Source organism: Acipenser ruthenus, chromosome 21 (genome assembly GCF_902713425.1).
Source record: "Acipenser ruthenus chromosome 21, fAciRut3.2 maternal haplotype, whole genome shotgun sequence".
Taxonomy (NCBI): Eukaryota; Metazoa; Chordata; class Actinopteri; order Acipenseriformes; family Acipenseridae; genus Acipenser; species Acipenser ruthenus.
Genome location: NC_081209.1, coordinates 14,652,751 through 14,796,929, shown reverse-complemented (window position 1 = coordinate 14,796,929; position 144,179 = coordinate 14,652,751). Strand labels below are relative to the sequence as shown.

The window sequence follows — 144,179 nt, the reverse complement described above, 5'->3', positions numbered from 1 at the left end:
TGGTTAACAGGTAGAAAACAGAAAGTACTGATTAGAGGAGAAACCTCAAAATGGAGTGAGGTAACCAGTGGTGTACCACAGGGATCAGTATTAGGTCCTCTGCTATTCCTAATCTACATTAATGATTTAGACTCTGATATAGTAAGCAAACTCATTAAATTTGCAGACGACACAAAAATAGGAGGAGTGGCAGACACTGTTGAAGCAGCAAAGGTCATTCAAAATGATCTAGACAGCATTCAAAATTGGGCAGACACATGGCAAATGAAATTTAATAGAGAAAAGTGTAAAGTATTGCGTGCGGGCAGTAAAAATGTGCATTATAAATATCATATGGGAGATACTGAAATTGAAGAAGGGAACTATGAAAAAGACCTAGGAGTTTATGTTGACTCAGAAATGTCTTCATCTAGACAATGTGGGGAAGCTATAAAAAAGGCTAACAAGATGCTTGGATATATTGTGAGAAGTGTTGAATTTAAATCAAGGGAAGTAATGTTAAAACTCTACAATGCATTAGTAAGACCTCACCTAGAATATTGTGTTCAGTTCTGGTCACCTCGTTACAAAAAGGATATTGCTGCTCTAGAAAGAGTGCAAAGAAGAGCAACCAGAATTATCCCGGGTTTAAAAGGCATGTTGTATGCAGACAGGCTAAAATAATTGAATCTATTCAGTCTTGAACAAAGAAGACTACGCGGCGATCTGATTCAAACATTCAAAATCCTAAAAGGTATAGACAATGTCAACCCGGGGGACTTCTTTGACTTGAAAAAAGAAAAAAGGACCAGGGGTCATAAATGGAGATTAGATAAAGGGGCATTCAGAACAGAAAATAGGAGGCACTTTTTTACACAGAGAATTGTGAGGGTCTGGAACCAACTCCCCAGTAATGTTGTTGAAGCTGACACCCTGGGATCCTTCAAGAAGCTGCTTGATGAGATTCTGGGATCAATAAGCTACTAACAACCAAATGAGCAAGATGGGCTGAATGGCCTCCTCTCGTTTGTAAACTTTCTTATGTTCTTATGTTCTTATGTAAGTAAAGCTGCTCTGCTCCTCCATGCACTCAGGTAAGTAAAGCTGCTCTGCTCCACCCTGCACTCTGGTAAGTAAAGCTGCAGGAACATTCAGTCAGCTCTGTGTCTCTGAACTGAACAGCCCTGCCCTGCTCCTATGTGCAGCAGAGGGGGGTATGAGAACCAGGGGTCAGCTCTGTTTTTTTTATCTCAGGGAAGCAAGACATTATTCTGTTTTGTATACTGATAACTAAATTATGTTAGATTCCATTTCATTTACTAACTGTTTAAACTTTAGGATTAATCACTTTAACTGTTTAAACTTTAAAATACTGGGATTTTTTAAACCTACCAAATAAAGACAACTTGAGATGGCCAGGGTGCTGTTACTGTTTTGTGATGCACAGAAACATTCACGTAGATGAGACTACATGCGCACCACATTCACATGGATGAGACTACATGCACACCACATTCACGTGGATGAGACTACATGCGCACCACATTCACGTGGATGAGACTACATGCGCACCACATTCACATGGCTGAGACTACATGCGCACCACATTCACGTGGATGAGACTACATGCACACCACATTCACGTGGATGAGACTACATGCGCACCACATTCACGTGGATGAGACTACATGCACACCACATTCACGTGGATGAGACTACATGCGCACCACATTCACGTGGATGAGACTACATGCGCACCACATTCACATGGCTGAGACTACATGCGCACCACATTCACGTGGATGAGACTACATGCGCACCACATTCACGTGGATGAGACAGATTCACACCACATTCACGTGGATGAGACTACATGCACACCACATTCACATGGCTGAGACTACATGCACACCACATTCACGTGGATGAGACTACATGCGCACCACATTCACGTGGATGAGACTACATGCGCACCACATTCACGTGGATGAGACTACATGCGCACCACATTCACGTGGATGAGACTACATGCGCACCACATTCACGTGGATGAGACAGATTCACACCACATTCACGTGGATGAGACTACATGCACACCACATTCACGTAGATGAGACAGATTCACACCACATTCACGTGGATGAGACTACATGCGCACCACATTCACGTGGATGAGACTACATGCGCACCATATTCACGTGGATGAGACTACATGCACACCACATTCACGTGGATGAGACTACATGCGCACCTCATTCACGTGGATGAGACTACAGGCGCACCACATTCACGTGGATGAGACAGCATGCACACCACATTCACATGGATGAGACTACATGCGCACCACATTCAAGGAATGCAGTCCTTTGGCATTGTTGGAGGCTGAAAGTCAGTTACAGGATCTCATCACAATAGTTTGTACCCTATTCCTGCACTTTTCACCTTTTCTGATAAGACGACTGGCATTGAACAGCAGCTGTTACTTCTTTCCATTGGCACAAGTCAGGGAGTTCATTTAATATACTTGTGCCAAGGACCACCCTTGTTTAATTATTCATTCTGGATGTATTTGTGTGGTTTGATAATAATTCTGCTATTTTATAAATTATTCATGCAGTTCGACAGACGCAACTCTTTTTATGACATGGAGACACAAGAGCACAGGCTTGAGCATTCTGTTTGAAAAAGAAAAACAAATTGTTAATGTTTCATACCAAACGCAGCCTGGCAATCTCAGGGTCACTGCTGCACACACCTCACAGGTGTCTTCATAGTTCCGTTTCATAGGAGTAACATCTGAAAAACAAATGTTTTCTATAGATCTTTCCTTTCCTGAAAAAGGGCCCAAATTCCTAATGAATTCCAATTGAACTCCACAGGAATAGCAGCGAATGCTCAGGAATTTGTAGGAATGTGCAGCCATGTGAAATGGGCCCAAGGAAGACATATGAAGCACATGTGCCTAATGTATAGAATAGCATGACACATACGTTGATGGAAGTATCTTTTAAATGCAAAATGATCATTGATATTATTAAAATGAAGGCAATGTGGATAAGTACCAAAAGTCAGTTGTTTTACACAATAGCTCATAATGTAGGAGGCTGTGTGGTCTGGTGGTTAAAGAAAAGGGCTTGTAACCTGAAGGTCCCTGGTTCAAATCCCAGGTCACTCACTGACTCATTGTATGACCTTGAGCAAGTCACTTAACCTCCTTGTGCTCCATCTTTCGAGTGAGATGTTGTTATAAATGACTGCAGCTGATGCATAGTTCACACACCCTAGTCTCCTTGGATAAAGACTTCTGCTAAATAAACAAATAATGAAAAAAATAAACATAATGTGTCTGCACATGGCATTAGGAGCACTGGAGAACGTAAAGACAAGGCAGTAATATCAGACTAAAATGTTTTAGTTTGTATGTAGATCATATTTCTGAATTGTGCTCCTGTAGTAAACTGTGCATTTTCTTTATCTTGGTACGCCCTTCTCGCTTTGGGTCTGTGTAAACGTATGAGTCCCTGGTCAGTGTCTTGAATAAGACCTGCTTGCTTCTCCTTCCCAGAATCCTGCTGGAGTTCACCTGTAACTATGTGCATAATCCAGTCTGCATTGTAAACCAGGACCGACCACCAGCTCAATTCAAGAGAGGGATGTTAAATTAGATGATGTTTCAGAGCTGTGAGATGTGAAATAGTGTTCCGTCCCGTCCCATATTATAATGGCCCATTGAAAAGCATTGGCTTCATACAGCAGTGAAATCAAAGCCTATTTGGGGTTTGACACTGCCTTAATTCGTGAGAAGGAAACACAATTAGATGAAGCAAGTTGTCACAGTTCAAGTGTCCACACAGGTTTTAGGAATGAAAGATTAATGTTGCCGCAGAGTTTTCAGTGGAGCTTTCCTTGTTTCTCTCACACTGCAGTGTCATTCTGCAGCATGAGAGCCCAAGTGCACAGCATGCTGAGTACCTGCAGCACAGAGCAGGCAGAACATGCAACATTTCAGATATTTTATTTGCAATTACCTCTTAACTGTATGTGATGTTTCCGGTTTTCTGTTAGGAACGCTTACAGCAATAACGAAACTAGAGATAGTGAAGGCACTGTAAAACATGAGAAAGCATTATAAAGCACAGAAAGTTTTGCAAAGTTTGGAAAATACAAAATGCATAGTCATGAAAAAATCATGGGAAACTGCATAATGACCACAGGTCAGAGGTGTGTAAGGTGTAACCTAACTTAAAGCATACAACTAAGGTATTATTATTATTTATTTCTTAGCAGACGCCCTTATCCAGGGCGACTTACAATTGTTACAAGATATCACATTATTTTTACATATAATTACCCATTTATACAGTTGGGTTTTTACTGGAGCAATCTAGGTAAAGTACCTTGCTCAAGGGTACAGCAGCAGTGTCCCCCACCTGGAATTGAACCCACAACCCTTCGGTCAAGAGTCCAGAGCCCTAACCACTACTCCACACTGCTGCCCGCATTGCATTGAGCCCTATTCCATTGCCAGACTGCTCTAGATTGAACCTTGGATGATTTTTTCTCTCCAAGAAACCATAATTCTAAGAGTGAATTCTATTAATGATGTCATGCTTGGAGATGACACTGTCAGAGAGAGAGCCAAAAAGCAACTTAATTTCATACTGGAGGATGCCTTCGAGGACATCGCGCATAATATCAAAAGCAAAATGATCAGAAATGTGAAAGAAACTGTAAGTCATTAAGCAAACAATATTGCTTCATTCCAAAGGAGGAGGGTCATGTAGGGTCTGCTAACAGATCATTGCAATGCTGTTCATGCAAAACTTTGTCACGTAATATGATGTTAGAATCATGGTCGCTGAATACTGACTGAGACGCATTCTTATCAATCAAGCAGAGTCGACAGAAAAAAATTGAACCGAAAGATTCCCTGAACCCCAGAAGTGTGTGCATCCCTAAGTTATCTCCTGTGACCTGAGCAACTGTACCATCAGTTGGTTCTTCAGAAAAAGGAACTTTAATTCCAGTACTTTCAAGAATTTTTAAATCATCAATGTGAGGTAGTAGTATAGCATTAAATCCATACTTTTTAATATCTTGTGTGTGAAACAGTGAAACAAGGTGAATATTCATTAGTGCTGAATTTACCTTTGGTGAAAGATTTACCTTGCTTGGATCCTAATGGGTTTGCAGTTTCAAAGTCATCATAGTAAAGTTGTATTTGTAATGTATTTTTATGCCGAGAGAAAAGTAGATGATTTCTATAGCAGCTGCCGTCACCAAAAATCTTTATAAACCGCGTTTTGTTCACAGGGTTGTACAATATGATTACAAATGTCTGGATTCCTAAATATAAACTTTAAAGTTTCTAACAATGGAATATAAATACACTTGTCAGTTACAGGAACGTGATCATATGCTCCTGTATCCCGGTTTCTTCTACTGTCAAATCTTACTACTAGAGGGATCTCAACAGGCTCCACTACACCACGTTTTTCACTGAAATGTTTTTTCCATTTAGCTTTAGTATTAAAGTTTGTAAATGGATTTTCAAAGCTGCCGAAACTTTCCTCCATCTTAGATCTAATGGTGTTATGAGAAGATACTAAGCTCATTACCTCATCTTTTATATTTAAATGCAATTCATGCACAAATTTCTCCATATTTCCAATGACAGATTGAAGTATCTCTGACCAGCAAAGTGACTTAAATGATTTTTCTTTAGAATCACTGGGAACTTCACAAAGTTGCTACGTGACGAAGGATCTCCCCCAAGAAATGTGTGCGTCTGTAATTGCAAAACTGCAGGGTTGTGGTGTGGCTACTAATGTTCTAACATCTGTCATTGGAAATACGGACCCTTAAATTGAGAAGAAAATAGGAGGCACTTTTTTTTACACAGAGAATTGTGAGGGTCTGGAACCAACTCCCCAGTAATGTTGTTGAAGCTGACACCCTGGGATCCTTCAAATATGAGGTAAAGAAGCACTCAAACATTTAATGCTTTCCTCAATGTTGTGATGTTTGTTGTGATGAGTGGACCTCATATTTGTACCTTCAACAGATTGCAGTTTTATGACTGTGGGACTAATTTCACAAACCCTGATCAGCAGCGCTAATCTTGAACACCCTAATATGACCTTAGGTAATGATAATGATTGTCAGGATCAGTGATACCAGCCGCTGGTGTTTGAAGTCATGGATAAACTTTTAATTGGTCATGGTTCCTCTGCCAGCTCTGCTATTTGCACAATAGCAGTGTGTGTTAGAATGCAGGAGGGAATATGTTGGCCCTGTAGAGTGGCCATTGCCCCTCTGTCTGTTCTCTGTACACAACCTATCAACCCTTGGCACAGTCCATGCAAACAGAGTCTGCACGCAAGGCTTGGACTGCAGCACAAATGATTAACTTGCAGAAGCTCTCAAGGACGCATTCACACACTCACTCAAACACACACACACTGTTTGCTTGCTTAATGTGGAGCTTTGCTGTAGAAAAAGCCCTTGCTGTTTGTACAGGCCGTTCAATAAAGAGTGGCTCCTGGAGCTCCTCTCCCTTCACGGCTCTTTGCACGCTGCCCTTTTGTTCTCACACTGAAAGAAACTTGTTTGGCCCCGGCCTCTTCGTGTCTGAAAGTAAAAGGTGACAGAAAGATGGATCAGTGAGATAAATGTGTCCGCACGCAACGATTACATAAAAAAAAAAGTTGGCTTGCAGCAAAAAGGCTGTGAGGGGCAGCTCAAAGAGCTGGCCTGCTAATCCGGTCTGTGAGCACACCAGGAAATGAGGAGGGACCTCATGTAAATACAGCTCCACCCACAACCCACTGGTTGCCTGTCTGCCTGCACACTGACCCTGCAGGAAGACCAGGAAAGGCCCAGGCTGCGGGCCCAAACTGGCCTGCAGGCAAAGAGCTGGTGGAGAGGCTACAGGTTTAACACTAGAAGCCCCAAGGCAGTCATTTTGGTTTTAAAATGTAATTTTCTCCAGTCGTGTAACACATATGGGGCTGTGCGTTCCTGTACCTTTCTGTCCGTATGTATTAAATATTCTCACAAAGCATGAAACACGGGAGTGCAGAAATAAAGGAGATATATTACATTATACCTAAAAGCCCTGGGGGCAGTCACATTGACAGCCACACATAAAACAATTGTATTGTGATTATACAGAATGGTATTCTACTTTATTATTTTTATTTACAGTCCGCAATGTGTTTAGCTGTAATTTGATTAGTCTTTACTCTCTGCCTTAGTGAAAAGGCTGACGCCTGCTTGCCAGCTGCGCTGCTTTGGTCAGTGAATTAGCATCGGGACTAGTGAAAATAAATACCAGAGACCGTGGAGTTTTACAATGCAACAAAATATGGAGTTGATGTTTTGGATCAGATGGCATGGAAGTATTCCATGAAAGCTGGTTCCCAACGGTGGTCTGTTCAGGTGTTTTACAATGCATTGGACCTAGCAGCCATCAACTCCTGGGTACTTTACAAAGAATGCACGGAGAAGAATTTACCAAGGAGAGAATATATTTTACAGTTAGCACAGGAACTTCGCAAGAAGCATTTGGAACAGAGGGAGACTGCCAAGCATGTACCCACAGCTGAAGCTGGCAACCCCGCTGAGAGCTGCAAGAGACGCCAATGCCAGGTTGGCAAGTGCAATAAAAATAAAACTTTGGACAGCTGTGCCCTGTGGAGAAGCACATTATCTGTGTTGATTGTGAATACCCTTTTGTCGGAAAAAAAGAAAAATAAATTAGACTTCTTTTATAACTTCTTGTGCTGTGCGCTTCTGTAAAATGTTTTTTTCTAAGTTTATTTATCTACGTTGTTCAGCTGCTTTTGCTCATCTGATAATAAACTGATTGCTATTGAAAAGTTAAAAATGTATTGCTATCTTTTCAGTTTTATAAATATATACGTTGTAAACTGATGTTTGTTCAGAGTTTATTTATTTACATTTTCTTGTTTTGATTTGTAAAATAAATGTGTGTGTGTATATATACAGGTATACATATATGCTTCGGTTGTTCAGATGTTTATGTGACGTACTCAATAAAAACTGTTTCTCCTTTCGTTATACTATTTACAGTGTTTTGAATACAGCCGTCATAAAGACTGCTGCAGGGCTTCTAGGTATGAGTATATCTCCAGTCCTTCTAGTGTTAATGGGACAACTTTTTTTAAAACTCACTAAGGGTCTAGAATGCATCAGAATATGAGTTCAATATGAACTGTCCCAAACAGTCCCAGAGAACCTGGAGCCCTAGGGTCTCCCTAGTATATTTAGAGCCCAATCAGACAGGCACTAAGCGATTTACTGCCAACTTCAAACAATTAATTAAAAAGGCAGTCCCGACCGCACACATAACCGTGGCAGACACAGCAGGGGAAACGATTGGTGAGATTTTGCCCCTGCAAGCTGACTTTCTTTCTTCCCTTTTTTGTCGTAGAAAAACAAAGAAAGAGAGACGGATCTAAAAATGGGAAGGAGCATCACTGAAACGAGGCTGGGGTCTGGTGGGAGAGAGCTCAGATGGTATCAAACGCCACTCAAATGGAATCGGTACGCAGTGTGACCGAGAGGGCGAGGTTACTAGGCCATCCAGGGCAGATGTTACTCCGGCCCCTCTCAATATACCGGACATGTGGGACAGAAGAGCAGACCTAGTGTGGGGCCAGAGCAACAACCCCACACTGGTGCACGCTTGGGGACAGGTCCAGTCTACTGAAGGTGAGGATGTTGAAGGCGCTGGGGCGCTAGTATATCCACACTTCATTAGCAAGGGTCAATTACTATATAGGGTAAACCCTACCACAGGCACAGGACAGCCTGTAACACAATTAATGGTTCCCCCGTTTTGTTGGCCCGAGGTCATGAGGCTGGTGCATGATATCCCTTTTGTGGGGCACCTTGGAGCTGATAAAACAAGGGAACACATTGGCTCAATTTTATGGGGTAGGGCTTCATAATGAAGTGTCGAAATATGAAGCCACATGCCCAGACTGCCAGCGAGTAGCGCCGTGTCGAGTGCACTCCGCCCCTTTGGTCCCACTGCCAATCATTTCCACTCCCTTTGAGCGCATTCCAATGGACACAGTGGGCCCTTTGCTACCTTCTGATTCTGGGTATATGCATATATTAGTGGTGGTAGATTATGCAATACGATACCCAGAAGCAGTTCCATTGAGGTCCACTAGTGCAATAGCCAAGGAATTAGTGCAGATTATGTCGTGAGTTTCCCAAAGAGATACTGACTGATCATGGAACTAACTTTCTGTCTCAAACATTACAGCAGGTGTATAAAATATTAAGAATACGTCCCATCCGGACATCTGTTTATCATCCACAAACGGACAGTTTGGTGGAACATTTTAATCAGACATAAAAGCAGATGTGAGACGGTTTGTGAACCAAGAGCAGAAACACTGGGCAATGCTCCACCCCTACCTCCTTTTTGCAGTGAGAGCTGCACAGTTCAACAGGGTTCTCACCCTTCAAGCTCTTGTACAGCCAACATCCTCTCGGCATCCTCGATCTGTTGAGAGAGGGGTGGGAAGAGCACAAAGGCTCGTCCAAAAATGTAGTGCAGCATTGTGCTCCTACTCGATGATTGCCTAGATTTGGTTGGTCGTTTGGCCCAGGACAATCTAAAATTGGCTCAGCACCGGCAACAGCAGCATTACAACCAAAATGCACATAAACTGACCTTTCGACCAGGAGACAAGGTAATGCTGCTTCTTCCCACGTTGGAATCCAAGCAATATGCAATATGGCAGGGTCCATATGAGGTGATTCAGGCTATAGGGAAAGTGAATTATGAAATTCAGCAGCCCGATCGCCGCAATGAACAGGAAATTTACCATGTCAATTTATTGAAGCCCTGGCAGGTAAGGGATGCCTTATTTATAGCCCCAGGCGATGTAGAGGATGATTTTGGACCCTGTATAGAGGCCCCTAGCACTCAAAGCATTCCGATGGGGGAACAGTTACTTCCAGATCAGCAGAGAGATTTGCGTAAGTTAATTGAAGAATTCAAGGATGTGTTTTCTGATGTGCCTGGCAGAACTAACCTTGTTGAATATGACATTATCACTCCCCCAGGTACCACGGTTCAAGACAGCCCTCACTGGATCCTGGAAAGTCGACGAAGTGGCGTTAGCAAAGAGGTGCAGGCGATGCTCGAACTTGGGGTGACTGAGCCTTCCAGGAGCGAGTGGTGCAGTCCGATTGTGATAGTCGCCAAAGACGAAGGCACCAATCACTTCTGCATTGATTTCCGTAAGGTAAACACTATTGCCAAGTTCGATACCTATCCCATGCTTTGGGTCGATGAGCTACTTGACAGACTGGGAACAGCAAAGTTCATCTCGACTTTGCACTTGACGAAGGGATACTGGCAGATCGCCTTAACCTGCAGCTCACGTGAGAAAATTGCATTTTCTGCCCCTGATGGTCTGTTTTATTTCATAACCATGCCTTTCAGAGACTAATGGACCAGGTCTATGCCCACATCATGAGTATGCAGCAGCGTATATTGATGATGTGGTTATCTACAGCTCCACCTGGCGAGAGCATCTGGCTAGGCTCGTGGCCGTCCTGCAGTCTCTTAGGTAAATGTGCATTTGCCAAAACAGAAATGCAATATTTGGGGTTTATTATGGGACATGGACAGGTGAAATCCATTGCCACCAAAGTCCAGGCTTGTCCCAGGTGAGGTCTCTCTTGGGGTTGGCCGGTTATTACTGATGATTTATCCCAGAGTATGCCACAGTGGTCAACCTTCTAGTGAACCTCACTAAAAAGAGTGCAAATTCAAATCAATTAGATGGACAGGAGAATGTCAGAGAGCGTTTGATATCATTAAGCAAAAACTCTCCCAAGCCCCTACCCTTATCACACAAGATTTTGATAAGGAATTCATCCTCCATACCAGCGCTTCGGATGTTGGTCTGGGGGCAGTCTTGTCCCAGCAGGTTGACGGAGTAGAACACCCCATCCTCTATATAAGTAAAACAATGCTCCCCCGGGAGCGTAACTACTCCATCATAGAGAAGGAATGTCTGGCCATTAAATGGGCCACTCAGCCCTTCGCTACTACCTACTGGGACATTCATTAAATCTCGTCACTGACTACTCCCCACTCAGATGGTTAAGCACGATGAAGGATAGCAACGCCCGGATAACTCGTGGTATCTGGCGCTGCAACCCTTTATGTATTTTATGACACACCGTGCATGGAAAGATCATCAAAATGCGGATTACTTTTCCCCAGAGGGGGGTGTAATGGGTAAAGTAGATTCAGCCGAGTGCTCCTTCGGCTCCACTATGGGCGGTGGGATATGTGACAGAGAGCAAATGAATCCTAGTCAACAATCTCCCTCCCGACCTGTGAGAGTGCTGTGTACCAGGAACAGTGTGGCCCGGACTGGATGGTTTGACAGTTCATTCCAGGGTCAGTCGGAAGCCAGCCATTCAGGAAAGGGGCGGAGTCACAATGCCGGAAGTCATCGCCCTAATGTGGTACGCGAAGTGTCAGTCATGGATTGGAGGAGACGTGATTGAACTTGCTATTGCCAGGGGCGTGACTGAAGGTATGATAGGGGATGTGACGATGTAATCTCTTCCTTTTGATGTGGTTACCGAAAGGACCCGTAAAGGAGACGGACGTAATTTATTATTGTGAGTGTTTTGTGTTTTGTTGTTCTAACTGTTTTGGCATTTCATTGTTGACGGCTAAACAGTAAGCGGGAGCTGTCGCTACAAGCCAGCACCAAACCCGGACTACACTGCACTACTGTTTCACAAACTGTTGTCTTTCACCCCACCTGCACAAGAGCACTCACTATCTGGAGAAATGACCGTGTCTGAGTTGTGTGTTAGTTATTAGTGTCTTATTGTTTCGGGACTGAAACCCTGGTTTTGCACGGAGCGATACAAATTGTTGTGTAGCGCCCGTGCTTATTATTTAAGTGTTGTTGACACGCAGCCCAGTTGATGTTATTAAATCTCGATTAAGAAATCCAAAAAAGGGTCTGCACTCAAAAATGAGAAATTATTTCCTTTATTTAAATTAAAAACATATTTTTTTAAAAATGTGCAGTTCTCAGTCACGAACATGTTTAGCCCATAGGCTTCATCAGCGTTTTTTTAAATCTCGATTAAAAACACATTTTAATAGCTGGCGTATCCAGTTATCTAAAATGATATTCTCTTGTCTCTATATGGCACATTTTACTATTTTTATTTTTTAGCATTATTTGGCTGTTTTTGTTTATTTTAAATACTTCTAACTATTTTATGGGTATTCTTGTTATTATTACAATTACTGTTATTACTTTATTAGTTTTTTCATTTTTTTCAGTTAAAACACTTTGTGACGGCCCTCATTAAAGGCACTATACAAAAGATGAAGATTGATTCATTGACTAAATTATAGCTGAATAATCCAGTTTTCTGCAAATCTGGAGCACCATCAATATCTGCCCTAGTCCAGTCAATCGCTCCTGCAACATTGTAGAAAGTAAATTGCTTTTTTTATTAATTTCATGTTCAGGCAAGAAAAGCTTCTCTCCCATGACACTACTGTGACAGGCTGTGATAGGGTACACCTCGTCCCTGTATTATTATTTGTATATTTCATATTATTATTGTTATATTTGTATTTGACGGTAGGAAAGCCGTGTTTTTTTTATTGTTCGTTTTGTTTATTAATTTAAAAAACCTGTGTGAATGTGGCTGGAGCCTCAATAAGGTAATTGTTTTATTGATAATTAATTAAGGCTCCAGCCACAGCTTAAAAGAACGAGCTCCAGGGTAATGGGGAGAGATTTTCCTTTGAGTTAGAGACGGGAGGACGGTTTAGAACGAGATCATACATCCGAAGCAACTGCTACCACTGTACCACTCGGTATTTGTTTCTTTATGTATTTTTGGCCATCGAGCCCTTTTGTTTGTTATAGTGTTTTGTTTATTGTTTGATTTATTATTAAAACACGAGCGCAAACGCGTCTCGTTTCCCCTACCTTTGTTTTTGTATTGCTTCTTCCTGGTCCGGGACGTCAACTGCAACCGCTCTGTCACATATGGTGTCAGAAGTGGGATAAACGCCTCCAGGAGCCGGACCAGGAATACAAAGGGCGTTTTTTTTATTATTTTTTTTCGAAAATTGTTTTTTTTTGTGGAAAAGTAAATAAAAAAAAAAAAAAAAAAAAAAAAAAATGGAAGGCTGGAACTGGAGAGACGGCTGCAGTGAGCTGGAGGATCTCCTCGGCAGGTTGGTGGACCAAGGTTGGTGCCTTGCCTGCGGGGTGTATGGGCACACGGTGGCTGTCTGCCCCTTCCAGGAAGAGGAGGAGGAACCAGCCCAAAGGAGGAAGGTGAGCAGAAGGAGGCAGAGAGGGGGAAAAGTAAGGAGGAAGCAGAGGGAGCCAAGGTGGTGCACCATGTGCATTGCTTATGGGCATGAGGACGAGGACTGCCCAGAGCAGGAGCCAGGGGAGGAGGAGCCCGAACGTCCTGCGCCTGAGTGGGAGGAGCCCGAACGTCCTGCGCCTGAGTGGGAGGAGCCCGAACGTCCTGCGCCTGAGTGGGAGGAGCCCGAACGTCCTGCGCCTGAGTGGGAGGAGCCCGAACGTCCACGTCCCAAGAGGGAGGAGTCGGTGCGTCCACGTCCCAAGAGGGAGGAGTCGGTGCGTCCACGGCCCAAAAGGGAGGAGTCGGTGCGTCCACGGCCCGAGAGGGAGGAGTCGGTGCGTCCACGGCCCGAGAGGGAGGAGTCGGTGCGTCCACGGCCCGAGAGGGAGGAGTCGGTGCGTCCTGTGTCCGGAGGGGAGGAGCTGAAGGCCCAAACCCCTATTTTTTTTTGGGAGGGACGAGGGCGTGAAGCTCAGGCTCCACAGCAGCCGCTGTTTTTGCTGCTGAAGGGAGCCCAGCGGAGACGCCCGCCACCAGCCCTAACCCCGCTGGCGAAGGAGCCAGCAGTGCCACCGGAGGGAGAGGAGCAGGAGCTGCCTCTGCCTCCACCACCACCACCACCCGAGGGAGAGGAGCAGGAGCTGCCTCTGCCTCCACCACCCGAGGGAGAGGAGCAGGAGCTGCCTCTGCCTCCACCGCCACCACCCGAGGGAGAGGAGCAGGAGCTGCCTCTGCCTCCACCGCCACCACCCGAGGGAGAGGAGCAGGAGCTGCCTCTGCCTCCACCGCCACCACCCGAGGGAGAGGAGCAGGAGCTGCCTCTGCCTCCACCGTCACCACCCGAGGGAGAGGAGCAGGAGCTGCCTCTGCCTCCACCGCCACCACCCGAGGGAGAGGAGCAGGAGCTGCCTCTGCCTCCACCGCCACCACCCGAGGGAGAGGAGCAGGAGCTGCCTCTGCCTCCACCGCCACCACCCGAGGGAGAGGAGCAGGAGCTGCCTCTGCCTCCACCGCCACCACCCGAGGGAGAGGAGCAGGAGCTGCCTCTGCCTCCACCGCCACCACCCGAGGGAGAGGAGCAGGAGCTGCCTCTGCCTCCACCGTCACCACCCGAGGGAGAGGAGCAGGAGCTGCCTCTGCCTCCACCGTCACCACCCGAGGGAGAGGAGCAGGAGCTGCCTCTGCCTCCACCACCCGAGGGAGAGGAGCAGGAGCTGCCTCTGCCTCCACCACCACCACCCGAGGGAGAGGAGCAGGAGCTGCCTCTGCCTCCCGAGGGTCCGCTGCTGCTGCCTTCGCCTGGGGTCGCCAGGGATCCTGCTTCGCCGGGGGTCGCCAGGGATCCTGCTTCGCCTGGGGTCGCCAGGGATCCTGCTTCGCCTGGGGTCGTTGAGGGTCCTGCTTCGCCTGGGGTTGCTATACTGTGGCCGGAGCCCCACGGAGGGGAGCTGCCGGCCATGAAGAAGGGGGGGGAGGTCAGGAGACCAGCTTCCCCAGCCGCACGTTTGCGGCAGGATAGTGTGTGGCGGGAGCCCTGGAAGAGGGAGCTGCCGGCCACGAAGAGTTGGGGGGTGCCGGACCTCCCACCATGGCCACCCCCATGGACACTGTGCTTCCCCCTCTTCCGGGACGTTGAGACTGAGGGGGGAGGTGGCCATTGAGGCCATGTGTGCTACGCACAAGGGGGGGCGTGTGTGATAGGGTACACCTCGTCCCTGTATTATTATTTGTATATTTCATATTATTATTGTTATATTTGTATTTGACGGTAGGAAAGCCGTGTTTTTTTTATTGTTCGTTTTGTTTATTAATTTAAAAAACCTGTGTGAATGTGGCTGGAGCCTCAATAAGGTAATTGTTTTATTGATAATTAATTAAGGCTCCAGCCACAGCTTAAAAGAACGAGCTCCAGGGTAATGGGGAGAGATTTTCCTTTGAGTTAGAGACGGGAGGACGGTTTAGAACGAGATCATACATCCGAAGCAACTGCTACCGCTGTACCACTCGGTATTTGTTTCTTTATGTATTTTTGGCCATCGAGCCCTTTTGTTTGTTATAGTGTTTTGTTTATTGTTTGATTTATTATTAAAACACGAGCGCAAACGCGTCTCGTTTCCCCTACCTTTGTTTTTGTATTGCTTCTTCCTGGTCCGGGACGTCAACTGCAACCGCTCTGTCACACAGGCACAGTCAAAAACAGACACAAGTCAATAATTTATTTTAATTTGTTTCCAGGTTCATTCAAACACGCAGCCCTATGCGTGTGAGACACACATGTATTCACAGCAGCGCAAGCAAAGTTTGTTTGTAGTGTGTCGAAATGAGTTCATTTTTTAATGTATTCCAGTTTTTTGCTTAAATCGTGGGTTACATGGAGACAGGCACATACTGACATAAACTTGCGCATGGCTTTAAACCCCAAGACTTTGTGTGGCTTGTGGCGTAAAGATAAAAAGAATTGTAAAATGGCTATTAAGTCATTCATTCTGGTGCAGACTTGAGGTGAATTTTATTTTCTTTATAGTAACTAAGCCACAACAACAGGAGCATTTAAATTAACTTAAAATTCATAACTTTTAAACCGTCAAATTGGACATATTTAGGGTGGTATTATAATTGATAAACTTACAAGTCTGTCAAGTTATTATTTACCACTGAAGACAGAGTGTTTGTGTGAACAGCACTCCTGACACAGACCTATCCCCACCTCCACCTCCCACGTCTCACCCAGCAGGTGAACACTCCTGTCACAGACCCATCGCGTGACGAGCCCCAAGTCGCTTCACACTCCTTTGACTCCCAGTTCATCTTTCTGAGAGGGGATTCCTTTCTGCATCAGTGCCAAAGGCAAATAAGTAAGGAGGTAATCCTGTGGTTGTTATTTTACCACTGGGATACATGCATTTTGCTCCAGTTCACGCATTCCCCCTAAACTGCTGTATTAGGAAATTAGTGAGAAAAGGACAAGGCTCTATAAGATGGGAGTTTTGCCTTCAAGGTGTGTTTACCTTTAATGGAAGTACCATAGGGTTTATTGATGGTGTTTCATATATGATATAGTGAGTGCTGTAGTGCTTGTGGGGGAAATACAATTTATCGTGAACAAGTGCAGTGTTGTCCGGGTTTAGTACCAGCCTGTAGCGACAGCTCCGGATCATGTTAGCCGTCTAATAACAACAAACAAGTAGATCTTAGACATGACAAAACAAACAAAACACTCACGATAACAATTACGTTCTCTTGAGGTTCAGAGTTAACCATACAAAGGAACAGATCACCTTGCTACGTTGACTTGAAAAAAGAAAAAAGGACCAGGGGTCATAAATGGAGATTAGATAAAGGGGCATTCAGAACAGAAAATAGGAGGCACTTTTTTACACAGAGAATTGTGAGGGTCTGGAACCAACTCCCCAGTAATGTTGTTGAAGCTGACACCCTGGGATCCTTCAAGAAGCTGCTTGATGAGATTCTGGGATCAATAAGCTACTAACAACCAAACGAGCAAGATGGGCTGAATGGCCTCCTCTCGTTTGTAAACTTTCTTATGTTCTTATGTCCCCTTATGTACCGTCAATCACGCCCCCTTGGTTAACGATTGCAACCGCTCCTCCAATCCGCGGCTGCCACATCGCTTCCCTTCCAGGTCGATGACTTGGTGTACCATAGTTCCGCCCCCTTTCTAGATGGCCGACTTCCACCTAACCCTGGGAATTAATTGTCTGGCCATCCAGTCCAGGGCACTCTGTTCCCTTTACACAGCGCCCTCACAGGTCAGGAGGGAGATTTATCACCAAGAATCATTCTGTCTCTGTCACATCCCCTCATATAAATAATAAAAAAATGAATAAAAACTTGTTTTTGGTTAAAAAAATTGGTAGAATTTTCTTTCCTCAGTGTATCACTTTGATTATATAGTGATTTGAAACATGTTTATGTAAATAAAGTGACTTTAATTCAATTTGAACAGCACACAGTCTAAAGTGTTATTTTGCTCCCCAAAAGAAAATAAGACCTGACCAGCCTGACAGGTCAAAATAATTGGACTGCAAAGGGTTAATATTCATCACAGCATGCTAAACAATATACTGAAAATTGAAGTTGTTTAAAGAAGGCACCCACATTAAAAAATGGATGCAAAGTAATAAAAATGACCTTAAAACGAACACAATTTTAAAAAGTGGAATAGTATTTGATACTCATGGACAATAGTATCGAATCCTATGCCAATAGCGTCCCCCAAAGCTCAGTCCTGGGACCCAAGCTCAGTCCTGGGACCCATCCTCTCTACACCTGCTCCCTGGGTCCCCTCACCTCCTCCCATGGCTTCTCGTATCACTTCTATGCTGATGATGCCCAGGTCCTCCTCTCCTTTCTCCCCTATGACTCCCACATCTCCTCCCGTATCTCTACCTGTCTCTCAGCCATCTTCTCCTGGATGCACTTGCATCATCTCAAACTCAACCTCTCCAAATCAGAACTCCTTTTCTTCCCCCTTTTCTTCCCCCACCGCAGATCTCTCTATCTCTATTCTTGAATCGACAACCCTCTCTCCCTCCTCATCCACCAAGAACCTTGGTGTCATCCTCGACCCCTCCCTCTCCTACTCTCAGCACATCTCTACTCTGGCACGCTTCTGTCGCTTCTTCCTCAGCAGCATAAGCAGAATTCGCAGAATTCATGCCTTCTTCACCGACTACTCCACCCAGCTCCTAGTTCAGGCCCTGGTACTGTCCAGCCTTGACTACTAGAACTCCCTCCTGGCCGGCCTCCCTGCTTCCACTATCCGTCTGCTCCAGCTCACTTTTACAATATTTTTATCAATATATATATTTGCAACAAACTTACCATACATTTAATATATATACAGTGCCTTGCGAAAGTATTCGGCCCCCTTGAACTTTGCGACCTTTTGCCACATTTCAGGCTTCAAACATAAAGATATGAAACTGTAATTTTTTGTGAAGAATCAACAACAAGTGGGACACAATCATGAAGTGGAACGAAATTTATTGGATATTTCAAACTTTTTTAACAAATAAAAAAATGAAAAATTGGGCGTGCAAAATTATTCAGCCCCTTTACTTTCAGTGCAGCAAACTCTCTCCAGAAGTTCAGTGAGGATCTCTGAATGATCCAATGTTGACCTAAATGACTAATGATGATAAATAGAATCCACCTGTGTGTAATCAAGTCTCCTTATAAATGCACCTGCACTGTGACTGCACTCAGAGGTCCGTTTAAAGCGCAGAGAGCATCATGAAGAACAAGGAACACACCAGGCAGGTCCGAGATACTGTTGTGGAGAAGTTTAAAGCCGGATTTGGATACAAAAAGATTTCCCAAGCTTTAAACATCCCAAGGAGCACTGTGCAAGCGATAATATTGAAATGGAAGGAGTATCAGACCACTGCAAATCTACCAAGACCTGGCCGTCCCTCTAAACTTTCAGCTCATACAAGGAGAAGACTGATCAGAGATGCAGCCAAGAGGCCCATGATCACTCTGGATGAACTGCAGAGATCTACAGCTGAGGTGGGAGACTCTGTCCATAGGACAACATTCAATCGTATACTGCACAAATCTGGCCTTTATGGAAGAGTGGCTAGAAGAAAGCCATTTCTTAAAGATATCCATAAAAAGTGTCATTTACAGTTTGCCACAAGCCACCTGGGAGACACACCAAACATGTGGAAGAAGGTGCTCTGGTCAGATGAAACCAAAATCGAACTTTTTGGCAACAATGTAAAACGTTATGTTTGGCGTAAAAGCAACACAGCTCATCACCCTGAACACACCATCCCCACTGTCAAACATGGTGGTGGCAGCATCATGGTTTGGGCCTGCTTTTCTTCAGCAGGGACAGGGAAGATGGTTAAAATTGATGGGAAGATGGATGGAGCCAAATACAGGACCATTCTGGAAGAAAACCTGATGGAGTCTGCAAAAGACCTGAGACTGGGACGGAGATTTGTCTTCCAACAAGACAATGATCCAAAACATAAAGCAAAATCTACAATGGAATGGTTCACAAATAAACATATCCAGGTGTTAGAATGGCCAAGTCAAAGTCCAGACCTGAATCCAATCGAGAATCTGTGGAAAGAACTGAAAACTGCTGTTCACAAATGCTCTCCATCCAACCTCACTGAGCTCGAGCTGTTTTGCAAGGAGGAATGGGCAAAAATTTCTCTCTCGATGTGCAAAACTGATAGAGACATACCCCAAGCGACTTACAGCTGTAATCGCAGCAAAAGGTGGCGCTACAAAGTATTAACTTAAGGGGGCTGAATAATTTTGCACGCCCAATTTTTCAGTTTTTTATTTGTTAAAAAAGTTTGAAATATCCAATAAATTTCGTTCCACTTCATGATTGTGTCCCACTTGTTGTTGATTCTTCACAAAAAATTACAGTTTCATATCTTTATGTTTGAAGCCTGAAATGTGGCAAAAGGTCACAAAGTTCAAGGGGGCCGAATACTTTCGCAAGGCACTGTATATATATATATATATATATATATATATATATATATATATATATATATTGTGATAAAGCTAGGGGTAGAGTCATTAACGGGAGGTATGTGAGGGCAAGTTTGCTGGCAAATTATGACCTCACATTACCGGAAGTAAGATGGCCGACCCGAGGGAAACTTAATTTCCCAGACCACCTCAAGGCAGGAAATGATGTCACAGAATTAAGGATGACATCATAAAAAGGTACAGCCCACAACAGGTTATTGAAGGAGTAAGGAGACAGCTTTGTGCTGGGGGGGAGTGAGTAGAGTGAAAAGTAAGTGCCTGTTAAATACCTGTTTGCCTGTGATTACTGACCTTTGATTGTTTGACTACCCGTCTTGTTGCCTGAACCTGGACTTTGTTGAGAACCCGTAACGTGTACCAAACCCTGCCTGTGTTTTGACCAGCCTTTGGATTGTGGAAAATAAATACATGAGGTGCCACCCTGATTTATACCGTATTACTGTGTTGTGTATAACCTTGTTTACGGCTCTGCTACTGTTTATGTGAGCACGTTCGTACTTACATCCGGACCTGCCACAATATATATATATACTGTGTGTATATATATGTGTGTGTTTTGCCTTACATTTGTCATACTTTTTAAAAACATTATTTATGGATGCTGTTTAAAAATATTAAAAATATATATATATTTAGCAACAAATTAGTGTAAATATTTTGGAACTGAATAAAAATACATTAACTCTAGAACCACCAGAGTTATAGGCATACCTAGAACCGCCATGATGACCATATTAAAAACAACATAATTGTAATAATAAAAGGGCAAACAATCCGATTTAAGTCGTAGGTTTTTAAATTGAAAATAAATGTGTTTATGCAGCATATAGATGCAAACTAACTACTAACTACTAACTAAGCATGCAAACTAACTACCATATGTGAATAAAAAAATGGACATAGTTGAAACACGGTAACAAAAATAAATAAAAGAAATGTGGTTTACAATCACAACAGCACAACATGTTCTCAAAGAAGCCAAAGTGTTCTCCTTATCACTTTTTTTCTTCACACGCTTTGGGCGCAGCTAATGTCTTGTTACTGTTGTATTTGTCAGCTGGCACAGAGGTGGATACCTTCAGCGCTGCTTTTCCTTCTCTACAAAATGTTTCTGAAGACATTCTATACTACAACGAAAACTCTGTAAATAAGCAAGATGAAATTGAAACTAAAATGGGTTTATATACCATGCAGTCCTAAAACGTGCATACAGTATAGGCTACAGTGGCAGCCAGTTGTATAGGAAAAAAAAGTGATCGATTGCACTTCATTATTTTTATCTCACGTCTACAATTCCTTTGCACTTTTCTGTACAACATTATTATTATTTATTTCTTAGCAGACGCCCTTATCCAGGGCAACTTACAATTGTTACAAGATTATCACATTATTTTTACATACAATTACCCATTTATACAGTAGGGTTTTTACTGGAGCAATCTAGGTAAAGTACCTTGCTCAAGAGTACAGCTGCAGTGTCCCCCACCTGGGATCGAACCCACGACCCTCCGGTCAAGAGTCCAGAGCCCTAACCACTACTCCACACTGCTGCCCATGATTCTTTCACTAGCTGTAATAGGCTATACAGTAGGCTATATACAGTATAGTTACTCCTAGTTATTGCCTATGCATTTCTTGGAATTGGTGTCTGCGAGATTGTGGCAAAGTGCCCCGCCCCTGTGTGCATTTGTGTGTTCTGTGTTGTGTATATGCGTGCGTGTGTTAATGTTGGTGTATAGTCATTGGTACACGGGATATAAACGGGTCTGTGTTTCACGTATATTTAAAAAGTGTAGATTTGTATTTAGGCACGAGGAGAGCACAAATCACTTCACGTGCTGGTTAAATGTAATATGTGAGCACGGGGTTGCACAGAATTAATTCACGTGCTGGGATTCAAGTGAATAATTAATTAGTAATTGAATCCCAGCACAACAGTATATATAGATGCACATTTTCACTCAGTCGTGGTTGGTGTTCGGTGAGTGGAGAACGGGAGAGAGAGGAGAAACTAAAAAGTGAAAGAAAGAAAGAACGTAAATACTGCTTTACTCACCGTGTCTGTTCGTCCCTGTTTGTTAGTGTGTGTTCGTTTTTGTTTGTCTCTTTATTTTGGCGCAAGTGCCGTGTCCAGTGTTTTTTGTGTTTCAAACCTTTTATTTTCTGTTTATTAAATGCTGAGCGCGATCACGCGCCCAGCTTATACCAAACCACATCTCTCTGTGTATTCCTTTTCTGGTCTGACGCCACCCACTCTGGCCGTCTTTGTGACACGTGGTGTCATCGTGGGATAACAGCGCCTCCAAGCGTCAGACCAGGAGAGGGGGTTTTGTGTTTTAAAAAAAAAAAAAAAAAAAAAAAAAAAAAAACCACAGGACTGGTTTCAAAAAAAAAAAAAAAGTGAAAATGGAAGGCTGGAGAGACGGCTGCCGGGACCTGGAGGACCTCCTCGGGGGCCTCGAGGACCAAGGCTGGTGCATGGCCTGTGGAGTCTACGGACACACGGTGGCGATCTGCCCCTTCCAAGGTGAGGAGGAGGAGGAACCGGATAAAGAGGTGAAGGACAGGGAGGAGGAGTGCCGCCTAAGGGCCAGGCATCCACGGCGATGTAACAAGCCATCGCCGGGGTGCCTCCTCTGCGACCAGGATCACCTGTTCGCCCACTGTCCCTTCCGCAGCTATGGGGAGGAGCCTGAGCGTCCACAGACCAAGCGGGAGGAGCCTGAGCGTCCACAGCCCAAATGGGAGGAGCCTGAACGTCCTACGCCTGAGTGGGAGGAGCCCGAACGTCTTACGCCTGAGTGGGAGGAGCCCGAACGTCCTACGCCTGAGTGGGAGGAGCCCGAACGTCCTACGCCTGAGTGGGAGGAGCCCGAACGTCCTACGCCTGAGTGGGGGGAGCCCGAACGTCCACAGCCCAAGAGGGGGGAGTCGGTGCGTCCACAGCCCAAAAGGGAGGAGTCGGTGCGTCCACAGCCCAAAAGGGAGGAGTCGGTGCGTCCACAGCCCAAAAGGGAGGAGTCGGTGCGTCCACAGCCCAAAGGGAGGCAAGTCGGGGCTTCCACAGCCCTGGGACCCAAGCCACCAGCAGAGGGAAAATGCCTGCTGGTTCAGCCCCAAGGGCCGGAAGGGGAGGAGTTACAGGCCCAACCCCCTGGAAATTTTTGGGGGGGAGAGGGGCAGGAGGCTGGTGTCCCCCAGCAGCCTCTATTCATGCTGCTGAAGGCAGCACGGCGCGCACCAGCCCAGCCGCCACAGCGGAGGGAGCCAGCGCCGCCAGGAGCAGAGGAGCTGCCTCTGCCTCCGCCACCTCCACCGCTTCCTTCACTAGGAGCAGAGGAGCAGGAGCTGCCTCTGCCTCCACCACCACCAGGAGCAGAGGAGCAGGAGCTGCCTCTGCCTCCGCCACCTCCACCGCTTCTTCCACTAGGAGCAGAGGAGCAGGAGCTGCCTCTGCCTCCACCACCGCCAGGAGCAGAGGAGCAGGAGCTGCCTCTGCCTCCACCACTTCCAGGAGCAGAGGAGCAGGAGCTGCCTCTGCCTCCACCACCTCCAGGAGCAGAGGAGCAGGAGCTGCCTCTGCCTCCACCACCTCCAGGAGCAGAGGAGCTGGAGCTGCCTCTGCCTCCACCACCTCCAGGAGCAGAGGAGCTGGAGCTGCCTCTGCCTCCACCACCGCCAGGAGCAGAGGAGCTGGAGCTGCCTCTGCCTCCACCACCTCCAGGAGCAGAGGAGCTGGAGCTGCCTCTGCCTCCACCACCGCCAGGAGCAGAGGAGCTGGAGCTGCCTCTGCCTCCGCCACCGCCCGGAGCAGAGGAGCAGGAGCTGCCTCTGCTGCCCTTACCTCCGCAGGGAGTACGGTGGCCGGAGCCCCAGAAAGGGGAGCTGCCGGCCACGAAGAAGGGGGACGAGGTCTGGAGACCACTTTCCCCAGCAGCAGTTTCGCTGCAGGAGTTCTTGTGGCCGGAGCCCCACAGGAGGGAGCTGCCGGCTACGAAGAAGGGGGAGGTCGGGGGACCACCTGCCCCCGCAGCTTTTTCGCTGCAGGATGGGACCAACAGGCTGATAGCCGTGCCACTACCGGCAGGGGTGCTGACAGCATTGCCAGCCAAGGGCCCACTGAAGCCTCCCTTCCCAGCCCGAGACTTTGTTCTGGACTGCTGGGTTTTTAAGGGGGGAGGTGGCCGTTGAGGCCATGTGTGCTGCGCACAAGGGGGGGTATATGTGGCAAAGTGCCCCGCCCCTGTGTGCATTTGTGTGTTCTGTGTTGTGTATATGCGTGCGTGTGTTAATGTTGGTGTATAGTCATTGGTACACGGGATATAAACGGGTCTGTGTTTCACGTATATTTAAAAAGTGTAGATTTGTATTTAGGCACGAGGAGAGCACAAATCACTTCACGTGCTGGTTAAATGTAATATGTGAGCACGGGGTTGCACAGAATTAATTCACGTGCTGGGATTCAAGTGAATAATTAATTAGTAATTGAATCCCAGCACAACAGTATATATAGATGCACATTTTCACTCAGTCGTGGTTGGTGTTCGGTGAGTGGAGAACGGGAGAGAGAGGAGAAACTAAAAAGTGAAAGAAAGAAAGAACGTAAATACTGCTTTACTCACCGTGTCTGTTCGTCCCTGTTTGTTAGTGTGTGTTCGTTTTTGTTTGTCTCTTTATTTTGGCGCAAGTGCCGTGTCCAGTGTTTTTTGTGTTTCAAACCTTTTATTTTCTGTTTATTAAATGCTGAGCGCGATCACGCGCCCAGCTTATACCAAACCACATCTCTCTGTGTATTCCTTTTCTGGTCTGACGCCACCCACTCTGGCCGTCTTTGTGACAGAGATACACATTGTAAAACACGTGCACGGTATTTCATTGTAAAGAATAAAAGTGTCTCTAGGTAGAAGTGTTTTATAACTTCTTTTTATTTTTGCGATCCTGCCTTTCAAACGCTGTCAGAGTATTTAATACATGTATTTAGGAAATGTCAAGAACAGACAACCACGCATTTTTCAGACAAGCTGAGTAATTTTTAAAAGTGCAAAACCGTCAAATTGACAGCCTTGGCGGTTCTAGTGATAAGAATGTATTCATAAGTTTCCCTGAAATGTATAAAGATGCTAATATGTGATGTTGACCTTAGACATTGATTATTAAGCATTATATATATATATATATATACAGTGCCTTGCGAAAGTATTTGGCCCTGTGACAGAAATACAATGAGTTCTGGTGATAAATCTTCCTCCCGACCTGTGAGGGCGCTAAAGAACGGGAGGAGAAGTATCTGGAAGGGCTGGCCTGACAGTTCGTTTCCGGGACCGGGAAGTGGGTCAGCCTGGAAGGAAGCGAGACTCTGTTGTAAGACCGTATTGATTTGACAGGTAAACGAGGGGCAGCTGCAAGTAATAAGGCAGCTGCAACCGTTTACCTAGATATCATGCGGGATTACATATAGGGGCCAGGGTAACGCTGATCTTTTCCTTCGTTTGGGTTAAACGTTTCGAGAGAGAAGGATCGAGAGAGGAGCTCTCATCGTTAAAAAAAGGAATAATTACGTGTTGTGTTGTGTTGTGTTTGTCTGTGTAATTGTCTGTGTTTTTCACCACCAGACAGTTAAAGCACTACTCCGGAGCTGTCGCCAAGGGTCAGCACTATCCGGAGCACCACTGTACCCCGCACTATCTGTGTTTGCCCCAGCAATACTGCGCTCACCCAGGACTGGTGACCGTCTGTTTGTTTTTGTTCAGGACTGTGCCTTGTTTATTGTTATCCCCGTGCGTTACACATCGTTGTGTATCGCCGGGGATTTAGTTGCTTTGCGGTCACCAGACCTGGAAAAAAGAATAAAGCACTGTTTTCACTGGAATACCGTTGTCTGCCTGTCACTCCTGCACCGCATCACCGCTACACCTGTTCCCCTTACTTACCACTTTGCCACACGTGGTGTCAGAACACGGATCATGGACCGCAACGCACTGGCGGAGCTGCTGCAGGCACTGGAGAGCAGACGCGACGCAGAGGAGAGAAGGAGGGAGGAGCGCTACACAGCGCTCATTGAACGGGTAGGGCTGGCCGTGGCTGCAGCGACGACCCCTACCACAACACCGCAGATGTCGCCCCCGAAGGCACGGGCAATGAAAATGTCGGCGGAGGATGACCCGGAGGCGTATTTGGTGGCGTTCGAGCGGCTGGCTACCGACCCTGGGACCCTGCCTGATTGGGGAGGCTCAGGCAGCCTACCAAGCAATGAATGACCAGCACGCCACCGAGTACGACCTGGTCAAACAGGCTATCCTCCGCCGGCTAAACATCACTACCGAGACCCACCGGGCGCGGTTTAGGGAATACCGGAGAGCCCCGGAGACACGCCCCAGGGTGGTTGCGGAGAGGTTGTGCGACCACATGGTGCATTGGCTGACCCCCGGGAAGAAGACCGCCCAGCAGATGGGGGAAGCCATTGTGGTAGAGCAGTTCTGCCATGTGGTCGGCGCCGAGACCCAGGCGTGGATACGGCGCCACAACCCCGACACCCTGGAGGAGGCGGTCAAATTGGCTGAAGATTTTGAAGACTCCCTGACCTCTGCCCGGATCGGGATCCTGTCAGCCCCTGCCCTTCGGAGCAGCCGAGCTCTCTCTCCCTCTCCTCCAACACCATCACCACCACCCCCCTCGTTCCAGGGACCCAGACCTCCCAGAGCACCGACCCCATTGGGCCCCCTTGCCTCCCCCCCATGGAGACCAAGGTTGGCCCCCAGCTGGGGTAGAGGTGCTGCCCCTGCCCCGTTGCCATACCAGCAGCGGGACAGATTTGTAACCTATGCCCCCTCTGTCCCTCCTATCTGTTTTAGGTGCCACCAGCCGGGACATCTGGCCAGGTCATGCCCCGCTGCCATGGAGTGTGACGTGGCCGCGTGCAATTGGGCACCTGAAACTGGTAAGCGTGGGGAAAATGGTCGGGAGGGGCCTTGTCTGATTAATGTTGTGTTAGGGAATGTGAAAACCCACGCATTAGTGGACACAGGGTGTGAGCAGACCTTGATTAGAACAGCTCTCCTGGGCGGTGTGTCGTGGCGGCCACAAGGTCAGGTGGCCATCTCCTGTATCCATGGAGACACGGCGGCATACCCCACCTTAAAAGTATATTTATCGGTAGGACCGATAAAACGTCACCTTGTAGTCGGGGTGGCGGAAAGGTTGCCACACCCAGTTATTCTGGGCCGAGACTGGCCAAAATTCAAAGAATTGATGCAAAAAATGGCAGTCTCAGCCACACACGTAAACGTGGCAGAAAAAAAAGGAACGGATTGGTGATGTGTTTCCTTTTCACACTGAAATGTTTTCCCCTCTTTTCCGTCCTAGAAAAACGAATAAGGAGAGACGGACCGCAAAATGGGAGGGAGCGTTGTTGAGACAAGGCTGGGGTCTGGTGGGAGAGTGCTGCAATGGTAATAAACGCCAGTCGAAGGGAGTGGGAACGCAGTGTGACCGAGAGAGCGAGGTTACTGGACCGACTAGAGCAGAGGTTATTCCAGCCCCTCTCAATGTACCGGACCCGTGGTACTCAAGCGCGGACCTAGTGTGGGGCCAACATAACGACCCGTCACTGGTGCACGCTTGGGGACAGGTCCGATCCATTGAAGGTAAGGATGTTGAAGGCGCTGGGGCGCTAGTATATCCACACTTCAGTATCAAGGGGCAATTACTGTATAGGGTAAACCTAGCCGCGGGCACAGGACAGCCTGTAACACAATTATTGGTTCCCCCGTCTTGTCGGCTGGAGGTCATGAGGCTGGCGCATGATATCCCTTTTGCGGGGCACCTCGGAGCCGAGAAGACGAGGGAACGGATATTGGCTCGATTCTATTGGGTAGGTCTTCATACTGATGTGTCGAAATATGTAGCCACATGCCCAGACTGCCAGCGAGTAGCGCCGGGTCGAGTGCGCCCCGCCCCTTTGGTCCCACTGCCGATTATTTCCACTCCTTTCGAGCGCATTGCAATGGACATAGTCGGCCCTTTGCTACCTTCTGACTCCGGGTATACACACATTTTAGTAGTGGTGGATTATGCAACGCGATACCCGGAGGCAGTTCCATTGAGGTCCACTAGTGCCGCTGCAATAGCCACAGAGTTAGCGCAGATTATGGCTAGAGTAGGGATCCCCAAGGAGATTTTGACCGATCACGGAACTAATTTTTTGTCCAATACGTTACAGCAGGTGTACAAAATATTAAAAATACGTCCCATCAGGACGTCCGTTTATCATCCACAATCGGACGGTCTGGTGGAACGTTTTAATCAGACCTTAAAGTCAATGCTGAGGCGATTTGTAACACAAGAGCAAAAACATTGGGCATCACTTCTCCCCTACCTCCTTTTTGCAGTGAGAGAAGTGCCGCAGAGTTCAACGGGGTTCTCCCCCTTTGAGCTCCTGTACGGCCGGCAGCCTCGCGGCATTCTCGACCTGCTGAGAGAGGGGTGGGAGGAGCACAAAGGCTCGTCTAAAAATGTAGTGAAGTATGTGCTCCTACTCAGAGATCGCCTGGATTTGGTCGGTCGTTTGGCCCGAGACAACCTCAGATCGGCTCAGCACCGACAAGAGCAGCATTACAACAAAAATGCACGGATTCGAACCTTTCGACCAGGGGACAAGGTAATGCTGCTACTTCCCTCATCAGAGTCAAAACTGTGTGCTAAATGGCAGGGGCCGTATGAGGTGATTCGGGCTATAGGGAAAGTAAATTATGAAATTAGACAGCCCGATCGCCGGAATGAACGTGAAATTTACCATGTTAATTTGTTGAAGCCCTGGCAGGCAAGGGAGGTCTTATTTATAGCCCCAGGCAATATGGAGGATGATTTAGGTCCCTGTCCAGAGACCCCGAGCACAAGAGCGATTTCAATGGGGGAACAGTTAGTTCCGGATCAGCAAAGAGAGCTGCGTAAGCTTATTGAGGAGTTCAGCGATGTTTTTTCTGATGTGCCCGGCAGGACAAACTTAGTTGAATATGACATTATCTCTCCTCCAGGTGTCACAGTGCGAGAGAGACCGTACCGGATCCCGGAAAGTCGACGAAGTGGCGTTCGCAAAGAGGTATGGGATATGCTCGAGCTTGGAGTGATTGAACCTTCTAGGAGCGAGTGGTGCAGTCCTATTGTAATAGTGGCCAAGAAGGACGGCACCAACCGCTTCTGCGTAGATTTCAGGAAGGTAAATGCTATTGCTAAGTTCGATGCGTATCCCATGCCTCGGGTCGACGAACTTTTAGACAGACTGGGAAAAGCGAGGTTTATTTCCACTCTGGACCTGACGAAGGGATACTGGCAAATCCCTCTAACCCGCAGCTCCAGAGAGAAAACCGCATTTTCAACACCAGAGGGGCTGTTCCACTTTAAAACCATGCCGTTTGGGCTACATGGTGCGCCCGCTGCCTTTCAGAGACTGATGGACCAGGTTTTACGCCCACATCATGAATATGCAGCAGCGTATATTGATGACGTGGTGATTTACAGCTCCACCTGGCGAGAGCATTTGGCTAGTCTTGCAGCCGTTCTTCAGTCTCTAAGGGCAGCCCGGCTGACAGCTAACTTAAGGAAATGTGCGTTTGCCAAGACAGAGACTCAATATTTGGGATTTTTAATGGGAAATGGAAGGGTGAGACCTGTGGTCACCAAAATCCAGGCTTTGGTTGATGCAGCGATCCCCAAAACCAAGACTCAGGTGAGGTCACTACTGGGCTTAGCCGGTTATTACCGCCGCTTCATCCCCGAGTACGCCACAGTGGTTAACCCGTTAGTCGACCTCACCAAGAAGAGTGCTCCAAATTTGATTAAATGGTCAGCTGAGTGTCAGGGGGCGTTTGATATGATTAAGCGTAAACTTTGCCAGGCCCCCACCCTTATTACCCCAGATTTCACCAAGAGATTCATCCTTCACACCGACGCCTCGGATGTAGGTTTGGGTGCAGTCTTGTCCCAAAAAGTAGCTGGAGTAGAACACCCGATATTGTACATAAGCAAAAAAATGTTACCTCGGGAACGTAACTACTCCGTAGTCGAAAAAGAGTGTTTAGCCATTAAATGGGCTACTCACTCTTTACGATACTACCTGCTGGGACACTCATTTGATCTGGTCACAGACCACGCCCCACTCAAGTGGTTAAGCACAATGAAGGACAGCAATGCCCGGATAACTCGGTGGTATCTGGCATTGCAGCCCTTCATGTACCACATGGTACACCGTGCGGGGAAAGACCACCAAAATGCGGATTATTTTTCCCGGGAGGGGGGAGTAATGGGAAAGGTAGATTTAGCCGAGTGTTCCTTCGGCTCCACTCTGAGCGGTGGGATATGTGACAGAAATACAATGAGTTCTGGTGATAAATCTTCCTCCCGACCTGTGAGGGCGCTAAAGAACGGGAGGAGAAGTATCTGGAAGGGCTGGCCTGACAGTTCGTTTCCGGGACCGGGAAGTGGGTCAGCCTGGAAGGAAGCGAGACTCTGTTGTAAGACCGTATTGATTTGACAGGTAAACGAGGGGCAGCTGCAAGTAATAAGGCAGCTGCAACCGTTTACCTAGATATCATGCGGGATTACATATAGGGGCCAGGGTAACGCTGATCTTTTCCTTCGTTTGGGTTAAACGTTTCGAGAGAGAAGGATCGAGAGAGGAGCTCTCATCGTTAAAAAAAGGAATAATTACGTGTTGTGTTGTGTTGTGTTTGTCTGTGTAATTGTCTGTGTTTTTCACCACCAGACAGTTAAAGCACTACTCCGGAGCTGTCGCCAAGGGTCAGCACTATCCGGAGCACCACTGCACCCCGCACTATCTGTGTTTGCCCCAGCAATACTGCGCTCACCCAGGACTGGTGACCGTCTGTTTGTTTTTGTTCAGGACTGTGCCTTGTTTATTGTTATCCCCGTGCGTTACACATCGTTGTGTATCGCCGGGGATTTAGTTGCTTTGCGGTCACCAGACCTGGAAAAAAGAATAAAGCACTGTTTTCACTGGAATACCGTTGTCTGCCTGTCACTCCTGCACCGCATCACCGCTACACCTGTTCCCCTTACTTACCACTTTGCCACAGGCCCCCTTGAACTTTGCGACCTTTTGCCACATTTCAGGCTTCAAACATAAAGATATGAAACTGTAATTTTTTGTGAAGAATCAACAATAAGTGGGACACAATCATGAAGTGGAACGAAATTTTATTGGATATTTCAAACTTTTTTAACAAATAAAAAACTGAAAAATTGGGCGTGCAAAATTATTCAGCCCCCTTAAGTTAATACTTTGTAGCGCCACCTTTTGCTGCGATTACAGCTGTAAGTCGCTTGGGGTATGTCTCTATCAGTTTTGCACATCGAGAGACTGAAATTTTTGCCCATTCCTCCTTGCAAAACAGCTCGAGCTCAGTGAGGTTGGATGGAGAGCATTTGTGAACAGCAGTTTTCAGTTCTTTCCACAGATTCTCGATTGGATTCAGGTCTGGACTTTGACTTGGCCATTCTAACACCTGGATATGTTTATTTGTGAACCATTCCATTGTAGATTTTGCTTTATGTTTTGGATCATTGTCTTGTTGGAAGACAAATCTCCGTCCCAGTCTCAGGTCTTTTGCAGACTCCATCAGGTTTTCTTCCAGAATGGTCCTGTATTTGGCTCCATCCATCTTCCCATCAATTTTAACCATCTTCCCTGTCCCTGCTGAAGAAAAGCAGGCCCAAACCATGATGCTGCCACCACCATGTTTGACAGTGGGGATGGTGTGTTCAGGGTGATGAGCTGTGTTGCTTTTACGCCAAACATAACGTTTTGCATTGTTGCCAAAAAGTTCGATTTTGGTTTCATCTGACCAGAGCACCTTCTTCCACATGTTTGGTGTGTCTCCCAGGTGGCTTGTGGCAAACTGTAAACGACACTTTTTATGGATATCTTTAAGAAATGGCTTTCTTCTTGCCACTCTTCCATAAAGGCCAGATTTGTGCAGTATACGATTGATTGTTGTCCTATGGACAGAGTCTCCCACCTCAGCTGTAGATCTCTGCAGTTCATCCAGAGTGATCATGGGCCTCTTGGCTGCATCTCTGATCAGTCTTCTCCTTGTATGAGCTGAAAGTTTAGAGGGACGGCCAGGTCTTGGTAGATTTGCAGTGGTCTGATACTCCTTCCATTTCAATATTATCGCTTGCACAGTGCTCCTTGGGATGTTTAAAGCTTGGGAAATCTTTTTGTATCCAAATCCGGCTTTAAACTTCTCCACAACAGTATCTCGGACCTGCCTGGTGTGTTCCTTGTTCTTCATGATGCTCTCTGCGCTTTAAACGGACCTCTGAGTGCAGTCACAGTGCAGGTGCATTTATAAGGAGACTTGATTATACACAGGTGGATTCTATTTATCATCATTAGTCATTTAGGTCAACATTGGATCATTCAGAGATCCTCACTGAACTTCTGGAGAGAGTTTGCTGCACTGAAAGTAAAGGGGCTGAATAATTTTGCACGCCCAATTTTTCAGTTTTTTATTTGTTAAAAAAGTTTGAAATATCCAATAAATTTCGTTCCACTTCATTATTGTGTCCCACTTGTTGTTGATTCTTCACAAAAAATTACAGTTTCATATCTTTATGTTTGAAGCCTGAAATGTGGCAAAAGGTCGCAAAGTTCAAGGGGGCCGAATACTTTCGCAAGGCACTGTATATATATACCATACAGTACATAAATTATATTTTTAATTGTATTTAAACATGTACTTACTTTTTATTTATTATAGCAAAGCATTAGAACATAAGAAGAATGGTTACAAACCAGAGGAGGTCATTCAGCCCATCTTGCTCTTTTTATATATGTATTTTTGTCATACAGTATATGGATATTGCCGGAGCAGACTCATGTAAATTAGTTGCTTGCAAAGGATGCTGGCGGTTGGGATTTTTGTGTGGAAACTGCGATTATTTGTTGATTATTGTAAATATTTGATTACTGTTTTTGTGATAATTGTTCAAGTTATTGATTTACATTTTTATGGTTCATTTGGGAATAGTTCTGTGATTTGTTATAATCGGTGAAAATCACCCTGAAAGGTGTGTGTGTTAAACAGTGGGGAGGTGCTTGTGTGCACGTGTTTGTGTTCGTGAGTGATGAGACACTGCTCTTGACAATCGCTGCACAATAATATGGAAGGCCATCTGGGTCAAAAATGCATTGTGTAGTACACGTTAAAAACATTCGCTACACGTACTCATTTGGACCAATCAGAGCACAGAAATGATTACGTGTACCAATTTTAATTAGCACCTGTGCTAAAAAGAAAATATGACACATGCTACGTATTTCTTACGTTGGTGCATAGTCATTTTACGTTAGTGGCTTGTCATGAAAACGTATTCGCTTGTAATCGCTTCTTATGCACAATGTAATTGGCACAGTAGCCAATAACCTTTGGTGTATCATTTAGACAAGAAGACATCAATTTAAAATAAGGAATATTGCAAATATGGCGGCGAAAGATTTTCTTCTGCGCTGCAAGCATACATTTTCTGAGTGCTGACGTCTCTTTGAGGTTTCCTTATTTTCAAGCATTCAAAATCCTAAAAGGTATAGACAATGTCGACCCAGGGGAGTATTTTGACCTGAAAAAAGAAACAAGGACCAGGAGTCACAAATGGAGATTAGATAAAGGGGCATTCGGAACAGAAAATGGGAGGCACTTTTTTACACAGAGAATTATGAGGGTCTGGAACCAACTCCCCAGTAATGTTGTTGAAGCTGACACCCTGGGATCCTTCAAGAAGCTGCTTGATGAGATTCTGGAATCAATAAGCTACTAACAACCAAACAAGCAAGATGGGCTGAATGGCCTCCTCTTGTTTGTAAACTTTCTTATGTTCTTACGTTTGGCATTTGTTATTTTACGTGGCGTGGTCCTGGCCCGGACAGGGACCTTGTTTATTATCAAGTATAATACATGTGTCAATAATTGATATCTCTCAGTCTCACATTTACTGTCAAAATAGTAAGGGTCATCCCAATTTATTATTATTATTATTATTATTATTATTATTATTATTATTATTATTATTATTATTATTATAATAATAATAATAATAATAATAATAATAATAATAATAATTTTCTTTTTTATAGTGCTGGGGGCGTTTCTTTACAATGTTTGCCAGAAGCCCCGCTGACTATTGAGACCCAGCGTTTATTATATTATGTAACATCAGTAACACCTTCAAATACTTCAAATGCAATCATGGAGAAGCCACTAACATACACCCTATAGCATTAACATAAGTAAATTGCAATATTCCAGCAACATCAGTCCAACATCATATTCCAGCAACGTGTCAGTGGCTATATTAAGTAACAGTTTTATTTTATAATAATAATAAAAACAATAAAATCCACTAAAAAGACCACATCCAGTATGACGCACATTGTATTATTATTCATAACTCGCCGTTTACAAAGACCCAGCGATTACTGGAAGTTTTACGGTGACAGAAATAAAAATTTAAAAAAATAAATACAAAAATATAAAAAAAAAACATAATACAGGAAAAGTAACGGCACATAAAAAAACATTGTACAAACAGAAGTAACAATTGGTAAGGCAAGTTTTAAAAAAGTATGTTTTGACACAGCTTTTAAAAATATTCGAAGGCTCAGATTCCCTGATCACTTGAAGAGCATGGAAAATGTGAGGCGACTTTTCATTGGATCATTTAGTACACGTACAATTTTCTTTAAATTCATTGGCTCTTATTTCATTTCTAAAGAACTGATTGGCCCAAATTTGTACGTGTAGTAAATATAGTTGGTGTAGTTAACAAAATAGAACGCGTAGTGAAACATGTACTAACAGCACATGTTTTTGATCCAGATGGCCTTCCATACAATAACACCTCTGATGTTATGGAAAGAGCTGCGTTGCTTCCGTTATTAATATATAAGGTGTTTTTAAGTGCCCTGCGTCTCTACAATATTGTTTGTTTTTATTATGTGGCATACACAAGTACGTACTGTATATTAAATGTCATATTTTAAATGTATACATAATGCATTTTTTTCATATGAATTTTATATTTCTCAATATATTTACTTTATATTTTAAACATATATTTAACATATATACACATTTATATTTTAAATACATAAACATATATTTACCATATATCTGATATTTTTCATATCTAGAAAAGGGGCCAATTTTCCCTGACCACCTTCTTGCGCCTCCTCAAGACACACCTGTTCAGACAGCATCTGTAAACCTCACCTCTCCACTATACTGGACTATGTGGCACCCAACTGTATCAGTACTTGCATCCTCTTGTACTTGCACTTAACTGCTCCACACTTTGCTGTATTCTACTACTGCTCTCAATCATAATTATATTTTTTGTGCTTGATTATACTCTTTAAAGGTAACCATACTCATGCTTTTTGTATTTGCTCTTATTGGAAATCATTCTTATCCATTTATTGTACTTACTACTTAATGGAATATACCCTTATAACCAAATATTTTTAAGTTGAACTGCTCTTAGTCGAAATCGCTCTCAAACATAATTATTTACTGTATTTTCTATTTTTTCTCATTTGAATTTACTCTTATTTGCTACTGATTTTATTGTATTTTATAACTGTTCTTATCTGTAATGTGATATTTTGTATTGTGATATTGTGTAATGAGATACTTTGTAACAACTGTAAGTCGCCCAGGATAAGGGCGTCTGCTAATAAATAAATAATAATAATAACAATAGACTCTGTGTGATGATTCAATACACCTATAGACAATACACCTGTGCGAGATGGAAAAAGAAAAACACACAAAGACTTTGCTATTAAAGTAAAAATTGCTGCTGCTTCCTGGCACAAGATCACTTCCTGTACTGTACCTTGGCTTCACTCCAATGGTCTGCCTGCAATCAGGTCATGTGACCTTCTAAACTCAGGAAGTCATTAGATACCAGGAAGAAACAGTTTAATCCAAATCTGTCATGAAATAAAGCAGAAAATCATGCTGCTAATGCTGATAAGAGTTAAGAAATTGGTTGAAAGTTTATTTTTGCAATGGTATTATGAACTCCAGCGACTGTGTGCAGGGTTATGTACAGGGTTAATCAATGACATCATGCACTGTATAACCAGGGAGGTTGCATTTGAAGATGTAATCAAGGCAAATATTTGAAATATTCCTTCCCAGTTGGGTAGGTACTGGGTGGAGGATACTGACCTTTCAATGCTTCAGAAAGGACAGTGTTCAAACGGTACTTGCACAGTAAGTTGTATAAGGACATTGATGGTTTGAATTTGAAGATGCTGTACAGGTCAACATGTTCTCAATACAGATGTAGGTCGTACAATTAGGGTGCACTGAGGCACCAAGATACAGCTATCTTGCAATAAAGCCAACATGTCCCATTTTTACCTTATTTGCCTCTTAAAATCTCTTTCAAAACGGTTGATGGGAATTTGAATTGATATAATACAAAAGGGGGCCCTGATTGCACATCCCGTATTAGCAAAATTGAACCCCAGACCCTGAGCAGCTGATGACATGACCACGTGGTGTCCATGGTGAGCACTATCTCAAAGTGCTTTCCAAAGTCAGGTTACAGAAAGCATAGTAAGTATACAGTACAATATGTAATCACAAATGTCAGAAGAACAAGTACACAAAATAGATTTTAAAAACAATGACATTAAATGGACAAGACATACTATAGAATCATGTGTGAGTGCTCTTCATAGTAAAAGCATACAAATAATTTAAAAAAGTATTTAACTTTAATATATATATATATATATATATATATATATATATATATATATATATATCAGTAGTATTTAATTTGACATGTCTCAACTTACCCCTGATACCGCCGCCCCCCCCCCCCCCCCCCCCCCCCCCCACAATTGTAGTTATTTTTGTAGGCAAAAAAAACCTCTGAATGCAAAAACAGATTTTACCTTTTTATAAACAAATTACACTGTACAGAAACACATCAGTTCTCTTAGTATGTGCTTTATTTGTTTGGCTAAAAGCTTCCACACATAGGATATGTGTTTATCACATGGCTATGCTACTAACTGTTGTCAATGAAGCATGGCATCATGTGACAGGAAGTTATAGGTGGTGTCTCAACTTACCCCGTGTTTCGACTAGCCCCGGTCTCCCTACTGCTAATCAAGTCCCTTTTCAATTGCTGGATTTGCTGTTGAAAAACTCATAAACGCTGAATTGCTGAGTGAGGTGTTTTAAGAAATAATCATTAGCTGTATACAACAATAATTTTTGCACCCTCTGCCAAATTGTTGACTGTGAGTTATTAAAAAAACAAACAAACAAAAAAAAAAAACGCTGTTCAGGGCGGACACAGATTACAGTTGCACACCCCTAATGCTCATTTTGTAACCTCCTCTCTACAGAAATGGAGATTTTAGGAGTATTTTGAGAAGGGACTGGTTGGTAAAGGGCATTAGTTGATAGGTCAGATAAGTAATGGTGTAAGTATACACCACAACATCCACTTGGTAGATGTTATGAAAATGTAGATAAGTATACATTTAAATGATATAGCGATATGTTTTCCACAAAGTAAACAAACATGACTATATCGTGTCTGCTTTCTCAGAAGGGATTAAAAAGGTATTTTTGCCAGATATTTATTCATGTCAACGAGGAGGTTAAAAATACATGACAATGACACGGTCGGATTTCCATATGAAAGTGCGATATGATTCATGATACTGTACCTTCATTCATGTGTTCTTCAGCAGTTACTGTACACAACAATACATAAACATGTGTAATTACAAAACCATATAAACAATGCTTTTGACAGACTGTGTGTTGCGTACGTTTTTTAAAGTGTTGAGTGTAGATGCCCATCCCAACATCTGAAGCATCACGTTGATGATCCAATACCAAATAAGACATAGATAATGAAATCTTCGAATACATGCAGACGATTTGAATGAGCAGCCTGTGCCACAGGTGCAGTGCAGTGTAGACACTAGATAGTATTATTTTATTTTTTTGTTGTCACGGCGTCTGGAAGACTCTGCTCTGTATCGGTTAGCGCTCGGGGCGACCGGCAAGCTCCGAGTTCCGCCGACCAACCAAAGCAACCCGGTAACTTAGAGGGAGAATAAAGAGGCTGCTGAGAGCCCTTTATTCCATATTCATTTTGTCTGTATGTGTTATTTGAGTTATCTGTTTACCCGGGTGTTAAATGTATCTCCTCTACGGAGATTAGTACAACTGGCCAATGGTAATTGTGTAAAGAAAAAAAAAAGTCCTGTCACCAAGTGTTTATTGTCTGCCCTGTATATAGTGTATATATACTCTAATCTGCTACAGGGTTGTTTGTCCACCACGTTATTTTGTATACATTTTAATTTAATTAGTATTATATATATATATATAGAGAGAGAGAGAGATATTATTTTATCTGCCTATTAATTATAGCATAAGAACAGACAGAGAGAGTGAAAGAGAGAGCAGCAGTGAGACTAGAGAGACTGAGCATCAGCAGGGGATGATCTTGAAATAAGCCTAAATCAGCCAAGCTCAAAAGTGATAGTTTCCCAAAGGTTATCGAGTATACATTTTCAAGATCGATGGTTTAAAGATTACACCTGGCTCCATTACAGCCCCTTGTTGAAAGGAGTGCTCTGCTTCTATTGTTCGAAATATTTCCATGCCAAAAAATCCCCTCTTGCCAGCAAAGCAGACCCTGCTTTTGTTTCGTCTGGGTTTTGCAACTGGAAAAAAAGCCATTGAGAGATTTGGAAAACATAGTGAAAGTCAGTGTCACAAAGTTGCAGTGACCACACACATCCAGGAGGCAAAACCTGTTAACACCCAGCTCTCTAGTGCATTTTTAAAACAACAACAAGAAGCCAGATCTTGCCTTCTGAAGATAGTCAGCTCAGTGCAGTTTTTGGCTCGACAGGGTTTGTCTTTCAGAGGCCATGGAAATAAAGAGGGTATGCACGAGCTGTTAAAACTCAGAGCAGAGGATGATCAAACGCTGTCAACATGGCTAAAGCGTAATCATGATTACACTAGCCCCAAGATTCAAAACGAAATCATGAATATAATGAGCAACTCCATTTCTCTGCCATTGCTACAGTACTCAGTGATTATAGATGGGACACAGGATATGTCCACTGTCGAACAAGAATCCATCTGCTTGCGCTTTGTGGATGACAACCTGCAACAATGCGAAGAGTTTGTGGGTCTTTTTGAAGTATCATCACCAACAGGGGAAAGAATTGCCAAAGTTGCAACTGACGTGTTACTACGTCTCAACCTACCTCTCTCAGGACTGCGTGGGCAAACCTATGATGGCGCTGCAAATATATCCGGGCACTGCTCAGGAGCACAGGCTTTTCTAAGGAAAGAGCAACCACTAGCAATGTATGTCCATTGTGGTCCTCACTGTGTTCATTTGATTACTCAAGCAGCCTGCTCAGTCTCTCCAGTAGTCAGAGATTCCATGCAGTGGGTTCACGAGTTGGGGCGCTTATTCAGACAGTCTGGCAAATTCAAAACAATCTTTACAGAAGTAGCAAAATCAGAAAGCGAAATTTTTTTCTCTCAAACCTCTGTGCCCCACTAGGTGGACAGTTCACACCCCAGTCATTCAGTCTGTCCTCAACCAATACGAGTCGGTGTTGATTGGTTTGGAGGAAATGGCCTCATCTAGTTCCCCTGATTCAGCTTCAAAAGCTAATGGCCTTCTTGAAAGATTTCAGAAGGGAACTACAGTCCTTGGGCTTATCCTTGCTACAGATGTGATGGGGGAGTTGGAGGGTCTGAACATCTCTTTACAGAAGAGAAGCCAAACCATAGCAGGAATGTTAGCTTCAGTGGGACATGTTAACATCGGCCTTGAGAGGAAAAGAACAGAGGAAAACTTCACTGCATTGCATGAAAGGGCAACAGGAGTAATTCATTCCATTGGCATCCAACCAATTCAGATGCCTCACGTGAGAAAGCCACCCAAACGCTACACAGGTTTGGCTGTGCCCTATGCACCCCCCACCTCTCAGGAGTACTACAGAGTACAGTACTTCAACGTCCTAGACACTGTTAATATACAGTTCAGAGAGCGATTTGACCAGGAAGGCCTGCACAACCTACAAAAATTGGAGAAAGTTCTCCTTTTTGGAGAGGTCGACAATGTTGTGGACCAGTATCCTGAATTGCAACGCAATTCCTTACAGGTGCAGTTGGCCATGTTCATGTCAAAGTACACCTACAATTCTAGCACAGAGGTAGCTAGCATTATGAGGAGCATGTTGCTGGAGGTTTGTGTGCTTTTTAGTCAAATTGAGGCCCTTATGAGGCTATTGCTGGTCATCCCTGCCTCCTCTGCTGAGGCTGAGAGGAGCTTCAGTGCCCTGAGAAGGCTGAAGACCTGGCTTCGCACCTCAATGACCCAAATTCAGCTGAACAGTGTGGCTGTATGTGCACCAAGAGAAACTGGATGAGTTGGATAGAAATGCAATCTGCCAGAGATTCATCGATGCCAACGATTGTCGCAAGAATGTTTTTGGATCAATTCTGTGAATTATTTAACTCACTTAACCTCAGACGGCCAAAAGTAGTGTAGTTATTGCTTTTGTGAGAGCCATACTCCATAATGCTGTTTTATGTAAATATGTTGGTAAACAAAATAAAATCTAGCTCAGCATTATTGAGGTAAAACAGTACAAGGGGAGGAGCCGATTTTAGGGAACAGTGGGACAGCTCATTTGGGAGGAGAATGTAGAGAGACTGGAAGGAGAGATTGGAATGAGTTATAGATCACAGTCATAACATTAGTAAGGTTTATTATTTTTTGGCACTCCTTCCAACCCTCCTGGTTAGTCTGTTCATTGAGTAAATAAAATGCCCCATGGCAATGGCATTAAACTCTACCTAACATCTCCTAGTCTTTTATGCATTTGTTTATTGTTCAATTTCAATTGTAGGATATGTTTTTACATGAGTTACCAGCCACTTTACAAACATGCACATAGATTTGAATGATGCAAACTACTGAAACACTATTTCATTTGACTATTTATTGTTACACTGATAATGTGGGATACAAATACATTATTAGTTTACCTGTATTCTTAAACCCCAAAAACATGAATATTAGACATTTCAGTTGTTCTATTGCAATGCATGCTGGGGCAGCAGTGTGGAGTAATGGTTAAGGCTCTGGACTCTTGACTGGAGGGTCGTGGGTTCAATCCCAAGTGGAGGACACTGCTGTTGTAGCCTTGAGCAAGGTACTTTATCTAGATTGCTCCAGTAAAAACCCAACTGTATAAATGGGTAATTGTATGTAAAAATAATGTATATAAAAAAAAAATGTAATTGTATGTAAAAATAATGTGATATCTTGTAACAATTGTAAATTGCCCTGGATAAGGGTGTCTGCTAAGAAATTAATAATAATAATAATAATAATAATAATAATAATAATAATAATAATAATAATAATATAAAGTTATATGCATTTATACTGGCAGCCACCAGTTCCTTACATACACCTGATCTGGTGTTTCATACATCATTTACAAGTTCACTTGGACAAGTAGTGTTTTGAAACACATCCATAACATATCCATTTATTACTTTTGACACGTCACTTTTGGGGTTTCAGAACATTGAAATGGTGTATTGAAACATGTTCTTTTAATAGTATAGCAGAAGTATGATTTTATGTTTGCTTGACTATATTTTGTTAGTAGAGTTCCTATATGGGTTTTGCTCATAAGTCATAACACCTGGCATCTGCATATGATTTAACCTTTTTCATTATGCAATATTAATTCTATTCTATAATAATAATGTATCTATTACATAACTCTATAATACTAGTAATACTATTCGACGCATCTTTCCCCCACGAGGAAAGATGCGGTCATCAATGGGACAGACGAGGCTGAATCATGTTGCTGTCCTTAATGTTCATCAAGACTTTACCAGAGATCTAGATGTAAATAAGATTGCTGACAAATTAATCCAAAGGGCTAGTCAGACGTCTATAAATTGGGGCATTAGTGATGACCGTGTGTGTAAGTGAGTACTTTACGTTAATTATTGTATTTATTTATATTTAATCAGAGGCTGTAAATCCCAAATACACACAAAAAAGTCGTCGCCAACCCAGGTATAGTGGTTTACTAACAATGCTTCAGAGGGCACCAGGGCGATCCTACTTTACAGTGCTGGCCTGGCTGTTCTATTGAAAGGAATATTTTGCCGCATTACAAAGCATTGCATGTGCATGTATTACTACTGTAGCTATAAAAGCCATTATTCCACATGCTAGGTTTGCATGTCATGGGACCATGTTTAGGATACCGGTACTGCCACCTGTAGTGTGCTATTAATAGTTTCCTCATCAGTCATCAAACACATTATTAATAAGTTATTGTCGCTCAGTATTTCTCGTGTATGTTTTGTTAATTTACCCTTCAATGATAATTTCTTATTAGAGAATGAAGACATGGAGAAATACGTCCAGAATTACATTTTTTAATAACGCATTTCAGGAATAACTTACTGTAGGCCGACCATTAAAAGTTAATGACTTTTGCTTTTTTAACCAGCTCTAAGACAACCCTTGTATTTGAGTCACTCAAGGCAGCCGCACGCTGTTTGCGAGTTGCGGATCGCATGTGAAGAAAGCCTCCGGTAGGAGCAGCACGCACTTCATGATGTGACCTCAGTGCTTGGAAAGGACACGCCTCCCTAGGCTTCATTCAGCGTTTCAGATCCTGCCTCTTGTGATCGAGTGTTCGCGTGACTGAGTGACCGGGCGAGCCTCAGGACTGCCCCGCACAGTGAACACCCCCGAGCACGATCTCCGATTTCTCACGCGATGCCAGCACCATACACAGGCAGCGGGGAGAGAGCAATCTTTATAGCCTGCTGTATATCAGGGTTAAATAAATACATTTGCATTTCAATATCTTTTCAAGGTGGAAGCATCTCTGTTAAATATAATTCACATTTGATATTAATGACAATTTACTTCAAGATAAACAGAAATGCTTATTGGGCGTTCTGTATAGAAAACATGTTATTGTGTTCTGGAATCTTCATTTTGTTAACATTTTATACGGCAGAGAAAACATGGTTTTGGTTACAATATAAAACCAAAATAGTTAGCATATAATTACCTTAGGAGTTCTAAACTGGATGTTTCGTATTGGAAAACTAAATGCGAAGCTCTCTGCCGAGGAAATGGCCACTGATTACATTGAATTAGAAATATTTGGTTTGAACGTGCAGTGAATATACCGTACAGAACACTAACTGTGTTCAACAGAATCGTTCTTTATAGAAATCTCAATAGAAGTCAGAGTACTCCACAGAAACACACACGCACTCATCGTTCTGTGCAGAGGAGCCGGGTATTTTCCTGCGTGTAAACTGGGACCTCGGAGCAAAAGGAAAGGTATTGTTCTAAAGGGCGGTATAACAGCATGATAAAGGATTCAAGATTATAGCGTGAGATACACAATAAAAACGCGTTACCCTGTTTTTCTTTTCTTTTTCTTCAAATGCTTATTTATGAGGGTTTCAGTGTAGGCTAATCTGGGTAAATCAAAACCTGCATTAAACCACAAAGTATAGCTATGGTGGCGCCATAAACTTTGATTTAATTCAATCCTGCTTTGTTCTATCGATTAAACTCTCCAGGCATTAATTAGCGATGCAACAGTGAATGCCATGGATTGTATTGTGGGAGCCTCAATTGAACATTTGTTAATCGATGAATCGCCATTGTTATATCGATATTACTGCCACCTGTCTTCAGTTTTATTTGAAGACATTTGCTTCTTGCATTTGAATATTATATCACGATGTGTAATAAAATGCACATGCGTGCTTGATGTTGAGATGTCACTTTGTATTGTGCTTCTTTTTTTGAATAATAAAGTGACCTCGTTGATTTCGGAGTTAATAAAAAGAAATGCCTCGTCTATAGAATGAACGTGTTCTTAGTATTACAGTACATTAGTCAGCAAGGGGGCCGCGTGGGGAAGAACAGCTCGTTCATTAACCTGTCATGTCACTTGGATATAGTGTATATACTTTGAGATTATGTGAGAACAACACAAAACAAAAGTCACCTGTTCTGTTGTGTCATTCTCACACAATTAGATCAATTCTCACGCATTGAGAATGGGTTACTAAAAGCATTGTGTGAAGCTATAAGACACGTACATTACAAGTGTGTAAGAATGCAGACTGTTGATTTGCCCATTATTGCCCCCCTCCCGTTTAAGGTTAACCAGTGTACCTGCGTTTGCCCTATTTGCCACCTTTTGCAGTCTTGTCTGTCTGCCTTGTTCCATTCTCACGCAATCCATGTTCTTCTCACGACAGGGAAACAAACGTGACCCGTGACCTCGGTTCCCTTTCACCTGTCAAACACATATTGTATCATAGCCCCAGCATCTGCAACTCGGTCCACAGCCTCTCACGCAACTCCGACAATCTTTAACCGAGGTAACGGTGCACACACAGGGGCGTCGGCTTGATCAAATTCTATTAAAACTGGGAAAAGATAACATTCACTGAACTAAAGGCCAGTACTTCTCTGTGATAATGAACACACCCTTTTCTTCAACATTTCACTACTTTACTCGGGGAAATGAGATTCAATTCCTACATACATGTTTATGTCTATTGATCAAAAAGAAAAGAAAAACAAATCCATAAATAAAGAAGCTGTAGTCATTGTGTGGACATTTCAGATGGAAAAGGACTGGCTCTCTACAATCAAATAAAAAAACAACGTATTGCATACTCTTTGAAACAATAATTTAAAAGAAATATCCAATCCCTTTAAAATGATCAGACACCGTCTAATGTAACCATCACATTAGGGTTATTTTGCTGCATTGTATGTTTTCAATGCAGACATGACACTTTAAAACCAAATGCTTAGGAATTAAACATTCATATTATGCAATATACTACACATACAGTATTTATTAAGTAGCCTCTAATTACTTGTGTTTTGTGGATTCATATGAAACTTTATAATATCAATGATTTGTGGGAAAAACTGTTGTAAATTCTTCTTGATTAAAAATACATTTAAAACAAACAGTGTGGTTCCTTATCAACATCTTGTCTTAATTTAATGCATATTGTGTACTGTGCATTTTCCACATGGCTACTTAAAATAAACCTGTCAAATATGTGTCTGTGTGGGCAGCTGGCTCTTTGAGCTAATATATATATATATATATATATATATATATATATATATATATATATATATATATATATATATATATATATATATATATATATATAATGTTTTACTGTTATTTCATATTTTACAGTTATTACTACTTTTTAAAAATCTAAATATCACACATTCTTCAGATATTATTGTTATCTAAAAATAGTCTAAATTAAGGATAGTTAACATTTTCACAACGAAACGAAAAAAGTTTGAACATCGCCTCAATCAAAACAATACCTACACTTTTTATCTTTAGATTTATCAAATTTAATAATGTCATTTAATTTCTCCCTCGAATGTGGCTTCGCTATTGGTCATTTTTTTAATTATTATTATTTTAAACACAGGAAAGATAACGTTTTTATTATTTGTGCTGAATATACTCCTCAAATTTATCAACCTGTCAAAGCGCCCTGATTAAAAACACCCGGAGGCTGAATTCTCCTTCCTCGGAACATTACCTTTGCACGCTATCCTTCAGAGACAGGGTTGGAGTTGAAATGACCCTCCACACAAAGAAAAGCTAATGGCGTACGACTGATCAACTCTGCTTTACAGTGAAGAGCAAACTGTGTACAAAACGGGCTCACAATTCAAATTCATGAAGTGAGCACTGTCTGCAGAGAAACTGGATAACTTCAACATTTTACACTTCTTAAATGCAGCCTTTAACAGATACCGTGGAAGAAAAAAAAAAACACTTTTATAAATGAATCACGAATTAATGTTTTCATTAATGAATTTGGTCCAGATTTTAAGATATAAATAACGTCTAGATTATATTAATTTCAAAGGGAAAAGACCAGTTTGTAAAATCAAATTATTTTATTTTATGAAAAAGATGACTTGGTTTTTGAAAAGTGTTATTACAATAATGCAGTATACACATTTGTCTGTTTTATAAAATGTAATTCTTAATTTAAACATTTAATTTACAAACATGAAAACACTGACGCAAAATGAGTATAGTTTATATGGTTTCAGTTTATTTCGACCTTGAAGTTCGTTACACTTTGTGTTTGTTTTCTTATAAAAATAATAAATAATATCTCTGTATTTGACATTTCAGTATTTTCTAGGCGGTGGTTTGAAAGCACTCAGAGACGATATTTAGATTTGCTCATGAACATCATAACCCAATATTAACTAATCCAATTGAAATGGCCCAGGCTGTTTCACTGACACAGTGCTTTTCCAGGAAAGCTCTTTTCCAGTTACAGCACCGAGCGGGTTTAAAACCGTGCAATTATCTGAATGCAAACACTCCCACCTCCTAATGTCTGTCAACTGCCAATTCAGAAGAAGCGACATTTCCGACATTTAAAACAGATTACATTGAGGGATTTACATGAACATACATCATTATTATTACAAATCAAAATATTGTCCACAATCGGCTATTTGTTAGCGTTCAGTATGCAGTATATGTTTGTAAGGATTGTTTAGCCCAGTGTAATTACATTTGAAGTCTGAGCTGTTTATCACTGGTGTATAATATATATACACAACTCAACTCGGTATTTCTTTATTCCTAACACATAATTGCTTTGTGCACACTTTGCACTGAATCAATGAAATGAAGCCCCGCGGTTGAAGTCGCGCAGTAGCACTCGGGAGAGCTCGAGTTTAGATTCCCGAGTTTAGTTTCCCGAGTTTACATTCCCGATTTTTGATTGCCGTGTTTACATTCCCGCAGGAGCAGTGAACAGTTAAGCAGCTGAGTGTTACACAGGCCAAGTGTCTGGGTGAAAAAGACACGCTGTAGCTGGAAGCGCAGTACATCCAGAATCTTACACTGCTGATTAAATACGCGTATACTAGGCTACTTGTAGAATTACCATTTGAAAAGGTATGATGATCAGTCGGGAAATTTTATTCAAAGAAAAAAAAGATCAACTTTAATTTGTAATGTTTAAACTGTTAAACTAATACTTTAACAGCGTTGATGAACTGAACTCTTCAAATATACTAAGGATTCTTGTCACGCGCTTTGCAGGCACGCATCCCCGCTGGCTTCAGTCAGACGCGTTCTTCTTCTCATGTGATGTACACCTTGCTGTGGAAGATAGCTTATTTACACGAGGACACAATAGCTGTACTTTATCTACCTGCTATTGAAATGTACTTAATGGCGCTAATCATGCCGATACTCTTCTATCTCAATAGTGACTGACGTAACTAAACACTTGCTTATTTATGTAGTCTTCTGTTTGTTTATTTAATATTCTTTCTTTTATAACTTTCCATCCTTTGCCATTCTTTGCATAGTTTTCTTTTGTTCTCGTTCGTTTTGTGTTGGAATAGTTGGAATAGCATCGATCTACCGCCTCTCTTTTATTGTTTTTAATTAGCCTTCCTCATGTTAAAATCGCACCGCAGGGTGTGTGTGCAATGGAAGGTGCTGTATGCTGAAGAGCAGCCACGTGACAGAGAGGACTGACCAATGCGGGCGCGCGGAGCTCTATAAAAGAAACGGTCTTCTCCGCATCTTCATAGTCTGGTGATTGGGAGAGTAAAGCAAGTATCAGGCTGCTGAAGATAGACTTGCCTAGTCACCGATTACAGTATACACTGTGTGACTCGACTGAGATCAAAGCTGGGCTCAAACCCAACGGCTTAGCAAATTGACAAGGTAATTATGCTTTTTACTTGTATTTTAATCCGTATATTTTTGTTGTTAATTTTGCATTTATAAAAAGAGTTGAGTAGACTACAACAGATTTTAAGGAAGAAGTACAAATACCTACATTGCAGTAGTTTGCACTGAAGACATGCAATGTAGTTGCTTATAAACTCCTACAAAAACACTGTAAAATGATATAGTGTAGATTACCAAATGCATTATACAGTGTGCATGAAGTCATATAATGTACGGTATTTTACAAAATATATTTCAGTATATTTACACGATACTGTGCCAGCAGAAGCAGTGTAGTCTACGGGCATACCTACAGAATGACTTTTTGAGTGATAGGTTGGTACAACTATGAAAATGCATTTTATATAAAACTTAAAAACAAACTTAAAAAATAGATACATTGAGAAATATTTTAACTACTAGATTCGTTGTATGAGAAACTACAGCTTTTGCAATTTTAGTTGAAGTCTTGACTTCTAATCTATGATTGAGCTTTTGAAGTTATGGTTAATCATTTGTAATTTACTGTTCAGCCTGCAACGTTATCTAATGCTAGAGGCATTTCGGCGCTTTATTCGTGTCAGGCGCAGGTGGTTGTAATTTGTAACTCGGTACCTGTTGAGATCCAGGTGGTTTGTGCAGTTTTTTATACGCGCTGTTAGTGCCAGTGTTGCAGATTGAGATCTGGAATCTCTCTCATTGACGCAACAGTCTTGGTCATTGTCAGCTATATTCCTCGAGCACCGCAAGGTTTTATTACAGCTAGGGGTTTGAAAGCTGCATTGTTTAACAGTGCATTAGATAGCACTTACAGGTGCTTCCTACACTCCAGTTGCCTATATGTGCAACAGGCTACAAAAATACAATACAAAGGAAAAATAAACTAGATGAAATCACAACTTCATTGAGGACTAGGGTGGCATATTCTGTGCGATCTGAATTACACCTGACCACGGTTAATTGTTGTGCAGTGTGGCGCTGTAGCGAAGTTAGGGGTCGAATATAAGTGACTGTGGCACAATGCGCGGTAAAGTGCGCAGGTCACTTACACATAGGAAATCAGAAGACCGAATATTTCTTAAGTGGTTTAACGCAATTCAGTATACTGCTACCCAAAACTCTATCCAAACACAGACATGCGTTCCAGTGCGTTGCGCATTGCTGAGCGGGTTGTTAATATAGTGCCAGGTCGCGCCATTGCTTTACGCATTGCTGAGCGGGTTGTTAATATAGTGCCAGGTTGCGCATTGCTAAGCGGGTTGTTCATATAGTGCCAGGTCGCTCCAGTGCGTTGTGCGTTGTGCATTGCTCAGCTTGTAATAGGACATGCGTTTATAAAGTAATGTATATGCAAATTACAGGGTGTGTGTTTGTGAATGGGGGAGTGTATATTGAAGTTATGTGCTTGTGCATACAGTGTGTAACGGAAATTGGGGGGTCTTTAAAGAATAAAGGGCTGTTTTTAAACGGCAGTTGTGTGCCAGTCTTGTACAGTAATCTTGTACACTGTACAAGACTTGTAAGTTCCTGAAATATAAATATTATTGTTCAAATACTTTTTTTTCCTTGATGAAGTGTGTGTGTGTGATAGTGATATGGCCAGTTGTTACAATTGCTGTCTTTAACTAGGTTTTTTTTTTTCAGTGCACACAAAGGCTGTTTCTTTATTGCAAGGAAAAGTCTCCTACGTCTGCACCTTGCTAATAAATGCTGTATTTTTCTGTTTCTTTAAACAGATATCTGAGCTCTGAGATCTGTGTGCTGCATTTAAAAACCTTTGAAAAAGGAAAAACAATGGCGCTCATATCTCTACCCATCCTTGGGCCCATCTTAGTGTCCGAGAGCCTGGTCGCCGTGGCAACGTTGTGCGCAGTCTACCTGTTGCTGCAGCTCCTGCGCACAGAGATCCCAGTGGGTCTGCGCAGACCCCCCGGGCCCACACCCCTACCCCTGATCGGAAACGTGCTGGAGCTAGGAGGCAACCCCCACCTCAGCCTGACGAAGATGAGCCAGCGCTACGGAGACGTCATGCAGATCCAGATTGGCACCCGGCCTGTGGTGGTGTTGAGCGGGAATGAGACGGTGCGCCAGGCTCTCATCAAGCAAGGGGACGACTTTGCTGGACGGCCTGACCTCTACAGTTTCCAGTTCATCTCTAACGGCAAGAGCTTGACCTTCAGTAATGACCATGCCGGGGTGTGGCGAGTCCGGCGCAAGCTGGCACAGAATGCCCTTCGCTCTTTCTCCACCGTTGAAAGCCCAACCAGCAGCTACTCCTGCGTGCTTGAGGAGCACATCTCCCTGGAGGCGGAATACTTGGTGAAGCGGCTCTCTGGGGTCATGGAAGCTGATGGGAGTTTTGACCCTTTCCGCCACATTGTGGTCTCGGTGGCCAATGTCATCTGTGCCATGTGCTTCGGCCGGCGTTACAGCCACGACGACCAGGAGCTGGTAAATCTGGTGAACCTGAGCGACGAGTTCGGGCGTGTGACTGCCAGCGGCAATCCTGCCGACTTCATCCCTGCTCTCCGTATCCTGCCCAACCGCAACATGCGCGCCTTCATTGGCATCAGCAACAGATTCAACACCTTCATCCAGAACATTGTGACCGACCACTACCGCTCCTTCGACAAGGTAAGGGCTGTGCATGTGAGTGGTTGTGCTGCCGGTGAAATATGCTGGTTATGCTATACTCTAGAATACTGTAGTGTTTTGAGCATGGCAGTTTCATACTGAGAACATTACCATAGTGTTGTGAGCATACCCTACTGAGAACTATTAGCAGTTAAGATTTCTACCTACTAAAGAGTACTGTTAAGTCACAGATGCAAAACCAGAATTCCATAATCACACGCAGATCTCAGTCATTTGAAATCAAGCAAGCCATGGTGCTTCAAGCCCCCACTTGGCCATTAGCCATGATGTTCATCACTGTTCTGTTTCTCTCACCTCCAGAGCAACATTCGTGACATCACTGACTCACTGATTGAACATTGCCAGGACAAGAAGGTGGACGAGAACGCCAACATTCAGATCTCTGACGAGAAAATTGTGTCCATTGTTAATGACCTTTTTGGAGCTGGTGAGTTTTTCTCTCAATTTAATTTATCGTATTATACAGCTTATTTATTTATTTGGCAGATGCCTTTATCCAAGGTGACTTACAGGTGTTACAGGGCAGTACAGGTATACAATGCAAGATTAATATTTAAGTACAGTAAGTACAAATACAATATGAAACAGGATGCAACAAGTTAGGATTACAACAGGTTATATCTACAGTGACATATTCAAGGATAGTGCATCAGCTGAGGATGCAGTAACGTGATGCCTAGGCCAGGCAAGTGCAGTGCATAGCAGAAGGGGTATAATCAAGAGAATTTAACCATTTGTTCAAACATGCTATCTTAATAAAATCCTTAGTAATGACTTGCCTTCGGTGTTCAATCCCCTGTGCTTTAGCACATCTCAGCACATACCAGGTTGTTGTGTGTTCCATGAGCTGACGTGGTACCCCTTGTCACTTCATTTCCAGGCTTTGATACAATTAGCACTGCTCTCTCCTGGTGCTTAATGTACTTGGTGTCCCACCCTGATATCCAGAAGAAGATCCACCAGGTATTAGGTAAGTCTATCTAGCACCTTTTTTGCATCTTTTTTTCTGTACAAAACAGCAACACATTAAGGCCACAAAGCAACCTCCCAGTCCCTCATCTTTAACTAGTAGGCCACACAGCACCATTCTCAATCGTTTAGCTCTAAACAATAGGCCACACTGCTTCCCTCCCAGTCACTCGGCATTAACCAATAGGCCACACTGCCTCCCAGTCCCCCAGCTCTAACCCCTAGACCACACTGACTCCCAGTCCCTCAGCTCTACCCACTAGACCACACTGCCTCCATCCCAGTCCCTCAGCTCTAACCCCTAGACCACACTGCCTCCCAGTCCCTCAGCTCTAACCACTAGACCAAACTGCCTCCCAGTCCCTCAGCTCTACCCACTAGACCACACTGACTCCCAGTCCCCCAGCTCTACCCACTAGACCACACTGACTCCCAGTCCCCCAGCTCTACCCACTAGACCACACTGCCTCCCAGTCCCTGTGCTCTACCCACTAGACCACACTGCCTCCCAGTCCCTCAGCTCTGCCCACTAGACCACACTGCCTCCCTGTCCCTCAGCTCTAACCACTAGGTCACACTCCATTTGCTGACTTCTTTCTCTTCCTCTGCAGATGAGCATGTGGGCAGGGAGCGTAGCCCCAGACTCTCGGATAGACCCAGCCTGCCGTATGTAGAGGCCTTCATCCTGGAGACCTTCCGCCACTCCTCCTTCCTCCCTTTCACCATCCCTCACTGGTAAGCCCCACTCTGCTAACTCTTTCAGTTCATCCCAGTTCCCCTTGGCAGACAGTTTTGTTTGCTGTGAACACATGTTCTAAAAGTGCTGGTTCTTTCCTCATTTCAGCACGACGAAGGACACGGCTCTCAATGGCTTTTACATTCCCAAGGACACGTGTATCTTTGTGAACCAGTGGCAGGTCAACCACGACCCGTAAGTTACCTTACCAAAATCTCCCATGCTTTCTTCAGTCTTTTTGCAGCAGGTACATTTTCTACAATGAAACGTATTGTAACTAATTATATAAACCTTGTATCACCCAAGGTCATCAAATGTGCAGCTATGGTCAAATGTTTTGCATCACCCTACAGAATTAATGTTGCTTCATGAAGTCATTGCATATCACTTAGTAGTTTTCTATATGCTTAATGAAAAATAGACAAATTGAAAAAAATCAACATGTCAATCTAACATGAAATACTGTATTATGGCTTCTGCTAGACTTTTACGATATCATTTAGTCATTTCTTTGATTGCATTATGTCAAATAAAATATCTAAATTATGTTCATATAGTTTGTTATAGATTGTGTCAGTCCTAAAATTGTAGATGATGCAAAACCTTTGCCCATAACTGTAGACCCATACAGTGCCACAGTGCTTGTTTAGCTGCAGTGCCAAGCTGAGAGAGGTTCTTTGGAAGTGATGCTAACCTGCACTTGGGTGTTTCCTCAGGAGTCTGTGGAAGGATCCCTCCACCTTCTCTCCAGAGCGCTTCCTGAATGCAGAGGGCACTGGTATCAACAAGGCTGAGTCGGAGAAGGTCATGGTGTTCGGGTTGGGGAAGAGGCGCTGCATTGGCGAGTCTATCGGCCGCAGTGAAGTCTTCCTCTTCCTGGCTGTGCTCCTGCAGCGGCTGGAGTTTCGCAGCCTGCCTGGCCAGAAGCTGGACCTCACCCCCGAGTACGGACTCACAATGAAGCACAAGCGATGCCAACTCAGCGCCTCTCTGCGCTACCGCCACGGAGCCGACTCCGAGGAGTGAGACACTGCCCTCCATGGAAACACAGCACGATGCGTGCCAGGGACACCAATCCGCTGCTCCACTCACCTCAACACTGCGGCTAGCTGCTCTGTTAAGTTTTCTGTGCCTTTTACAATTAACTTTTGAGCCTAATGATCAATGTTTTTTGCAACAATACCTGCTTTTAAGCAACTTTTCTCAAGGTGGAGAATGAGAGGAACGCAACAGACAGATTATGTTTTTAAAAACATAGTTCGCCTTCTTTAACAGAGCTACAGTGGCTAACCATTGGAAATCTAAAACTCCAAGTACAAACACTGGTAACTGGTCTAGATGGTCATGACTTTAAGTCCTGTTAGAATGTATCAGGTAATGTTATACATTTGTTGACAGGAGATTCTAATCAGTTGAGATACATGCTGTAATGTTTATCAGCTAGGCAGTTTTTCTATTACGCAATGCACAGTGGTTATTTCTACTTGCTGCTTGAGGTTTAAAGGGGGACGTGGGGTCAATGAAAGCAAGATCAGTCTGAGCCATGGACTTATCAAATCTCAAACATGTAAAAGCTGTTTTACCTGGCTTTAACTTCCTTACCTTTTACCATTTTGAGCTCAGATGGCTAGATAACCAGTATCCAACTCCAGTAGTTCACATAGAAGCAATGTTTTTTTACACTTCTGTTCCCCAGACATTGCTCCCTGTACTTGTAGCAAAGTTGTCTGATCCATTATGGAGAACAAGGATCCAGTTGGTTGCCAAATAGCTGAAGCAACCCTCTGGGTGAAGAGCAGTATATTATATACCCAGTGACGTTACTGTTTGAATAAGGAGTGCCTTTGGATTGGATGAGATGTGTGGGAGAGCTCACACCCAGCTAGCACATAACCCCAGCATCCTGGATACTGAGCCATTTCTTAGGGGTGGCTTTTAGCAAAACATTTGGCAGCACTTCCTGACCGGTGATTATTCCCAGTGCTGTGGCGATGTTCAATCAAACTCGCCATTCTACTTAATAAGCTAGGCACTACCACTCCATGGACTGGAATTGGCTGCTTTAGATGTATTTCTACGGTAAATGTACTCCAATAAGGATATAATAAGATAAAAACAAACTCTAACACCAGTACATGAACACAACAAAACACTGTCAATACCAAACAAACCACAACATTCTACCTGCAGATTTGTCACCAGAAACCCTCAATAGAATTACAGCCTTGTTATGCACAGTTGGGTGTACACTGTTTCTTATAATTATCAGTAAGAAAGTCATTTTGTAATTTAAACATACACATGAAGGATTTTGCTGAACTGATCATGAATTCAGCTTTTATTTTGTAAATGTACAAGCTATTTGAATCTATTTGTCAGATGCATCTGTATGTAACAAGCTATTTTCACATTGTTGGTATTTTTAACAAAGTCCAAATGTATCCCGAGAGAACACTTGTTTTAATTGTGTACACATTTAATCTCTGAGATAATAAAAAGCTATTGGATGTATAACTCCTTGTCATCTTTTTGTATTATTAATGCAAGTCAGTTAGTATGTGGAAACTCCATGAGCAAACCGGGGCACACAGTCCACCAGCTCAACAGGGAACAGCTTGTGCTGTGCAGTGCACAACCTGCCCCGAATATACTGACATCAGTGGCCTTGCTAAACAGGCCATCAATGAACTGGGCTTGACAACCAATTCAAACCTACCATATGTAGCACACACTTTTGTAAAACTGCAAATGGAATACCCGGCAAGTATTCTATAATATCAAAGGGCCAATGTAATGAATAACCCAGAACTTTGTGAGATTAAGATATTTCTCCAAGCTGAAGATGGGCAGAATTTAAAGAGTAAGTAGTAGGGTTCCACGTGTTGCTACAACTGTTTAAATAACGCACCTGTAATTTGTCTTTTCATTGTTAACATCCTGACAACTTTTTACACTTATAACTTTAAAGTCTGTTTCATTAGAACATAAGAACATAAGAAAGTTTACAAACGAGAGGAGTCCATTCGGCCCATCTTGCTCGTTTGTTTGTTAGTAGCTTATTGATCCCAGAATCGCATCAAGCAGCTTCTTGAAGGATCCCAGGGTGTCAGCTTCAACAACATTACTGGGGAGTTGGTTCCAGTCCCTCACAAAGCTCTTTTGAAAATGGCCGCCTAATGCACTGGGGTTTGAGATCTGTCCTCTAAATCTGCAGGAAGAGCGATTTAAAAAAATAAATGTGCTCTGGCTTTTCTGTTCTGTACCACATCATGGATCGTTATTGCTGTGTTACCTGTTTGACAATGTGGGCAATAATTCTATCAGTGCACTAGAGCGACCATTTTGAAAAGAGCTTTGAAACAGACTTTATGTATAAAAAGCTGTGAGGATGTTAACAATGAAAAGAAAAATGACAGGTACGTTATTTAAGCAGTTGAAACAGGTGGGGTCGTGGAACACCATATTTTTGGGAACCCTGCTAATTACTCTAAGATTCTTTATGTGTTCCAGACTGTGGCGGATGGTGCTTTGCAAACCCAATAGTGCTAAATCTGGATTACAGGTTAATCTGGAGTGTAACCAAGTCTTCTTCAAGTGTTTATCATAGATTCCTATCCCTTATAAAAGTGTCCCATAGTAAAGCATAGTGAAAGCATGATAAAGCATAGTTAAGCATTGTAAAGCCCAGAGATGTATGGTAAAGCACTTTGAAAACAATGAAAACCATGCATAGTATAACCATTGGAAAATTTGTGAAAGTTTGTGACATGGTTTTTTTCATAGTTATTGAATGATGCAAACTAAATCCCGTTTACCGTTTGACCTATTCTTTACAATGCATGACACACTTGTGGCACATGATGGCCACATGAAACTGAATTTGAGTTTAAAGCAAAACAAAACAGGCTTTTAGAGTCTCAGACTGTATTTAAAAAAGAAAATGTAACCAAATCTTCTTCTTGATTCATTATTGGCTAAAAATCTAAAGTTACTTCAGCCCCTTGGCCCTGGAACTTCCAGAAGTATTTCAAACCAAGATCAGGACCTCCCTTTGGTCACTCTAACTGTACCAGACAGAGATTCCTAACACATGGTCCTTGAAATACCTTCAAAATACTGCATCTCCCACACCCCACACCATTCCACTGCAACACAGCACACAACAAAGAATCTCAGCAAACACAAACTGGGTCCTTAGTTACTATTTATCTACCAATTCTGAAGAATATTCAATATTGTTCACTGCTAATATGTATTATTATTATTATTATTATTATTATTATTATTTATTTCTTAGCAGACGCCCTTATCCAGGGCGACTTACAATTGTTACAAGATATCACATTATACATTATTTCACATTATACAGATATCACATTATTTTACATACAATTACCCATTTTTACAGTTGGGTTTTTACTGGAGCAATCTAGGTAAAGTACCTTGCTCAAGGGTACAACAGCAGTGTCTCCCACTGGGGATTGAACCCAGAGCCCTAACCACTACTCCACAATATGTAGCAACAAAATGTAGCATCAAATGCCTTTGTGCAATTTATCAATAACTCAAAAAGTTCACAGCATCATAATGTCAGAAAATCAAGAAAAGTCAATTTTCTAGATTCAGTTATTCATACAAATAAGGCATGTGGGGCTCAAGTTCCACTGCTCTATTCTTGAGTTCCACTGCTCTACTCTTGAGTTCCAGTGCTCTACCCAGGAATGCCACTGCTCTACTCTTGAGTTCCACTTCTGTACCCGGGAATGCCACTGCTCTACTCTTGAGTTCCACTGTTCTACCCAGGAATGCCACTGCTCTACTCAGGAGTTCCACTGCTCTATTCTTGAGTTCCACTGCTCTACTTAGGAGTTCTTCTGCTCTGCTCTTGAGTTCCACTGCTCTACTCTTGAGTTCCACTGCTCTACTCAGGAGTTCCACTGCTCTATTCTTGAGTTCCACTGCTCTTCTTTTGCACACACAAGACCCAGCCTGGAACCCTGTTCTACATCCTAGACTCCTCCCAAGATATGGCACACTTGAGCTAGAATTACCCCAAATTTTAAATAAAGATATGCACAAGTAAATCACACAAATTGTGTCCAAAATATTATGCACAGTATAACGGAATTATATCGTGTGCTGTGTCTCTTTGAAATGCCAGTTAAGGTCATTTTGAAGTACGCCTAAGAATGTTATAAGCATTCACAGAATCCTATTCGATTTCAATATGCAGTTCATCTGATACGGATAGTGCTGTATTATGCTATTACAATGTTACTTGTCAGAATGTATCATTTGCACCAAAAGTACAGTGCCTTGCGAAAGTATTCGGCCCTGTGACAGGATGGCTGGGTGGACAGAGACTCGGAGACAGTAAAACTGCAGTTTAAGCGCTGCCGCGCATTTTTAATAAACACAAAATAAAAAGGTTTAACAAAAACAATCACGAACCACAAAAATGAAAAACACAAAACCCTCACCCAAGCAGTGCTATCACGGTGAGTTCTTTTTAAACAAACATTTCAGGCCCCTGTGTCTCTCTCCCAGGCTCCCTTATATACCATGTGGCCAGGGTTGATTGAGAACTAATAATTCAATCAACACCTGGCTACATTCTGCACATGTATTTGGCAGGGATAGGAATTAACCCTATTCCTGCCAACCACCACCACAAACACACCCAAGACAACCAGGGCTGGAATCTTAATTTCCAGCCCTGCCATATCTAACACACACTTCCATATTTACACATTATTATTATTATTATTATTTATTTCTTAGCAGACGCCCTTATCCAGGGCGACTTACAATTTTTACAAGATATCACATTATTTTTACATACAATTCCCCATTTATACAGTTGGGTTTTTACTGGAGCAATCTAGGTAAAGTACCTTGCTCAAGGGTACAGCAGCAGTGTCCCCTACCAGGGATTGAACCCACGACCCTCCAGTCAAGAGTCCAAAGCCCTAACCACTAGTCCACACTGCTGCACATTCAGGGCTTCTGCCCTGCCACACACCCTCCCCCTTAGAATGGACCCCCAGGGTCCATTCGACCACCCTCTTATTCCCCACAAACACATGGGTGGGTGGGAGGGAACGCTGGGGCTCAGCCGGCCTCTGTCAAACATCAGACGGACAGGGTTGCGTTTACCTACTTGCCTACCCTGCCGTCTGATGCCAGCTGGCCCCAACATTAACTCCATGCCCTTCTCTGGGCTTCTGTCAGGGGACGCCATTTTAACCCCCATGATGACCCCTGGGCTGTTATAAAGGGGTGCCCGTTTAACCCCTGGCCTACCCCTTAACCCCAGTGTCCCCTCTGTCCATTTGTGGGTCCCTGCTGACAGATTGCAAGGTTGGCAATGGAACAGGACCCTCCGGCGACGGCAAGCAGGAGACCCCAGGCGACAGCTGCAGCAGCGGACCCTCGGGAGGCAACGGCGGCAGCAGCGGACCCTCGGGAGGCGACGCCGGCAGCAGCGGACCCTCGGGAGGCGACGGCGGCAGCAGCGGACCCTCGGGAGGCGACGGCGGCAGCAGCGGACCCTCGGGAGGCGACGGCGGCAGCAGCGGACCCTCGGGAGGCGACGCCGGCAGCAGCGGACCCTCGGGAGGCGACGGCGGCAGCAGCGGACCCTCGGGAGGCGACGGCGGCAGCAGCGGACCCTCGGGAGGCGACGGCGGCAGCAGCGGACCCTCGGGAGGCGACGCCGGCAGCAGCGGACCCTCGGGAGGCGACGGCGGCAGCAGCGGACCCTCGGGAGGCGACGGCGGCAGCAGCGGACCCTCGGGAGGCGACGCCGGCAGCAGCGGACCCTCGGGAGGCGACGGCGGCAGCAGCGGACCCTCGGGAGGCGACGGCGGCAGCAGCGGACCCTCGGGAGGCGACGCCGGCAGCAGCGGACCCTCGGGAGGCGACGGCGGCAGCAGCGGACCCTCGGGAGGCGACGGCGGCAGCAGCGGACCCTCGGGAGGCGACGGCGGCAGCAGCGGACCCTCGGGAGGCGACGGCGGCAGCAGCGGACCCTCGGGAGGCGACGGCGGCAGCAGCGGACCCTCGGGAGGCGACGGCGGCAGCAGCGGACCCTCGGGAGGCGACGGCGGCAGCAGCGGACCCTCGGGAGGCGACGGCGGCAGCAGCGGACCCTCGGGAGGCGACGGCGGCAGCAGCGAACCCTCGGGAGGCGACGCCGGCAGCAGCGGACCCTCGGCGACCCCAGGCGAAGCAGGACCCCCGACAGCGACCCTAGGAGAAGCAAAGGAGACACAAGAAACCCCAGGCGAGGCGGACGTCGGGAGGGAAGCCCCTGGCCATGAAGGCGGCAGCAGGAGCTCCACTTCTCCCAGTGGTGGTGGTAGAGGTAGCTCCTGCTCCTCTACTCTTAACGGCAAAGGCGGCAGGGGCTCCTCCCCTTCTGGCTGCGAAGGCAGCAGGTGCTCCTCCCCTTCTGGCTGCGAAGGCGGCAGGGGCTCCTCCCCTTCTGGCTGCGAAGGTGGCAGTGGCTCCTCCCCTTCTCTCAGCAGCACTACCGGTGGCTGCTGAAGGTAATCTACTACTTGCCCTCGTCCCCCCCAAAACATTTCGGGGGGGTGAGGCCTTAGCTCCTCCATCAGGGGATCGTCCCCCCCTGTAAATTGCCGTGGCAACGGTACTAGGCACGGCCATGGCTCTTCCTCCTGAGACAGCAGTTCTTCTGCCTCGCTCTGGACCTCAAGCTCCTCCCACTCTAGGTGTCTGTGTCCTCTTCCCGGTCATGGCAGTTGGCCTCCGCATGCCCGTACTCCATGCAAATAGAGCACATGGGTGCACCGGCCCGGGCCAACTGGGACTGTTCCGCCTCCCACCGCTCTCTATGGATCCGGTCAACCACCCTGCCCATGGCATCCAAAGCCCCTTTAAGTGCTGGATAGTGTCCACGGATCCCCTTGAGCTGGGCTTCTGAGGTAAGGTGGACGAAATCCACCAGCATCTCCACGTGGATGGCCCCCAGGTATTTCCTTCCCTCCGTTTCCAGCCACAGGGGAGTCCTGGGGTCCAGAATCCAGGCCAAGGAGATGTCCATTTTATTTAATTTTTTTTTTTTTTTTTTTTTTTTTTCCCTCACACACACAAAAAAAAAAAATATCTATATATATATATATATAAAGAAATACTTGCAGCCCTGCTCCGAGTCTCTTGGAGGCGCTTCAATCCCACGAAGACACCATATGTGACAGGATGGCTGGGTGGACAGAGACTCGGAGACAGTAAAACTGCAGTTTAAGCGCTGCCGCGCATTTTTAATAAACACAAAATAAAAAGGTTTAACAAAAACAATCACGAACCACAAAAATGAAAAACACAAAACCCTCACCCAAGCAGTGCTATCACGGTGAGTTCTTTTTAAACAAACATTTCAGGCCCCTGTGTCTCTCTCCCAGGCTCCCTTATATACCATGTGGCCAGGGTTGATTGAGAACTAATAATTCAATCAACACCTGGCTACATTCTGCACATGTATTTGGCAGGGATAGGAATTAACCCTATTCCTGCCAACCACCACCACAAACACACCCAAGACAACCAGGGCTGGAATCTTAATTTCCAGCCCTGCCATATCTAACACACACTTCCATATTTACACATTCAGGGCTTCTGCCCTGCCACAGGCCCCCTTGAACTTTGCGACCTTTTGCCACATTTCAGGCTTCAAACATAAAGATATGAAACTGTAATTTTTTGTGAAGAATCAACAACAAGTGGGACACAATCATGAAGTGGAACGAAATTTATTGGATATTTCAAACTTTTTTAACAAATAAAAAACTGAAAAATTGGGCGTGCAAAATTATTCAGCCCCTTTACTTTCAGTGCAGCAAACTCTCTCCAGAAGTTCAGTGAGGATCTCTGAATGATCCAATGTTGACCTAAATGACTAATGATGATAAATAGAATCCACCTGTGTGTAATCAAGTCTCCGTATAAATGCACCTGCACTGTGATAGTCTCAGAGGTCCGTTTAAAGCGCAGAGAGCATCATGAAGAACAAGGAACACACCAGGCAGGTCCAAGATACTGTTGTGGAGAAGTTTAAAGCCGGATTTGGATACAAAAAAGATTTCCCAAGCTTTAAACATCCCAAGGAGCACTGTGCAAGCGATAATATTGAAATGGAAGGAGTATCAGACCACTGCAAATCTACCAAGACCTGGCCGTCCCTCTAAACTTTCAGCTCATACAAGGAGAAGACTGATCAGAGATGCAGCCAAGAGGCCCATGATCACTCTGGATGAACTGCAGAGATCTACAGCTGAGGTGGGAGACTCTGTCCATAGGACAACAATCAGTCGTATACTGCACAAATCTGGCCTTTATGGAAGAGTGGCAAGAAGAAAGCCATTTCTTAAAGATATCCATAAAAAGTGTCGTTTACAGTTTGCCACAAGCCACCTAAGAGACACACCAAACATATGGAAGAAGGTGCTCTGGTCAGATTAATCCAAAATCGAACTTTTTGGCAACAATGCAAAACGTTATGTTTGGCGTAAAAGCAACACAGCTCATCACCCTGAACACACCATCCCCACTGTCAAACATGGTGGTGGCAGCATCATGGTTTGGGCCTGCTTTTCTTCAGCAGGGACAGGGAAGATGGTTAAAATTGATGGGAAGATGGATGGAGCCAAATACAGGACCATTCTGGAAGAAAACCTGATGGAGTCTGCAAAAGACCTGAGACTGGGACGGAGATTTGTCTTCCAACAAGACAATGATCCAAAACATAAAGCAAAATCTACAATGGAATGGTTCACAAATAAACATATCCAGGTGTTAGAATGGCCAAGTCAAAGTCCAGACCTGAATCCAATCGAGAATCTGTGGAAAGAACTGAAAACTGCTGTTCACAAATGCTCTCCATCCAACCTCACTGAGCTCGAGCTGTTTTGCAAGGAGGAATGGGCAAAAATTTCTCTCTCGATGTGCAAAACTGATAGAGACATACCCCAAGCGACTTACAGCTGTAATCGCAGCAAAAGGTGGCGCTACAAAGTATTAACTTAAGGGGGCTGAATAATTTTGCACGCCCAATTTTTCAGTTTTTTATTTGTTAAAAAAGTTTGAAATATCCAATAAATTTCGTTCCACTTCATGATTGTGTCCCACTTGTTGTTGATTCTTCACAAAAAATTACAGTTTCATATCTTTATGTTTGAAGCCTGAAATGTGGCAAAAGGTCGCAAAGTTCAAGGGGGCCGAATACTTTCGCAAGGCACTGTACATATTGTATAAATGAAGGATGTCCTGATTTTAGTAAAAAGAACACAGCATGAACAATAGACTAGGGGTTAAAGGCACTTTAACCTACACATGAAATGTCATTAATATTCTCATTCTCTATCCTGCTTTAGATAATCATTTACCTTGCTTTCTGAACTATTCCATCTAAAATGTCATTTTTCAATCTGTTCTAAACGTTGAATTCCTGAAGTTAGGTGGTTTGATCACTTGGGTGTGAATTTACTCACAGATGCATACCCCTAGTGGCCATGTATAAAACCACCCCAGAATTTTTGATGGAACAGTAATTGGAATGTCGTGTATGTATTGTAGCATGCACAGGGGTAGGGGTCAGGGCTGGTAGGTGACGCAATCAAATATGAAGACATAAGCCCAATACCAGCTCCTGCAAGGGAGCCTGGCTCTTTTGTACAGTGGTATTGGTGCTATATACCAGCTCCTGCAAGGGAACCTGGCTCTTTTGTACAGTGGTATTGATGCTATATACCAGCTCCTGCAAGGCAGCCTGGCTCTTTTGTACAGTGGTATTGGTGCTATATACCAGCTCCTGCAAGGGAGCCTGGCTCTTTTGTACAGTGGTATTGATGCTATATACCAGCTCCTGCAAGGGAGCCTGGCTCTTTTGTACAGTGGTATTGATGCTATATACCAGCTCCTGCAAGGGAGCCTGGCTCTTTTGTACAGTGGTATTGATGCTATATACCAGCTCCTGCAAGGGAGCCTGGCTCTTTTGTACAGTGGTATTGGTGCTATATACTAGCTCCGGCAAGGGATCCTGGCTCTTTTGTACAGTGGCATTGGTGCTATGGTTCAAAGGAGATCCCAAGTTCGCGTCTGACCCCCGCCTGTGAGAAGCCCCTGCTTGTAGGAACCGAGGCTCACCACAGTATTATTTGTTATGCAAATGATTTTCCAGACATATATTATTAAATGCATAAAAGTTGCTTCCCTATTACAAGTCCGATTTAGTCACAATGGGTAAGACAGGTAATACAAATTACCGCTGGTGGTATTTCAGCAGTTTGAAATTATTGTTATATTGTTAGAATTATTGTTGTATGGGCCGTTTTAGATGGATAAATGAAATACTGGATAAAAGTCAGGGCCCTTGCGTGAATACCCGTGAGCCACGGCAACTGCAATTACCTGTGGCAACTCATACTGCGAGGACGGCTGGCAACATTGCAGGACACCTCCACTCCTCGACAGCCGCAACACGGAGCAGAGAAGGCAAGGGAGAGGAAGTGAGGTAAGCAGCCATGAGGCCTTCAGGAAGTAGCGGACAGAGAGAGAAAGCAGGCGTTACACAAGACCAAGGCTTCAGACGTTTAAAAAGACGCTCGAAACGGCTAATTCAATAAAACTCAAACTTTCATTACGAAAAGTGAACAACAGGAGCAGGTAACCCATTTATAACCACGGATTTCAAACACGGGGTGAACAACACGGTGCGGGGAGAACATGGAAATAAACACTGGAAAGTTTAAAATATATATATATATATATATATATATATATATATATATATATATATATATATATATATTATATTTGTTATCGCTATATATTTATATGACCGTTTCAGCTACAAATATGCCCTGAATGAACAACATTACAACTGGGTTCTCGGGTTGCATTTATTGCGTTGTTTTTTTCATTATTAATTTGGAATTTGTTTTTGAGAAGATGTACACAACTTAAGGACGGACAGTATTATGTAGGCCTCGCACCGGGAGTTTTTTTTTTGTATTACTTAACTAGTGAGGTGTCCTTAGCAGTATTTTGTATTGTTTTAACGGTACAACAATAAACACATGATGGTAGTACCGCCGCTAGTTTCTTGCTGCCAGTGACGATATCGAAGCGGGAGCGGTGCGTGTGATTGTTGGATTACAAACTGAATTGTAAAGATATACAGCGGACGAATTGTTTCCACTTAAGTCTGCATTCTCATTTGTTATTTATAATTCTTACAGCATTTCTGCATTCCTTGACTGTACAGGGATATTACAGCAATAGTAACAGCTGGAAATAGGTTTTGATAACTCGAAAATATATACTTCTGTTTACTGTGTCCAAGCTTCATACATTTCTTCAGTGTGTGCTATACTATGAGGGGATCTGTGTTGCCGAGATAGCGGTAACCGCGTAGCCCTGTTTCTGTGGAAAATGTAACAAACATACTGAGTGTACATCCAAAAACATACAGAAAGCAATCATTATTACTTCCTGCAGATAGAGGGACGGAGGGGAGGGTTAAAGGTTAGCCAAATGCTAAACCTCAACGTTTAACAATTGTCTAAAATATGCAAACCAAATATAGATGTGAAGCCTTAGTTTTTACGTAGTAGTAAGTGTACAGAGTAAACCAATTGTCATGTGCAGCATTTGTTCACTGTTTATCCCTATACTATTAAATGCTATGCATATCCAGTCTATACACAGATTATATTGTAGGCAGCACTCCATATAAAGTGAGGGAAGTTCATATGGCTTTTCTAATAGGTTACAAACACTCAATATGATAGTTTTAAATGTGTTTTAATACTGAAGTTAAACGTTTAGGAAAATAATTGTCAACCCCTTGTATAAAACCTGAAAGGACTCGAATTGCTGTGTATTGGGAGTCTGACTTCCATTCCTGGGTTGTCTCTTTCTGGAGTTCAGTTGCTGACAGGATGGCTGCCGACTGGCTGGGGAGCCTGGTTTCTATAAACTGCGGGGAGACACTAGGAGTGTACCAGGGGAAGGTGTCGTCTGTGGACCAGGGCAGCCAGACCATCTCTCTCAGGCAGCCCTTTCACAACGGAATGAAGTGCCCTGTGCCAGAAGTCACGTTCAGGTGAGGCCTCTGCTGTGTTATACCAACACACTGTTATACTAAGTACTGCCTACTGATCGTATATTTCCTCCAATAAACACTGCCAGGCCCACTTCATGCTATCTGCTTATTTTTGAAAAGAACAAATGGGGGGAAATAGTATAGGGTTGTTCCAGCTCAAGTGAACCAAATTCCAGGGAGGTGTTCCTTCCATTTCTGGTGTGATTGAGAAAATGGTTCTGGGATAGGTTATCTGTGTGCATAATTTTAAAGATGGTTTCAAGGGTGTTAATGACGTAAAAGGGTAACCCCCGTTGGCCCACTTGAATGACCTAGATTAGCGTTTCCGCTAGGAAAAACTACTGCCTGTCACAGTGACTGGTCACTAAATGTTTCACCAGTCACAATGCGTAACAAGTCTGTCCATTCTTAAAGCGATACACATGCATGAAATTCTGGAGATTTAAATAGGCCGATGTGAAAAAGTTAAACTTAGCAGCAGCCTTATTTTTTGTTATTAAGCAGGACATGAAAGAACATAGTTTATAACAATTTGTTTTTAAAAGTTGAAATATTTTTTCTTATTTAACATTCATGTTTTGTTTGATAATTTCAAATTCAAATATTTGACACAATAGTTCTTGGCGTATCTGAAACGACCAGTATAATGTCAGCATGGATGATAGCATTACTCAACTAGGCACCCCCCACTGCTCTTAATATTAAAGGAGATCAAGTGCTGCAGAAGTTGAGAACCTATCAGGTTCTTAAATTCATAAATCATAATTAGGTCTTCTGATATTCTGTTTTAAAAAATGAAATCGAGGTATAACCAATAAAAACCAGAAAAATACTGGAAATGGTTACTCAGTTCAAATTGACTTCACCCCTTTCCCATTTAAAATAAATAAATAAATAAAAAAGTAACTACCTTTCCAGGTGCAGCTGGCCAATGTCCCTTCTTCCTGACTTGTATCTATCATTGATTCGTTCTGTATACACACAACTACCGAGTTGCAGCAAATTCCTACATTTATGTTGGAGACTCCGCTTGCAAGATTTAAAACGAGATTACGAGGCTTGTTTGCAAGATTTAAAGCTGTTTTAGAATTAAGATACAGAGGATTTAAAACAGAATTGCAAATTGTGGCAAAATGTTTAAAAAATGCCTACACAAAAAACCCCATAAGAATGTGCCTGTGACCATAAGGATTTCGTTGTGGAAGACAGCAAAGGAAAGAAGGTACAACTTAAGTGTACAAGTGCTGTCGAGTTACCATACATATTTTGACAGAAAAAAACACTCAAGCATTTTGGAAAGTAACTGAAAACACACATTTCATACAGTATATAAAAAGCGAAAGCGCCGAAAAAAACGATTTACGTAAAACTTGAAAATAGCCAAAAATAAGCACGTAAAAATGAAAAAAAAACCCGAAGCGCTAATCACAATGAATGTTTTGGTCTCAATTATATTTGTCTACGGAGTTCCCCAAGCTAATTAACTTGTTTATTCAATATTGCAAACTATGCGTGCTCTGCTCACCGTGCCAGAACACTAAGCTCTAGGAAAGTGCTAAGTGAAGTCCTGCTTTCTTTAGATTTTTTTTATTTAATTAATTTTTTTTTTTTAAATACATCAACTTAATTCATATCAAATTTAACTCGAGGGGAGCTAACTTTTTTAAAAATATATTTAGTGCGATCAGCTAGAAGTATGGAGATTTAAATGACCACATTTATTTTTTACTTTATAGCCACGGTCATTTTGGGGGGGGGGGGGGGGACTTACACAACCAGAACTACCATCAATTCTGCCTAGAATTGACAAGCAACCAGTAGAGCCTTAAACTTAAAAGTATTACTATAGTACAGCTAAATAAACAGCGAAAAAAAGTCCTTTCTACTTCTGAGCCATTTATTTCTGTCTGCAGCCGCTAACATCTTTCAAACACAGTTGTTTATGCTTTGGAAGCAGTCAGCAAGAAAGCCTGAAATGTATTTCTGTCAAAACAAGCAACTGTACACCCAGGTGATTATGTGAAAGGGGCACATCTCCGTACAGCTTCAGTCCTCTCCATACCAAGCATTCCCAGGTTCATGTTGGAAAACAGCGGGAACTACAACATGGAGTATGAGCTTGTAACATTCTGATGCTCGAACCTCACATAATGCAGCTGCATTACCTGCACGATTAAAAAGAGTCTTGACAAACCCTTCACGTGTAAAGGATGCGAGTGCCTGTGTCCAAGAGCCTTGAATATAAATTCCATTGTATTGCACTGTCTACAAATGCACGTCCCCTCTTCCTTCCTCCAGTGCCATGGACATCAAGGAGCTGAAGATCCTGGAGATCCCTGGTGGTGGAGCCCCAGCAGGGCAGACAGACGCGGGCTCCACTGCCCACAACGGGAGGAGCACCAAAGGGCCCGGCAGTGCCCCCATGGCAGTGCCTCGCAAAGGTGAGCTGAGAGCACAAGAGGAGCTCCTCTCGCCACAGCAGTGTTCAAAAAGCTACGGGGATCGCCACCTAGAGGCACTCGGCCTGGCCAAAGGCTTTCGCCGGCGGCACAACTCCTGTAAGTACCACTGGCAGTGAGGTGGGAGGGGGGTTGGTAGCTCAGGGAGCACCTGAAATCCCTGTAAAGGTTTTTGTGTCTAGGGAGGTTGTGACCTGGTTTTATTGAAGACTGACTTGAAACATTTTCAGCCAGTACTGTGTGTGAGGATGCTTTTCTATGAACATAGACCTGCTCTTTCTACCAGCACCTGTATGGAGTGTGGGTGCTGTTTTGTTAAGAATAATTGCTGGTGTCCACCTCATTTATAAAACTCTGCATCTAATAAGGAAAATGTTGCACCTTTTTGAAGCAACAAAAGCTGGCACCCTATTCTGAGCTTCTAGAATTGAGTGTTGATCGTTATCTTGGGTTTAATTTCAAGTTTAAAAATTACACATTTATACCTGAAAGAAAGGTAAGCAAACTGAGAACTTTGTTTCCCCTTTTCACTTGGTATGCAAGCTGCTTATGATCAGCTGTTTTTGACATTGTCTGTTTTCGGTAAAAACTAAACTAAATTAAACTTTAAAATCAAAAAACCAAACTGCATTTATGCAGCCAAGGGAATATGACATACCATTATTACACACATTGTTTTTTTTTTATGTGACAGATGAACTCATAACCTTTGCATCCCTACTTTTGACTGCAACACAAATAGAAAGTAGATTGCTGTAAAATAATCCTCATATGAGGCATTGCAGTTATCCTGCGCATGCATTTTCAATCAAGCAATCCTTTTTTTATAGCACCTTTCATAGTGGACCACCATCACAAAGTGCTTTACAAGATGCAACAATAAGAAAATCCATAATACTTTAAATACAGAGAAATGCATAATACATGATATACAGTAAAAAAACAATGCATAATGCAATACAGTGAAAAATGCATAATACATGCTATAGTAGCATAAACAGGAAGTGTATTCTGCTACTAAGGAAGTGCAGTACAACCTCGGAGTTACGAACCCTTTGGGAATATGGAGTCTGTTCAGAAGACTGAAATGTCTAATTCTGGACATGAGTTTTCAATGGTTTTAATAAATGTGTACACCTGCTTTCTGCACCCTCAATCTGGCAAATTCACACTGGTTATGTAGTGTGAAACGGGCGGCGTCTAAATATACTGTGTTTTAAGGCTGAAACGAAGGGTACGTTTTGACCTTCGAAGGTTCCGAACACATTACCGAAGGAAGGTTCGAACCTTCAGTGGTACTCATTTGCATAATTTACTGGTAACGTCACCATAGCTGCTTGTTTATATTTGATTGAAAATCCTATTTTCCAGGTAATCCATATAAATGGAATAAAACATTCACATGTAGTTTAAAAATACATTGTATAGCGCAGTAATCATGTTTTTTCATTTTAAATAAAAAACAAACACGTTTATTTACACAGAATTGATGCTGCTTGCGATATATACAGTAAGCTTACATTGCAGCAGACTTAGGCATAACAAAGCTTTATTTAACAGTCATCATTCCAAGCAGGTTATCAGTCACATTTTACTTCTAAAATATTAATAGTAATACTAATGATAATATGAACTTCCCTTGTCAAGTGACCCTGGAGGTTGGTTGTGCCTCCATGGTACATCAACAGTTGTTTGCACAGTTTACATTCAACTTTTTTTTTTGATTGTCTAGGCATTTGACAAAACTATCCCAAACAGCAGAGGGGTTTGAAGACATTTCTTTTAATACAGCTTACGCTATACAGAGCTTTGCTGTCAAGATGGAGAATGAAGAAATTAAAGGTTTTTGTTTCTGGATAACACGAGCTGGATGGGGACTGGCGGACGGTGCTCAGTTTTCGAAATTAAAATGATTAGTGTTAGCGTACATTTTGTATGATTCAAACATATTCTACCATAGCACTTCTCTTACACTGTCTTGTACACAAGGTATTCAGTACAGATTTTATACAAATCCAAAGATCCAATTTTTGCATGTGAGTGAAATTTAATGTGTGATTTCCAGTATTCACACTGGCAAACAGTTTCTGTTAACACAGAAAAAAAAAAAAAAAAACGTAGTGTGTCTGAATGAGCTTGACGAACCTTCAACGGGTTAAACTACCTTCGAATTCCTGGCTAGCGAACAAACCTTTTGAAGGGTTAAACTACCTTCGAATTCCTGGCTAGCGAACGAACCTTCAAAGGGTTAAACTACCTTCGAATTCCTGGCTAGCGAATGAATCTTTGAAGGGTTAAACTACCTTCGAATTCCTGGCTAGCGAGCAAACCTTCAAACACAGCCCTACTGTGTTTATTTTTCTCTGGGTGTCTGGCTTTAAAAGTGCTTATTTAACCAATATAATTATGAAAACTATACATCGTGGCAAATGTTTTTATTACCGTGAATTTATTGTGACTGGCTGTTTCTGAGTAGGCTACTACAGCACTACCTTTTTAAAAAAAATAATAAATAAACAAACCAGAGTTGAAAGGTCACAGCACAGAGGCAGGCTACAGTGTCCAAGAAAAGGGTTTCAGAAAGATGAAGACAGAAAAAAACAGATAAACCTCTCCTTTTAGTTTGCAAAAAGATGTTCACCCAGTCTGAATTTTGTTGATCTATGTTTCGTTTTGGAGAAAATGAGCATTTATTTAACAGACTAGGGTGGGACCAGGGGAATAAATGTTATGAAGATACTTTGGGGTACCGTGCATTGTGCAAAAGAAGTTGCAAGTAATAGTGTAAGTATTAATTCATCATTGTTTTATAAAGGTTGCAACTCTCCTTTTTGGGTTCAAAAATAAATTGGCAAGAGCTGTATGTGAAGATCCCAACTGGGAGTAACATCCGATCTGTGTTTGGAATGTGAAACTGTGTGAGCGGGTAGCGTCGGCGATGAGACTCGAAGATTAGAATCCTGCAGTTTAAGTGCTCATGCGCATTTATTTACATATACAAAAACAACAAAACAAACACAGTCCAGCACCGTACCTTCACCATCACAAATCAAACCTGTGATCACCCTTTTTAGACACCTGTGGCCTAATTAATAATGTAATCATTTATTCAATTTATGGCTCCAGCCACATTCCCACATTTTCTGCAGGGAGGAATTTAACCCCCTCCCTGCCAACCAATATTCCCCACACACCCATGCACCGGGAGGGCTTTCACACTGCCACATTCCTCCTCATGGAGCAGCACACATGGCAATCTTTCCCCTCGTGGATTCTTGTGGGCGGGTTGGTGATCGGGGCTGTGGTGGAAGTGGTCTCCACCTCCTTCTGTTGGGGTGTCCCCAATGCTGACAGTGGCAAATGCTGGCAGCGGTGCAGGGCACTCTGGCAGCGGAAATGCTTTAAACAGTGCGGGGCACTCCAGCAGTGGCAATGCTGGCTCCTCCGGACGTGCATGTGACAGTGGCAACGCTGGCAGTAATGCCAGGCTATCCGGCAGTGGCAGTGCTGACAGCAGCGCGGGGCACTCCTCTTCTTGGAAGGGACAGTTGAGCACAAAGGGAAAGACCAATAAGCCTGACTTCTATTATATGTAAAATTATATGGAAAGTATAATAAGATCCAAAATGGAAAATTACCTATATGACAACAATATCCTGGGATCAATAAGCTGCTAATGAGCAAGATGGGCTGAATGGCCTCCTCTCGTTTGTAAACTTTATGTACTGTAAAATGACCAGCTCCTATGTAAAAAATGTTTAGTTAATTTACATTTATTTGGAATACGTAGTATTTTTATGTGTTTTGATTGGTCCAAGTCAATACGTGTACTAGGTGTGTGTTTGACGCGGATGGTATTCCGTAAAAGTGGGGGTTCGGTAGACTAAGTTTTTGGTGTTTATGTCTAATGTGTTTGGTGTTCGGGTTCTACTGTAAGAGCACAGTTGGTAGCATTTTGTATAATTTGTTCAGGACAATGACTTTACCTGATAGGTTCAGAAATTGCACAGACATTACAACTCTCATAAAATGCTGTCTTGTAAACTGTATTGATTTTATTTTTGTGTCAATGCAATGTTTACTGCTGTGTATCACCCAATTGTAATTTAAATAGCACCCCTTTTAATGTAAACGCATAATTAATTGCCCCAATTCTTTCTTGTGCTAATTCTGCCTTATTTGCTAAATTTAACAAGAGGCGTGTAGTGTATTGACTACATCCTTTACACAGTACAGCAATCAGTTTCCTTTAATGAATGTATAGTTATAAAAAATTGCTTTGAGCTCATTTCTTCATCGTGTGATATAATTTAATTAAGAAGCGGTCATGGTTTAGCATTGCTAATTATAGGTTTATTAAATGCAAGTAGAGTGTAAAAAATAAACTAAACAATAATTGAAATAAGCAATTAATTTAGATTACTTACTTTGGAAAGCCCTGCCTTGAGCGCAGTACCTTGGGTCTAAGTTTTTTAGCATTGAAGAATGCGGTGCTTTGCATTTGTTGTCTTTTTTTAAGACTGGCACTATGGTCTTCATGCAGGGCTTGAATTTCATTTTTGTGTGCTGGGGGGATTTTACACTTGGCCCTATTTCTGCCTTTTTTTTTTTTTCGCAAGCGTACTGAAGTGTCATTCTGGACCCGTGATGGCGTAAATGCGATCATACTGAAGTGTCATTCTGGACCCGTGATGGTAAACGCGAGTGTACTGAAGTGTCATTCTGGACCCGTGATGATGGGGTAAACGCGAGTGTACTGAAGTGTCATTCTGGACCCGTGATGGGGTAAACGTGACAAACGCACTTTGTTTCTTTGAGGTGCTGGGACGCCATAACTTGCAGTACAGCTTGTTAATGCGTATCATTGGATAGGGGAGGGATTTGAATTTCACTGCTTGATTATTTGTTTTTTCTTGTGATGTCACTGAGATGGGCATTTAATTTTTAAAGGGCGGAGACATTTTCAGCAGCACAAAAAAACGGAAAAACACTGTATATCTGAGGTATTTGACTTCTAGTTATATTGGAACACTTTTTCTGTCTCGTGTGTTTTAATATATTATTATTATTATTATTATTATTATTATTATTATTATTATTATTATTATTTATTTCTTAGCAGACGCCCTTATCCAGGGCGACTTACAATCGTAAGCAAATACATTAAGTGTTACAATACAAGTAATACAATAAGAGCAAGAAATACAATAACTTTTGTTCAAGCAAAGTACAAGTGTGACAAACCACAATTCAATAATACAGCAGATAATAGTGATAGTTACATCAGGATATGATCAAATACAAAATACTACAGGTTAAACACTTGGCAGATTACAGTATTCTGAAGTACAGGATTAAATGCAGTAAAATAGGGGGCAGATAAGAGCAAAATAAAGTACATTTAAATGAAGGGTGATAGTGTCCCAGGATACAAACAGAGGAGTTCTGCAGGTGCTGTTTGAAGAGGTGAGTCTTAAGGAGGCACCGGAATGTGGTCAGGGACTGGGCAGTCCTGACATCTGTAGGATGGTCATCCACCACTGCGGAGCAAGGGTGGAGAAGGAGCGGGCTCTGGAGGCAGGGGAGCGTAGCGGAGGTAGAGCCAGTCTTCTAGTGCAGGCGGAGCGGAAAGTTTTTATATGGTTTCTGAAGCACTTTATAATTTTCCCCAGTGTGTTCTGAAAAAATGACAATTCCAAGATGCTACTGTTAAAAAAAAAAAATATATATATATATATATATATATATTCTGTAGGGAATTTTTTTTCTGTAGGGAGAGAGTCATACACAGGCCCAGACAGAATCTGTGGGGAATTTTTCAGAATTCTGCGGAAATTAATATTTCTGATTTTATGTAAAGTTATTTTGTTTTATGAATAAAAATAATATGAAACATACTGCAATGTACATATTTACTGTTTTAAGAAAAACGTGCATTTATCCATAAGGTTAATCTTAAATTGTAGGGTACTTAGTAAAATTATACAAGATACTGCAAATTTTTTTTTTTATTACCAGCACATGTCACATTTTAGGTATTAAATAATAATAATTTCCCCACACTCTGATACTATAATATTTAAGACAGTGTTTAAAAAATGTGGCTGTAACTATCAGCTAAACACTTTAGGCTTCACCTGTTTTACTTGAGAAATCTGTTCAATAAAGTGTACAGTTCCACAGCGAGTTAGTAGTATGAGCGCCACAGTATGTCCTAAAACAGGATCAGCGATTAAAAATTGCTACTTGCAGCTGCTGTCTGGCAGTCGCAGGTTTCTGGTGAAAATCTGTGATGTCGCAGCCCTGCGAAAGTTTTATGAAACCCAATTTTTTATTTGCAAGGTGCTTGCGATTGCGAATCGTCGCAAATCGTTTTTGTGAAACGGGCCCCAGGACTATGGACTCGGACAGGAAAAGCATTGTAACCATTACTCTTATTGTGGGAATGTTGTCATGAGTTCCTCGGAGTTGGAGTTTGAAATCCCACTCACACAGACCAAAGTGTCTGTTGAAAGCAAAGATAGTAGTGAGCACTGCGCTTTAGATGCAGAACATGAAAGTGGCATTAGAATAATTAAAATGCAAAAAACTAAGGATTGTGAACCGGGAACGGGAAGTTATTGATCATTTTGACGAACCTCAAACACATGAAGAGCTGAAATATGATTGCCTGCGATCGGTTTTCAATAAATACTGTAAAATGCAAGTGGGCTGTAAGCTTGTTTGAACAATGGTTAGAATGAAATGCAAAAGCTGAGTTTAAATCTAACGTAATTAATGCAGATTTACTGAGTGATGAAATTGCTGTTCCTGAACCGATCCGGAAGATGTGTGAAATAAAAATTAGAAGGGGGTTGTTTATGTGGAAATTTGTAATTATGAAAACTTTTTTTACATATGTTAATGCATAATTGTATTACTTTTAGCAAACAATATGAAAAACTAAACTGGAATTAAAAGCCCTATTCTATGTGTTACATTTGAAATGTGTAATGCTATAATTAAAATTGTTGAAATGCTTTGTTGCTTAATAAAAATAGTATTGGCTTTTCTGTTGAGTTGTTGTGGTTTCGTTGACAATTTTCTGTGGGTTTGTTAATCAACAATATATCTGCACCACACTCCCCTTCTCTAAAAAAGCCACGCAACACTTTTAGTTAGAAGATTAGTAGAATTGAATCAATCAGAAGATCAAAGGGCGACGTCACAGAAATGTTTTAAGTAGTGTGAAAAGTGTGCTCATAAGCCTGACAGGCCCACCCCCATACGGACATTAAAAAAAAAAAAAAATACAATACAACATTTAAATGTTGTAGCATAGAAGTGATTAAAAGGGTTACGAAGATGTTGGATAACGACGCTGGTGCGTCTTCAATTGATTTAAAGGGTGGCGGATATAAATAACACCACAGTTTAAATTAGTAAAAAACAGGTGTAAAATAATAAAATACCAGACAAGCAGGCAGTAACCAGGAGAGCGGAACAGAGTATTTTAGTTGTTGTGCTTATCCTTTTTAGCTTTAGAGTCTGCCTGAAACATCATTATCACTGTTAATGCCATCATTGGTGATTCTTTTCTTTTTTTTTTTTTTAATACAAAAATAAATACTGATGATAATGCATCAGGGCTTGAATTTCATCGCGGAATCACGGGAATCACACAATTTTCCAAGTTGCCCCTGCATATCTGTAGCTTTTGGTACGGGAAAATCCCTCAGATACTATAGAGATGCAGTACTGAGTGTCCTGTTGATATGCAGTGCCTTTTAAACCTGTTTTACTGTGGAAAAAAATACTTTTAAACAGCGTTGTAAAAACTGTGCATGTGAAAATAAATTGGACCTGACATGCTAAATAAATGGACCGCAAAGGGTTAAAAAGGAAAATAACCAATGCCGATGCAAACTCTTCATGACTTGACCAGTTTGTAAAATTCATATAATTAGTGCTGGGACAAACATGGGGTTTTCATGTCTGACTATTCTTTGAAAACGTTAACAAAAATTAAAATATTGAATTTGAATTAGCTGGAAAACAAAAACTCGGTACCCTATCGGATTACCTGGTAAAGATTTTATTAACAGTTTGCATTGGTTTCCTTTCATGATATCTTTTTGTTTGTCATTTATAAATTCTGTGTTGAACAAATAAACATGGTCACTTTTGTCCATTGAATGTAGTTCAAGCAATGTTTTTCAGAATATTGTTCCCAGCACTAATAATAATGCAGTGGTAGGGAAAGCGATCCAGCTCTTGTTTGGTAACTTGAACAAGTAAATAAATAAAATCCAATGTTATCTGGCAAAAGGAAAAGTCTCAAATGGAGTGTTTGAGATGAACAACTTCGAGAATCCTTCCTGCATGTCACTGTCTCGGGGCTTTTCCTGTCTGGGCACTGGGTTCCTGGGCATGCTTAACACCACAGCTGGAAGCAATCTGTCCAGTGCGTGTGTGTGTGTGTCCAGTTTGGGCAGCGGGATATAAACTGGGATGAAGTGCCTATAAAGACCCAGTGCATGGTCTGGATTAGGAAGTGCGGTGGAGTTAGGTCTCACCTCCTTGCATTCCCATAGCGTGCTAAGGCACGGGCCAAAGTTCCTCTTTTAGAAAACTTGTGTAACAGAAATCAATAAACCGCAAATACCCCTAAAAGAGAGATTATGCAAGCCTGGCTTACGTGCCGAGTCAGACCTCCACTCATTCTCTCATGCACGCTACAGGAGGCTTTCTGAGCAGCCTGGAGCTTGGAGGAAACGGCCTTGCCTCATGGGAAGTTAGATTGTCCCAGCGTGATAATTACAAGTAAATAAATCCTGGAAGCCGTGTTTACCTTCTTTTTATGCTCTTAGGCTGCGTGCCAAGTTGACAAGGAGCTCAACCCCATTCTGTTGAACAGTTTGATGGCACGGGAGTGCTGTGCATTTCACACGCAATGTGATAGCGCTGCTGCCGAGACCATTCGAGGGGGGTAGGGGTGCATGCGGAAGGTGGAGGACTGTAATTGTCAAAAGGCAAGAATAATCTCACTATGATGCCTGACCTGGTTATTTTAACCCTGTGTAGTGTGTGTGGTTTCATGGCAGAAAGTGAAGACCCCACTTAATCCTGTAAGATCAGTGTTATTTATCCCGCTGGACTGAACTGGACATAAGGAGAAGAAAGAAGCTAATTTTATTGTTATAATTTTTTTTTGTAATAAACACTTTGTTGTGATCTAAAATACACCAACTGGATTGTCATTGCAGTGCCCAGTATGCAGTGCATCACTGCTGCACTTCTTGTTTTTGGAAGAAATAGTGATGCCCAGTGAATAGCAAGTGTATGTGTTCTGGCTAAAGTAAACAAGAGAAAGTACACTAGCACTTCCTCCTTTTGAGACAACAGGGGTGCTGTGAGTGCAATCATTGTTTTTATTTATTTTCTCTTCCCTGAGCACGATGACCATGCTGGTAGCAAGTGTGCAATGTGAATTCCCTTCCCATTCTCTTCACTTTACAGAATAGCAGGGCGCGAAATAACTGACGGCAGTTGCCTCGGTGCCCAAGCCACTTGCTGCAATGACTCTCAAATTAAAAAAAAATAAATAAATTAAAAAAACCAAAAAACTTACGGCAAAAGTTGCCTATATGCCCATCCGCCAACACCATCACATCTGATCTACAACCCATTCACAAACTTGCTCCGCGTCAGCTGGCCCGTTCGGTCACAATTCAGTTGAATTCTGTCTAATCTCGTCCTGCAAGAAAGTGACTCATTTTCATAATGTATTATTGCCATTCTTTTTACTGTGCACCTCCCAGCATTAAGCCTCAAGAAAGACATACTGTATGATTGGTTAATGATGGGCAAACAGAGGGAGGGACGCTGTTAGACTGAGTTCAATATGACCGCGCCTCAAGGAATTTTCAGTCACACGTGTTCACTGGCAGTGTCACTGTGTTTTTGTTTTTTTTCAATCTGTGAGCTCCATGGTAGAGAGTTGTCTAAAGCGTTCTGAAGTGTTCTAGGATTTTCCTAATGTTCAGGTAAGCAATGGGTGCACAACAATTCGTCCCGATAATAATATTAATGTGAACTTACATCAAGTACTGCAGAAATTGGTTGTGCCTTCATATTTTAAGAGCTACTTGTACAGTTTGCATTCCACTGTGCTTGGATCATTTAGGCATTTCACAAAAAATATCAAAACAGCAGAGTTTTCAGGCCACTTCTTTAGCAGCTGCAATTTAATTAGTTTTCGATGCTTCGCTGTCTTTCAGACACGTGAATATCCTTCAAGCAATGTAGACCTATACTTAAATTTCCTTTTTTTAATTTACAGCTTAGTAAAAAAAAAAAAAAAAACACACATAACCTGTACCACGTTATACATAATCATATATTCTGTGATCATATATGGTATAAGCAGATAAAATTGCAATACATTAAAATACAACGGTGCAGTACACATTCTGACTCCTTCCATGTCTTCAGTGTACATACATTGCTGATTTATATAGGCATTTCAATGAGCTATGTATGACATGGTTCAAGTAGCAGCTCCCTGCTTTATGAAACGAGTTGAAGAGATAACATAGTGAACGAAACCCGATACAGAGAAGTGGATCGATTTCTGTTTTTATTTATTTTTGTGTAATACCTTTTCACTATCTTACGTAGTTGTGCTTTTTAACCAGTAGAATGTGTGCTTTCACTAAAGGGGTTATAATGTGTGTGCTTTAAAACATGTGATTCAAGAAAAAACAGCATGTCCAGCAATGCACCATAACAAAACTGTAAATCCTTTCCAACTGTAAATTTCAAGCACTCTCCATTGCCTGACGAAGTTTCGAGTGTTTTTTTTTTCCCCAAAGCCACGGTATTAGTACAGGTTCCAGCGGTTAGCAAGCTACACTTGCGCAGACACACTGCAGACTGAACAACTCATTTGGCCCCTATCGTTATTACACTCCAGCCATGAGTAAATCTTCAGCCAGTTTGCCTAAAAATCTATCTTTAACTTTCACTTCACTGACATCGCTTATTTGTGCTGTTGTATCACTGTATTTATTCACACATTGATTTCTCGATTTCCATGAATTAGAACCAGTTCCTTGTAATAATAATATCCAATTCTCCGTAAAAATCTCAATTTCTGAAAGAATTTTTAGCATTTAAAAATGCACTGATTAAACGTTCGCTTCACCAGCAGACAGCTTGTTATATGAAATCTAGTTGAACTTGCTTACCCTAAATTATGAAACACATGACAGAAGGTTTTTAAAAGGTTTCATTACAGGACACAGATAGGCGCTATATTTAGCTCTTGTTAACAGACCTACAAACTTAAGTAAAAATAACCTAAATATTTATTTTTTTGCCAAATTACCCTTTTGTATTTTTTCATTATGAAAGAAAGATTAACAACCAGGAAAAAAACAACTTTTAATATTGTGCTATTTTGAGATGTTCAGTACAAGAAACCGGGGCTCCAGTGATGTTTCTAATGCTAATAAGTTAAAAAAGCATTTTAAAGACCATGGAACCTAGTGGACAGTGAAGATTTTGTATAATTCTTATGAAAAGAGCAGTGTATGTATGGAGAGTGCTTCAGGAAACCGCTACTGAAGTAAGATACAACTGTGATGTGTGAGTCTCTTGTTGCAAGATCAGCTTAACAAGTTGGCAGATATTGGACTTTCACTAGGCTGATCTTATAAGATCTTATAGCTCTCGTTTACAGAACAGTATCCTTTACAGTACGAGGAACGGTGGCGCACAGGTCAAGTACATCGAGCAAACATACATGACCAGTAAATCTCACCTAATATGAATTGCCATCGTTTGGTATGTCTCACATTTTGGCAAAGATCCATTTTTACTAGTAGGCTATATTTTGGATTTTTTGGATCAAATACACCAACTGGATTCTCATTGCAGTGCAGTGCATCACTGCTGCACTTCTTGTTTTTGGAAGAAATAGCGATGCCCAATGAATGAGTGAACTCACAATAGGGTGCTTAACACAAAAGAATGGGCGGCTGTGTGCAGAAGAGTGTTGTACTGTACCTCTCTGTCTTCCTCTTGCGTGAGAGAGCAGAGTGCTGTCAGAAGGGAGAGCAGCAGGTTTGTCCAGTTTTTCTGTTGTTTTTTATTAATAGAACTCTAATCGGATATCTGGTTTCTTTAAGACATCTTTAAATACCAGTGTTTTGAGCTGATTGAATACTTCACCTTTGGACCCTTCAAACCAGTTTATGTAAAGTAGTGTCACCCTTAGTGTAGAGTGTGTGTGTAGAGTTAGTGTAATGCTGGCTTTGTCCCTAGCTCTCTGCTCTAATGCTGCCTCCCATATATCCTACCTCTTCCATCTAAGCCTTAATGTTCTGTCTTTTGAAAACTGACCTCAATCATTTTATCCAGTATTACATTTGCAATATTTTAGGGTATGTTCACATTGCATTTAGATCTATCCATAGGATTAACACCTTCCCCAGACTCTTTGCTGTTTGTTCCCTGCTACAGTATGTGAAATCTTAGAAACACTACAAACTTAAGTTCAAGGATAAATGTTTTGCCTAGAGGTATTTGTGTCTTTTTTTTAGTATTTCTAATTTAGCTGTATTGAGAGTTTTGTAGTTAGAGATGATTTGTGAAAACAATATCCCTGGCAACATCTGGGACCTGCATGCTCCTAATTGAATGACCTTTTTCTGATTCCTTCCTGTGATCCCTCTCCCGTCAGGGTCATCAAGCAGCCGGGGCAACAACCAGACGACCCCCAAGAAGAACGGCATGAAGAACGGAGGGGGGCTGAAGAACAAGGATGACGAGTGCTTCGGGGACCCTCTGGAGGAGATCCTGGACACAGACTTTGACTTCGAAGGGAACCTGGCGCTGTTTGACAAGGCGGCTGTCTTCTCTGAGATTGAGACCTCTGAGAAGCGCAGCGGAGCTCGGTCTCGCGGCACGCCCAGCGAGCGAACCCCCGCCCGCTACCGGCACGACGAGAACATTCTGGAGGCAGAGCCCATCGTCTACAGGCAGATCATGGTGCCGCAGAGCGGAGGCAAGGAGTACTGCACTGGTGAGTAGACCTGTCTGCTTCTGAGCGCCATGCTGTTTTTATTGTGCACATTGCACTGACATGTTTTGGAGTAAAATAAGGAACAATGGTATTCTGCATTGGTAGTAACCTTGACTTGCATAAAGAAGGAAAAACATTGAGTGAAATAGCTTGCATCACTCGATTTTCAAAGGCGTGGTATCCAAAGCATATCAACAAGCACAGAGAAACATCATCTGTAATTGACAAACCCAGGACTGGAAGACCCAAAAAGCTGTCTAACAAGGATGAGCAACAGTGGCAAACACTGTTGCAGTAGCAAAGGTCATTCAAAATGATCTAGACACCATTCAGAACTGGGCAGACACATGGCAAATGACATTTAATAGAGAAAAGTGTAAAGTATTGCATTATAAATATAATATGGGAGATACTGAAATTGAAGAAGGGAACTATGAAAAAGACCTAGGAGTTTATGTTGACTCAGAAATGTCTTCATCTAGACAATGTGGGGAAGCTATAAAAAAGGCTAACAAGATGCTTGGATATATTGTGAGAAGTGTTGAATTTAAATCAAGGGTAGTAATGTTAAAACTCTACAATGCATTAGTAAGACCTCATCTAGAATATTGTGTTCAGTTCTGGTCACCTTGTTACAGAAAGGATATTGTTGCTCTAGAAAGACTGCAAAGAAGAGCAACCAGAGTTATCCCGGGTTTAAAAGGCATGTCGTATGCAGACAGGCTAAAAGAATTGAATCTATTCAGTCTTGAACAAAGAAGATTACGCGGTGATCTGATTCAAACATTCAAAATCCTAAAAGGTATAGACAATGTCGACGCAGGGGACTTTTCTGACCTGAAAAAAGAAACAAGGACCAGGGGTCACAAGTGGAGATAGATAAAGGGGCATTCAGAACAGAAAATAGGAGGCACTTTTTTACACAGAGAATTGTGAGGGTCTTGAACCAACTCCCCAGTAATGTTGTTGAAGCTGACACCCTGGGATCCTTCAAGAAGCTGCTTGATGAGATTCTGGGATCAATAAGCTACTAACAGCCAAACAAGTTTGTAAACTTGGGATGTTCTAATACTTGAAGATAATATCCTTAAGGAATAGAAAGAAGAGAAGCGTTTAATTGACAACAGAACTGACAGAAGGCACAAGTGTCGTTGTCCATCAAATCAACAGTGTGAAGGTCACTCTTGAAATCAGGACTGAAAGGATGTGTTGCAGTAAGAATACCTCTGTTAAGAAAGGGGAACAAGACTAAAAGGCTAAAATATGCACACAAACACAGAAATTGGACTATGGAACAATGGTCAAAGGTGCTCTGGACTGTTGATAGATGAGCAACAACACCTACAGTGCATGGTGGGATACTATCGTATTCATTTCCACTGTTCATTGCACTGCTTGGAACTGTAACTGAACTATTGCTAGGAACTGTAACTGAACTATTTCAATAGTAATAGTGTGTGTATGCATTACGCCTGACTAAACATGAAACGGTACTTCAGTGTGGACACTTTGAGCTGGATTAATTAAAACGTTTTTGAATACGTTTCTCGATCGGTTATGCAGTGTGGACAGGGCCTAAAAGTAAATATCCTTAATATTGCTGTGTAAGCCAAATACGAGGAATATTGCTGCCACCTACAGGACGGGAGTGTACCTTAATCAATGCTGTTGTATTCCAGAACAGATTTTTTTAATGTATGGAATTTACGGTCATATTGCTGCAGTGTAATAGATTACCGCAAATATGCATGTCTGCGTCCCTTTCCCATTCTGTGCGTCCCATGAACGCAAGAAAAAATATTTTTCCGTCCAATGGATTTATTTTGCGTCTAGGACGCAAAATTTTGCATTAACGCGACCTCTTATCAGTTCAATTAAGAGTCTAGCTAAGTAATCAGGCGCTTAGTTGGAATGAAAGCCAGCAGACACAGTGGGTCCCCAGGACTGAGGTTGAGAAACACTGGTATAAATGATGTTGGAGCCAACAAATCGATAAATAAATAAATAAATAAATGTATTGCTTTAAATGAACTAATGCACACTGCAGGTGACGCAATCAATAAAAAATTGAATTTTTTGCATCCGGTGTTTGTTACGTACACCATTCTCAGGCTTTACCTAATTGAACAGGTGTTGTGCATTTAAATGAACTACCAACCAAATTTTAATCATGTGTTCCAAAAATACCAAAATCAAGAAGTATAACTCGCCTGCTAAACAAGAGCCAGCAGTAGATTTGTTTTCATTTACATCCACTGGCGACAAGCCATAATATTTAGGGCTTCTGATATTCGGTTTTAACCAGTAAAAACAGATAAAACACCCCCGATACAAACAAAAAAATGAAATTGGTGTATAGCCAATAAACACTGGAAATGGAGACTCAATTCCTGTTGACTTGATCCCTTTCTCCTGTGAAAAAAGTTAATGAAATACCTGCAGCTGGGCAATGTCCCTCCTTCCTGATTTGTATCTCTCATTGATTCGTTCCGAATACTTTAAACCCACCCAACTACTGAGAGACAGCAAATTGTACATTTCTATTGGAGGATTGTAACACGCTTGCGAGATTTAAAACGAGAGATTCTTATTTTTCTTAGATTTAAAGCTATATTATAGATGATAGGGAGGATTTACACGCTCGTGGAACTTAAAACAGAATTGCAAATTGTGGCAATGTAAAAAAAAAAAAAAAAAAAAAAAGCCTAAACACACAAAAACCCCAGAAGAATATGCCAGTGACCATAAGGATTGAAGCGTGCAAGTACTGTCGAGTTACTTTACATATTATGAGAAGAAAAAACGAAAGTAACTGAAAACACTAATTTCATACAGTATATAAAAAGCGAAAGTCCCGATAAAAAACTATTTAAATGAATAAAAACAGAACAGGAGCACTAATTTATATTGAACATATTGCTTGTCCTTTCTCTTGTAGAATGCTGAGAGCTTAGCATTTAGCAGAATAATCACAACAATTAAGCATAGACCAGTTTTATACAGGTATCCTCTGTACAATTGAACCCCCTTTTTTCTTTGTGAACCAGTGAGTGACGCTAGATGGTTCTGAAATCTACATAAGTTTTGCCATGCAGTTAACTCAAAACTAAGGCTGGGGCAATGCTTAATTTTTCACTATCGATATATCGTTCTCCAAAAAAGCAGATGCATTGACGTTATGAAAGGTTAAAAAAAAAAAAAAAAAAAAAAAATGCAGTAATACATGTGGAGCTGTGGATTACTGTGTAATATTGCTAGTAACGCTTTAAAAACTATTATGCATATTAAATTGATTACATTAATTTATGCATATACAGTCGTTATATATATATATATATATATATATACAGTACTGTGCAAAAGTTTTAGGCAGGTGTGGAAAAATGCTGTAAAGTAAGAATGCTTTCAAAAATAGACATGTTAATAGTTTATATTTATCAATTAACAAAATGCAAAGTGAAAAGAAAAATCTACATCAAATCAATATTTGGTGTGACCACCCTTTGCCTTCAAAACAGCATCAATTCTTCTAGGTACACTTGCCCACAGTTTTTGAAGGAACTCGGCAGGTAGGTTGGCCCAAACATCTTGGAGAACAACCACAGTTCCTCTGTGGATTTAGGCAGCCTCAGTTGCTTCTCTCTCTTCATGTAATCCCAGACAAACTCGATGATGTTGAGATCAGGGCTCTGTGGGGGCCATACCATCACTTCCAGGACTCCTTGTTCTTCTTTACGCTGAAGATAGTTCTTAATGACTTTCGCTGTATGTTTGGGGTCGTTGTCATGCTGCAGAACAAATTTGGGGCCAATCAGATGCCTTCCTGATGGTATTGCATGATGCAGAAGTATCTGCCTGTACTTCTCAGCATTGAGGAGACCATTAATTCTGACCAAATCCCCAACTCCATTTGCAGAAATGCAGCCCCAAACTTGCAAGGAACCTCCACCATGCTTCACTGTTGCCTGCAGACACTCATTCGTGTACCGCTCTCCAGCCCTTCGGCGAACAAACTGCCTTCTGCTACAGCCAAATATTTCAAATTTTGACTTATCAGTCCAGAGCACCTGCTGCCATTTTTCTGCACCCCAGTTCCTGTGTTTTCGTGCATAGTTGAGTCGCTTGGCCTTGTTTCCACGTCGGAGGTATGGCTTTTTGGCCGCAAGTCTTCCATGAAGGCCACTTCTGACCAGACTTCTCCGGACAGTAGATGGGTGTACCAGGGTCCCACTGTTTTCTGCCAATTCTGAGCTGATGGCACTGCTGGACATCTTCCGATTGCGAAGGGAAGTAAGCATGATGTGTCTTTCATCGGCTGCAGTAAGTTTCCTTGGCCGACCACTGCGTCTACGGTCCTCAACGTTGCCCATTTCTTTGTGCTTCTTCAAAAGAGCTTGGACAGCACATCTGGAAACCCCTATTTGCCTTGAAATTTCTGCCTGGGAGAGACCTTGCTGATGCAATATAACTACCTTGTGTCTTGTTGCTGTGCTCAGTCTTGCTCGTCCAGAGTCGGCGACTTGCACAGAGTGAGTGGCACCCTGAACCAAAACTGCTACCACAGCATTTTGCAGCGCCATGCAATACCCTCTGGTATACGCCTAGTTGGTCAGGGGTTCATCCTACAGCAAGATAATGACCCAAAACATACCTCCAGGCTATGTCAGAACTACCTTAGAAAAAAAGAACAAGACGGTAGGCTTCAAATCATGGAATGGCCAGCACAGTCTCCAGACTTAAACCCCATCGAGCTGGTTTGGGATGAACTGGACGAAGGGTGAAAGCAAAGCAACCTACAAGTGCAACACATTTGTGGGAACTTCTGCAACAGTGTTGGGAAGAACTTTCCGAACAATATTTGATTTCTATTGTAGAAAGAATGCCACGAGTGTGTTCGGCTGTTATATCTGCAAAAGGTGGCTACTTTGATGAGTCAAAAATTTAGATTAAATTTTGTTAAACAAAACGATTCCATGATTTCTTTTTTATCTCCAATTGTTTATTTGTTCTATGCTTTAATTTCAGAGTACATTGAGACATTAAACTGCGTAAATTTCAATAAAAACTTCAAATTTTGACTCATCAGTCCAGAGCACCTGCTGCCATTTTTCTGCACCCCAGTTCCTGTGTTTTCGTGCATAATTGAGTCGCTTGGCCTTGTTTCCACGTCGGAGGTATGGCTTTTTGGCCGCAAGTCTTCCATGAAGGCCACTTCTGACAAGACTTCTCCGGACAGTAGATGGGTGTACCAGGGTCCCACTGTTTTCTGCCAATTCTGAGCTGATGGCACTGCTGGACATCTTCCGATTGCGAAGGGAAGTAAGCATGATGTGTCTTTCATCAGCTGCAGTAAGTTTCCTTGGCCGACCACTGCGTCTACGGTCCTCAACGTTGCCCATTTCTTTGTGCTGCTTCAAAAGAGCTTGGACAGCACATCTGGAAACCCCTGTTTGCCTTGAAATTTCTGCCTGGGAGAGACCTTGCTGATGCAATATAACTACCTTGTGTCTTGTTGCTGTGCTCAGTCTTGCCATGGTGTATGACTTTTGACAGTAAACTGTCTTCAGCAACCTCACCTTGTTAGCTGAGTTTGGCTGTTCCTCACCAAGTTTTATTCCTCCTACACTTCTGTTTCAGTTAATGATTGTGTTTCAGCCTACATATTGAATTGATGATCATTAGCACCTGTTTGGTATAATTGTTTAATCATACACCTGACTATATGCCTACAAAATCCCTGACTGTGCAAGTGTACCTAGAAGAATTGATGCTGTTTTGAAGGCAAAGGGTGGTCACACCAAATATGGATTTGATTTAGATTTTTCTTCTGTTCACTCACTTTGCATTTAGTTAATTGATAAATATAAACTATTAACCCTTTGCGGTCCATTGTCGGACTGGGTCCGACATTGCAATTATTCCTCACAGGTCCTTTGTCGGACTGGGTCCGACATCATTATAGCAACGCAATAAACGGGTGTTTAGTCGTTTTTTCTCCGGAAAAAGCCGAGAAAACCATTCAATTGCCGAGTGGTAGCGACAGGAGCCGAGACAAGTCGAAAAAAAAAAAAAAAAAAAAAAAGGCGTATTTCATGAATAGTCATACATGGTATCAGGTATCAGATAATGGGCGTCCATAATAAACAAGCTGGCTAAGTGCGTCAGCGCACTGAGACTATCATGGACATTTGCAGAGCTTTTTTCAGATGTTATAGTAATAAAATAATGACTTGGATCGCATTATTGAGGAGTTTGGTGATAAAACGAGTGATCTGGAGATGATCGATCGGTATGTACGACTATTATTATTATTATTATTTATTTCTTACACAGCTGAACGCTATAGCAAACAAAAGGCTGGGGAGGGGCTGGAGATGCCTAGTGTGTGCTTTGTTGATATGCAGGGCCATTTAAACCCGTTTGACTGTGAAAAAAAATACTTTTAAACAGCGCGTATAAAATTAACTGCGCGTGTGAAAATTAATTAGACCTGGCGTGCCTGACGCGCGATTAATAAATGGACCGCAAAGGGTTAACATGTCTATTTTTGAAAGCATTCTTACTTTACAGCATTTTTTCACACCTGCCTAAAACTTTTGCACAGTACTGTATATATATATATATATATATATATATATATATATATATATATATATATATATATATATATACACACTACCGGTCAAAAGTTTTAGAACACCCCCATTTTTCCAGTTTTTATTGAAATTTAAGCAGTTCAAGTCCAGTGAATAACCTGAAATGGTACAAAGGTAAGCGGTAAACTGCCAGAGGTTAAAAAAAAAAAAATTTAGGTTACCAAAAACTGAAAAGTAATGTACATTTCAGAGTTATACAAAAAGGCCTTTTTCAGGGAACAAGTAATGGGTTAACAATTTACAGCTGTTCTGCAGCAATGGAAGTAAATTAAGCCTTGAAAGTTGATGCTAACAATTCCTACAGGTGTCCCAACTTTTGTTGATTACTTACAAACCCTCTGTCTGTATAAAAGCAGTGTTGGAACAGACTGTGTTACTACACCCTCTTAAGCATTATTTGGACAGTATTGTACTGCAGGAAGTAGTATATTGCTCTCATAATGGCGAGAAAAAGGCAATTAACAAAGGAAGACAGACAGACCATTATAACCCTTAAAAGTGTAGGTCTTTCCTTTAGAGAAATTGCAAAGAAAGCCAAGGTGTCAGTGAGTACAGTTTCCTACACCATCAAAAGGCACTTGGAAACTGGAGGAAACTCTGACAGGAAGAGGTCTGGCAGACCCAAAGCCACAACAGAATCAGAAGACAAGTTTCTGAGAGTCAACAGCTTGCGTGATAGGCGGCTCACAGGACAACAGCTTCAAGCACAGCTTAACACTGGTCGAAGTAAGCAAGTCTCAGTTTCAACTGTGAAGAGAAGACTTCGAGCTGCAGGTTTGACAGGTCGAGTGGCAGAGTGGCATTGCTAAGATGGCAAAATAAGAAAAAGAGGCTTGCCTGGGCCATGAAGCACCGCTAGTGGACTACTGAAGACTGGAAGGTGGTCTTATAGACCGATGAATCAAAATTTGAAATCTTCGGTTCATCACGCAGGGTTTTTGTATGCCGTCGAGTAGGCGAAAGGATGGTTCCTCGGTGTGTGACACCAACTGTCAAACATGGAGGAGGAAGCGTGATGGTCTGGGGCTCTTTTGCTGGATCCAGAGTCGGCGACTTGCACAGAGCGAGTGGCACCCTGAACCAAAACTGCTACCACAGCATTTTGCTGCGCCATGCAATACCCTCTGGTATACGCCTAGTTGGTCAGGGGTTCATCCTACAGCAAGATAATGACCCAAAACATACCTCCAGGCTATGTCAGAACTACCTTAGAAGAAAAGAACAAGACGGTAGGCTTCAAATCATGGAATGGCCAGCACAGTCTCCAGACTTAAACCCCATCGAGCTGGTTTGGGATGAACTGGACAGAAGGGTGAAAGCAAAGCAACCTACAAGTGCAACACATTTGTGGGAACTTCTGCAACAGTGTTGGGAAGAACTTTCCGAACAATATTTAATTTCTATTGTAGAAAGAATGCCACGAGTGTGTTCGGCTGTTATATCTGCAAAAGGTGGCTACTTTGAGTAAAAAATTTAGATTAAATTTTGTTAAACAAAACGATTCCATGATTTCTTTTTTATCTCCAATTGTTTATTTGTTCTATGCTTTAATTTCAGAGTACATTGAGACATTAAACTGCATAAGTTTCAATAAAAACTGGAAAAATGGAGGTGTTCTAAAACTTTTGACCGGTAGTGTATGTATATATATAATATATATAATTTATTTATTTTTTTTATTTTTATTTTTTATCTTATTCGCATTGATTTGTACCAGTTGGGGGTCAAAGCAAAATCCCCCCCAAAAAAGTTGTTTAAATCCATAACCAGTCAGAGTAACAACCAATCGAGAGAAAAACTAAGAAGGACATTTTAATAAAACACAAAACAGTAACAGCAGTGCGTTTCTAAAACACAGATGTGAAAGACATTTCCCCTTTTCATCCCTAGCCAATAATTTTGTTTAAAGTAGTTTTATGCAATGCAGTGTGTACAAATGGTTCCACTGCTCCCTGCATCCTCTTTAGAAAAAAAAATACATAAATAAAGCGCGGAGGTCTCAGTATTCCATATAGTACTGCGCAAGTCCCAGGTAGCGACTCACTAATCTGTATCGCAGCATCTTACCTGTTGAAATCTCATGATCTTAAGACCATGGATGAGGCCTGCAGGGTTTTTATTGAGAACTATAACGACATCTTTCCAGCTTTTCGAAACTTGCAGCAATTGCAATTACTATACCTGTATCTTGTGTACCAGCAGAACGGGATTATAGCTGTCAGAACAGAGTGCAGACCAGCAAACGCTCTCGTTTACGTGAGGATCATCTAACATGACAATTTCAGTGGAAGCTCCTGAGAATAATTAACACTGATTTGGAGTCATTTTTTGACTTGGGTGCGAAAAGGAAAATTTAAAGAACTTTTAAACAACAAAACTGCAAATAGTTAAGATGTTGACCACTGGAACGTGTTCTACAACACTGATTTTTATGCTGTGAACGGGAGATTTTCAAAAGAAAACATTTCATGGTAAACTCGTCTGTCTATTTCTACTACCATTATTTATACTGTGTACTGGTTTGCATGTTAACTTCGTTAATCTGAAATAGTTGCACTGGACAATAATATAACTATGTTGATGCAATATGTAAAAACGCAGAGGTTCTGGTTGAAAACGCAGGTTTTGAGATGGTATGCTTTTTACAAATGCACATTTTTAAAGGCTAGCACGACCTCTGCGTCTCATTAAATGGTCACGCAAATTTGTTGTGTTACAGGAGTATCCCAAACATTACTTTCTTTACTTTTTTTCTTGCTGTCTGATTTTAGAAAATAATTGTCAAACATCGAAAGGCATTGTAGCTCGGTCGATATAGTATTTGTAATTGTAGCGCAACAATCTTTAACTTTTACTTTGAAGACTCCTGCCTGCACAGATCCAATCCCATCAGTAAACACTCACAGGGGGCGGGGCAGGGGGGAGAAGGTGAGCTCAATCGCATGCAGATTCAGAGAGTCAGACCTGAGGGGAGCAGAGAAGCTCTGCGTTTAATGCAAAAAAGAATTGCAGATTCCAAATTTAATAAAAAAATAAAAACTTCCCTTTGCTTAAACCTTTTACTCAAAAACAATGCACAGGTTTGACTATATCGATAGTTGTCAAATGATATGATACGTCGATGCATCCCCTAAGACTTACTCAAAACCTATACTGTACATAAATGCTATTGTGTTTGATGCAGTGATTTTAGCAGCCCTGCCGCAGGAGGGACACGGTTACTGGTAGTGGTGTGCTGATTCACACAATGAACCGTGATATTTTTCTTGATGATATGATTATTGATACAGTAACCTCTGTATCGGTACTGTGTTCTTATTTTTTTATTGAAGTACAATGTGATCTGTTAACATAATCATGAGCATGCACTAATCCGTGTCTACACTGAGAGAATTATTTATTAGCATGCACTCTAGCAGCCTCACCTACCAATCACTGTGTTCAGGATGTTTTTGTCAAGGCCACCGGAAGCCGAGCGGAGGTGTTTAGTAATGTTGATGATCTCATCAGGGCGACGGCGGAATCAGACCTGCTCCGGCCTGTTTCAAATCCACTGCAGTTTTTTGTGAACCAGAACATGTAGATCACTTTGTGTTCCTCCAAAAAAAAAAAACCCTCAAAACATAAAATGATTCTATTTGTTTAAAAAGAATCTGCATTTAGAGAACTGCTTTGTTTTTCTTTCTTTTTTGTCAGATTCAGAACTTTTGAAAAACTTTTGTTTCCAAGAACTGTGCACATTATTATTTTAGTTTTATTTAGGGCTGCAACAAAAGGTATATTTTGATCTTCAAAGGTTCGGAACACATTATCGAAGGAAGGTTCGAACCTTCGGTGGTTCTAATTTGCATAATTTACCATAGCTACTTGTTTATATTTGATTGAAAATCATATTTTTACAGGTAATCCATATAAATGGAGTAAAACATTCACATATAGTTAACACATGTTACATAGAACAATAATCCTGTTTATATAATTTACATTTTTTTTTTTTTTTTTTAAATACACGTTGTCAATAATATGAACTAATGCTTGCCAAGTGACCCCAGAGATTGTGGCTCCATGATACATCAACAGTCGCTTGCACAGTTTGCATTCAACTATTTATTTTTTATTTTTTGGTCGTCTGGGCATTTAACAAAAAAATCCCACAGCAGAGGGGTTTCAAAACTTTTCTTTCAATACAGCTTACGCTATACAGAGCTTTGCTGTCGAGATGGAGAATGAAGAAATTAAAGGTTTGCTTCTGGATAACACGAGCTGGAGGGGGAGGGGCAGATGGTGCTCATTTTTCGAAATTAAAATGATTAGTTTTAGTGTATATTTTGTATGATTCAAACATATTCTACCATAGCACTTCTCTTACACTGTCTTGTACACTAGGTATTCAGTACATATTTTACTGTTTGCAGATAAGTATGAACAGCAAGCACACTGATACGTTATTTCAAACAAAATTAACTAGACTGAGTCCGTTTGAAACGGACCCAGTGTGAATGCAGCATTAAACTACCTTTTTGAATTTATAATACATTTTTTACAGGGCTCCAGACTGCAAATGGTTGCCCATGCAGCAAAAAAAAAATTGTGAACAAAAATGCTGCCTCTCCCTTTTAAAAGTCAATGTTTGTGAATGTGCTATGATGTCAGTCTGTAAGGGGAAGAATCGCATATCACATGTTTGAATAAACTGACGTGCGAGATGGACGTTAATAAGTAAACTAATAATAAGAATTTCATCAAATACAAATGCTTGTAAGCGCAGATAGGTGCTGTATTAACACCAACAGAATACTGTAACCCCAGTTTCATGCAGCAGTTGTGACAGCGACCAAACGTGAGCGAGTGTGGTGTAAAAATGTAGCGTTTTAATATCATAAATAGCAGAACCAATTTAAACTTGTTTTTACTGAACAATAAAGGGTAACGTAATCATAGGAGTTGCCTGTGTTACATCCTGTCAGACTTCACTAACACTGAGCATGGGAGCTGCAGCATGCTGTCAGATCAGGACTCCACTAATACTGAGCATGGGAGCTGCAGCATGCTGTCAGATCAGGACTTCACTAATACTGAGCATGGGAGCTGCAGCGTGCTATTACACATGTTAAACTGCACACAATCAGAGGTGCCGTCACCAATTCATATAAACATGCAGAGTTCATTGCAGTCATCAGCTGCATAGATTAACCATTCAGCAGAATATGGCAACAAACACGTGAGTACAGACCTTATGTTAAAGGTACTGTTTTAGTATCACTTTAGTGTCTGAGCAAGTTGTTGTATTCTAAGCAGTTGAATATAATAGCAAGCAGCTTGCTTCTGAAGTGGCTTCCACCCAGCTATTGGATTTGGTGACCTTTTTTGGGGGGGCCTATGAGCCATTGGCTCCTAAGGCAAAAAGTTTGTCTGGAGCCCTGATTTGTAATTTAGTTTTAAAGAAATGTATTTTAAAGAATAGGTAAAAAAGCAAAACAGGTTGTGAAGCTCATTTGACCAAACGTGCCTTTACCAGTGTTATTGCAAACACTTGCACAGCAAATGTGACTGTTTTGTTTTTTCTGTTTCATGCTTCATTTACTGTATTGTGATACATAACATATTGTGACCCTCGTATCGTGAAGACTCTGCCGATACCCAACCCTAGTTACTGGGTAGTTGAAGCCCTCAGGGAGGGTTGCACTTAGTGGAGGTGAATGTAAACCAGCAGACACTTTTTCAAATGTGGAAGTAATGAAATTGAATAATCATTATATCTAGTGAAAACATCATTCCAAATTTACTGCAGGTGTTGGATGTTGTGTGTGTGTTTTTTTTTTTTTTAAATAACTGCTATATACCCTCCTTTTTATGTTGTGTGTTTATGTAGTATAACATAAGCATGTCCCTTCAAATTAATATATATTGCATTGTAACTCATTCATACTAATGTACCGGTTGTTTTCAGTCATTACAAGGGAAACTGAACCATGCACTTCTATTTTTTACATATTATAGAAGACAAGGCTGCTTGCGGCTCGATTCGCTATGGAAAATACTTTAGATGGGGGGGGGTCTAATTAACCTTTTGCCAATAAAACTGGGTGCTAATAGAGTCGGCGCCACTTTATCAGGAAGCCTCGGATGAAGGAAAAATAGCCTGAATAAGTGTCTGTCCCAATTAAATGAGAGGCAGTGGAGACGACCTTAGTCGCACTTTTTTTTTGTTTCTTCATGAAAAGAAAAAAAATGAAATTACATCACATTGAGTTAAATGTTCAATACATCATTTAAAATGTCAATGTTTTGCTTTTATTCCTAAACAAAATGAATCGTTTTTTATTTCTACATGAAATTAAAAAGGATGAAATCACAAATCTTATCACAAGGTGAGGCACCTGCGATGTTGACACGCCAACTTTCTTTGCAACAGCAGCCTGAAAAACCACTGGAAGAGACGCCTCCTTCAAGAGTTCAACGTGGTTTGCGGAAGTCACAGCGTACTCACTGCACTGTGCTACGCGACCTGTCTTGCTCTGAAAAGCGATCTCCATTCACCATTTGAAAGTACTGTATCCCAATTAAACAAAGTGACGTCCCAATTAAATGACATAAACAGCATTGGGAAGAGCCATCTCCCAGAGTTGTGTCCTTTTTAAGCAGAAATCCTGATTTATGAGTATCCCGATTTAGGTGGTGCCAGCAGTATGAATAAGGGCGACCAGTCAAGACCGGACGCTATATCCAGCAGATCTTTTATTTATATGTAAATTATGTTGTATACTGTATATACTGTGTATGTGTGTATAATATATATATATATATATATATATATATATATATATATATATTGTGAGATGGAGGGTTGTGAGAGACAGCAGGGAAGGGGTTAAAACCTCCCTGCGAAAGAAATGCACCTTTTTGTTTGATTGTTTCTGCTTTTTCAGTTAATCAGTTTTGTTAATTGTCTTATTGTTTTGTTTAATTGTTTTATTATCATCCGCACCTGGGCGCTATTGGAAATTAGGTCCAGGTGCGGGGTTTAAAAGGAGAGCAAGCAGTCTGCTCGAGGCTGCTAAAGAGAAGGAGGCAGAAAGGAGTGCTCTGCTTCCTGGCAGTCCCGAGGAAAAAGGTACAGTGCAAACCTGTGTGGTTAAGTTTTGTGGAACAGGGAAACGGCTTAGCCGTCCTGTGATAGTTAGGTTCCTGCGTGTGTAGTTAGTGCTCAGAAAGAGCTAGGTGTTTATTTTGTGTGCTTTGTTTTACGTTTGTGTTTATTAAAAAAATAGCGCAACCGCGCTGAAAAAAATCCATTTGAGTGTCCTGGGTCGTATTTTTTAAAGGGGCAACGAACCCGAGTGGGTGAGTTCTTTCACATATGGTGGCAGAGAGTGTGGGCGCCCCTAAGACCCAAAAAATGGACCTACTACAGATATAGAAATGCCGCTGCTCAGAAGGAGCAGCTGGAGAGATGGGAGAGAGAGATGGGGTTGGCTCCAGTGAAGAGGAGGGAGCCAACAGAATTGGAGCTGTTGCTCCAAGAGTGGGAGCAGGCTAGTGGAGCTCCGCAGCCTCCCGAGCCAGAGGGGGAGGAGCTGCCGCTGCCAGAGCCCAGAGGGGAGGAGCTGCCGCTGCCAGAGCCCAGAGGGGAGGAGCTGCCGCTGCCAGAGCCCAGAGGGGAGGAGCTGCCGCTGCCGGAGCCCAGAGGGGAGGAGCTGCCGCTGCCGGAGCCCAGAGGGGAGGAGCTGCCGCTGCCGGAGCCCAGAGGGGAGGAGCTGCCGCTGCCGGAGCCCAGAGGGGAGGAGCTGCCGCTGCCGGAGCCCAGAGGGGAGGAGCTGCCGCTGCCGGAGCCCAGAGGGGAGGAGCTGCCGCTGCCAGAGCCCAGAGGGGAGGAGCTGCCGCTGACAGAGCCTAGAGGGGAGGAGCCGCTGCTTCTGGAGCCCGGGGAGGAGGTTGAACGCATACCTCCACCACAGCACCGACCACCACCCCTACGGTCCAGTCCGGCGCTGCTGCGTCCAGTCCCTCACTCCTTGCTCCAGGACACCCGGCCGGTCTTCCCGGACCTTCCTGCGCTGGACCTAGAGCCCAGGAGTCTGCAGCACTGGCCACAGCTTTGCCCCTGGTTCCCTGCTCCACTCTCCCCGAGCACCCAGACGTCGCTGGGCTGCTGCCAGACGTCGCTGTCGCTCCCCCTGTTCGCTGCTTCGCTTCCCCTGGGTGATCGGACATCACTGCGCCGGTTCCCAGGGGAAGATCTCTGTCCACTGCTGCATCCTCCAGTGCCACGGTCTACGCTCCGGTCGCCGTGTCGAACCGTTGGGTCCCCTTGTCGCCGGTGCGCGGTCCTTACCTGGCTGAGCCGGGATGTGGACCGATCCACCCTCAAGCCTGCCCGAGGAAGAGGGCAAGAAAGGACATTTATGGACTTGAGGGTGGGTGGTTGTGTTTTAGGGGAGGAGGTGGCCGTCTCGTGGCCTGTGTCTTGTAAAGACAAGGGGGGGGATATGTGAGATAGAGGGTTGTGAGAGACAGCAGGGAGGGGGTTAAAACCTCCCTGCGAAAGAAATGCACCTTTTTGTTTGATTGTTTCTGCTTTTTCAGTTAATCAGTTTTGTTAATTGTCTTATTGTTTTGTTTAATTGTTTTATTATCATCCGCACCTGGGCGCTATTGGAAATTAGGTCCAGGTGCGGGGTTTAAAAGGAGAGCAAGCAGTCTGCTCGAGGCTGCTAAAGAGAAGGAGGCAGAAAGGAGTGCTCTGCTTCCTGGCAGTCCCGAGGAAAAAGGTACAGTGCAAACCTGTGTGGTTAAGTTTTGTGGAACAGGGAAACGGCTTAGCCGTCCTGTGATAGTTAGGTTCCTGCGTGTGTAGTTAGTGCTCAGAAAGAGCTAGGTGTTTATTTTGTGTGCTTTGTTTTACGTTTGTGTTTATTAAAAAAATAGCGCAACCGCGCTGAAAAAAATCCATTTGAGTGTCCTGGGTCGTATTTTTTAAAGGGGCAACGAACCCGAGTGGGTGAGTTCTTTCACAATATATATACTGTATATATATTTTAAAACCATCCAAAATAGCCGTTCAGCACCATCCCTGTATTGTCAGACTGGCCGTACATTGTTACATTCCTGGTAGCCCATGAAAAGGAACCTGTCGGATTACAGGGTAGCAGTGGTAACAAAAGTCTAACCCCTACATTTCAGAGCCACACTGCATCATGGAAATTTCACAGAAGAGTAATGTCAGGGTGTTCAGTAACAGCTACCAGGTTGTGTAACACAGGTTGCACTACCTCCTGATGTCAAATATAAACATGAAAGCACTTCGAAGGGGGTAGAAAGCTGTGTGGTTTAAGTTCATTGAAGCGGCTTGGAATTGTGCATTGAATAGATCCATTGAGCATTCTCTCTCGCTCTCTCGCTCTCTCGCTCTCTCTCTCTCTCTCTCTGCAGTAATATAAACTAAGGAAGGGGGTGTGTGAATGTGATTGTTTTTACCACTTAATCTAAACCGGTGTGACACGGTAACACAACGGCCTCTACATGGCTGTAACCGGATCCAGGCTGGCATTCTTAGAGTACTAAACCTGCCGAAGCCAGAGAGGCTGGCACAGTGCCATGGCAAAGGGAGGCCTGTTTGTTATTGTTACAGTGGAGGGGATTCTGTTGTAGTGTTTTGCAGGTGTATTTGTGCTCTGTTTCTATCTTGGCAGGTGGTATACTCACACATCTGTGTATACAGTAACCTTGCACGCAGGCACCTCTGCTGTGTAACAATAACAAACAGATCTCTCTTTACATGTACAGAGAGAGACTGGGGTGGAAATGTGCAGCTGTATAGGTCATGTACATAGGTAGTACAGTACAAAGCAAACTGACTGTTCCCTGGGATTCCTCAAACACTACTGGCGCAAACGCAGTAAAACAATCCTTCTGAGTAAAGAGCTTTCGCTGTGTGTACCAAGGACAAGGTGTAGAGTTTAACTTACTATTTCTTTAATTCCTATTCCCTCCCTTAATCTCTTGCCTCTCAAACATATAATTAAAGACTGCGCTCTCGGGCACACAGCTCTCTACATAAACATAATTTACCAAACTGGAAGTGCCAGTATTACCTTGAAGTGAGATTACTGTAAACAGGGACTCATTTTATGTGGGAATGATTGCATTTGGTGATGCTGAAATTGGAACCGTTCAGTGCAACAGTGCAACGGTACACTGCCTTTCAATGTGCATGTAACCGTGAAATCCCAACTGGATCAAACAAAATAAATTATTTTTTGATATCGGTAATTCACACTGCCTCTCTGTCCCTCAGCTCTGACCCCTAGACCAGGGGTTCTCAACTGGGGGTCCGCAGCCCCCTAGGGGGCCTTGAGGAGGTTTCAAGGGGTTCTTCAAAAATAAACCAGAGAATGTGTTATTTTCCCTGCATGCTTACGACATGCTGAAACCTATTAGCTTCAGCATGTCGCAAGCATGTGGAGAAATGAACACGTTCTCAGGTTGCGTATGGTGTAATAGAGCTATTTCAGCGGGAGCACGACAGATTACAAAGCAGAGGAAAACTCAATGGAAACACACACAATAAATACCAGATATAGATACATTTTTAATTCGACCATCAGCATCAAAACAACAAAACCCACAGAATGATACAGAACTTCCTTCAACAAGTTCAAACGTAAGGGCTGAAGAACAGCAAGGAGGTGGTGTTGTGAGTAAAAAACATAAAGCCATTATTAACCCTGCAAAATTAAGGAAATACCAAGACAGCTACGAGAATTTCAGTTTTATTTGTACTGGAAGTGAAGATATACCTCAACCGCAGTGTGTAATTTCTGCACAAGTGACATTTTTATATATTTAATTAATTAATTGACAGAGACATTTAATTAAATATATAAAAACAAGCAACATTCGTTTTTTGTGCGAAAGGCTAAGGAACTGCTTGGTACTAAAGCCGTAATCAAATCCACAACTACCGCGGATAAAAAGCTTGTGTCATTTTACATAGTGCCGCAAAAAATTGCTAAAGCAGAAAGATTGCATACGATTGCTGAGGAGTTGACAGTGCTGTGTAGAAAATACCAATGTGAAATGACACTGTCAAATAATGGATCGCTTTTATGTCAGAAGACAAAGTTTTGCAGTGCATTGGTCGGCTCCATTGATGTTTCATCAGACAGCTCCCTCAGAACCAAGTTCAGTGAGATGTCGCTGGAGACATTTTGGTGCGAGTGCTCCGATGAATGCAGCACTGAAAGTGTTGGTCCCATTCAGTACAACCTACTTATGCGAAAATTGATTTTCAGCCATGACATCGATGAAAACAAAGTACCGAGCCAGGATAAACATTGACCATGACGTGCGTGTGTGCTTGTGAAGATACCTCCACGTATTGACAGAATCATTGCTCAACACCAACAACAAGTTTCACATTGAGTAAGTAAAACAAAAATAATTATATCCTCAGAAGCAGAAAGGTTGAGAACCCCTGCCCTAGACCACGCTGTCTCCCAGTCCGACTGCCCAAACCACTAGACCACACTGCATCCCAGTCCCTGTGCTCTAACCACTAGACCACACTGCCTCCCAGTCCCTGTGCTCTAACCACTAGACCACTCTGCCTCCCAGTCCCTGTGCTCTAACCACTAGACCACACTGTCTCCCAGTCCCTGTGCTCTAACCACTAGACCACACTGCCTCCCAGTCCCTGTGCTTTAACCACTAGACCACACTGCCTCCCAGTCCATGAGCTATAACCTGTGTGTCACACTACCTCCTCGTGTCTCAGCTCCGCTATGCCTTGCAGTCTCTCTGCTGTAACTATTTGGCCAGTGTTTCCCCTGTTCTCATCTCCAGCTGCTAGTTATTAGGAAGAATCAGAGAGGCCCTGGTTTGTTTGCTACTTTAACAAGCTAATCCACCTTTGAACTGCTCTGTCATATTATTTTTTTAAGATCAAAGAAAGCATGGAAGCTCTCTTATCTCCCAGCGTGTCAAAAAGGCTTGGAGTGCCAGGCCTGTCTTCTGAATTACAACACCCAATTACCAGAGCCCTACAACAGAGCATTGTGCAATGTCATGCTTGCACTTTCAGAGCCAAACATAATTAGACCTGGCCCTGGTCCAACCCCGCCTCCCATTTCCATGTATTGGTTTAAGCTCTGTGTTCTTTCTGCTTCCACACAGCATGCCCTGCACGTTATTGCACTCCTGGCTCCCTGATAACCCAGTTGAGCAGGTTAAACCTTGCGTGTGTGCTGCTCACATTAGAGGAGGGGGTTGCTGGCTATGGAATTCTCTCTGCAAACACACCCAGAGGGACTGTCCTAGAAGCAATTAGCACAAAGTACAACAATTTTTGTTTCTTTATCATTTGCAGGTTGCATGTCAGAGAGTAGTTAACTTTTTTCCTCTTGTCGCAAGTGTATTTGGATTAGGATCTGAACGGCTTTTTCTTGACACATTGTACTACGTTACCTACCATTGTAAAATAATCCATCACACAAATATAAGGCAGCACAAATGACATGATCTCTTTAAGTGGTGTATATGACATTAGTTAGACAGATTTATCAACCCAAATGTTCCTATTATTTTTCTTCTTTTGTTCCTTGTCTAAACAAAGGTAAGGCACAATGGCATTGGCTACAGTGCCTTTTTAAACACACTGTGCTTTGAAACACATTTTTATTTTGAAGTATAAATTGGTAAATATAGAGTTGGTTTGTGTTCAGGTCCGATGAATTAGGAACAGTAAGCTGTACCAGCACATAATTGTGTGCAGCAAAGATACTCGTTTCATAAACATAACAGAAAATACAATGTAACTGAAATGGTATTCTACATTCTGTATGGCATGCATGCATGGGGATACTAATCTGTAACTCTTAAGCTAGACTGTGCTGTTTGTATGTAGGCCTATATTTAAATATAAATAGTGCTTACACTTGCAGTGCATAAAGGTTACGTGTTCATAGGCAAGAAAAAATACAATTTTACAAAAGCAAAAAAAAAACCCATTTAATTCAACAGCTTAATGGCACTGTACTGTATACTCCCAAGAGCCACAACATCCACAACTGCACAGTGAGAAACAGCAACAAGCTCACGATTTGAATGAATGTAGTGGTTGGGAGGTGTGGGGAGTCTAAGGTAAGGGTGTTTGAAAGAATGTAGTGTAGGGGAGGAGTCTGAGGTAAGGGTGTTTGAATGAATGTAGTGTAGGGGGTGAGTTTGAGGTAAGGGTGTTTGAATGTAGTGTAAGGGGAGGAGTCTGAGGTAAGGGTGTTTGAATGAATGTAGTGTAGGGGGAGGAGTCTGAGGTAAGGGTGTTTGAATGAATGTAGTGTAGGGGGAGGAGTCTGAGGTAAGGGTGTTTGAATGAATGTAGTGGTTGGGAGGTGTGGGGAGTCTGAGGTAAGGGTGTTTGAATGAATGTAGTGTAGGGGGAGGAGTCTGAGGTAAGGGTGTTTGAATGAATGTAGTGGTTGGGAGGTGTGGGGAGTCTGAGGTAAGGGTGTTTGAATGAATGTAGTGTAGGGGGAGGAGTCTGAGGTAAGGGTGTTTGAATGAATGTAGTGTAGGGGGAGGAGTCTGAGGTAAGGGTGTTTGAATGAATGTAGTGTAGGGGGAGGAGTCTGAGGTAAGGGTGTTTGAATGAATGTAGTGTAGGGGGAGGAGTCTCTCTCTCTCTACATGTGTGTTATGTGCATTCTTGCTGCTGCATCAGGAAGGAAGCACTGCAGCAGGCTCCACCTGTTAGACTGGGTGGTGGCTGGGACCCGGGCTTTGCGTGACAAGAGCTGCTCCTTCAAGCAGCCACTTAAGTTAGCATGCAACTGCACAATGCTCGACTCTGGTCTCCTTACAATTGTGTGAAAGTAATGGGTGTATACAAGGCATTTACCTTCCCCTGCAAGTGGAGGGCTGAGGGAATGGCAGGCAGTGTGGTCTATGGTTAGAGCTTAGCGAATGGGAGGCAGTGTGGTCTATGGTTAGAGCTGAGGGATTGGCAGTGTGGTCTATGGTTAGAGCTGAGGGAATGGGAGGCAGTGTGGGTTATGGTTAGAGCTGAGGGAATGGGAGGCAGTGTGGTCTATGGTTAGAGCTGAGGGAATGGGAGGCAGTGTGGTCTATGGTTAGAGCTGAGGGAATGAGAGGCAGTGTGGTCTATGGTTAGAGCTGTGGGAATGGGAGGCAGTGTGGTATATGGTTAGCTGTGGGATTGGCAGCGTGGTCTATGGTTAGAGCTGAGGGATTGGCAGTGTGGTCTATGGTTAGAGCTGAGAGAATGGAAGGCAGTGTGGTCTATGGTTAGAGCTGAGGGAATGGAAGGCAGTGTGGTATATGGTTAGAGCTGAGGGAATGGCAGTGTGGTCTATGGTTAGAGCTGAGAGAATGGAAGGCAGTGTGGTCTATGGTTAGAGCTGAGGGAATGGAAGGCAGTGTGGTCTATGGTTAGAGCTGAGGGAATGGGAGGCAGTGTGGTCTATGGTTAGAGCTGTGGGATTGGCAGTGTGATCTATGGTTAGAGCACAGGGAATGGGAGGCAGTGTGGTCTGGTTAGAGCTGAGGGAATGGAAGGCAGTGTGGTCTATGGTTAGAGCTGGGGGATTGGCAGGGTGCTCTGCTTGGCAGAGCAGTGAACTGGGTGTTTTATCTCGCGTAGTTCAGCCCTGGTGCCTCATTGACAGAGCCCTGTGGGACTGTTTCTCAGGGGAATGCGCTCTGGGCAGCCCTTTGTGTGAGAAGTGTTCTGAGGTTTCTTGGCAACCGCAATGAGGTATAAACTTCTTTTGAGGTGGAGCTTAAACAAACAGAGGTGCTAACTCTTTGAAAAAAGAGGTTGGGGGGGGGGGGGGGGGGCAGTGTACATAAGGACCACACTGACCAATGATAGACACTAATGTCATGGGACAAGTGAGAGAGAGAGGTCTGGTGTGTACTGTAGTGTGGTTTTGTCTGGGAGGGATCCGTTTTAAAGTTGTCCTACTGGGACGACATGAAGTACATTTTTGTAATGTTAAGTACAGGTAATACAAGGAGGCTGGAGAAATGCCAGACTTGTTCCTGTAAAATCACCTGTTTGTTCCCATGGTGATTATTTTTATAATTCCTCTTTGTTACTGGTTCATGGTTTACAAAGTGACCATGAAAGAAATTATTGTTCTGCATGTGTCACGTAAGATTGATATGGAATATGCCATGACCCAACTGAAAGTATCACATTTATTTTATGAGCTATCCTTTGCCTCTTGACCTGCACAAGGGGTGGAGCAAACCTGAGCCTCGAGTGAGGTGGAAGAGGTCAGGCTAACGAGTGAAAATGAATCCATATTTGCCAGAACCTGTTCCTCGTTCATTGGTTTGGTGTCACTCTCAAATTGACTCGGTTACTCCCCGCTTTTCATTCTGTTTGTACTCTAAGGGTCTCGATCAGGCTTAAGTATTTGAAAGTGAATGATACATTTTTTGCAAACGTTTCACTTTTTGTCCGGTAGTTAAATAAATAAATACTGTACTTCAACTGAAAATACAGTAAAATTAGAACAAAATAGGTAAACAGTTCGTAAGTGTGCGAGTAATGTTTTTCTCATACTGATTTCATTTTGTACCTATGCATTTAGGAGTGCATGTGCTTTTCTTTGTTAATCTACTTTATTAACACAGCTCACAATATTGTATTTATTTGTTTGTTTATTCTTAAATAAAGGCTACATATTTGATCTTTTTGGGAAAAAAACTATATCTACGCAGTCACTGTAGATAAAGTGTTCCAGGGCCATAGCCAGCCATGAGAACTCACCGAGGCATTCATGTATAGTTAGTTAGTGTCTACCTGAAATCACCTAATAATACTCACAATTAAACTATTGCTAGAGTTGTTAACATTTGCATAAATTGGGTCCACTAAACTGCAGTTTACAAGCCACTAACGATTTAGCATTGGAATAATAAGCTGGATTCGCTAAACTGTGGGCTGCCGGAATGTATTCCTTATTAGGCTGATATCTACTTCTTTAGTCAACATTATTACAGTACTTTGCCGCACCTTGTAAAAAAAGTCAATCATCCTTGGTTGTTTGGAAGCCATTCAAACACATTTAACTGGCTATGGTGGTATGAACTGAGCCGTGCAGTGTCGCTGTAGTCTGCAATGACAGGAAACATTTTTGAAGAGCACAGCAGAGGCTATCAGCGGGACTTGGGAATTAATGTGGGACTTGGGAATTAATGTGTGCACACTGGGGATGACATGCATTTTATTTTCCGGCAAAACAACTAAACAACGTGTAAAAGAGCCTAAATAAATAATTGTTACTATGATTTTATCCGAGGCTTGTGCCTCATAGCTGACTATGGGCCTTGGTATTGAAGCCACACGGATATATGGGTTTGTTATCACTGACCTGAACCCAACAGGATGTTGTTGTGTTCTTAACGATTTAGTTCCCGAGAAGAATAGTCGCCGCGGTTGTTATTATTGAGGTGTACTTGCCGCTGTTATTGTTTTCTGTAAAACCTTGATATCCTGTCAGTTAAGAAAAGGCTTCATGCAAAGCTTGTTTTATTAACGTTGCCAGAGACCAGCGCTCATACTGCATTTAAATATTTTCTACAAGTTATTTAAATTCCCAAATTAATAATCAAACCCGGGTAGTAAAAAGAAACCCAGGTCGGGTCATTTAAAACCTCTTTTTATATATGGGGGGGGGGGGGGGGAGAGACCGTGATCATCGTAACCCCCTGCAGGCGAGGCAGGACAAGTCATGCACATGCTTCCGCTTTGTGGAAGTAGTTGTCAGCATATATAATCTTCTATATCTATGGTTGTCAGTAGGTAGATGCAGAGTCTGCATCATAGGATGACGTAGGGCTGTAAGGGTTTAAACGGTAAATGTGGATTAAAAATATTTTCATTTTAAAATTTGTATTATACGTTTAAACACAACTTAACAGTAAAATATATTATCAAATTAGTTTTGCATATTTTCTGCAAAGATATGTTTCTCTTTCTAAGGTTTTCTCCTTTAAGGAAACCTGATCTGTTCTTCCACGTGATCACTCTAAATACGTTGTGCATAAATTAAGGGCAGACCAGCTTGCGTTATTGTGTATCTCCATCGCATTGTCTTTTTTTCCTTACTTTCTGGAAGGGATAAACAACGATAAAGGCTGAATCAGTGAAAATAATTCACTGTTCGAGTGCGTTAAATAAATGCAATCATGGAAAATAAATAGAAACCTTTTTAAGGACTTTAAAGAATTAGACAACATTGCAGACTATTTTTAACGTCTGTATTACAACACAAAAAGTACTCCTCACACAGACTGCTATTACAGCAGTCACTTTGAACAGTACGATCCCAATGTTCACACAGAGCAGATTTATGGTAGTGAAACCATGGGCATAGCAGTAATATAGAATTGATCAAGTTTAAAACCAAAAGTTATGAAACACGCCTATCTGTTTGCTTTGGAGTGCCCCACACTGCACTAAAAAAAAAAATACAACCCGTTTTTAAAGTTAACAATACTATTTTTTCAATACAATTAGATAAAATAATACTTAATCCAATGAAGACGAACACAAACCAAATGGAAAAAGTAGAAGCCTGTAGGTTTGCGGTTTTGTGTTGTTCACCTTGCCTGTGGTGTGCATAACTTCATTTAAAATTAACCTAATTACATTTTTTTTAAACGGTAAAAACGTAAATCAAAAAAAAAATTTGAAATCAGAACAAAATAACACGAATTCCATAGGGTCCTAGTCTTAGTACTTTACAGTATTTCAGTAAAGTGAATAGCCTGTGTGATTTAAGGCACATCACGGCACAGTAAAACACTAACACATTGGAAAAGAAAAACATGGAGCTACTATTTATTTATTTATTTATTTATTTGTTTGTTTGTTTGTTTGTTTGTTTGTTTGTTTGTTTGTTTATAAAAAGAACGTCGAATAAGATGTCTGTTACAAAGTGAGTACACCTTTTTATTTGTACATATTTTATTGTGTGTGTTCAACAGGACATCTGCAATTACAGAACAGCTTTTAGTTATTCAAGCGAGCTGAACCGAGAAGCCGGGAAAGAGGGACGCTGGGAAATGAAGGCTTTATTTTTTCACATGAATGTGCCGATGTGAAGGGGAGGGACGCTGGGAACTAGTATTATCAGACAACGGCTTTGATTTTTAATGAAATAAAATAAAGGTTTTTGGTTCTGGACATGTTTTGTTTCCTGCTAACAATATACAAGTGAATGAAACTAAAAATGTAGTCTTGTCACTGTGTTTTAAGTTTAATTTAAATAGAGTTGTTTTTTAATGTTTTTTCAAAGTTGGATACACACACTTTTTATGGAGCTTCTGGAGAAATGGTACATTGTAAAATCGACTGTTTTTTTCATGCTATTAAAATAGATTACATTTTAGTGCTAATTTACAGTCCTCCTTTATGCTTTTATGTTTGCCATTGTTTGTCTTCAAGTGGATCTATATGGTATGCGCTTTGAATAACAAACCGAGATTTAAAATATGACTTAAAATATTGGAATATTGGGTGGGGGGGCTCCCAGCGAAGCTGTTGCGTCATATTTACAGTGCCTTGCTGAAACAGTATGTGTACAACTTATTGTTAAATGGCTAAAGTTTTTCCAGCGTGGCTAAAAAATGTTGTTACTTTAGCCACAGAGGCAAACTAAATGAAAGTCTGATGGTGTTGGTTGTTACAGAGCTGTGTATCGGGGGCGCATCCACGATCTAGTGTCATCAGTCAACAGGAGGGAATGTGCTAATAAAGTTCAGTGAAGTTCAATCTCGTCTCCGTGTTGCGTACGTTACACGCACCAAATTAAAGAACATGCTGTCACAACCAACCCATTGAAGAGTATTGAGAGCTGAAAAAAGTATTTTAAGCAAACCAATTTCTCACATAAAGGAATAATCAACATTTCACAGGATTATTATTATTTTTTGGCTGTTACGCAAACTGAAAAAAAATCCTCATTTTTCCAGGTAACAACATAACGGCCCGTTACACTCAACAGCGCTGGCTTGAACCCTGCTCAGTGCGCTGCTTATGAGAACCACGAAGATTGTGTCTGAGACATACGAGCTGTTTAGCAAAGCTCGGCTTCAAGGCGGTTCAACGTTGTGTGGTAACCAAGCCTGCTGTAGAGAAGCAGCAGGTCTTGCTCGTGGCAGCAGCAGACAGGGACTCGTTAGGACCTGTGCATGAGTTTACATCCTGACAACTTGAGAGGCGGACCAAGACAGAGAAGTGCACAGTCAACGAGGGGAACAGAACAAAACAATACGCCTAGTACTCCCTACATATATTGATATGACACACAAATCAGGCTGTGATACATTCTAGAACATTCAGTGTTTGTTAGTGCTCTTACCCTGCAGGTGAGAGGAAGGGCCTGCACAGATCCAGCAGCTCCTTCAACACGAGAGCTGGCCTGGGGCTAGGCATGTACTTTTAGCATTTCCTTTTTTTTTTCTTTAAGAATGAAACCTTTCAGTTTGTGTAAACAGCGAGGGAGTTTCGGTGCTGCAGGCATAGCTTACACTCCCTCCTCTGTGTTGGAACAAAGCTCCCAGATCTCAGCGACACCTGTACCAAAGAACAGGGAGAAAACACCTTGCTTTACTTACCCCTGATTGGTACAGTGACAGCTGCTTTAGCAGGGATAGATGGGTGAGTTCTGTTTTTACAACTGCGTTGAGTCCATTCAGAAAAACAGTGGTTACCCAAGTATTTTAAAGCTTTTTTTTGTTTTTTGCATCATAATCACTTATACGAAGTCATCCATGCAAAATAGACCTGGCTTTCATTTTTTTTTTACACTCCACACTGATAAAATACAGAACCAGTCTTGTATGTGTACTTAGATATTACACACTTTATTATGACACAGAGCCTAGAGTTGGTTAAAGCTGAGGGCAGTGGGGCCCAGTGAATGTTGCAGAGACATCCACAGTTGTCTCACCCAAAAGCCCACACTCATGACCCTGGTTGCTCAATGCTTCAACTCTGTGTCCCTTACAGACGCTGGCCTGGTGGTTCCCAGTATCTCCTATGAGCTGCACAAGAAGCTGCTGTGTGTGGCGGAGCGGCACGGGCTCACGCTGGAGCGGAGGCTGGAGATGGCGGGTGTGTGCGCCAGTCAGATGGCTCTGACCCTGCTGGGGGGCCCCAACCGGTAAGATCAGTGAGGGAACTGCTTCACAGAACCTCAGCACTGTTCAAACCACAGTGATGGACACAGTCATCAGAGTGGCATGCAATAGAAGTGGTCTATCTGTTTTTCTCTAAGCTGTTGCTCCCAAGCTTTCTCCTGCCAACTACTTCAGGTGCAACTCGTGCAGCACACATTCTCCATTCGGATCCGTCCCTTCCAATATGCACACCCAATTCTCAGCGTTTTGTATTGCATAGATTCTGATGTTTGGATGCCTCAAAACCCTCAATCAGTGCTTTGTACTCAGGAAATGAATGGCAGCTATTTAACAGAGAACTCAAACTCGGTGTGTTGCCTGTGCTCCTCACTGCTATGGATCTAGGTATTGAATCGCTGAGACCACGGAGCTAGCAAGTATGAGCCCACTATTGTACAGAGCAATAAAACACTCTGCATCAGCACTGGTGTGGGGCTGTTTATTACTAGCTATGGGACAGTTCTTCTCTGTGAAAGACACCCGGGCATTCATTCATTCATTCAGCCCAAGGCAACAATCTTCCAACAGTACATCACCTTGTCACCATGAAGCCTCAATTCAAACCATTTTGCACACTTTAATTAATATTTGTGTTGGGTGGAAATGTAGGGAATAGTCATCCCCCTCAATCTGTTTAAACAGAGGTGGGCATTTACCTAAGAAACAGAACCGATGGCAACAAGAGGCTGAAGCTGTCGTTGAGCTTCTATGAGACCAAGTTAACCATCGGCTACACCTGCAAGCTAACTTTCTTCAGACAACAATCTGGGTCTGCTTCTCAAATACTATAGGTATTATTTTATACATTTATTTTGTGTGGCTAGACTGCTCAGTCTCCATAAGCACTGTGCTGTGCTGTACCAGCCCTGATTTCAGGCTTCATTGCTGTCAGCCCCTAGTTGATAACACACGTTAATCTGAGCACCTTTAATTAAACAACGCCTGGGAACAACAGAGTTAATCAGATTACATTTAAACAATAGTGTCCTGTTGGACAAATGTCGTGCTCTAGTGGAGGAGGGAGTGATAGTGTCTCTGCTCCTTGGGAGCACTGCTTTTTTTTTTTTTTTTTTGTCAGGTTTTATTTAAATACTGACAGGAGATAAAGCAGCCGTTTCTATCCACACAGAGAATAGTTGTTCCCCTCGTTATATCCATAAAGAGAATACTTGTTCTCCAGGTTTTCTAACACACACAAAGAGTTCATTGAATTGCCACTTTCTAGTGTTGATGACGAAGGCTCCTTGGAGCGCTTAAGCCACTCTACTAGCCTGTTTTCAAATGTGACACTTGCTGCAGTGATAACCAAGGCATTCAAGCCATGTTCTTAACTTTCCTTTGCAACACATTGGTGCTTGAGGAAACTGCAGCCATACAGTGCTGTAACTGCATGAAATAAACAAAGCAAGAGCATAACTAAAAGTTCCCTTTCAAGTACGAAATGTAGCCATTACTGTATGGGTGCTTACCTTCGAAACCTGAATAAGATATATCAAAGCTGCTCGACAATATTAAAACAGCCGCTTTATTAGTTGTTACTAATTCTACGTATTTGTGCACTACAGCCTGGTGTTTGTTACGTCCCACTGCGGACTTCCCATGGATCCAGCAACATAAGTTGGCTAACTTTGTCCTCTGCCCCTGGCTGGAGTTATTTTTTTCTCATTTTGGCTTAGGCAGTTTGTATATTTTATGCAATTGTTACAATTGCTGTATTTCTTTGAATTAGTTTTTTTCTGTTTTCAGAGAGACTGAGCGCAGCCCGTCTGCAGCGTGGTGCTGTGAGCACACGTGTAGCGACAGCAGCTGCTGGGCTCAGCAGCACTGTGCAGGACCAAGATAATTGCTTCGGTTGTGGTTGCTTGCAACCTCTCCCACGATACAGTTGGCGACGCCTAATCAGGATACTGATAATCAGGATTTCTGCTTTAAATGGCATATAACTCTGGGAGGCGGCTCTTCCCAATGCTATTTATGTCATTTAATTGGGACGTCACTTTGTTTAATTGGGATACAGTATTTTCAAATGATGAACAGAGATCGCTTTTGAGAGCAGGACAGGTACACGTAACACAGTGCAGTGAGTATGTGATTACACTGTGACTTGCGTAAATTGCATAAACCTTGAAGGCGCTGGAGTCTCCTGTGGTTTCTCAGGCTGCTGTTGCAAAGAAAGTTGGCGTGTCAACATCGCAGGTGTTTAGGAATAAAAAAACAACTATTGATTTAAATTATGTATTTAGCATTTAATCATGTGATTTGATTTTATTATTTTTCTTTTTATTTAGAAACAAAAAAGTGTGACCTAAGGTTGTTTCAAATGCCTCGTTTTAATTTGGACAGCCGCTTATTCGCAATGTGTTTCCTTCTCCCGAGGCGTCCCGATAAAGCGGCACAGACTGTATCTTGTTGCCGTTTTGGTTACAGCTTTAGCATCACCATTACGAAGGCTGTTGGTGCATTCTAACAAGCAGGCTTCTCTCAGTCACCGACCCGGTACCATACCGACCCAGTGCTAAAGTCAACGAACTGACCTGGTGCCGTCCCGGTTCCGACTCCCGGTACCATACCGACCCGGTGCTAAAGTCACCGTACCAGTACTAAAACGACCTGGTGTCATCCCAGTTTTTACCCGGTCCAACATGGCCCGCTACCTATCTGTGTTCACACCACCGGTCCGGTACCAAACCGGTCTTATTTGGGTCTTGACCCGCCCGGTTGTGTCTAAGCAGATTGAGGCAGCACCTGTACATCTGTATACTATACACTACATTGCTTGTTTCTTGCATCATGCCTGGGTTTTATGCCAAGGTGGCACTGACGAAACACAGTTTCATCAAGTTTTGTGCACCTTTGTCTAAGCGCACGCTTGAGAAATCTCTCTCCCAAAGCTCTACAAAGTCCTAGGCATCCATTATTCATGCACAGCGCTCTTCCTCATCACCCTGTGTTATACCCCTTTTACACAGGCGAGTTATGCCGGCTCAGAACCGGTACTGATGTGGCATTTTGGTTTGTGTGAATTGACCATATCATCACAGAGCCATCCTATTTTATGCCGTCTCTGAACCACATCGCGAGGTGGTTCAGAGACGGCACTGAACCGTCTTAACTCCTGTGTGAAATGCTAGGCCGGCATTGAAGCGCTATAGTGGGCGTGGATTGAAAGTCAACATCCCACGTGACACTATACCAGGCATGTTGGCCTGTATACACGCTTTTATTCCACACCCCATGGCTCTGTGCCAAGGGACACCGGTTGATGCACATGGGAAAGTATCCCACACAGGAAACTGTCTTCATGGTCTTTCTCATCTTCCTTTTCCTCTACCTCTTCCTCTTCTTCTGCTTCTCCTTCTGCTTCCACGAGGAAGACGAGTCTCCGTTCCAAGCGGTCGGTGGAATCGGAGCATATGGAAAAGACTGGGCAGCCGTTTCCCCCAAGGAACGGTGCTCACAGAATTACTGAGTGAACGTTCGGCATCGCCTGCCCTGCATGTCCCCTTGGGGCTCAGTGTGCTACAAGCTCAGATTGGCAACAGGAGGACATACTTTCCATCGCTGCCTTTGATAAGGTGGGCGAACAGGAGCTGATGTTCCCGTCCTGAGGACGTGGAGTCAGACAGCACATCCCCTGTGGTTGACAAGACAAAAAGTTGGAGGCAGTCTGAACAATTTGTCTGCTATGGGGCGAGGTCCCATGGTCAAGCCCTGTCTAAGCAGCAGCTGTCTGAGTGGATAGCAGACACGGTCAAGACTGTTTGAGCTAGCCAACTTGCCCCCTCCAGAAAAACTTGGCCCACCAGGGGCATGGCTACTTCGTGGGCTTTATTGCAGGGTGTATCTGTCGCAGACATTTGCAATGCAGCGGTGTAGGCTACTCCCATACCTTTACTAGGTTCTACAGACTTAATGTCGTGGATCCTCAAAACCCTGGTTTTGGAACTAGAGTGTTAAGGGCAGCTTCTCAGTCGACCCTTACAGTACAGACATAGAGGCGAGTTTCTCCCTCAATTTTTTAGCCCTCGCTACTTGTTACTGGGGTTCCGTATTGTAACGCACAAGGCAGCCTCTCTGTTTAGCCTGTAGCATTCTAGTCATTCTGCAATATTGCCCTTGCGACGGCTTTGGTATACTCACCCATACGGTAATGGTTACATTTTGTGCTTGATAGGGAACATTAGGTTATTGTCAGAACCCTGGTTCCCTGAAATATAAATGTAACCATTAACCTTCAAGGTCGCTGCGTCCATGATTGCAGCAGCCTTATGGAAAGGTGCCGTTGAGTTCTGTGACTGCAGTGCTTTTACGTCCTCGGGGACGGGCCGTGACCACGTCTCAGGCTCGTCGAGCAGCTTTGATATATCTTATTCAGGTTTCGGGTCTTTTGAAGGTAATGGTTATATTTCTGTTTCAGGAAACCAGGGTTATGATAATAACTTATCGATCTTCAACACAGCCATAATAATGTTGCTAATAAGGCTTGTATCACACCCATTAAATTGATGTGGCAGATTATGTACTAACCTGTATTAATTTAAATATTCTTTTTTTAAGGCTCACCCCTAAGAATGTGCACCAGCGCCCCACGGTGGCCTTGCTGTGTGGCCCCCATGTGCAGGGCGCTCAGGGCATCAGCTGCGGACGCCACCTCGCCAACCACGAGGTCCATGTCATCCTCTTCCTGCCCAACTTCGTCAAGATGCTGGAGTCCATCACCAACGAGCTAATGCTCTTCAGCAAGACTGGCGGCAAGCAGGTCTCCAGTGTGAAAGGTACTGGGGCAGCATCGGGCAATTAGGCGAAAAGGGTCTTAAGGGGCTTGGTGGCGATTGTAGGCTTAGTTACACATGGTCTCCGAGCGGGGCAGCTTGGGTGATTGAGCATGCCTACTTCCTATAAAGAGGACAAAATAAGGGCATATCTAATATTTGAGTCTGGAAGCTAGATGGGGCTGTGTGTTATAGAGCAGTGTAGACTTGTCCTGTGTGCTCAGACAGTGTTGTTCCTCTGCTCTTTTAACCAGGGAATGGAATCCCTTCACTGGCTGACTGCCGAGTTACGCTGAGTAGTTCCATTTCCCTTTGAGTAACAATGGTGGCTCTTCAAATCCAGTATATCAATTGTGCAGTTTCTGAAAACTGCTTTGTAACATGTAATGCAATATTGCCACCTGCTGGTATAAAAAAAAATATGACTATCAGCCAGAGTTAGAAGCTTGAGTCATGCACCCAGAATCCATTAAGTGTATATTTAAATGACCAGGAGCTGGGACTTTAAACAATCAGACTCCTGAAAATTGGTTCTTTCCCTATAGCTTTGTGCGCTTGGAATTGGAATTGATTAAAAGGGAATGGGAAATGGAGATGGAATTGACCCCAACCCTGTTTGCGATGTTTTGCATGTGCAGAATTTAAAGACTGAAATGGAAAAAATAATATTGAGAATTCATGGAAACTGGAAACGGAGGTAAAAACACTGAAGAACCTACTAACACAGAATCTTGCTAGGAGAAGGGAAATCTGAGAAGAGCGCTAAAAACCAGAAAACAGCCTTTTTCCTTATGGTATATAGGCTGGTGAACTCTTTTTTTATAAAATACTGCATTCTTTTTTGATTATATTTTTGGTTTTTGCTCTCTGTAGTTTAAAATTCACATTCATAAAGCTTATGTCAGCTCTTCCTGCATTGTTCACATGAAAATATGCTGGTTATGAAAATATGATTGGTTATGTGTATGTGTGTGTGTATATATATATATATATATATATATATATATATATATATATATATATATATATATATATATATATATATGTATATGTATATATATATATATGTATATATATATAATATATATATATATATATATATATAAATATAAATATAAATATAAATATAAATCCCAGGGTGGTGTGACACATTTAGCAACATCAATTCAGTTGTCAACAAGAATTGGCAATAGAAATTGCTTTTGTAGACCTATCTGGTGTTAGGTGAAACTCATTCATGCTGTGATGACAAATGCGATCAGCCTGATTGCTAAAATTCCTGGCACCTGGTCATTTCTAACAAACTAGTACATTTAAACAAGGTGAGTTCTGAAAGCCAGGACTGGGTGCTGTATGAGTAACCCTTCAGCCCTACATCTAACTTCCATGTTTGTCATTTAGTTTTCCAGATTGTAGGTCCCTACCCTTCCTCTCTCCCTCCCAAGTACACTGATCCCTCTTTACCACTGGCACATCCAAGCTGCGAGGGCCCCAGGCCCTTACGGTACGGGTGCTTTTCCACTGGCTATTTGTCTATCCGAGCGAGAACCAAACCGTGAAACTCTGGCCGTGCAACACATCTGTATCTGACTCCGAGCTGAGCAGGCCCAGGGGCAGGGTTAATGGTTTTTATCATTACATTCTGTCAGTCAGTACACTTCAGTCAGGAAATCTGATTTAAGACAATGATTACATATGTCATGCAGAGTTTGAAAGAAGCAAGCATGAGAAATCAATAACCTTACCTTTTTTATCGTACGTTGTCTACACCACCCAGGCACTGCCAAGAAAAGGCCGTCCCTCAAAACTCAGCGCTCAAACAAGGAGACTTGTGAGAAAAGCCACAGAGAGGCCAACAATCACTTTGAAGGAGCTACAGACTTCAGTGGCTGGGAGTGGAGTAATGGTGCACCAGTCAACTATATCAAGAGCTCTGCATAACACTGGCCTGTATGGGAGGGTGGCAAGAAAGAAGCTGTTACTCAAAAGGTACCATCTGAAAGTACGTCTGGAGTTTGCCAGAAAGCATAAGAGTGACCCAGCTGCGATGTGGAAAAAGGTTTTGTGGTCAGATAAGACCAAGATAGAGCTTTTTGGCCAAAACTCCAAGCGCTGTGTGTGGCGCAAACCTAACACTGCCCATGCCTCAAGACACACCATCCCTACAGTGAAGTATGGTGGTGGCAGCATCATGCTGTGGGGATGCTTCTCATCAGCAGGGACTGGGCATCTTGTTAAAATTGAAGGAATAATGGATGGAGCAAAATACAGGGAAATACTGCAAGAGGAACCTGCTTCAGTCCGCTAAAAAACTGAAGCTTGGGAGGAAATTCCCCTTTCAGCAGGACAATGATCCCAAGCACAAGGCTTGGGATTTGTTCTTGGCTCAAGAACAAAAAGGTGAATGTCCTACAGTGGCCCAGTCCAAGTCCTGATCTCAATCCCATTGAGAATTTGTGGCACTATTTGAAAATTGCGGTCCACAAGCGTCGTCCAACCAACCTGAACAACCTGGAGCAAATCTGCCAAGAAGAATGGGCCAAAATCACTCCGACACTGTGTGCAAAGCTGGTACATACTTACCCCAAAAGACTTAAAGCTGTTATTGCAGCGAAAGGTGGCTCTACCAAATATTAATGTGTGGGGGTTGAATACTTATGCAAGCAAGGTATTTCAGTTTTTTATTTTTGTTAAAAATATTTCCCAACATAACACCAATGTCACCTTACAATAATTGATTTTGAGTTTCAGTGTTTTAAAATAAAATATCAAACAGAACGAAATTTCAATGTACCATTTGTAATTCAGTAATATGAGGGGTCAGGGGTCTGAATAATTTTGCAAGGCACTGTGTGTGTGTATATATATATATATATATATATATATATATATATATATATATATATATATATATATAAATCAAAGCTGAAGTAATGCAGGAGCGATCCCAGCAGAGTTCACAGCATATTTTCATGTGAACAATGCAGGAAGAGCTGGCGTAAGCTTTATGAATGTGAATTTTAAACTACAGAGAGCAAAAACCAAAAATATAATAAAAAAAGAATGGGGTCTTTTATAAAAAAAAAAGACCGAGTTCACCAGCCTATATACCATTAGGGAAAAGGCTGTTTTCTGGTTTTCAGCGCTCTTCTCAGATTTCCCTTCTCCGAGCAAGATTTTGTGTTAGTAGGCTCTTCAGTGTTGTTACCTCCGTTTCCAGTTTCCATTAATACTCAATATTATTTTTTCCATTTCAGTCTTTAAATTCTGCACATGCAAAACATCGCAAACAGGGTTGGGGTCAATTCCATCTCCATTTCCCATTCCCTTTTAATCAATTCCAATTCCAAGCGCACAAAGCTATAGGGAAAGAACCCATTTTCAGTAGCACGGCTCGGTCTCTGCAGTGGTAAAACATCTAGGCTCCTCCTAAACCCGGCGTGGCTCGGTTCTACAGTGTAAAAGCGATATTATAGCAATGCTACACAGATAAAATATATGTAGGATATTATTTGCCTAACTGTGAGTTCACTGTTTTATTTTTGATTTTCCCCTGTAGATTTGCCAGATAGCCCAGTGGACCTGGTAATAAACTGCCTGGACTGCCACGAGAACGCCTTCCTGCAAGACCAGGCGTGGTATCGGGCAGCCGTGGACTGGGCCAATCAGAACCGTGCTCCAGTGCTGAGCATCGACCCGCCAGTGAGCACACGAGAGCAGGCCGTGGATGCCAAGTGGTCCCTGTGTCTCGGCCTGCCCTTGCCCCTTGCCGAAAGCGCGGGCCGCGTCTACCTCTGTGACATCGGCATCCCTCGCCACATCTTTCAGGAGGTCGGCATCAACTATCACTCCCCCTTTGGCTGCAAGTTCAGCATCCCCTTACACTCCGCCTAGCACCGTCCTGGCCTTCCCCAGCCCTCTGCTTTCCAACGGGACAGCGGCCAGATTAATAAACGGCCTTCAAAACAACCAGAAAGAAAGAGGTTGCAAGTTTGTCTCCAGCATTGAAACTGTCTCCATGGTCTCTGCCATGCTCAGATGGAGATTAAGCAAAGGGTTTTATTGGAGCCGTTCTCTCGAGATTCTAGCCCTGTTAATGTGTGCCGTCAAATGGAGCAAGGATGAAAAGGAATTGCATTTATAGAAAGACTATTAAGCTGTTTACAGAGCATTAATGCAGCAAACACTAGTTACAGTTGTTACTGTTGTGAAGGCATGACTGAGGCAGGTGATTAGAAAGGACTACTTGCTGCACTCAAGTTTAAATGGGGACTTATATATATATATATATATATATATATATATATATATTTTTTGTTAGTCTGAAAGTGAAATGATGCTATGGAGAGGTGAGGGAAGACGTTGGAACTTGAATAGGCTGAAAAACAAATAGCAAAAGTATTGTTTCAGTGCACTGGAAGCTGTATTCCATCTACCCTACACAGCGTTGGAGTCTTCAACAGGCATGGTTGTTGCTCAGTGAATTCATGTAGGAATGTTTTCCCCCAGCCCTGGCACTGGTTCACTGATTCTGACATGGCATATTTGCTATATAGGTACTATGAAATATTTTAGTCAGAACAAGAAGCCTAAACAGCAAAGAATAGGATCACTTTCAATCACTGCAATCTCTGAATCGAGTGTGCTGTGACACTGGGCAGTGTTATAAGTGAGTGTGCTGTGACCCTGGGCAGTGTTTATAAGCGAGTGTGCTGTGACACTGGGCAGTGTTATAAGTGAGTGTGCTGTGACCCTGGGCAGTGTTATAAACGAGTGTGCTGTGACCCTGGGCAGTGTTATAAGCGAGTGTACTGTGACCTGCTAGGCTTCAATGCGCTGCTCAGATGTTCTTCTGATTCTTGACACCCACATTACTTCAGAATATGGGGAGCGAGGGAGAGACACTGGCCTGCTGAAGGGTTCTTGACATTGCTGTTTATAGCTCTCCCTGTTGGACAGGAAAATTTCATGGTACCTTTTATAAGCAAAACAGATCATTTTCTGCCTTCTTTAGGAACTAGCCCTGAGAGGTTTAAAAATCCTCAATTCCCTCTGATACAGACTGACTTGCGTTTGTGTGATATGTAAGAGCACTGATGACAGGCTTTTTTTTGTGCTGACTTGTGGTATCGTGGCACATAGATCATATTAATCTTTCAAGTGCTGCTGTTTGTAGAGTCCCTGTATTTTTTTTTCTTCCATACCCAGATTAATACTGTGGAATGTACAGTGATTCCCTAATACAATTTGTTTCATCTCTACAAAGCACATATTGATGTAAGGATAGTGCAGTATGAAGGATTGTGCAGAATTAATTCAATCAGTGTCAGGCATAACACATGCTGCCAAAGCTCAATTTAATAAACATAATTCAAAGCAATAAAAGCAAAGATATGTTCTCCTGCATAGTAAAAATCGCCATTCTAAGATATCTCTTCATTACGTTGCTGGTACACATTTTTAATGCTAATGGAAACAAAATGACAATTATTACCAATTGAAGATAATGATATGAACCAGTGCCAATTGAGAATGAGGGACCAGAGCACTTGACTGGGCTTATTGTACCAAGTGTCTGTTAGGAAGTACATCCAGCACTCTCTTTGATATGGAATGTCCTTAAAATAAACTTTAAGGCGCTACTGCAGTGGTTCCAAGAAATTCAATGTATTTAACATAATCCATAGTTTTTATATTTGTATTCCCTTACTCGTGTCATAAACCATGATCCCTGAAGGATGGTGCTATGATTGGAATGGGTTGTGTGTTTTGGGAACATGAACTCAATAGATAAGACTAACCCTCTTTCCAGAGTGAAAATCGAGAAATCTGCTGGGTTTTGTTCCACAGATTTATGACCCTTGATCTGTGATAAAAAATATCAAAACAAACGATTGTAGAGATCCAGACAAAACAGGATGGAGCAAAGGTAGAATAAAGTGTTTCATGTAAACGCTGGCGGGTGTTCTGGGACCCTTCAACTTATAACTACTGCCTGCCTGCTAAATTCCACCTGGGTCACCTATTTCATCACCGTAATGGCTGTCTTTAATCAACTGGCTTGAGCCTTAACTTAGTGAAGAGTATCTTACTGGCAGAACCTACACATCTTTCTAAAATAACTTGAGACAATTTATTATACATAGCTCAGTAGCAGGGTATCTGAGCTCCAACACATCTAATACAGTGAACAGTGCACTGGGATCTAAGATCAATCACATTCGGTACTTAGTCACAGACCTCTGTTTTAAGGGACATGCGCTTCCAATATGCAGGCATTAGGGCACTGTGCTGTTCTATTATGACACTTCAAGGGAAAACTTTCAAGAAACAAAGTAGACAAACGTTTCAGCTAATGCCTTCATCTGTGTCTAGGGATCTATTTCCGCTAATGCCTTCATCAATGTCTTGGGATCTATTTCAACTAATGCCTTCATCAATGTCTAGGGATCCATTTATATTTCTGAGGAACAGATCTTGCAGTACCGTAGGTAATTATTACATAATTTCAAACATTCAGTAATAATTTATATGGTACTACATCTAAGGCATCTGCTGTATGGACTAAATGAATGTGTGAAAAAGTCATTGAAGGAGAGCAGTCTCCATTATGTTTCAACACCCTAACGAATGTTAGCCTCGTCTCTTCAGGTATGGGCTCTGGTCTTATTGAAAGGTAGTCACGTTTATTTGTGTAGGGAACAAACAGCAGTGTTGAAGATCCAGTGAATATGTTTGCATTCCATATCTAATGGTGCATGGTGGCGTGCTTGTGCAAAAAAGGGCAAGGATACAGAAGTAATAAGGGGTTTACTTGAAGGATCTTTCCATAATCTGTGTTGAAACAGATGATATTTATCAATAGGACATACTGGGGATGTGTTTAAATTGGAACTGTTAAGTGCCAGATATAAATTAGTGTGTTTTATAAGACAAAAGCACTTCATGACTGCAAAAGCATAACTGCACCTGTCATCATTGCCTTTTGGCAGTGTTGTCCGATGCACACATTCACGCACAATGGACCACAAAGCTACTGGGATAGCCTCTCCATCACAGTATAAAACATGAAACTAATGGAGATCCCCAAACTATTTTAAAAGCAGCCTGTAAAGTGGACTTTCCTGGGATTGGTCTTTTTTTTTTTTTGCTTTTGAAAAAGGGACACACACAGACAATCCAAGTGGCCATCCACTGGGACTGCACTGGCCCATCAGTTTCTTCAGCCCCCAGTGTCACAGCAAAGGAACGGGTGAGAGGGCAGCCCTGCAGTTGAACTTTCTGTGTTGTGCCCTGCTGATTGCCTTTGGACAGTGTTACAGGGCCTGCAAGGTCCCAATCAGACAGGGCACTGAGAGACTGAGCCTACATTTCCATCTCCACCACAGAACTGGCTGGGAAGTACATCAAATCTTTTTCCACTATACAATTGCCTGTTTATCTACATGGTCCATGCTTTCTTCTTTTCGAATTGGATTGACGGTTCCAATTCAGACCAGTTTTTGATTTTGTACTTATGATACTGATGGATCAAACAGGATTTCAGATGTCTTTCAAATCAGTCCAGATGGCAGATTAAAATGTAGCATGAAAAGCCTGATTAGGTTGTCTTTGGGCTTGGCGGATTGTGAACTGTATGTTACTGCGGTCATGATTCAGTAATGTCAGTACACGCCAAAAAAACGCCTTTTATTCCACAGTGGATTCAAATGTATTATTTCAGGGGCCAGTGCTGATATCCGCATCCCCCTACAGAGGTTTAAAAATGAAACTGCATCCAGACCATTTCCATTACATAGGAGGTAGTGCTCATGGGACAAATCTGGATTTTTTTCATGAACGTTCAATTTAAGGCCGACAGTGGTCATGTCACTGTTTATCAAGTGACTACATCTGCATTTTGTTATTGTATTCTGTTTGAAGAAAAACAAATTTCAAAGATAATTTAGTAGGTTCAGTTGTACTGAGATTTTCCAGCTACTACTGTTGGCGTGCATAGGGTTAAAAAATAGGATTGTTTTTGTTTTTCACAGATCCAGTGTTTGTCCCAGCACCGATATGAGGAGTCTTAAGGTCTGTGAAGAACTCCTCTGATACACTCCGTTCATGTTGCTGGCTGAGGGCAAGAACAGCGTAACTAGTTCACATTTGTTTATATTAAAATGAAATATTCAGATCTCAAGTATTGGGTTTGTTACCTGCTGCGCTGTTGCACTTAGCCAGCTACGTTAGCTTTGTTATTTTGTGTGTTCATTGTCCTGTTTGGCACAGTTGGGCAGCTCTGTTGTGCAGTGTCGTCTAAAGGTTTCTGTTACTGTGCTCGTATTGGATGCAGAACGCAATGAGCGCCCCTCCCTGATAGCTCAAAGAGCTTTCCCTTGCTTGTTCTGCTTTGTGGAGAACAAGTTGCTTCCCCGGTGGGAGCCTGGGCACTTTTGAGGAAGTCGGAGGCCCTCCACTGTGGTGAGAGGCAAGTTAATCAGGGTTTGGATGCCAGACACATGCGAAAATGGGGATTTCCTTTTGATATTCTCTTCAATGAAAATAGTATTTGTAATATTTCTTTACTGAATACAAAAAAGATTAATTGGAATAAGGTATACAGTGGACCCTAAAGCTTTAATCATGTTTTTCCAAAATGTGTGATTAATTAAAGGATACGTTGGTTTCAGTGATGTATCAGATTTTTGGGGCAAGGCCCTGAGTCCGCAAGTTTGCACCCTACTGAACCAGTGGACAGACTTGCGTAGAAGTGCTTGAATAAGGCAGTTAAAAGTTCTATGTAATGAGATGTCTGGCAGCTCCAGTACTCCCTGACACTTGTGGATTTTAATGTCATATTCTTAATGTATTTACTTCAACACAAGTACTTGATTATAAATTACTGGACCTTACCAACCCTGTCAGATGTACAGTTTAAATGTTGCAGAACTGTGCTGTGATTTTGTCCTTAACCCTTTGCAGTCCATTTATTAATTGCGCGTCAGGCACGCCAGGTCTAATTAATTTTCACACACGCAGTTAATTTTAGACGCGCTGTTTAAAAGTATTTTTTTCACAGTCAAACAGGTTTAAATGGCCCTGCATATCAACAAAGCACTCACTAGGCATCTCCAGCCCCGCCCCACCCTTTCGTTTGCTATAGCGTTCGCCTATGTAAGAAATAAATAATAATAATAATAATAATAGTCGTACATACCGATCGATCATCTCCGGATCACTCGTTTTATCACCAAACTCCTCAATAATGCGATCCAAGTCATTATTTTATTACTATAACATCTCAAAAAAGCTCTGCAAATGTCTGTGTTTTCTGTGCACTGATTCAGTCAGCCAACTTGTTTACTTCAGACCGCCCCCGTTATCTGATACCTGATACCATGTATGACTATTCATGAGATACGCCTTTTTTTTTTTTTGTTTGTTTTTTTCGACTTGTCTCGGCTCCTGTCGCTCCCACTCGGCAATTGAATGGTTTTCTTGGCTTTTTCCAGCGAAAAAACGACTAGACACCCGTTTATTGCGTTGCTATAATGATGTCGGACCCAGTCCGACAAAGGACCTGTGAGGAATAATAGCAATGTCGGACCCAGTCCGACAATGGACCGCAAAGGGTTAAATGTCATCCCAGTGTATACCACTACACATCACTTTCACAAAGAAGGCAAGGTCCAGTATTTTGAACTATCAGTGCTTCAACAGCATGGAGAATGTATTTTCTCAACAGTATGATATGGCAGTGTCTAATGGGCAGTGTTCAGGATAGTGAAACCTAGGACTGGTTGAGACTACTGTTGGTGCCTTTTACAAGTTTAGAACGATTTCATGAATACCACATTCCTTTTAACAAATCAAATCATACTTGGGTGGAAAAAAAACATTGCAATCCCAGAGGTCCAATAACTCCCTAATTATCCAGCTCACTCAGCTCCTTAATACTGCCCCACATTATATTATGCACACGATATTTCCACCCCCAGTAAACGCTGGCCTTCAGAGCGGAATGCCAACCCTATACTGTATACCTCTAAAATTGTTTTCTTTTTACGTCAAAGTGCTTGGAATAAAACTTTGATGGCCTTTTATGTCCATGTATTCTGCCTTGTACACGTTGGGTGTATTTATAAAGTACACCGTGTAACAATTTATTTTTTTTTTGGTTCCTGGGTAGTAAGTGTTATTTCCTAATTGCTTATGCCTCAAAAGTATAGAAAATGGCTATTATTCCCCACAAACTTTGCTTTTGTGACCAGGACAGTGATATTTTGACATTTACCTATTTTCCAGAACATTCCAGCTAGATTCAGTGCTGAGTAAACTTGGAGTAACTTCTAGAACTTTCCAGTAATATAAATAGTAGTATAAATACAGGGACCTTAAGCCCACCAGTTCAGTTTAGTTCCAGCTGCCTAAGTGGATACATATCTGCATTTTTCTGAGATGGCATCAAGGTCATAGGAGACTTCAAAATGGTGGCATTCCTGATGGGTCTCCAAGGCGGTTTTACCAAGTTTCCCTGCTATCTTTGCCTTTGGGACAGCAGGGACACCAAGGCGCACTACCACAGGCGGGACTGGCCACAGCGGACCGAGTTCTCTGTGGGGAGGAACAACGTCAAGTGGGAGCCACTGGTGGACCCCCGGAAGGTGCTGATGCCACCACTGCACATCAAATTGGGCCTTATGAAACAATTTGTCAGCTCTAGATAAGGAGTCGGCAGCCTTCAAGACTTCTTCCCTAAGCTGTCTGAGGCAAAGGTCAAAGCCGGTGTCTTCGTCGGACCACAGATAAGGAAGATCCTGGAGTGCAATGAATTCCCCAAGAAGCTCACTAGTAAGGAGAAAGCGGCTTGGAACAGCTTTGTCGCAGTGGTTCGGGGCTTCCTGGGCAATCACAGGGCCGAAAACTATGTGGAGCTGGTTGAGACTGGTGAAGAACTACAGCACAATGGGCTGTAGGATGTCCCTCAAAGTCCATATCCTTGATGCTCATCTTGATAAATTCAAGGAGAACATGGGAGCGTACTCTGAGGAGCAAGGCGAGCGCTTCCACCAGGATATACTGGACTTTGAACACCGCTACCAAGGACAGTATAACGAGAACATGATGGGAGACTACATTTGGGGGCTGATTCGTGAAAGTGATTTACAGTATAATCGAAATCTCGAAAAACTACTCGCTTCTAAATCTTTTGTAGTCATTTTTGTATTACTTTAGTATAAATACATGTTAATTTGGATTCATATGTTGTTTTTTTCTGACTTTATGTGAACGAAAAGACAAATTCGCCCGTTTTCTCATTGGAAATAGGTAAATTTCAAAATATCACTGCCCTGGTCACAAAAGCAATGTTTGTGGGGAATAATAGCCATTTTCTATACTTTTGAGGCATAAGCAATTAGGAAATAACACTTACTACCCAGGAACAAAAATTGTGTTACATAGTGGTATCATCCACCTGCTGGAGGAAAAAAAAAAAGCCAGAAACCCCAAAATGAAAATGAACTACAGTTTTGCTTTTTGGTCAGTAACTATGTGGCTTCCATAACCATACCTGATTTAGCCCTTTGCAGTCCATTTATTAATTGCGCGTCAGGCACGTCAGGTCTAATTTATTTTCACACGTGCAGTTAATTTTAGACGCGCTGTTTAAATATTTTTTTTTCACAGTCAAACGGGTTTAAATGGCCCTGCATATCAACAAAGCACTCACCTAGGCATCTCCAGCCCCGCCCCACCCTTTTGTTCGCTATAGCTTTCACCTATGTAAGAAATAAATAATAAAAATAATAGTCGTACATACCGATCAATCATCTCCTGATCACTCGTTTTATCACCAAACTCCTCAATAATGCGATCCAAGTCATTATTTTATTACTATAACATCTGAAAAAAGCTCTGCAAATGTCCATGATAGTCTCTGTGCACTGACCACATAGACTATCATACCACAGCCATGTATGACTAATCATGAGATATGCCTTCCCCCCCCCCCCACAATGACACGGCACGACCTGACACGACACGATGACCTGACACAATGACACGGCACGACCTGACACAGCACGATTGGCCAGACACAATGACACGGCATGACTGACACAGCACGATGACCTGACACAATGATACGGCACGCCCTGGCACGACACAATGACCTGGCACAATGACACGGCACGACCTGACATGACACAATGGCATGACACGATGACCTGACGCAATGACAAGACACGCCCTGACACGACACGATGACCTGACACAATGGCATGACGCGATGACCTGACACAACACAATGACCTGGCACGACACGATGGCCTGACACGGCACACCCTGACATATGTTGACCTGACTCAATGACACAGCACGACACGATGACATGACACAATGACCTGACACAATGACCTGACACAATGACACGGCACGACACGACACGATGACCTGACACGGCACGATTGGCCAGACACAATGACACGGCATGACTGACACAGCACGATGACCTGACACGATGACCTGACACGGCACGATTGGCCAGACACAATGACACGGCATGACTGACACAGCACGATGACCTGACACAATGATACGGCACTCCCTGACACAGCACGCCCTGGCACGACACGATGACGTGACACAATGACACGGCATGCCCTGATACAGTGACACGGCAGGCCCTGGCATGACACAATGACCTGGCACAATGACACGGCACGACCTGACATGACACAATGGCATGACACGATGACCTGACACAATGGCATGACGCGATGACTTGACACAACACAATGACCTGGCACAACACGATGGCCTGACACGGCACGCCCTGACATGTCATGTTGACCTGACACAATGACACAGCACGACCTGACACGACACAATGACCTGACACAATGACACGGCACGACCTGACACGACACGATGACCTGACACAGCACGATTGGCCAGACACAATGACACGGCATGACTGACACAGCACGATGACCTGACACAATGATACGGCACTCCCTGACACGGCACGCCCTGGCACGACACGATGACGTGACACAATGACACGGCATGCCCTGACACGACACGATGACCTTACACAAAGACACGACACGGCATGACATGACCTGACACAATGACACGGCACGCCCTGACATGTCATTGTGACCTGACACGACACGATGACCCGGCACGATGACCTGACACGACACGATGACCTGACACAATGACATGGCATGACAGTGAAACAGTGTAACAAATGGTCTACGTCTACTTGAAGCAATTTTTATCCCCACCGTTAGCAAGACTGTTTGACAGCGAATAATATCAAAGGGTTCTTGGTAAATAAAGACTTCACTGTACACTGCAATATGATGCAAAAAAAGAATTTTCATAGTGTTAACACACATAAACAATATGCAGAACAGCAGTATAACAATATAAACTAATAACTGTTAGGCTAATCCACAACAAAAAACCTCACAAAAACAGTTATATTAATAATGCAGCGAGCAACGCGGTACACACACTTATTGTTTTAACTGCTCTTAGGTATTTTCCCATTACTATTATAAAAATGACATTGATTAGCAAAGTAAATAAAATAAATCCACATATTTTAATCATATAGAACAAAAAAAAAACAGCATAAACTTCAATGTCCCAAATGCGTTTAACAACCCCAAAAAAATAGAAAAACCAAAAAATAAACGGGAGCTCCCCAAAAAGTAAATAGTCAGATCTCACCCGATCCTTAGGGGCAATACACGAAATCCGGAAAAATCCAACAAAAAGGGAGATCAATCGAATAGTTGAGGAAAATCCCAGCTGGTATCTGCAGTTCAATTCCAATGTGTTCCGTCCCAAATCACTTCTGTGTCTAAACACGTTTGCAGCAGCACTAGTTTGTTTCACTAGTTGAATATTTGCTAAAATAGTGTTTACAGCAGTAGACTTATAAAAGAACTTAAACACCAATTTATACTTCAGTATTGACAAAACAACAAACTGTAGTTACCTACAAACCTAAAACACTTTGCTGTGAGCTTTTCCCTACTTAGCTAGCTTACATTCGACCATGCTGCCAAAAAGAGGAAACAGGAAGCCCCCGTGAGAGAGACGTGGAAACTTTTCAAAGGTGGCTCTTAAAGGGGAAATTACACCCCACGTCAAATCTAACATTAGCACTATACAATTAGAAATTACAAGTTTACTCTTTCTAGTTTATTTTTTCAATTTGTACCTGGCCAGGTATACTGTAATTCATTCAGCTACAAGTGGTACATATCTAGCACCACTTTGTGTGGCGAGTGCCACAACAGCACGCCCTGTCACGACATGATGACCTGACACAATGACACGGCATGACCTAACACGACACGATGACCTGACACGACACGGTGACCTGACACGACAAGATGACCTGACACAATGACCTGACACGACCTGACACGACACGACCTGACATGACACAATGACCTGACACAATGACATGGCATGCCCTGGCACGACACGATGACCTGACACGGCACGATGACCTGACACGGCACGATGACCTGACACAATGACACGGCACGACCTGACACGACACAGCACGACCTGACACGACACAATGACCTGACACGATGACCTGACACAATGACCTGACACGACACAATGACCTGACACAGCACGATGACCTGACACAATGACACGGCACGCCCTGACACGACACGATGACCTGACACAATGACCTGACACGGCACAATGACCTGACACCACTACACGACCTGACACGACACGATGACCTGACACAATGACCTGACACAGCACGCCCTGACACGACACGATGACCTGACACAATGACCTGACACGGCACAATGACCTGACACCACTACACGACCTGAAACGACACAATGACCTGATACGACACAATAACCTGACACAGTGACACGGCACGACCTGACACAGCACGATGACCTGACACGACACGATGACCTGACACGACACAATAACCTGACACAGTGACACGGCACGACCTGACACAGCACGATGACCTGACACAATGACACGGCACGACCTGACACGACACGATGACCTGACACAATGACACGGCACGCCCTGACACGACACGCCCTGGCACAACATGATGACCTGACACGACACAATGACCTGACACAATGACACAGCACGCCCTGGCACGACACGAGGACCTGACGCAATGATCTGACAAAATGACACGGCACGCCCTGACATGGCACAATGACATGACACAATGAAATGGCACGCCCTGACATGACACGATGACCTGACACAATGACACGACTCACCCTGGCACGATATTATGATCTGACACAATGACACGGCACGCCCTGACACTACACGATGACCTGACACAATGACACGGCACGCCCTGACACAACACGATGACCTGACACAACACGATGACCTGACACAACACGATGACCTGAGATTATATATATATATATATATATATATATATATATATATATATATATATATATATATATATATATACACACACTACCAGTCAAAAGTTTTAGAACACCTCAATTTTTCCAGTTTTTATTGAAATTTACGCAGTTTAATGTCTCAATGTACTCTGAAATTAAAGCATAGAACAAATAAACAATTGGAGATAAAAAAGAAATCATGGAATCGTTTTGTTTAACAAAATTTAATCTAAATTTGACTCCTCAAAGTAGCCACCTTTTGCAGATATAACAGCCGGACACACTTGTGGCATTCTTTCTACAATGGAAATCAAATATTGTTCGGAAAGTTCTTCCCAACACTGTTGCAGAAGTTCCCACAAATGTGTTGCACTTGTAGGTTGCTTTGCTTTCACCCTTCTGTCCAGTTCATCCCAAACCCAGTTTTGGTTCAGGGTGCCACTCGCTCTGTGCAAGTCGCCGACTCTGGATCCAGCAAAAGAGCCCCAGACCATCACGCTTCCTCCTCCATGTTTGACAGTTGGTGTCACACACCGAGGAACCATCCTTTCGCCTACTCGACGGCGTACAAAAACCCTGCGTGATGAACCGAAGATTTCAAATTTTGATTCATCGGTCTATAAGACCACCTTCCAGTCTTCAGTAGTCCACTGGCGGTTCTTCATGGCCCAGGCAAGCCTCTTTTTCTTATTTTGCCATCTTAGCAATGCCACTCTGCCACTCGACCTGTCAAACCTGCAGCTCGAAGTCTTCTCTTCACAGTTGAAACTGAGACTTGCTTACTTCGACCAGTGTTAAGCTGTGCTTGAAGCTGTTGTCCTGTGAGCCGCCTATCACGCAAGCTGTTGACTCTCAGAAACTTGTCTTCTGATTCTGTTGTGGCTTTGGGTCTGCCAGACCTCTTCCTGTCAGAGTTTCCTCCAGTTTCCAAGTGCCTTTTGATGGTGTAGGAAACTGTACTCACTGACACCTTGGCTTTCTTTGCAATTTCTTTAAAGGAAAGACCTACACTTTTAAAGGTTATAATGGTCGGTATGTCTTCCTTTGTTAATTGCCTTTTTCTCGCCATTATGAGAGCAATATACTACTTCCTGCAGTACAATACTGTCCAAATAATGCTTAAGAGGGTGTAGTAACACAGTCTTTTCAAGGCTTAATTTACTTCCATTGCTGCAGAACAGCTGTAAGTTGTTAACCCATTACTTGTTCCCTGAAAAAGGCCTTTTTGTGTAACTCTGAAATGTACATTATTTTTCAGTTTTTGGTAACCTAAACTTTTTTTTTAACCTCTGGCAGTTTACCGCTTACCTTTGTACCATTTCAGGTTATTCACTGGACTTGAACTGCTTATTTCAATAAAAACTGGAAAAATGGGGGTGTTCTAAAACTTTTGACCGGTAGTGTGTGTATATATGATTTCCATTACACGAGAGTAGATGTTAAAACTTCATGCTGATTTGAACTCGGCTCTCGCCAAGATAAGCACCAACTAAGACGTAGCTTTACAGTAAACTAATGTGATCCATTTACGTTTCCTTCCATATGATGATGTAGATATCCTTCTGTCTGGTGTTAATGGCTGAAGTGTAATGCTGGCTCCAGGGATCAGCTTATTTTGCCTCCCTGGCGCATCAGCACACACAACGGCTGCGATGCTGGCTCCGGGGATCAACCAAAGTGCGGCCTCCCCAGCGCATCAGCATGACAACCGTCTGGATTGAGCTAAGTAGGGTACATCTCTGGGGTTTTCAAGTGGGCACCTTCCATCCTCAGTGTTTCGTCGACTAGCCCACGACACCTCAAGAGGGCTCGACGGTGATTCTGGCGTCCCAGCATCACCCCCCTCCGTCCCCCACTCAACTCAGCCCAGCTTACTTACCTGTCCCCAGCCAGAATCTTTCCGTCTCAACCACAGCCAGTTGCTGCTCCTCTCTGCTGCTTCAGATAAGTTCTTCACTGTGCGACGCAACTCTTGGCCACTGAATCCGACGTCTCTGAGAAACCGGGTTGTAGAGTGTGCCACAAATCCTCGACAACCCACTTCCACTGGGTAAACCCGAACTCTCCATCCTCGCTGTTCCGCTTCAGTGGCTAGTTGAGCATACCGCAGTTTCTTCCTCTCATACGCCTCATCTACAGCGTCCTCCCATGGCACTGTTAACTCTACCAGGTGAACAAGGCGTGCTGATCCAGACCACAAGACAATATCTGGTCGAAGGTTAGTGGTGGCAATCTCAGGTGGAAAAATAAGCCGTTGACCAACATCTGCCAGCATATTCCAGTCTCTAGCAGCTTCCAGTTGTCCTGGGCGAGGATTGGTTTTAACACCTTTTCTTGGTGGTTGCTCTCCTGGGCGGAGGAATGTTGTCTTTTGTGTGTAATGTTTTGATGGAACAGGTGGCAACTTATTGGTCATGTTACGCTTGTCTTCCAATGCTAAGGCCAAACATCGCAGCACCTGGTCATGGCGCCAAGTAAACCGTCCTTGGCTAAGAGCCACCTTACATCCTGTCAAAATGTGCCTTAATGTTGCAGGTGATGAACACAAAGGACATGAGGGATCCTCTCCTACCCAGAGGTTTAGGTTCTGTGGTGATGGGAGAACATCATATGTTGACCTGATGAGGAAACTGATCCTGCTCTGTTCCATTGACCATAGGTCTTGCCAGCCAATCTTGCGTTGTTCCACACTCTCCCATCTCATCCATTCTCCCTGTTTGGCCTGGGAAATGGCCTTTATACACCTCATCCTCTCCTCCTGCTTTTGCACCTCGTTGACTACCAGCTTCCTTCTTTGAGCTGGGGCCGCCTTGTGCCATGTAGGAGGAGTTGAACTGAAACCAAGACCCCCTCTTCCATGCTGAACTTGCCCCATGATATCACCAATTCGAAGGGCAGCCTTTGCATCTTCCACAGCTTTCTTTGCCGCCCACTTTCTTCCAGTTTTCAACACAGGTGCTGCCTCCCTTACACATTTATCGCGTGACTCTACTAATGTCATTTCCAGTCTGACCTTGGCGCACTTAAACTCCTCGGTTAGAGCAGAGACTTTTAGCTGCAGTATTCCTTTACCATAAAGTCCCACTCTGCTGAGGCAGCGTGGAACTCCCAACCATTTCCTGATGTATGAACTGATTAAAGCTTCCAGCTTCTCTACTGTTGTCAAAGAAACCTCATACACAGTCAGTGGCCACATATATATATACACACATATGTATGTATACAGTCACCTCCAAAATTATTGCCACCCTTGATAAAGATGAGCAAAAAAGGCTGTATAAAATAAACAACACAGGTAATGAGCTATATTTTATGCTCAAATATATGGGAAAATCATATTCTTTTATTCTAATACAATTGCTCAGAGAAAGTTTTTTTATTAACACGTAATAAAAAAAATTATTGGCACCCCTAAAGATTCTTATAAATAAAATAAAACAAAATTAAATCTGCATTAACATTCTACTTCTTTAAGTTCATCTCAGTCTTAAGGAACTGTATTGTGGCCTTCCATGGCTTCCTGTTTCACTGGGGTATAAAAATGAGGTAACATGCATATGAAATCCATTTGTCATCCATCACCATGGGGAAAGGCAAAGAACTCACAAATGAAAAGAGATGGTTGTTGGCCTTCATAAATCAGGCAATGGGTACAAAACAATAGCTAAAAAAATAAATATACCACTTACCACTATTAGGGCAATAATTAAGTTCAAAACCACTGGAACAGTGGTAGACTTGCCTGGCAGAGGACGCAAGTGTATGTTGCCCCATCGGTCCGCTGCAGTGCGGTCAACAGAGTCCCCAGTCCCTGTTACACCAGGAACTAGGAAATAAGCCACTAGGGGTAGGAGCAGGACTAAGAGCCCCCCCGGTTCTCCTGGGAGCAGCCAGCAACTGCCCCGGCTGTCTCCAGGTCACTGGACAGCTTGTATAGTGTGCACATTGCAGATAAGCTGGGCCTGGCCTAGTTTCTGCCTGTCGAGGCTTCCATCGCCTCTCTGGTGCAGATGCCTAATCTAGCATTGCTGCAAAAGGACTTTTCATGTCCTAATGAGATGATGCTGAAAAAGCCATATGCGGCCTCAGTATTTTGCACACGTCTTGGTAGCTACAGTAGCATACTGGTGGCTTACCAGTCCGTGCTGCTATCATCGCTGTCCTTTGACCATAGGCCCTCGCCCCTCCAGTTGGACGAGCTGAGCCTGGTCAGCAACCACCTGATCCCATTGTCTAAGTACAATGGTCAGGCATTGGGCAGGAGCATGGCCGCATTGGTGGTGCCAAGAAGGCAGCTCTGGCTTGCTCAGGCCTGAGAGCCTGACAAGGACAAGGTGTCATTACTGGATGCACCTGTAACACCGGGGCATACGTTTGGGCTGGCAGTGGATGAGATGCTAAAACGCTCTCAACAAGTATGTGAGTCTTCCACGTAATTGGCACGCCTCCTCCCCAAGCATAAGCCCCCAGCCCATAAGCCAGCTAAGCATTGGCAAAACAGGCGTCCACAGTCACAAAAGCAGATTCAGGCTCCTACAGCCCCTGCTAGAGCTAATGCGCAAAACCGTTTTCACAGTGCGCAATGCGGAGGCCGGCACAATTATCGTTCCCCTGCTCACAAGCAGCACCTTTAGCCTGAGCTTCTACGAGCCCTAGAGATTTGCTGCCACAGGTCCAGGGCCCATTCTATCAGGCCAGCCTGGATTACTGGCGATCATGCACCACGGACACCTGGGTGATTCCCTCCATCAGGGCCGGTTACTCTCTGCACTTTAGATTCTGCCCCCCTCCTTTTCAGAGCACGATCACAGCTACAGTCATGAACCCTCAAGACACTGTATTAGTGTCTCAGGAGTTGGCAACCTGTGACGGGCAGCCCCACCCCAGTATATATTGCGTGCCATTATTATGATTTATTGTATTATTTTGTATTTGTATTATGATTTCTGTAAATATATATGACGACAAAAAGCCGTGTTTTGTATTTTATTATTGTTTAGCCGGACGAGCAAGATGCCGTCCGCCATGGTATTGTTTTGTATTTTTGTTTTAAAATACCTTGTGAAGATGCGTGACTGATCAGCCACTGATAATTTAATTAGCTGACAGTTACGCATCCTTATTAAACTCATGCAGACTATGGCCGTGGGGTAATAAGGTAATTACTAGCTAGTTAACCCCTTGGCCATAATATAAAAAACCTGCAGCTTTGGCAGCAACGGGTTGAGTGTGTTCAGAGTGGAGAACGGTAGTCTGGTTTAACCAGCGTGATACTTGTTATTATTTGTTTGTTCTTTTGGCCAACATGCCCTTTTGTCTGAAAGTGTTTTGTTTAAATCTTTTGTTTTGTTATTTAATAAAAACGCTGGGTGCCATAACGTCTCAGTTTTGCTCCGCCATTCCTTGTCTTGGTTTCATTTCCCTGGTCTGACTTCACCCTTGCAGCCATCCTGTTCACACAGCCCTACTGCACAAACAGGCAATCTCAACTGTCCAGCCCCTCAGCGAGAGAGAAGAGATTTAATCCAGGTACTTCCTGGTGCCGAAACGGGATGCCGGCCTCAGACCAGTCCTCAACCTCAGACATCTCAATCTGTATTTGAGAGAATGAAGGTTCAAGATGTAGGACCATGCAACAGCTGTTGCAGTCAGTCAGGGCATGCGACTGGTTCACTACGGTGGACCTCAAGGATGCCTACTTTCACATTCCTGTAAGACCCGGCCACAGGAAGTACTTGCACTTCACCTTTCAAGGGACCACGTACGAGTTCTGTGTACTGCCGCCCATTTCTCAAAGTACATGGATGCTATATTGACCCCTCTTAGACTAAAAGGCATCAGAGTGATCAATTACCTGGATGACTGGCTGATATGTGCTGAGTCACTAGCACATAAGAACAGAAAAACATAAGAAAGTTTACAAACGAGAGGCGGCCATTCGGCCCATCTTGCTCGTTTGGTTGTTAGTAGCTTATTGATCCCAGAATCTCATCAAGCAGCTTCTTGAAGGATCCCAGGGTGTCAGCTTCAACAACATTACTGGGGAGTTGGTTCCAGACCCTCACAAATCTCTGTGTAAAACAGTGCCTCATATTTTCTGTTCTGAATGCCCCTTTATCTAATCTCCATTTGTGACCCCTGGTCCTTGTTTCTTTTTTCAGGTAAAAAAAGTCCCCTGGGTCGACACTGTCAATACCAGGCAGTGTTGCACATGGAACTAGTCACCAACCACCTCCGACAGGTATCACGGTGAACCAGTTGAAAAGCTGGTTAACACCTCCTGAAGGGCTGTCTATCACAGCGTAAGCCTCAATTCCAGAAACGTATGTTGCGTGTGTTAATGCAGGTGTATAGATATGGCTGCACGGGATATAAATGGGTGTGTGCTGCACGAGTTATTTAAAATGTATAATTGTATTTAGGCACGAGGATTGCACTTCACTTCACGTGCATTTAAAGTATTTAGTATGTGAGCACAAGGTTGCACATAATTAATTCACGTGCTGGGATTCAAGTGAATAATTAATTAGTAATTGAATCCCGGCACAACAGTATATATAGATGCATGTTTCATTCACTCAGGGTTGTGTGTTCGGTGAGTGGAGAACGGGTGTGGAGAGGAGGTAAAATAAGCGATAATAATAATAATAATAAGTGTTTGTACTCACCGTGTTTGTTTGTCTCTTAGTCCACTGTTTGTTTAGTATTAATCCGTTTTGGTTGTCTATTTATTTTGGCCGCAAGTGCCGTGTCCTATTTTCTGTTTAAAACTTTTATTTGTTTCAATAAACCTTCTGAACGCTGCCATTGCGTCTCAGTTTCACTCCTCACCACTGTGTCTGTGTACTGCTTTCTGGCCTGACGTCATTCACAAAGCCACCCTGTGACAGAGGGTCTTCACATAAATGTTTTAGAGCTGCAGTTCATCTGGCCCTGTAGGAATTTTTTTCAGAGATACAAGGGAGACATGTGCTGATACGTACAGACAACACCACAGCAGTGGCTTACATCAACCACCAGGGGGGTCTCTGGTCTCTCTGTCTCAATCATGTTGCCTGGGAGCTTTTGTTCTGGGCTCACGACCACTTGCTTTCAGTAAAAGCAGTTCACCTGCCAGGGGTAAGGAACTGGGCGACGGACCTCCTCTTCAGAGTGGGCTCCTACAGTTCGGAATGATGACTTCATCCAAAGGTTGTGAACCTCATCTCAGAGAGGTTCGGGTGCGCATAGATAGATCTCTTTGCGACCCAGGAGTCCACCCATTGTCCTAACTAGTATTCCCTATCGGAGAGCAGTCACCCTGGATGGCCCAGGACTGTTGTATACTTTCCCACCATTGCCACTGCCTTCACTGTGCGTGGAGAAGATCAGGCAAGATCGGGCCCAGGTGCTCTTAGTTGCCCCAAAGTGGCCCAGGAGAACATGGTTCTCGTCACTGGCCCAGCTCCTGTTCGGTCAGCCGTGAGAGCTGCCAGCCCATCGCGACCTGCTGAGCCAGGTGTGGGGGCTGTGTGGCACCCAGATCCAACAGTTCTGTAGCTTTGGGTCTGGCCCCTGAGCGGAGACATTTGAGCCGTCTCGGGTTATCTGACAAAGTCTTGAGATGCTTCAGAATGCGGCATCTACATGCTCCCAGTATGGCTGTAAATGGGGGGTATTCCTGAAGTGGTGCTGATGAAGGGAAATCTCTCTCCACGATTAAGGTCTACCTGGCAGCTATCTCAGCTTGCCATAGGAGCACACGTCGTGGCGGGACAGTTTTTGAAGAGTGCTCGGAGGTTAAGACCCCCTAGAAAGGACCTGGTTCCTCACTGGCAACTTAACATAGTGCTGGAAGCGCTAACAAAACCACAATTTGAGCCCCTAGATTTAGCAGAGCTGAAATTCCTGTCAAGCCAGAAGGTGAAATGCAAGCATTTTCAACAGTGAAAGCCTGTTTGTTTTTTGCGGAGGCTAAAACTAAGGTTACTCTCCTCACTAATCCTGCTTTTCTCCCTAAAAGCATGCTGCTTTCCATGTAACCTATTCAGTGGAATTGGACCCTTCCACCCCCCTCCTTTCCATACGCTCTGTCCGGTTAGGGCTCTGGCATATTATGGTGACCGCACCCAGAGTGGGCGGCAATCAGAGGAATTGTTTATTTACTTCGGGTCTAAGTTCCACGGACAAGCCCTGTCTAAACAGTGGCTGTCGAGGTTGATTGCAGACATGGTCAGGATTGCATACGACCAGAAAAGGTCACTGGTCACTCCACAAGAGGCCTTTCAACCTCCTGGGCCACGCCTCCTACTTTACCAGGTTCTACCGGCTGAGTGTCGTAGATCAGCAGAACCCTGGTTTGGGGACCAGAGTGTTAAGAGCAGTCACTCATTCTGCTTTTTAACACATTTTTATTATGTTTCACTTAAGTCCTGGGGTAGTTAGTCAGACACCCTTTTTAGACTTTAGGTGTTAAATGCTGAGGTTACTCAGCGTAACTTTGCAGCATATACACTGCATGAGGGGTCTCCCTCACTGTACTGCGGAATATATGCCATGGATCCTCTTCGGTCCTCAGTCAGAATGCTGAAGGCAGTTTATCTACCTTCTTAGTACATCTGCCGGAGCTGCAAGTCCTTGACGTGCAATGGCTTGGGTATTGTATCCCATTAGGTAATGGTTATGGCGTGGGTGTTGTATCCCATTAGGTAATCGTTATGGCTTGGGTATTCTATCCCATTCTGTAATGGTTACATTTCAGACTTGAAAGGGAATGTTGGGATAGTACCATAACCCTGGTTCCCTGAAATAGAAATGTAACCATTAAGCTTCAAGGTCGCTGCGTTCACTCCAGCGCAGCAGGCCTGAAGAGAAAATGGTGCTGAGCCTTATGTGTCATTCGTATTTATCTCCTGGGGGCGGAGACAATGGGGCTCTTAAAGGAGCAGTTTTGATAGAAGTGCTAAGGTAATTCAGGCTATAAGAGATAGATCCCATTCGGTAATGGTTACATTTCTATTTCAGGGAACCAGGGTTATGATAATTACCTAATGTTTTCTCTGTTTAAGTTGCTCCAATGTTAAATTTCAGTATTTGTTCTCTATCAGAATCCACCTGGTGTTATCTCAACCTGTAGATGCTCTGCTGCCTGCTCCTTTTGAGTATTTCCTGATTCCAAATTATTTCCAAACACATTCTCCCCTGGCCCTGCTTGTAATCTTAGTACAACGAAGGTGGGACCAGCAGAGGTGAAAAGTCACATCATCATGTGATTTCTTAGGACTCAGGACTTATTCAACGGGAGAGGCAGCTAGGGTTCTACAGCCACAGAAATGCCAGATTGATTTGACACAAAGAGAAAATATTCCAATTGATTATTGCACAACGGAACCACAGAGTCATTTGTAAACCTCTTGAAAGGTAAGGCAGTAAAAATAAATACAATTACATTTGAAGCTACTTAGCTCTAAGCTGTGTGTTCTTGACTAGCGCGGCTGCCACAGTGATGTCATCCTGCAGGATGGGAATCTCCTTGCCTGCATTGATCCACTCCCTCAGCTTCCTGCAGACCCAAGCACTGGCTGACGCCTGAAAGATGCTGACTGTGGAAGGGTTCAGTGGGCATCAGGGTGCCGATCTAGCAGAGTGTTTAAGTACATTAATACTACATCCCTCTAGAAGGCATGCATTGGTCCTGTGACACTGAACCCCGGGTCCCTGCGCTGTTCTGAAGCAGCTGTAACACTGAACCCCGGGTCCCTGCGCTGTTCTGAAGCAGCTGTGACACTGAACCCCGGGGTCCCTGCGCTGTTCTGAAGCAGCTGTGACACTGAACCCTGGGTCCCTGCGCTGTTCTGAAGCAGCTGTGACACTGAACCCCGGGTCCCTGCGCTGCGTTCTGAAGCAGCTGTGACACTGAACCCTGGGTCCCTGCACTGTTCTGAAGCAGCTGTGACACTGAACCCCGGGTCCCTGCGCTCTTCTGAAGCAGCTGTGACACTGAACCCCGGGTCCCTGCGCTGCGTTCTGAAGCAGCTGTGACACTGAACCCCGGGTCCCTGCGCTGTTCTAAAGCAGCTGTGACACTGAACCCCGGGTCCCTGCGCTGTTCTGAAGCAGCTGTGACACTGAACCCCCGGGTCCCTGCACTGTTCTGAAGCAGCTGTGACACTGAACCCCGGGTCCCTGCGCTGAGTTCTGAAGCAGCTGTGACACTGAACCCCGGGTCCCTGCGCTGTTCTGAAGCAGCTGTGACACTGAACCCTGGGTCCCTGTGCTGAGTTCTGAAGCAGCTGTGACACTGAACCCTGGGTCCCTGCGCTGTTCTGAAGCAGCTGTGACACTGAACCCCGGGTACCTGCGCTGAGTTCTGAAGCAGCTGTGACACTGAACCCCGGGTACCTGCGCTGAGTTCTGAAGCAGCTGTGACACTGAACCCCGGGTCCCTGCGCTGTTCTGAAGCAGCTGTGACACTGAACCCTGGGTCCCTGTGCTGTTCTGAAGCAGCTGTGACACTGAACCCCGGGTCCCTGCGCTGTTCTGAAGCAGCTGTGACACTGAATCCTGGGTCCCTGCGCTGTTCTGAAGCAGCTGTGACACTGAACCCCGGGTCCCTGCGCTCTTCTGAAGCAGCTGTGACACTGAACCCCGGGTCCCTGCGCTGTTCTGAAGCAGCTGTGACACTGAACCCTGGGTCCCTGTGCTGTTCTGAAGCAGCTGTGACACTGAACCCCGGGTCCCTGCGCTGTTCTGAAGCAGCTGTGACACTGAATCCTGGGTCCCTGCGCTGTTCTGAAGCAGCTGTGACACTGAACCCCGGGTCCCTGCGCTCTTCTGAAGCAGCTGTGACACTGAACCCCGGGTCCCTGCGCTGTTCTGAAGCAGCTGTGACACTGAACCCCGGGTCCCTGCGCTGTTCTGAAGCAGCTGTGACACTGAATCCTGGGTCCCTGCGCTGTTCTGAAGCAGCTGTGACACTGAACCCCGGGTCCCTACGCTCTTCTGAAGCAGCTGTGACACTGAACCCCGGGTCCCTGCGCTGTTCTGAAGCAGCTGTGACACTGAATTCTGGGTCCTTGCGCTGAGTTACCTGACAGGGCCCTGGTGTCTCTTCTTTTCTGAGGCAGGTAACTGCCCTGCGGCCTCTGAAAGAGATCTGACCAAACAGGAAGTGTATGAAAATTATAGCTGGAAGGGATCAGCAACAAAGTAGATCTGCTATTGTTTACATCATGAGACCCCAAAGGATTGTACTTAATATTACCTTTCAACATAAATACAGTGGGGAAGTCTGGAGTGTGTTCAGCTCTAGCGCCATAACTAACACACACAGTGCATAGACATCAAGTTGTAATACACTGTGGCAGGATGGCTTGCAGTGGTGAGGTGTGGTGACGCCACGGACCAGGAAGTAACTGAACCAAAACAACGGATGGGCGGGTGAAACTGAACGCAACGGCGTTCAGCTGAATTTATTAACAACAAAACAAATGATTTGAACCAAACAACAAAAACCGTGTAACAAAATTTATTTATTTTTTTGGTTCCTGGGTAGTAAGTGTTATTTCCTAATTGCTTATGCCTCAAAAGTATAGAAAATGGCTATTATTCCCCACAAACTTTGCTTTTGTGACCAGGACAGTGATATTTTGAAATTTACCTATTTTCCAGAACATTCCAGATAGATTCAGTGCTGAGTAAACTTGGAGTAACTTTTAGAACTTTCTAGAACTTTCCAGTAATATAAATAGTAGTATAAATACAGGGGCCTTAAGCCCACCAGTTCAGTTTAGTTCCAGCTGCCTAAGTGGATACATATCTGCATTTTTCTGAGATGGCATCAAGAGGCTGCAAGCATCCGGCAGACGCATTTTGAGACTTCAAAATGGTGGCATTCCTGATGGGTCTCCAAGGCGGTTTTACTAAGTTTCCCTGCTATCTTTGCCTTTGGGACAGCAGGGACAGCAGGGACACCAAGGCGCACTACCACAGGCGGGACTGGCCACAGCGGACCGAGTTCTCTGTGGGGAGGAACAACGTCAAGTGGGAGCCACTGGTGGACCCCCGGAAGGTGCTGATGCCACCACTGCACATCAAATTGGGCCTTATGAAACAATTTGTCAGAGCTCTAGATAAGGAGTCGGCCAGCCTTCAAGTACCTTCAAGACTTCTTCCCTAAGCTGTCTGAGGCAAAGGTCAAAGCCGGTGTCTTCGTCGGACCACAGATAAGGAAGATCCTGGAGTGCAATGAATTCCCCAAGAAGCTCACTAGTAAGGAGAAAGCGGCTTGGAACAGCTTTGTCGCAGTGGTTCGGGGCTTCCTGGGCAATCACAGGGCCGAAAACTATGTGGAGCTGGTTGAGACTCTGGTGAAGAACTACGGCACAATGGGCTGTAGGATGTCCCTCAAAGTCCATATCCTTGATGCTCATCTTGATAAATTCAAGGAGAACATGGGAGCGTACTCGGAGGAGCAAGGCGAGCGCTTCCACCAGGATATACTGGACTTTGAACGCCGCTACCAAGGACAGTATAACGAGAACATGATGGGAGACTACATTTGGGGGCTGATTCGTGAAAGTGATTTACAGTATAATCATAAATCTCGAAAAACTACTCACTTCTAAATCTTTTGTAGTCATTTTTGTATTACTTTAGTATAAATACATGTTAATTTGGATTCATATGTTGTTTTTTTCTGACTTTATGTGAACGAAAAGACACAAATTCGCCCGTTTTCTCATTGGAAATAGGTAAATTTCAAAATATCACTGCCCTGGTCACAAAAGCAAAGTTTGTGGGGAATAATAGCCATTTTCTATACTTTTGAGGCATAAGCAATTAGGAAATAACACTTACTACTCAGGAACAAAAATTGTGTTACATAGTGTAATCAGTAGCTGATCAGCCACGCATCCTCACGGGTTTTTAAATATACAAAAACAATAACAAAAGACGCAGCGCTTTTATCCGCACCGCAAACAAATACAAATAATAATAAATAGGGGCGGGACACTCCACCACACATGCCCCCCCTTGTGCGCAGCTGGTCTCCTGACCTCCCCCCTTCTTCGTGGCCGGCAGCTCCCCTTCATGGGGTTCCAGCCATAGTATTTCCTGCCGCTTGGCAGGACTGGTAGCGACCCCAGGCAAAACAGGACCCTCGGGAGGTGACGGCAGCAGCAGAGGACCCTCGGGAGGCGAACTCGGGATGGGAGCCCCTGGCCATGGAGGCGGCAGCGAGAGCTCCACTTCTCCCTCGTACCCTGTAACTGGTGGCTCTCCAGGCGATGCGGAGCAACAGGCAGCCCCAGGCGATGCGGAGCAACAGGCAGCCCCAGGCGATGCGAAGCAGGCATCCTTGGGCGGTGCGAGGCAGGGCAGGAGCAGTCCTTCCCATGACGGTGGATGTGGAACCAGCAGGCATTCACCCTCTGCTGGTGGAGCTGGGAGCGGCAAGCTGTTCTCCCATGGCGGTTGAGGCAGAACCAGCAGGCATTCACCCTCTGCTGGTGGAGGTGGGAGGGGCAAGCAATCCTCCCACGGCGGTTGAGGCTGAACTAGCAGGAATTCACCCTCTGCTGGTGGAGGTGGGTGGGGCAAGTAGTCCTCCCACGGCGGTTGAGGCAGAACCAGCAGGCATTCACCCTCTGCTGGTAGAGGTGGCGGAGGCAGAGGCAGCTCCTGCTGCTCTGCTCCTTGCGGTGAAGGTGGCGGAGGCAGAGGCAGCTCTTGCTGCTCTGCTCCTGGTGGTGGAGGCAGAGGCAGCAGGTATTCTTCCTCTGCTGCTGGAGGCCTGGGCGCTGGATGCATGGGCTCCCCCCCTCTGGGCAAATACAAATAATAATAAATAGGGGCGGGACACTCCGCCACAAACACACAGTGCATAGACATCATGTTGTAATACACACACTGCATAGACATCATGTTGTAATACACACACTGCATAGACATCATGTTGTAATACACACACTGCATAGACATCATGCTGTAATACACACACTGCATAGACATCATGGTGTAATACACACACTGCATAGACATCATGTTGTAATACACACACTGCATAGACATCATGCTGTAATACACACACTGCATAGACATCATGCTGTAATACACACACTGCATAGACATCATGCTGTAATACACACACTGCATAGACGTCATGCTGTAATACACACACTGCATAGACATCATGTTGTAATACACACACTGCATAGACATCATGCTGTAATACACACACTGCATAGACATCATGTTGTAATACACACACTGCATAGATGTGCATTATAAATATCATATGGGAGATAGTGAAATTGAAGAAGGGAACTATGAAAAAGACCTAGGAGTTTATGTTGACTCAGAAATGTCTTCATCTAGACAATGTGGGGAAGCTATAAAAAAGGCTAACAAGATGCTTAGATATATTGTGAGAAGTGTTGAATTTAAATCAAGGGAAGTAATGTTAAAACTCTACAATGCATTAGTAAGACCTCACCTAGAATATTGTGTTCAGTTCTGGTCACCTTGTTACAAAAAGGATATTGCTGCTCTAGAAAGAGTGCAAAGAAGAGCAATCAGAATTATCCCGGGTTTAAAAGGCATGTCGTATGCAGACAGGCTAAAAGAATTGAATCTATTCAGTCTTGAACAAAGAAGACTACGTGGCGATCTGATTCAAACATTCAAAATCCTAAAAGGTATAGACAATGTCAACCCGGGGGACTTCTTTGACTTGAAAAAAGAAAAAAGGACCAGGGGTCATAAATGGAGATTAGATAAAGGAATATTCAGAACAGAAAATAGGAGGTACTTTTTTACACAGAGAATTGGGCAGCAGTGTGGAGTAGTGGTTAGGGCTCTGGACTCTTGACCAGAGGGTCGTGGGTTCAAACCCCGGTCGGGGACCCTGCTGTTGTACCCTTGGGCAAGGTACTTTACCTAGATTGCTCCAGTAAAAACCCAACTGTATAAATGGGTAATTGTATGTAAAAAAAATAATGTGATATCTTGTAACAATTGTAAGTCGCCCTGGATAAGGGCGTCTGCTAAGAAATAAATAATAATAATAATAATAATAATTGTGAGGGTCTGGAACCAACTCCCCAGTAATGTTGTTGAAGCTGACACCCTGGGATCCTTCAAGAAGCTGCTTGATGAGATTCTGGGATCAATAAGCTACTAACAACCAAACGAGCAAGATGGGCTGAATGGCCTCCTCTCGTTTGTAAACTTTCTTATGTTCTTATGTTCTTATGTTCTTAGACATCACGTTGTAATACACACAGTGCATAAACATCATGCTGTAATACACACACTGCATAGACATCATGCTGTAATACACACAGTGCATAAACATCATGCTGTAATACACACAGTGCATAAACATCATGCTGTAATACACACAGTGCATAAACATCATGCTGTAATACACACACTGCATAGACATCATGCTGTAATACACACACTGCATAGAGATCATGCTGTAATACACACACTGCATAGACATCATGTTGTAATACACACACTGCATAGACATCATGCTGTAATACACACACTGCATAGACACCATGCTGTAATACACACACTGCATAGACACCATGCTGTAATACACACACTGCATAGACACCATGCTGTAATACACACACTGCATAGACATCATGCTGTAATACACACACTGCATAGACATCATGCTGTAATACACACACTGCATAGACATCATGTTGTAATACACACACTGCATAGACATCATGCTGTAATACACACACTGCATAGACATCATGCTGTAATACACACAGTGCATAAACAACATGCTGTAATACACACACTGCATAGACATCATGCTGTAATACACACACTGCATAGACATCATGTTGTAATACACACACTGCATAGACATCATGCTGTAATACACACACTGCATAGACATCATGTTGTAATACACACACTGCATAGATGTGCATTATAAATATCATATGGGAGATAGTGAAATTGAAGAAGGGAACTATGAAAAAGACCTAGGAGTTTATGTTGACTCAGAAATGTCTTCATCTAGACAATGTGGGGAAGCTATAAAAAAGGCTAACAAGATGCTTAGATATATTGTGAGAAGTGTTGAATTTAAATCAAGGGAAGTAATGTTAAAACTCTACAATGCATTAGTAAGACCTCACCTAGAATATTGTGTTCAGTTCTGGTCACCTTGTTACAAAAAGGATATTGCTGCTCTAGAAAGAGTGCAAAGAAGAGCAACC

The 144,179-nt window shown here is 43.1% G+C and overlaps 2 protein-coding genes across 4 annotated transcripts; both read left to right on the top strand.

The window, feature by feature from the left end:
* Positions 1-47,706: 47,706 nt before the first annotated feature.
* On the top strand, positions 47,707-54,740 carry LOC117428243 (cytochrome P450 1A1). The gene is made up of 7 exons (XM_034047113.3): positions 47,707-47,860; positions 49,603-50,500; positions 50,822-50,948; positions 51,402-51,491; positions 52,102-52,225; positions 52,335-52,421; positions 52,943-54,740. The coding sequence occupies exons 2-7, from the start codon at positions 49,661-49,663 to the stop codon at positions 53,250-53,252; spliced, it is 1,578 nt and encodes a 525-aa protein (XP_033903004.2). The 5' UTR covers positions 47,707-47,860; positions 49,603-49,660; the 3' UTR covers positions 53,253-54,740.
* An 8,857-nt stretch (positions 54,741-63,597) lies between these two features.
* On the top strand, positions 63,598-122,596 carry LOC117428129 (enhancer of mRNA-decapping protein 3). Of its 3 annotated transcripts, none has more exons than XM_058994855.1 (7): positions 63,598-63,759; positions 65,178-65,352; positions 67,651-67,910; positions 80,536-80,877; positions 107,575-107,728; positions 112,302-112,519; positions 116,076-122,596. In XM_058994855.1, exons 2-7 carry the CDS (start codon positions 65,189-65,191, stop codon positions 116,408-116,410), a joined length of 1,473 nt encoding a protein of 490 aa, XP_058850838.1. In that variant the 5' UTR covers positions 63,598-63,759; positions 65,178-65,188; the 3' UTR covers positions 116,411-122,596. The 3 variants fall into 3 exon arrangements, with proteins under 3 accessions (XP_058850838.1, XP_034757381.1, XP_033902665.1); XM_034901490.2 differs by lacking the exon at positions 63,598-63,759 and adding an exon at positions 63,770-63,911 and having other exon boundaries at positions 67,651-67,793; XM_034046774.3 differs by lacking the exon at positions 63,598-63,759 and adding an exon at positions 63,770-63,911.
* The last annotated feature ends 21,583 nt before the right edge of the window (positions 122,597-144,179 follow it).

Coding starts and splice junctions, on each gene's coding strand:
- LOC117428243 (XM_034047113.3), top strand. CDS start 49,661: ATGGCGCTCATATCTCTACCCATCCTTGGGCCCATCTTAGTGTCCGAG. Junction 51,492..52,101: donor GAAGATCCACCAGGTATTAG/GTAAGTCTATCT, acceptor CTTCCTCTGCAG/ATGAGCATGTGGGCAGGGAG. Junction 52,226..52,334: donor CCTTTCACCATCCCTCACTG/GTAAGCCCCACT, acceptor TCCTCATTTCAG/CACGACGAAGGACACGGCTC.
- LOC117428129 (XM_058994855.1), top strand. CDS start 65,189: ATGGCTGCCGACTGGCTGGGGAGCCTGGTTTCTATAAACTGCGGGGAG. Junction 67,911..80,535: donor TCGCCGGCGGCACAACTCCT/GTAAGTACCACT, acceptor CTCTCCCGTCAG/GGTCATCAAGCAGCCGGGGC. Junction 107,729..112,301: donor CTGCTGGGGGGCCCCAACCG/GTAAGATCAGTG, acceptor TCTTTTTTTAAG/GCTCACCCCTAAGAATGTGC.